The following is a 144,179-nucleotide window of genomic DNA, read 5'->3' as shown; positions in this document are numbered from 1 at the left end:
ACTGATTAAAGTATTAGGTAGCTATCTATAACTGAATGCCTTAAATTTCCATAAAAAAAAGCATTACTTCCTTAGGTTGAAATTTCTAGTTTCTTAAAATTTCGCCCAAATCATGACTCATGAGCCACCATTGAAGTATTTTATCAAACACTTTGACGTCACGAAGTAGAGCATACCAATTACCAATAAAACACATAAATTAATCCGTTTATTGAGAAATAGAGAGCAGAAATGAAAATTAGTCACTCACAAAGAAAGCCAAACAGCAATAAAGTCAGGAAACGAATTAAAATTCATCAAATAAACAAGGGGAGAAGTTCGAGAAACAGAAATTTACCTTCTTAACCAGTTGAGAAGAGAATCCCACAAGCCCATCTTCAGTAAATCAGCAAATTATTAATAATTTTGGCTAAATGGGTGAAAGTAAGATAGAAAAAGAAAATAGTAGAAAAAGGAGCTTTTTGAGCAGATTCGTGATTTCTTATGCGTGAAAGAATAAGGGAATTGTGAAGTGCAAGTAAAGTAAGGAAATTCACCGACTGAAAGGGAAGGGATAATACCAAGTTTTTAAGGCTGCATCTGTGATTTTGTTTTTATTCGTTGGATTTTGAACTTCTGCTCTAGCGATGAATGAATGTAGCATACTGGAATATTACTGCAGCATTTTCTGTTACTATCATATAACTTGAGTCATTTTCACTCAACACACGTTTCTGTTACATATATTCTATATTCGTGCCATGTAAAGAGCCATTTTAGCTTAATACGAATTTTAAAAAAATTGCTTTAACTCTATGAAAAGAAATTAATAGAGAAAGTAAATAAAATATGAGACCCATTAATTTTATAATGGGTTGTGAGAGTAAGAAGTTAGTGAAATGTGAGATACGTGTACCAATATTGGAAAAGATAAATACTTTAATCGTGGACAACTCAGTGGCAAAATGGTTCTATAAACGGTGGTTAGTAGGAATACTAGTTGAAAAGTAATTAAACAAAAGTTTACAAATAAATTCTAATATTAAATAATAAATAGAAGTTTTTATTTATACAGTACTATATTTTATACATAATACGGAGTACTATTATCTGTTGACAATTTTTTATATATATAAGAAATAAAATACACATGCACAATTTATTTTAGTATGGCGACGAAACAAAATTTATGAATTTTTAGCTTAATATATAACCCGTTGGGCCACTTAGGCTCATTTTTTAATTTTCATATTTCCGATGTCCCAAAAAATAGTTTCTTTTTACAATATCTTTTAGTATATTTTGCAAAAATAGTCTCATATTTTACCAAATTCATATTAAAACTCTTGTCGTCGTAAAGTTTCTACTTTTTGGATAACAATGAACCATGGATCTCGGGTTAATTTCGGGTCCCTCTATCATTCGGAAAATTGGGCTATAATCTCATCTATCATTGTTTAAAAGGAGAGTTTTGAGAAAAAAAGAATGTCATTTTAGAATGAAATTATGATTATTGGTCAAAGTGCATAGAGAAGAGAATTTTGCTGCCGATTATTTGTCACATTTTGCTTATGGGTTTGGTAGAGGACTGCACGCTCTAGAGATGGCACCACAAGATATTCATAGTTGGTTTCTTCCTGATATATTAGGTATTTCTGATATTAGCTAAGTTGTTTCGGGTGTTACTCGCGATTTATTAAAAAAAAAAAAAAGAAAACAAACATTGTTGGGCAACACCAATGTCCAATACAAATTGACTTCTTAAATAAGGTTAGAACCTCTATAAATACTTCTGATTGTTTCCCGTCACACTAACATTGTGCACTACATTTCATATATTCATAAACTTTGACGCCATGAATTTTGTTACAGGATTTTCTCCCTCTAACTTGATTTTTCTCCATATGTATTTAAGTAAAATTATCGTTCAAATTATGCATCTATAAATGTGTTATATTTTCTTAAAGTGTGATTTTCTTCCGCAACAGAGATCCAAAAGCGTGGTAATTAACATAAATATTTATATTATTTTAATTTTAAACTGATTTAATGTTATATTTTTCCCTATCTAAATCCTTAGAATTTCTTAACTTTATAGTATTATGTAATATTGTTTCTTATTTTAATTGATTAATTGACAATGTAATATGGGCATGGAAAATAGTCGTATTAAATTGTGAAGCTATTTGGATGAATCCATGGTTTCCCAACTATAGCATTAATAACCTTCCAATTATACAATTATGAATTGACCTAACTATTATGAATTAAAAAACAAAAAACGATTTAATTTTAATTTAAAATTTTCTTTCTCTGGTTCATATGGAGTGCATCACTCTACATGTATTCTCGAAGCAATAATTCTATGTAGCTTTGACTTTACAACGATGCTTGTTTGTCTTATTACACCCACAGCTTTAAGTAGCACCTCTAAAAAAGTTATTAAAATTCACAGATTTGCATCTAAGTTGTTTTAGCACTTTGCACTTTGATTTTTTATTTTGTTTTATTTATTAGCACTTTGATTTCTTAATTGTTGAGGAACCATGCATTATCGATATTGATGCAATCTTACAAATTATAAGGTCGACGTGAACTTTTATCATAATTCAGTGCTATCTAATCACCCATATTTTACGATGTTATTTTCTTAAGTTGCACATATTTTATTTTGCATGATTTACACAAATTTTGCAAAATTATAAATTCTTATAATAAAATAATCTATACACCCTTAATATTACGAGATGCCCTCGATAACTTAAAACTTTAAATCCAACATAAAGATAATGTCTTTTTTGTTGAACATTTAGATTGAGAGAATGCCAATATAAAAGAACCAACTTTATTTAGGACAAAAGAATACATATTTTAACAACATCAGAAAACAACACAACTTTGTTAAATGGAACGGAATCTTATGTCTGAATAGTCTTCATTCCCTTCTCCCTTAAGTTTGTACTCAATTTGATAAAACAGCTTTGACACCAAAGTTGTTTACTTTTGGGAGAGGGGAAAAAAGTATGAGAGAGCCAAGTTGATATCCACCATGCACCAACAAAATGGAAAGGCTAATTAAAGGGCTGTCGAAAAAGCAAATCTCTCACTGTATTATTTTTTGTTTATTTACCTGCAAAAAGAAAGAAAAGGTATCACATTAAAAAATTATGGAGTCAATAATCATGGGTCTCAAAATTCATTTTTCTGAATCAAGTGATATGCTACCATGTTATGTGGTATATACTAGTATCACATATATGCCAATGATATAAGAAATGATAATTTCTCACAATATACAGAATTAATAGGTGATCTTGTTCTATAAATTTCTCACCGTTTCGATTGGAAACCCTTCTCAGAAAAGTGAGGAAGATGATGAGCAATGCAACCCCGGCTAATAATCCAAGAACTATAGCAAATGTCTTCTCCGAGTCGCTATGAGCAATCGAATGATCTGTAACCAAATACTATTATATTTTGTTTATATAATAAAGTGAAAATTAATTACTTTTTCCACTGATAAATGAACAGAACTGTTAGACATAAATGAAAAAATAATTTAATTTCTTTGCTCACCATGATTTGGTTGGGTATAAGCGTGGGCCCCATTAGTGGAATATCTCGCGTAGCACTTTCCCAAAAACATGTCACCAAAAACAGCGCCGCCGCACTCCGCCTTGAGCTGCCGCAAGGCCTCCGTGAGGCAGTCCTGGCACTGCCCATTGCTCAAGTCGCCAACACACTGCGCCACGCCCTGTACATCCGCGGACCCGCCAACCCGGAACGGCCCGCCAGCCCGGCTCAAACCATCCAGCATGGCGTCTCTGCGGGCCATCTGGCCGGCGTCGAAGCCGTCAGATGGCCCGCACTTCTTCGCGACGACGGCCTTGTCCTCAGCCCCGATGAACGAGACGTTGTCGTACTTGGCGAAGCAGCCGTCGAGCTGGACAGCGGCGCCGCAGGCCTGGGGGCAGAGGGGGCCGAGGTGGGACACGGCCTGGGCCACGCAGGTGGCGCAGTCCGGCATGGCGAGGTCGGCCCGGCACTGGTAGAGGCCGTAGACGACGTCTTGTGGGGCCGAGCCCATGATCTTGAACTTGTTGTAGGCGGAGTAGGTGGCTGAGTTCACTAGAGAGGTGAGGAGGGAGTTGAGGTTGGCTTCGAATTGGGAGCCCGCCGCGTATTTGATCTGCGAGCACCCGCCGTAGATGAAGGAGTCGGAAGCGAAGGCGGCCGGAATGAAGAAGAAAATGGTTAAGATTTGGAGTGGGAAAGAAGGTTTTTCCATGTTTTGGATGTGTGTGTGAGTGAGGGAAGTGAAGATGAGTTTGCATGGAGATGTGAGTGTTTAAGTAGGGGATTACTTTTGGGATGGGAGTATTTAATTGGAAAAAGAATACACTAGTGAGTCCATAACTTTTTTACTTGTGGGCTGGAAAAGTCTTTAAATCTTTATTTTAATGTTTTGCGGGATTGAATGGGAAAATGAAAAATCAGTGTTTTAAAAATCGGAAATGTTTGGGTTTGAGTGTAAATTAAAGTCGGTGGCTATGGGTTTGTTTTGGCCTCAAATCTGTTAAGCTTTCCCACTTTCTGGTGTTTTTCGATTCACCTTGTTCGTGCCGACGATCATTCCCTATTCTCACAATAGTATTGATCAAGAGGAAGATGAAGATGAAGTAATCCAGCTTTACAATATGCTTATTCCTATGTTAGAAAAATTGCATCATCGATATGATTCCAATCCAAATCCAGAAATTGGAGCAGCAGAGAATCAAGAGGATGGAGCTGTACATGATCAAGAAGAAGGAGCAGTGCATGATCAAGAAGATGAAGCAATGTAGCAGTACAAACTCAAGAAGATGGAGCAATGCATAATCAAGAAGAAGGAACAGTGCTTAATGAAGAAGATGGAGAAGTAGGAAATCAAGAAGAAGATGGAGCAGTACACAATAAAGAAGCAGTAAGAAATCAAGAAGAAGATGGAGCAATACATAATGAAGGAGATGAAGCAGTAGGAAATGAAGAAGATGAGCAAGTGGCATGGCTGCTAGACCTCAACCAATTTCCAAATTTGGGGAATTGGTTAGTTGGGGAATAGTAGTGATGATAGAGGGAAGGGGACGGTTGATCTTAACCACGATGTGCCATCGGTATTCCTCTGAAGACACATTCAGAAAACGACGGACGGAAGGGCGCAACGATCCTGTCATGGAATGAGATGAGGATGATACTGAAAATCCCTTTGAGGGGGGGTCGGCCCATGTGAAGGGACGAACTGCCAGATTGTGCAGCGAAGGGGTACCTGTAGCCACATGATCAATGCGGAGTGCCAACTGAACTGCATCAGAGTAATTCGTGATATTTGCTGCCTTCATATGCATACGGATATCCGGACGCGGCGCTGCTAGAAAAAACCCAAGATACTGGTGGTTGGAGAGGTCAGGTATCTGAAAGAGGCGGGCCTCAAAAGTAGCGACAGTGAGAGAACTGTCGTGGCGGACGGCCGCAAAGGCTTCATACTCGTCTAGTGCTATGTTATCCCCGAAACGCTTCATCAGTTCCTGGATAAAGCGATCCCACAAAAGAGATGGAATCCGTCGGTTCAATAGTTGAATCCATGGCAAGGTCGGCCGCCAAGGTAGCCATGTCGATCTTCAATTGGTTTTCTGGTGGAGAGTTAGACACCAAAAAGTATTGTTCCGCTTGTTGATTAGTAAACTCAATTACTTAAAAGTTAAGAATAGCTTTGTTGGAGATGATGAGTAGGTGATGAGCAGGTGCATCATCAACTTGAAGATTAGTGGTGGACTTTTGAATTAACATTGTGTTCTTCATGGCTAAAAGGAAGCCACAATTGCATTACGTGTAAGCAGGTGGAGTATGTGGTCATTATATGATGTCTTCCTAATTAAACTAAGTAGAACACATATCATGGATGTGTTAGCTATACTATCAACTTTATTTACCTATAAATAGGAGTCCTATGTTGTTCATTGTAATCATTAATCAAGAAAGAAAAGAGAAGTGAGTGAGTTAAGAGAGAAAGAGCCATAGCTCAAGTTAGAAAGAGTGAAGAGTGTTTTGTAGTGCTGAATTTTGAATGTATTTTGTAATCATTTTGTGAGAAGCTTATTAATACTTATCCTTCATATTTTATTCTTGTTGAGTGATTTTATATATTTTGTGTGTCAAATACCCAACAAATCTGGTATCAGAGCCACTCGATCCTACCTATGGCGGCAACGTTGAACATGGTTCAACCCCAAATTCCCAAATTAGAGAAACACAATTATGGGAATTGGAGTATTCAAATGTGAGTCTTATTGCAATCACAAGATTTGTGGGATATTGTTCAAGACGGCTACACCGAACCTGACTCCCAAGAAGTCGAAGATGCCCTGACGAACAACCAGAAGAATGCCCTCAGAGACACAAGGAAACGAGACAAGAAGGCGTTGTTCAATATCTATCAAGGTATTGATGAAACCACGTTTGAGAAAGTAAGTGTAGCCACCACGTCCAAATAAGCCTGGGAGATTCTGAAGAATACTTTCACCGGTGTTGATAAGGCGATACGAGTCCGAATGCAAATCCTTTGTGGCGAGTTTGAAAGTTTGGCGATGTCTGAAACGGAAAATATTTCGGACTATTTCACAAGAACATTAGTTATTGTGAAACAAATGAAAAGGCAAGGAGAGATAATTGAAGATGTCCGTGTCATTGAGAAAATTCTTCGTTCCTTGACGTCGAAATTTGAGCACGTCGTTGCGGCAATCGAAGAATCAAAAGATCTCAACACTATGTCAATCGACCAGTTGCAGAGCAGCTTGGAAGTCCACGAACAACGCATGAAGAAAAAGACCACTCCGTCACTTGAGCATATGCTACAAGCAAAGATGTCAACACAAGAAGACAAGAAGTTTGAGCATGGGACATCACGTGGCGGATACAACCGAGGTCGAGGCTATCGTGGCCGAGGAGGACGCAACCAACGTTACCATTACGAAGGAGGACGTGGCCAGAATTATCAAAATCAAGGAGGACGTGGCCATAATTATCAAAATGAGGGAGGATGTCAATATTCTACCTATCGAGCCAGAGGTCGAAATTCTTATGGACAAGGAGGACGAGGAAGAAGGCAATACAGATGCGGTTATTCTCAAACCTATAATCAACCAAGGTTTGATAAAGCAAATGTCGAGTGCTATACTTGTCATAAATTCAGGCATTACAACTATGAGTGTCCAACAACCGGAAATACCAGGTCCAATCAACAAGTCAATTATGTCGAAGGTGGAGACGATGTTGAGCAAGTAATTTCAACCTCTCTTTTTTACTCATAAAGGACTTGAAGGTGATCAGTGCAACACGTGGTACTTGGATACTGGAGCTAGTAACCACATGTGTGGGAACAAAGAACTCTTCATGGAGCTGAAGAAGACATCTTATGGGGATGTTACTTTTGGAGATTTCTCAAAAGTTGCGGTGCAAGGAAAATGTAACATCTTGATTAAGGTAAATAATGGAAATCATGGTTTTATATATGACGTCTATTATGTGCCTGCCATGAAGAGCAATATTTTGAGTCTTGGTCAATTGCTGGAGAAAGGATTTGATGTTAATATCAAGAATTCTTATCTGTCTATCAATGATGCTCGAGGTAGTTTGGTTGCTAAGATGTCCAAAAATAGATTATTTGCATTGAACATGAAACATGATATGTTGAAGTGCATGAATGCTATTGTTAAAGATGAATCATGGTTATGGCATTTGCGTCTTGGACATCTGAATTTTGGTGGTTTGAAGCTTCTGTCTTCAAAGAATATGGTGAAAGGCTTGCCGCATATTGATCATCCTGAAGAAGTTTGTGAAGGATGCATACTGGGAAAACATCACAGGCCAAGTTTCTCAAAAGAAATGAGATGGAGAGCATCACGCCCGTTGGAGATCGTTCACACAGACGTTTGTGGTCCTCTGAAGCCTATTTCTACCAGAGGTAATCAGTACTTTCTAACTTTCATTGATGATTACTCTAGAGAGACTTGGGTGTATTTCTTGAAAATGAAATCTACGGTGTTTGATATTTTCAAAGAGTTCAAAATTCTTGTTGAAAGACAGAGTGGGCACTATATTAAAGTTCTCAGATCATACCAAGGTGGCGAGTTCACATCTGATCTGTTCGAAAAGTTTTGCAAGGAGCATGGAATCATTCACCAGCTTACACATCCATATACTCCTCAACTGAACGGTGTTGCTGAAAGAAAGAACCGGACAATTCTTAATATGGCGAGGAGTATGATCAAATGGAAAGACTTACCCCGAGAATTCTGGGTTGAAGCTGTCGCAACAGCAGGTGATGAGCAGGTGCATATTCTGGGTTGATTGCTAAACTCAATTACTTAAAAGTTAAGAATAGCTTTGTTGGAGATGATGAGTAGGTGATGAGCAGGTGCATCATCGACTTGATTAGTGGTGGACTTTTGAATTAACATTGTGTTCTTAATGGCTAAAAGGAAGCCACAATTGCATTACGTGTAAGGCGGTGGAGTATGTGGTCATTATATGATGTCTTCCTAATTAAACTAATTAGGACACGTAGCATGGATGTGTTAGCTATACTATCAATTTGATTTACCTATAAACAGGAGTCCTTGCTGTTCATTGTAATCATTAATTAAGAAAGAAAAGAGAAGTGAGTGAGTTAAGAGAGAAAGAGTCGTAGCTCAAGTTAGAAAGAAAGTGAGAGTTTTTGTAGTGCAGAAACACTTTTGAATGTATTTTGTAATCCTTTTATGAGAAGCCTATTAATACTTATCCTCCATATTCTATTTTTGTTGAGTGATTTTATATTTTGTGTGTCAAATATCCAACACCGCCCACGCAAGCCAAGCGATCGCCTCGGACCCGTCAAAAGTTGGCATAAGCATCGGCGACGTGCCACCCACACCCGTTGAGTAGGACTCCAACCCTTCAAGAGGAGTCAATATGAATTGAATCCTTGAAGGTGTTCCTCTTGCTGAAGAAAAAGGCTTTCGGGCTTCCTCCATGAAAGCCTCGAGTTGAGACCCTAACGCCGAGATAATCAGGCTAACCCTAACCACTTCATTCCACCGTATCCTCCAAGTTTGTTGGCCAAACAACTTGCCGCTCCCCTCTCTTGTAGACCTTCCAATCCGTATCACTGTGGCTACAAACATCATGAATTGAGGTCGATTCCTTTTGTAAAATAACTTATCAGATATTTTGTGATAATAGGATTCTGATCAGTATGTATGAAAGTCTGGTTCAATATGATTAAACCAAAAATGTTATACTTGATAGATATTTTTATTCAGGAGAAGATAGTAGCAGCAATCATAGTTAAAGTTGCCATTTATTCGAGCTGAAATCAGTTGACAAATATTTTAACCATAACATGAACTCCAAAATTTTTATAGTAAGTTCTTGACATGTTGGTAATCTCATTTCTCGACTTGAGAGAAGTATTGATAAAGAAAAGACATAATAGGAATCAAAACGCCTTAATCAATTATGTCTTCAAGTCATCCACAGCCAGCCCAATTTATTCAGCCATAAATCTACTATTCAAACATCAACCTTCCTTGACGAAAAACACACGAAACAAACTCCCAAAACACATCAGTCCAATTCCAGTTGAATTTCGAAAAACAAAAAACTGGATTTCCAAGCAATATAACTCTGTACAAGACTTACAAAAAAAACTACTAAAAAAACGAAACAAGAGTTGGGTGCATTCAAGCATTTGCAACCAAAGCTAGATTTGCTGCAGCTCTTGGTAAGCTAACCATTTCTGTTTTGGGCTGCGAGGTGAGGCGATTCACTAGTAACTCTAGAGCTTCCTTCATCCACCGGTATTCGCACATCCTTCTTGCTTCTCTAACACTTATCTGCTCAAATTTAGTTCACATTAATAAGAATGTGTTTCTTCATACTCCATGTTTTCCTTGTTAATTGAGTCGTTTTTTCTATATTGAGAAGTTCCAATATAATTAAGTCATTTCTATTTTGGACAAAAAACAACACTCTCTTACTTTATTCTCTGTGTACTTTGGTTAACACACAAGTACTATTATGGTATGTACAGATTTCAGACAAAAGGGATTTTAGTTTTACCCATAATCTTTGACGGATGTCTCTCTCAGGCCAGATTTCCAGCTGCTCCTTTACTAGCAATGGGAACATGTGACCTTCATAGAAGCTTTCTCTGTTTTTGCTATTGAAACTCCATTTACCCAATTTATTCTGCAATCAAAATTCCAACACCCATATATCATATTTTATCCAATGGGATAATTATTATTGAATCGTCAACTCTAATCCAATATCCAGTTTCAACTTTACTTTTATTTTTTTATTTTTTTGTTGTTAGACAAAGTGACCGGACCCGTGATTGATCCATTTGATTAAGAATGGACGAGTTTCGTGCCACTCAATCACACTATTAACTTTACCTATTAGTATATCTTAAATCAATCAAATTGGAACTGAGAGTTGACTGTTGAGAATTGGAAGTGATTAAAAATGGAGAAGAGAAGCAACCTGAACATCTCCAACAACACCGGCTTCCTCCACTGTTTCGCGCAGCGCTGCTTCTTCAATAGATTCATCAATTTCCCAACCACCCTTAATTCGCACACCACAAACATCGTGAGTTTTTGTCTTTCTCCTCTAAATCTTAGTACTAAATTAAGAAAAATACCTTAGGAAACAAAACCCCTTTGCCTTTTCTTTGTGCGGTTATAACAAGAACCTCAATATCTTCCTCGTCCACCACAGACGCTCCACGTGGACTCCTATATCTATATGGAATACATCTGCAAATAACCCCCAAATTTAGATGAATTTAATTCATTTTACACATAAATTCAAGAAAATTTGAAGAAAGTGAGAAAGAGAGAGAGGTACCCAACAATTTGGCGGTGGCCAAGTAAATTGTAACGCTGCAGATGGCGGCCAGTACGAGCTGACAAATTCTTCAATTCCATTGCTAAAATTATGTTTTTCCCTTTGGAGAAAGGTGCTACAACTACACTGATAATTGATGAACCAAAACTAGTGAATTTATATATGTATATATGAGGAAAACTGCGGTGATAAAATAAAGAAGTTGGGCCACAATCTCAGCCTCTGTAAAGAAGACTCTGTCAACCGTATTAATTATGTTTCTACTTTCAAAACCGTTGGGATATACTGCCTCGGTTATTTTTTTTATCAGTTCACACTGAATTATGCATTTATCTGCTCAATTTAATGTGATGGAGTCAATATACATTGTATTTGACTTATTTCACCCTTGTTTTATTCTTCTTTTTTTCTTCATAATTATGATGTGATATTTACAGAATTCGTAATATTACTCCGTAATACAAATATCATTCGAAAAATAAAGACCATAGTTATTTATTTATTTAATGTATTATGTAGAATGTTGTGGAGTAGTAAGTTACATAAATCACCAAAAGGCGGATTCGGTACACCTGTAGTTAAACTAAAAAACCCAAAAAAATAAGTTACATAAATATTATATTTATCATGATAATTTATTAAGGTAATAAAGGTAAATTTTCTCATTGCATTAATCATTCTTGCATATCACGTCAATAAACCTATATCTCAAGCTCAGTATTACAGTGTTCTTCCGTCCCATCTTAGTCAGAGTATTTCTTTTCAGCATGTATATTAAGAATTAAGTGCTTATATTACGTGGAGTTAGAATAAATTTGGCAAGAAATAAATGACTCAACTATTTAGGAATGTTTCAAAGAAATATGACTTCCCTACCGAGGGACCGTTGAGAGTACTACAAATATAAATATTAGTAGTATCATATAATGGTCCTAATTAAAATACATTGCTAAAAATAAAAAGTTTGAAAATTTCGTGTATCGGTCATTTGAAAATTGCCAATACATGTGTTTATGTACGTAACCATATTTACCAGCTTTATTCCAATATTCGTCTCTCCCCTTTTTTTTGCATAGCGTTAATTAGACGTGTCAGGTGTGAACATATGGCATCGTATTATACAACAATAAAATTTTACTACTGTCCTCTCAATCTATTTCTTATTCTAATTATAGTGGTTTATATACAAAAATATTCTTTCAGTGTGCGGATTTGATTATATCTGACTAAAAATAAATAGACGTATTTGTTGTGCTTATCCTAATAATTATTTGGACTGAAAGTGTATATATTGAGCTTGTATTAGAATATTCGAAATCTACGGATTTTTCGAAAGGATGACTTTTGTTACCTTCTCGAATTAAAGAAGATTTCTTTGGGGAAGGATAAATCAACTGGAAACTTCGTACGTGGTCAATTGCGGCTTTTATATATCTAAATATAGTTTTTGAGATTTTTTAGCCTAATCGAGAATTCACATGCATTATTAGCTACTCATTTTTATTAAATGAGTGGTCCAGAATTTGGTACATGGAAAATATTTTTAGATTAATTAATTATGAAATGGCAGAATGGTAATTTCATGGTACATTTTATTCAATAAATACTTTTTTTAATTTTATTTTTTTTTATAAAAAAATTTAAAAAAAATTTAGAATTTTTTTTATTTTTTTGTCAACTACATATACAATTCATGTCAATTACATATATATAATGTCAACTACATATACAATTCATGTCAACTACATACATATAATGTCAAATACATATATAATTCATGTCAACTGCACACATATAATGTCAACTACATGTGTAGGCTATTGACATTTGATGTGCAAACTATTGACGATAATACCTCCGAGTTGACATAATCTACTTGCAGTTGACATTTCGAAAATGTCGTGGATGAATGACTAAAAATGTATCTCAATTCTCAATTAAGCTAAAAAATCACAATCTAACAGCACCCTCTAAATATATTTATTAACACCAGTTTAATGCAAAACTGAAATTCCAATATCAGATTTAAGATTTTGAAATCAGGATGTAATTAACTCATGTGGCAAACGATAACAATTCGACATACCTTTAGTTTGAAAATAAATAAATCTGGTCAATATATTTCTTATAATATCTATAATTTGTTTTAAGAATTATCCTTCTTATAAAAATATAAAAATATTTCTTTTTGGACAGTCCCATCAAAATAAGCCCTTCTATTTTTGGTAACTTCTTTCTCACTAATAAGGCGAGTCTCGTTCTCCACTAACAATAGTATAATTACATTTTTTTCTATCTCTCTTACTTTTTCATCTGTGCATCAAGTGTCATCTCAAATGTTCATATTTTTATGGGACAGATGGGGAATAGTTATTTATGTTGCCTATATATAGTTAGTTTCTCATTATAAATTGAATCCGAAAATTATAGTGAAAGTCTCTAGCTTGACGTTGTCTCCAGACGCAGATACGCATTGTATCAAAGTGTGTAATTTATTATGTTCATCTCTTTTAAATTTATGATTACATGTATTTATTTCCCAAACAATTAGTATCAAGAGCCTAGGGTTGGAGAGACTCATGATGGGGACCGGGAATGTCGTGGAGAAGTTCAACAAATCTGATTTCAAGGAACTTTACGTCCCCTATCGTTTACTTTAGTACGAGGCAACCCATGTAGCCTCTTGATTTCCCTAAAGAAACGATCGGCTATGTGCATGGCGTCACTAATCTTCCGACATGGAATAAAGTGCGTCATCGAGGAGAATCTATCTACCACAACAAAAATGCTATCATTTTTGTTATGTGAAGGAGGTAGACCTAGTACAAAATCCATTAACAAACATATCCAAGGATAAATATGTGTGGGCAGGGATATATAAAGACCAAAGTTGTTACTTCAAAACTTATCTTGCCTACATTTAACACAAGATCAATACTCACTCAAGATGTCATAAGTTTTTGTCACCCCAAAGTTCTTGACTCAAATTTATTTTACCCAAATAATACCCGCAAGTGTACGGGGTTATCGTAGCAAATAGCAAGCAAGAGTATATCGTATCCCACAGAGACAATTAAGTGTAAACCTAAGTACCACGAACAAACTTCAACTACTATCCAGACAATCAGGAATTTTGGTTTTGAAACTAACAACTAATGAAAACATGTAAATGCAAGGATTAAAATAGAACACTTAAACAAGAAAGCAAGGAAGCAAGTTGTGTAAGATGATGGAGAAATATGCAGAATTCAAGGATCCGATGCACAACTCATAGCCTAACCCAATTAAAACCAATTTACCATTTAAAGTCTCTAGAATTGTTGAATCAATCACAAATGTAGATTAAACCCCCTCCCGAGGTGAGAAATCTGTAGATTAGGTGTAATAAGTGAAGTCCCCTTCTAAATCTTAGACCTAACTCCCAAAGGTTTGATTAGATTAAAGATCCCACTCATAACCCAAGTTTTATTGAATTAAGGTGTGAATTATTCTTCTTTCAAGATTAATTAATTCATCTCCCGATTACTCTAAGAAATCCTAACACTCCCAATTGGTGATCAAGCAATTGATAGGAAAAAGCACAAGAATAATTCAAACAATTACAAGAGCAAGATAAAAACGAACTTAATTGGATTAAAACTATGAATCAATGCATCTTCACCAAGAATTCCACATAAAGGGTTTAGTTACTCATGTTCATGGCGGAAATCAGACAAAAACTAAGAAAAACAAGAGAAACCATGATACGAATTACAATTGGCGGAGGAATCGAAGCTTGAATCTTCAATCTTCTTCCAAGAGTTCTTCAGAGAGAAGGAACGTGTGTTTTGCGGCTGGTAGAGAATGCTTTTTCGTTTCCCTAGCTTCTCTCTCTTATTTTTCCCTTCAGAAAAATCGCATCTGGGCTAAAAAACGTCAGTCAGACGGACCCGGCCGGGTGGAATTATTGCACATAAAATCCACCCGGTCGGGTAGAAGTCTCTGGACTCTTTATGAACAAAATTGGCCACCCGGCCGGGTGGAATTATTGCACATAAAATTCACCCGGCCGGGTAGCTCCCGGCAGTCCGCGCGGCTTTCGTAGATCGGCCATATCTCTCTCATCCGAACTCCGATTGGGGCGTGTGAGGTACCCACGCGAAGCTCTTTCGATGATGAAGACAATGGTACTCTCAAAATAGGATTCGGACCCCATATTGATAGGCATAATAACGTTTGAAGCAGACCCTAGTCACGGCTAGGCTCATTTTGACCCTTTTTTTACCTATTTTAACTTCAAACACTTGATAAACTCATCAAAGCACCTTTATAGTGAAATATGAACGTAAACTCAAGTAATATGCATTTAAAAACCAATTATCACCACGTTTAACGCCCAATAAAACAGTTAAAATACGAGTTTATCAGTTCTCCATAAATCCTCATAGATGTAACTCTCTAAAAGGAGAATCTCTCAATGAGCAAGAAGGTATACACATAGTATTCTCCTTAAAGAGAAACTCATCAAGCCTATAAAGCTTGTCAAGCTTCATCTGATGTGCTACTTCACCGTTACTCGCAACTGCTTGGTAAATTTTTCTTTGCTAAGTGAAGTGTCGGAACATTACTCGATAATTATCGAGTCATGGTAGTACTCGGTAAGTGTTTTTAGCTAAAGCCCGTAATTTTTGTAGTGAATTATCATTAAAATCTCATATTTGAAATAAATTTTATATCTTGAGTCTCATTAGCACCTTTAAAATTCAGATACTTTGTGTACTACGTATCTAAATAATTTTTGCAAGTATTGCTAATTGAAAAGTGTAAGAAACGTGTAACATGAGGAAACTTTTGATGTGGCCAATCCTTTAGCTTTACATCTCTTGTAATCACCTTTTGCATAACGGTTTGCTTAATGGTGAATTATTATCAAGACCTTCCATGTCCTCTTTTATGCCTATATAAGGCATAGAGTTGTAGAGAGGAAACAACATTAACAAATCATTCTCTCTTCTCTCTAGCTCTAGCATTCTAGTTCACATTAGGAGCATTGCATTTCTCGGTTCTCGCCTCCAATTCAAGTTCGTCGGTGCCTACGAGTTTGAGGCGCTTCAACTCGGTAGGAAGAAAGTCGTTTCATCTTTGGGGACGTTGCGCCAATCCGTGAGCACTAGCCGGGGCGTATCTCGTCTTGCGGAGAGAGGGATACCTCGACTCGACTTGAAGAAGACTATAGTTTGTATCTTGTTCTTTTTATTATATTTACTTTGTTTTATTTACCTTCTAGTTTGTTGTTCTTTTGTGATAGCAAGAGTTTACCCGTATAAAGGCTGCAATATTTCAAACAATCGTAAGACGAGATATTGTACTCATGCTAAAATCATGTCGATGCGCTATGGAGTGGTTAATTCCTTGAGATCTATTCTCTTGAGAATGGTGTTTATCGTTTGTCATCTGACAAGCAAGACCAATTTAGACTTGGTAGTAGTAATTGAGATGTATAGGTTATTGAATATACCAATGCACATATGGTTCAATATAATTGTGTACTTATTAATGGAGACAATATTGTGCAAATTATTTGAACGTGTTGTTATAAACAACAAAGATCACGAGGTGGTCGCAATGGTCTCCGACGTGAACCATGGTAACAATCCAAATGAATGGTTTGTTGATACAGGTTCCACATGTCATGTGTGCTCCGAGAGAAGCGTTTTTTCTACTTACAAATCTGTTGGAGGTAGAAAAGTATGCATGGGAAACCAAGTCTCTTCTAAGGTGGTTGGTATGGGTAATGTGTTCCTAAAATTAGGATCAGGAAAGGTTCTTACCCTTAAGGATGTGCTGCATGTCCAAGAAATCCGAAATAATTTGGTGTTAGGCTCACTTATAGTAAATCATGGATTTTCACTAGAATTTGATTATATTGACCAAGTATGAAAAGTTCATAGGTGAAGGTCACCTAGTGAATGAGCTTTTTGAGCTGAATGTTACGGTCATTCACCGTGGAAAAGGAATAAGCAATAAGGAAGATGACACATCCTCTTATTTGCTTGAAAGCTCTGATTTATGGCATAATAGATTGGGACATGTAAATCTAAATGCTATAAAAAGATTAGTGAATCTTGATTTACTAAAGTTCACGAGTTTAACTCACAAAAGAAATGTGAAGTCTGTGTTGAAGCAAAAATAACCAAGCTATCGTTTCGCTTGGTAGAACGGAGCAGCACAAAACCTCTAGAATTAATTCATACAAACGTATGTGATTTAAAATTTGTGCAAACTAGAGTTGGTAAAAAGTACTTCATCACATTTATAGATGATTGCACAAAGTATTGTTACCTTTACTTATGAAGAAGTAAAGATGAGGCAATTGAAGCGTTTAAAGACTTCAAAAATGAAGCCGAAAATCAACTTAATCGTCGAATTCAGTGTGTTCGAAGTGATAGAGGTGGTGAGTATGTAGCTCCGTTTGCAGAATTATGTCATGCAAGTGGTATAATTCACCAAACAACGGCTCCATATTCTCCCCAGTCAAATGAAGTTGCTGAACGAAAAAATTGAACACTTAAAGAGATGATGAATGCTCTGTTGATTAATTCTGGTTTATCCCAGAACATGTGGGGGGAGGCTGTGTTAACAGCGAATCATATCCTGAACAAAATTTCACTAAAAAATAGGGATGTGACTCCTTATGAATTGTGGAAGGGAAATAAACCTTCATATACATACCTCAAAGTGTGGGGGTATTTAGCGAAGGTAGAAGTGCCTCCTCCGAAACAAGTTGCAATAGGCCCTAAAACAGTCGATTGCATCTTTATTGGCCATGCACTTAATAGTAGTGCATATCGTTTCCTAGTCCATAGGTCAGCTGTGTCTGGCGTAGCTGAAGGAACAACAATTGAGTCAAGAAATGCTATATTCTTTGAGAATGTGTACCCTTGCAAGAAACATGAGGATCGTTCTAGTAAAAGAATGATGGATGAATCCACTAGTTCTAATCCTCCAAAAAGGATGAGGTCAAGTCCTAAGGATATAGAACCAAGACGTGGTAAAAGAGTTAAAATTGCTAAGACTTTTGGTCCAGACTTCATAACTTTCAAGTTGGATGGTGAACCAAAGTCATTGGAGGAAGCTTTGTCTGGCCCAGACGCAGCGTGGTGGCAAGATGCTATCAACAGTGAAATTGAATCCATAATGAGAAATAACACTTGGGTGTTAGTAGACTTGCCTGAAGGCTGTAAGGCTTTAGGGTGCAAGTGGATTCTGAAAAGGAAATATAAGTCCGATGGTACTATAGATAAGTACAAAGCTCACCTAGTTGTCCAAGGCTTTAAGCAGAAAGAAGGGTATGACTTTTTTGATACCTATTCACCTGTTACGAGAATCACTTCCATTCGGGTGCTTCTTGCGATTGCTGCTTTGCACAATCTTGAGATTCACCAAATGGATGTGAAAATTGCGTTTCTGAATGGTGATCTAGAAGAAGAAATAAATATGGAACAACCCGAAGGGTTTGTTGTGCCTGGGAAAGAGCGAAAAGTATGCAAACTGGTAAAGTCATTATATGGGTTGAAGCAAGCACCGTTACAATGACATTTGAAATTTGACAACGTGATGTTGGCAAATGGATTCACTATTAATGAGTGTGATAAGTGTGTTTACATTAAGAACACAAATAACGGGTTTGTTATTGTGTGTCTGTATGTTGATGATATGTTGATAATGAGCAGCAATAGTGTCATTATTAACGAGATAAAAAACATGTTGAAAATAAATTTCGATATGAAAGATATGGGTCTAGCTGATGTGATTCTCGGAATCAAAATATTGAGGACTAATGAGGGAATTCCCTTAACGCAATCTCATTATGTTGAGAAAATGCTTAAGAAATTCAACACGTTTGATTGTAAGCCAGCAAAGACTCCTTTGGAGCTCAATGTCCATCTGAGCAAGAATATTGGTGATTCTGTTGCTCAAGAAGAGTATGCAAAGGTCATTGGAAGTTTGATGTTTATCACAAACTGTACTCGACCTGATCTTGCTTGTCTTATAAACAAGTTGAGCCGATTTACGAGCAATCCAAGCAAGGAACATTGGAAAGCTCTGTGTAGAGTTTTGAGATACTTGAAGTATACTATTAAATTTGGGCTGCATTACACAAGATATCCCAAAGTACTTGAAGGGTACTGTGATGCAAATTGGATCTCTGATTCAAAAGACTCATTTTCGACAAGTGGGTATGTGTTCACTGTGGGGGGTGGTGCTGTCTCGTGAAAATAAACGAAACATACGTGTATTGCTCGTTCCACCATGGAATCTGAGTTTATCACATTGGATAAAGCAGGGGAAGAAGCCGAGTGGCTTAGAAACTTCCTAGAAGATATTCCATGTTGGAAGAAGCCAGTGCCGACAGTAGTGATACACTGTGATAGCCAAGCAGCTATAGGGAGAGCACATAGTGGCTTATACAATGGTAAGTCTCGACATATTCGTCGGCGACATAATACCGTCAGGCAATTGATCACAAGTGTTGTCATCACAGTTGACTATGTAAGGTCAGTGGATAACTTAGCGGATCCATTAACAAAAGGTTTAAACCGTGATCAAATGCATAAATTGCTAAAAGGAATGAGATTGAAAACCACATCTTAAAAGATGAATATAGTGGTAACCAAACCATACGATTGGAGATCCCATGGGATTGGTTCAATGGGAAAACGAAGCTATACAAATCTTGCTGTAACGCTCAGAAGATTTTAATCTTCGCTCATTCTTTAGAAAGCATTGAGTGTTGTAACCTGCACGTGGTAAGAGGTTAAGTCTTTTGACTTTTAATGATTCTTAAAATCTCAAGGAAATAGAGTATGGAAGGATACTCATGAAAGAATCACCTATATAAGTGAGAAGTGGGGCCGCTTCATGTGTGTGTCACTTATGAATTCCAAAGAGGTGTTCCAAGGCCGAAATGGACACAAACGTGAGAACTGATGGAGTTGAGACAATATTGTGTTGATGCTATTGAATAGGCATACACCAAGGAGGAATAGTTCAAGGCATCGCGTCCACTAGCCCGCTGGTATGTCCGATAGTGTTGACTATGGAAGGTTCAAAATCACAAGTTACCTCTCCAAATGCAGTATCATTTCTCGAGAACTGAGCAAAAGAGTCTACATGCATGCATACACGTTTGGTGTTGGTTTGAGCTTGCAGTGCTCTAACCAATGTGAGAGATTGTAAGAAACGTGTAACATGAGGAAACTTTTGATGTGGCCAATCCTTTGGCTTTACATCTCTTGTAACCACCTTTTGCATAATGGTTTGCTTAATGGTGAATTATTATCAAGACCTTCCATGTCCTCTTTTGTGCCTATATAAGGCATAGAGTTGTAGAGAGGAAACAACACGAACAAATCATTCTCTCTTCTCTCTAGCTCTAGCATTCTAGTTCACATTAGGAGCATTGCATTGCTCGGTTCTCGCCTCCAATTCAAGTTCGTCGGTGCCTACGAGTTTGAGGCGCTTCAACTCGGTAGGAGGAAAGTCGTTTCATCTTTGGGGACGTTGCGCCAATCCGTGAGCACTAGCCGGGGCGTATCTCGTCTTGTGGAGAGAGGGATACCTCGACTCGACTTGAAGAAGACTATAGTTTGCATCTTGTTCTTTTTATTGTATTTACTTTGTTTTATTTACCTTCTAGTTTGTTGTTCTTTTGTGATAGCAAGAGTTTGCCCGTGTAAAGACTGCAGTATTTCCAACAAAAAGTAAACAACCTTGATATCATTATTCTATTCTCATACTTCCTTATTCCATTCTATCATACCAACAAGAGTCTAAGAACGTTTTTAAACTAAAAAAAATCTAAGGGCTTAGTCACTAAAAATCCAGAGTCATATACGTATCCAAATAATTTTTGCAAGTATTGCTAATTGAAAAGTAAACAACCTTGATATCATTATTCCATTCTCATACTTCCGTATTCCATTCTATCATACAAATAAACAACCTTGATATCATTATTCCATTCTCATACTTCCGTATTCCATTCTATCATACAAATAAGAGTCTAAGAAAGTTTTTAAACTAAAAAAAAATCTAAGGGCTTAGTCACTAAAAATTCCAAAGTCATAATTTTCAAACTACATCGAGAATATGGATACACGATATCTTTCTTTTTATGCGATAAATACATGCTTAAGCCTGCATCTGTGACGAGCTACAGTTCGACAACCAAATATCCAACAAAAAACACAACAACACAACCAAAACAAAAAAACTAACCAAACCTACCCAAAACCGCTAACACAGAGACATTCGGCCCTAGCCCAACAAGATAAAAAGGTAAAACTAGCAGAGATAGCACACCATCCAAGATAGACACCCAAGGCTAAAGCCACCCAAAAAATCTCCAACAGTCAAGAAACAAGGAGACACAAAAGCAAGGTCAAACAAAAAGATGAGGCCAGCCCTGCATTCCTCTAAATCAAAATCTTGAATTCTGCTTTGGCTTTCCGACTCCCATCAGAGGCTCTTGTCTCTTTGTTGATTCTTAGGTTCTCTCAAAGCTCTAAATTCATTTCATTCATCATTCATTTGTTCTGATGAACAGGGGAATTTTGGGCGCCAACCTCGAATCCAAGTACTAAGTCTCCAGAATAAGCATTTTCTTCTCGAACTCTCAATTGGGTTGACACTCTTGAAAGGTATTTTATTCCTTATGTCCCAAATGGTCGATATAATCAAATAGAACATCGCTCTCCAAAGCTTCTTATCTAACTTTCGGACTGGAGACCCTTTCTATGCTATGAAGCATACCACCGGTTATATGTGAAGACTCATCAATATTTCATCGCTTGCAACAGTGATACCACAAACTGCTCGACCTGCAACTAACGTGCTTCATTTTCTCTGGCTCCACCTTTCAAAGAACACACCGATCATCCCTAATACCACATGCATCCATTCTTGAAAGTTTGTACTTATACAGTATTAAGTGTTCCCTCACAAAAGAAATTGTCCTCAAAGCAGGATATCAGAATCTCATATTATTTAAATCATGTACCTCGTAAATAATTTAGCAATTCCGCAATTTGATATTAAATCAAATTTAATACTAATCATTTATCTTATGGTTTTCATTGGGCCACCATATAACCTTGTCTACCATAAGTCAGAGCTCATCACCGACAAAGGTCGAAGGTTCCATTGAAATTCGTTAACAAGTTGTACATATCCAAGAAATGTCAAACCCTCAACTATAATTATTAAAAAATAAACTGGGTACATTTAATCATTGCAATATTTCTAGACTTGACGAAAAGTGTAAATTGAAATGGTCTATATTGGTGTGAAATCATATACAAAATCTCGCCCACAATTCCAGAAACTCTTTTTGATTATTTATTAGGGAACACACATTTCACGTATTTGCATGTCTTGCATGCTTAATTCAACTCATTATAAAAAACATAAAGATACAACATGAAAATATTCCAGTGAAGTAAGGTTTTACAAGTCAATTACTTTACCCCCCAACCACCTACTGATTTGATTTTAAACTTCCTAATTAAAAAAAATAAAATTTAAAACTAACTATCGACTTGATAGTAAAATAGCCAAACTAACTATATAAATAATGAGACAATCATTGGAGCCTTATACTAACTCTATGCTTTAGATCTTCTTATGCATCAACAATTCTACTTCATTCGTCCCATAAAAATAGACATTCTTTTCATTTTGGTCCGTCCATTAAAAACAATCAACTTCTAATTTTAATGACTTTTTTTTCCTCTAATGAGGTGGGCATCATTTTTTACTAATAACTCCAATCCATTTTTCTTTCTAGCTATCTTTTTTCTATTTTACCAATTGTGCATTCAAACTTGTGCCATCCAAAAATGTACTACTATATTTTTATGAGACTGAGAGAGTATTATTTAGCATATGAGAATGAGATAGTATTGTTCAAGATTTTCTTTTTTACAGTCTTTTATACTTATACAGAAATAGATTAATCTTTTATATTTTAGATTTTATGATGGATCCAAAATCATTTAGAATCAGTCAGTCAATTACTTTTAAAATAAGTTCACTGCAAGCGGCCTCATGCCTCCAATCTTCTTGTTCTTTATCGTCGCTCTCATCAACGGAGTAATCATCTCGTTTATTCCGACGTTGGATACAAGTACCTTGCATCAACATGTATCCCATTTAAAATAAGTTATTCATGTAAAATATGCAAATAGTGTATGAGTATAATTCAATATCCAAAGCATTACAGATTTAGTCTTGGGGTTATAGTTTATACGAAATTGAAAACGGCAATACGATGAGGAATTAACACATTCAAAATAAGTTGTTCATAAGTAATATGCAAAAATCCTATGAGTAAAATGCAATATCGAATGCGTAATAATGAAATCTCTGAGGTATAATCTGTACGAAATTAAGAACGACAATACAGTTGGGAATTTATACATTTAAAATAAGGTATTCATATATAATCTACAAAACATAGTGTAAGTAAAATGGAAGATCCAAGACATAATATGGTAGTTATAATCTGTATGAAATTAAAAACGGCAATACAATAGAGAATTAATGCATTCAAAATAAGTTACTATGTGAATAACATTAACGTGATTGATTATGCGCTACTTTGATATGTTAAGTAAGTATAGATTTTCGTAATCATATACCTTACGTACGTTGGTTACTAATACTTAGATTATGTGAAATATGTATTTATGTTATTGGATAGAATCGTGTCTCGGATGGCCTACGCTGACGATATCCCCTTTATAGAAGTATTACAATTTGAAAGAACTAAACTCTTTAAAAAAATATTCTTAGGTTTAGGGATGTCAATCGGGCTGGCCCATCGGGTTTCGGGCCGGCCCTACTCGGGTTGCGGGTCAATCGGGTGCGGGCTAATCGGGTTGTGAATTCTTTCGGGTTGTAAAGTTCAACCCTAACCCTAAAAGCTCGGGTTTCGGGCTAGCCCAGCGGGTTAATCGGGTTGCTACCGATAAGATTAACATGCGATCAATCCAATAAATAATGATAAAAATTAGTTATATTCATAAAATGTAAAATATTTAATTATGATAATTTTGAGATATATTGTCAAAATCAATCATAAACATGATCAAATACTAAATTTTGAAATATTTTGTGAAATTTTAATGTATGTTTCAGAAATCTAAATATTTTTTTAAGTGAATTTGAAGTTTTTAATTTATTTATCAATTATTATATTAATAAAATCGGGTTTTCGGGCCAGCCCATCGGGTTTTCGGGTCTAGCCCTAACGGGTCGCGGGTTAGTCGGGTGCGGGCTAATCGGGTTTTAATTTTATCGGGCTAGAAATTTCTAGCCCTAACCCTATAAATTTGGCGGGCTATTCGGGTCAGCCCACGGGTTGCGGGCTACATTGACATCCCTACTTAGGTTTATTGGAGTATATTATAGAATATAGATAATGTAATTCAGCTTCTACAAAGTGTGTTGTCTTCAATAATAAACTATATTTTGTCTTATTGAACAAAGTTTCAATTATTCTAAGATAGAGAAAAAGAAAAATAAAAATGCATTAGTAATAATTTAAAATAAGAAAGATGAAAAATAAAATGCATTAGAAGAAAATAAAAATGTTTGACGAAAAGTAGATTATTTTAACAATAAAATGCATAAAATCTATAATGCTCTTCGAGAGAATCAACTGTTTTAAAAATAATACTCCCCCGTCTCACTTTAGTAGTCCCGTTGATTTTTCTGCACTCGTTTTATAAAAATGATACTAATAAATTGTTAAAGTGGAGAAATGGTAAAGTAAGAGAGAACCATTTCTCCACTTTAACTATTTATTACTATCATTTTATAAAACGAGAGCAGAAAAGTCAACGGTGTGCTAAAGTGGGGCGGAAGAAGTACTATATATACATAATATGCATGAAAAGAATTTAAAATAGAAATGATATAAAAAAAATTAAATTAATTGAAAGAGAAAACTTAAAATGCAAAAGAATTACAATGTCTTACAATTCTTTTAAAATATGGAGGATAACAAACATAAGAAGAACTTAAAACCGTAAAATACATAAGAAGAATTTAAAGTACACAGATACAAAATAAAATGAATTGAAAGAGAAGAAACTAAAATGTAAGTAAGCTAATAAGATGCACAAAATGGACTATATGGGTTTAAATTATTAAAAAAAAGAAGGTACAAATTAAAAAATCAGATGTTTTCCGAATCTAGACTTTAAAATAATACAATTATTAAAAAACAATTAAACTAATAAGCTGCATAAAAATAAACTACGAGGATAACAATATAAAATACACACGGGAAAAAAAGCCTTGGACAAAAATAAAATACCACATGACTCCCATTATTCTTTTTTTATATATATAATCAAAAAGTCTCAAACCACTATGCAGGTGAGTGAAAGACCGCAAGACAACAACATCATGAAAAGATCTTAAAATCAACAAAACCAACCAACAAACACAATCTAGTCACTACCACCTAAAGAGACACCATGACAGCCCTGTTTTTTTTTGGTGTTGTGCTCATGTAGTCGAGATCCTCCTCCCACGTAAAAAGATGCCACCTCCATTTCCAATCCTCCCCAACTCCAATCTCCTCAATGAGCTTGTCCTTCTGGATTGACTATATCAAGAGCCTTGGAAAAGGGGAATTATTTATGTAGATGTCTCCAATAGTTCTACCCCAGAAGAATTTCCTTTGGAATTGAACGATGCATTCAGCTATTCTTAGGCATGCGGAAAAGGCTGAGGTAGTAAACGAGTGAATTATTAAGGACCAACCTAGCCTCCTTCGAGAGGGCTCTCCTCTCTCTCACTTTCCAAAGTTGTAATCTTTATCAACTATTGGTTTCCATGTTATCAACTTTCGCGGATATGCTCCTAGGGCTAGGGGAACTCCAAGGTATGTGATTGGCAGTTTAGAGATACCACAATCTAGGCATTGCACAACTTCTGCAATCCAATCGTCAACCTACTTCGAAGGTCCGAGGCTGGACTTCCCGTAGTTTAAAATTGAGTCGGGATATATGTGTATAGAGCTAAAACGTGCCACCCTTTAAGTAAGGAGTTGGAATTGACTTTTTCAGCCCTTCCCAACTTAATATCATTATAGTACTATATATATATATATGTGAGTATATAAAAATTAGTTTCATTTATGGACGGCACCAGCCATTAATAATTTTATAGCCGCTAACGATGACGACAATTTATAGCCGTTAATAATTTTATAATCTGCAAGAATTTTCTTAGGAAAAGACACATGCATTATCAATGTCTAGAGTGATGTAGAAACTTGGTATTGTAGCATACATGTTTCGTATAGGTCAACGTTAATTATTAGTGTAAATTGGGAATCATACAATATGTATACGTATAACGAAACATATCACAAGAGAATAGTTATTGTTGTTGGTATTTTTGCATATATGTTGGTGATAGGTCGACATTAATTATTAGAGTAAGTTGGGGGTTATACAATATGTACATTATAACGAAACATATCACAAGAAAATAGTTATTGTTCTATGGTTACTTGTCACACCTTAAAAGAATTATGCCAATAGTGCTTGCATTCTCCATTAAGGTTTCATCTAAAAAGTAAAGGACTAATTGCATGCAAAATCAAGTAGTCTAAGTCAAATTTTAGTTTGTTTCATAATTTTAAATTTGAATAACAAATTACTAGTTTAACAAATTCTCAGTCATTTATAATAATTTTTTTGAGTAAATGTGATGCTAAAGTGGTGCACACAATTATGTCGATCAATAGTGACGTACATATGAATTAATGTAACAATATAAATGACTAAGAATCTTAATTTTTTTAAAAAAACAATATAAAACAAATTTGTTGAAACATGACGATTAAAAATTTTTGAGACTTCGTAATTTATCATTCAAATTTAGAAAGAGGTGGGACAAACCAATATTTAATCAAAACTTTGTGATTTTACATTCAATTAATCCAAAAACTTCGTACACTTTTAGAATTGAGAGAGGGTACGTTGTTTCATATTCATGGTAAAAAGATACTCACTCCGTCCCTGAAAAGTATAAACATTTGGTTCGGCACGGTTTTTAATGTATAATTGGTGAAGTAAGAGAGAGATAATGGGTAGTAGTGTACGTAGTGTTAGTGCAGAGTGAGCTCCACATCATTTGTATTGTTGTATACTGATAAGTTGTAAATAAAATAATGTGTAGGGGTAATGTGTTGTTTAACTATTCTAAAATTAGAAAGTTCATACTTTTCAAGGACGTACTAATAAAGAAATGGTTCATACTTTTCAGGGATGATAAATCCACGATTATAATATTAACACATACAAAATACTCCCTCTGTCTCATCCTAAGTGAAACGTATTCCTTTTTTATATACATCTCAACCTAACTAAGGCGTTTTCTTTTTTAGCAATATTTAACTCACATGGGGTCTTCCATTTTCTTGTTTACTGTAGATGTGTTATTGCTGTGAGTATTTAGACTCTTTCTATTTTTTGAGTTTGTGGTGTCTGAGCTGTGTAGGGCTAGTCCAGGGGATCTCCTTTATCTCTACTCTTTATTTACTTTATTTTCATTTTTATTTATTTTATTTCATATTTCTATTCTCACTCTTACTTTATTTTGTTAAAGAGATAGATCGTAATGGCAAGTTTAATCACATAAAACACTCACAATTCACAACCTTTCTATCAATTCAATCACATTTGTTTTGTTATGTTAAAGAGATGATCGTAATGGTAAGTTTAATCACATAAAACACTCACCATTCACAACCTTTTCTATCAATTCAATCGCATTTATATATATCCTAAATATTTGCATTATTTTTTAAGTACAGCTCGACAATCCTACTCATTTTGACTTAATTCAACATATTTTATTTATTTATTTTTGTATTGACGTGCTTGTACTCTCAATTCATTGATTTGTTAGTAGTATTACAAATTTGGATTTAAATATTAATATGCTCTTATCCATAAAAAATTGGATTCGTTGTTAATTTTTTCTCCGGGCTTCAGAGCCCACTAAGAGAATATGCTTTTTAAAAATCAGGCTAATCCATAAATATGATCAGCCCAATAAGTACAAACTGCATCACTTCAGATCATCGGTTCAAAATGCGATGGAAGTGCAGAATTAGAATTAGAATTAGAATTAGAATTAGAATTAGAATTAGAATTAGAATTAGAATTAGAATCATTCAATTCAAAATTTAATGTTTGGTATGATAAAATTATTTGGATTTTAATTTAGAATTAAATTATAATTTTAAATGTATCAATTCCACAATTTAAATTCATCTAAAGTGCACAATTTGAATTTCATATCTAAAGTGCATAGCGTACACACTGCACACGCTCTACACACACATAATACACAAAAATACACACACAACATACGCACTCTAACAAAATCCACACTGCACACAAATTACACACATTGTGTGTGTGCGAATTCTTCATATTGAATTTCATATCAATTACTTAATTTTATCAAACATATAATTTGAAATTAAATTAGAATTCAATTCCTTCCCTTTCAATTTCATAAAATTCTAACCTAATTCAATTATAATTTCGTATACCAAATAGAACCTCAGTATCCTTACAAATCAAGCACGGACTATGTTATCATCTTTCATCACATGATTTCTCTTAAATTTTATTTTTTGTCCATCCCGAAATTATTAGTAAAATCGAAAACTTGTCCAGTGCAAATGCTTTCGTTAAACGGCTATATGTTTTCTCTTTATTTTTCATTCATTTATATATATATATCCTTTATTTATTTCATTTTTACTTTGTAATTCCAATTCTTTGCAATTTTTTCTCCAACTTCTTTCGATATTTGAATAATTTTATCAATCAAATTCATCTTATGTCGATATAGATCAATGCAGCGCCGGTAATATATATCCGATAGTGAAGCCCACGACCAACTCCAATAAGATTTAATTATAAAAATTTGGGCTTACTTTGGAGCCCTTGATGGGATGATTATAGTTTTTATGTAATTTTGATTTCAATTATGTACGTATAATACTACTACTATTATTTTGCCTTTGTAGCAATTTGCTTGCAACAATAATTTGTTTGAGGGAAGTTGATGTGTCGGCTTACTTAGTAAACTATTGTAAAAGGAAAAAGTCTAGCCATAATCTGAAAGGATCGGGTTACCCGTTTAATTACTTAATTATATTAATAGTGTAATTACATTAATTTTAATTAAATTTGTATTATTTGATTATATATGTTTATATGAATTTAATTATTATATTTAAATATACATAGTAAACTAAGAAAGAATTAAAAAAAGATAGAATCCATAATTTGTAACGGGGGAATGAAAAGTAGATGTGAAGCCATTAAGAATACAACTGTGACTGTTCCACCTATTGAGGTGTCTATAAATCGCAATGAATAGTTACTGGGTCCGCCGATGGATACCCTTGGTAATTAAATAAAAAAAAAGAATGCAATTGAAGAAATATTAATAATTGTTGATTCTCTTATTCTACTATAGACTTTATAGAAGAAATATTAGTATTTGCACATGCCCTTGTTCAACAAGACGTTTAAAACTTCACCTAACTCATAAATTAGAACTAGTAAATCACTGTGCCTTGTAGACTTCATCAATGATATAAAAAGTTAGGTATACATCAAAAAAATATAGATTAATTTTATTTTGGGTCATTTACTAAAATTATGCCAGATCTAAATATGGAATGTTTTAAGTAAATAATAATCTTACGCGTTAAAATCTAGATCTCACTACCACTACTTTTCTCTCTCTTAGTTATTAATTGTGCTATAAAACTCGTAAAGTATTATTTATAATTTTATCTATTTTTAGTGGGCGGAAATAGTATTTAATTTTAGCATAATTACGTAAGGTGTTCTGGTGTACTCTTACTCATAGGTTCATAGCCTATCTTTTTTCATCCACAGCAAATTGCAATTACTTAAAACCAAATTCAAACTGTATAACTGTCTTGAAACTTCAAAAATAGTACTCCCTCCATCTCGCACTACTCGCACATTTCCTTTTGGGCACGGAGATTAAGGAATGAGTGATAGACAAAGTCAACAATTACGGCTGTAGGTATAAATTGTTACTAAAAATGGAAAGAGTGCAAATAACTTGGGACGCCCAGAAAGGAAATAAGTGCAAGTAGTGCGGGATGGAGGGAGTATGATTGTTTGATATGAAAGTATTAAAGCAATAGTAAATTGTACTCCGTATAATAAAAACACAATAACGACCTATGGATCAAATATTCAGATGGGTCATAAAAACATATACTCCCTCCGTCCCGCACTACTCGCACTTATTTCCTTTTTGGGCGTCCCAAGTTACTTGCACTCTTTCCATTTTTAGTAAAAAAATTCACCTACAGCCGTCATTTTTGACTTTCCTATACACTCATTCCTTAATCTCCGAGCCGAAAAGGAAATGAGCGAGTAGCCCGGGACGGAGGGAGTACTATATTCATCTAGAAACCACCCCATTTTAGTAAATTAGAATAGTCTAATAATATACACTAAAAAAATGCGTGACCAATATCGATTTTTCTACCGAAAATGATTTGTATATAAAATGGATCAATTTATGAAGTTTGAAAATAAATCATTAAATTATGAAATTGTAATTTTTCTTAGTTGTCCGTGTAATGCTCAAAACATTGTTGTATACTTAGAATAAGAAAAGATAAAGAAGAAGAAAAAAACTTATGTTAATAAAACAACAGTCATTAATTATGAGAATCACTAAAACAGATCGTTTGATATACTGAAGAAATAATTGTGAACAATAAAACTTCATAATATAATATTTCATTTTCAAGTTTCATGAGATTTATTAAAAATTTAATAAAAAATTTTGATTTAATTAGTTATTATCTTTGTATAAAAATCTCTAATTAGTGACAAAGTAAATAGTTTTATCTAGCCGTCTTTAATCAATATCTGGATATCTTTTGTATAAAAATCTCAACTTAGTGACAAAGTAAACAATTTTACAATATTTGGATATCTTTATATACAAATCTCTAATTAATGATAAAGTAAATAGTTTTACTAGACTATCTTTAATCAATATTTGGACTGGCCTTATTTCATTAATACTAGTGGAGTATAAGATATTAATGACTTATAACTGATGACAATTGATGTGTCATGTCATATCTTTTCTCTAACATCCTTTCAGCCTCACATTTATTTCGTATTATTGGAAAATGTAACAACTGATTTCCCTACTTTTGACTTCACGGGAATGGATCCCCTGCTGTGCTCCCACCACAGCAGGGGCATGCTGTTTCTCACAGCCAATTAAAAAAATAAAATAATATTAATATTTTAATATTTTATTTTATTTATAAAAAAATGTGTTGTGAGAGACAGCATGCCCCTGCTGTGGTGGGAGCACAGCAGGGGATCCATTCCCTGACTTCACACCCTTATTAACACCTTTTTGAGAATATTGGGAAAACGAACCGCTGATAATTATTATTTCATCTTAATCTTATTTCATGATATAAATTTATTACACTTACAATTTTGTACAGTATACTATGGAGTATTATTTATAATAAAATATTTTTTATTATTTATTGTCAAATTAACCCATCATCCATTTATTCCGTCAGTTGGGATCTGAATATTTTAATTAGAATTAATTTCTATACATGAATGTGCATTGGTATGGCCTACTTGTTTATACAGAAGTTGACCATCATTTCATTTTATTGCTCTGGCATCCATGTTTAAGTCTAATTAATTAGACTAATCTTCGGTATTATTTTTTGAAATGATCATCAAGCACACTCATAAAAAATTATTCTTGCCAGACTCTATTTTTAACAGAGGCTAGATATAAATTATTGAGTTATAAATATTACTCCCTCCTTCTTCCATTAGGAGGAGTCCCATTTATGGACGGCACGAGTTTTAAGAAATGTTAAGAAAAGTGAGTGGAAAATAGTTAGTGGAATAAGGGTCCCACTTATATATATTAATTTTAAATGAAATGTGAGTGAAATGAGTTAGTGGAAGGTGGAACCTTATTACAATTTATGGTAAAAGTGAACCGGGACTCCTATTCGCGGACGGACTATAATGGTAAAACGGGACTCCTATTCGCGGACAGAGGGAGTATATAAAAAGATGCGAGGTCTCGAAGTAGCTAATTGCTTGGACGTGATCACTACCTAAACATATACTAATAATGGATTAGACTATTGATTTTCAACTCTTTCAAGATAATGATGATGGAACCAAATATAAAATACTAGTTAATTAGCCTTAATCGATCAGCTTAACGCTTGATAACCCCTTCGCATTCAGATTAATTCAAGTGTGCCCCTTCTGGTTTTGAATATCCAATTTAATAAGCCTTTCATTGTATCATCATTCATCATCCTTTCTAAATTAGTACTAGTATTATTTTTAAAATTAAGCAACCAAAGGTGTAATGAAACAAGTGTTACGACTTATGAATGTATGCATACGTAATTAACAAATCGAATTTCGAGGTAATAATGAAAAAAATATAAATGCTCAACAACACATTATACTAATATAGATAAGTTAATTATATATTTATTTTATTATATAATAAATATTATTTGAATTTATACTTTAAGTGCATCACATAACACTTAACTAGTTAATTATAATAATAAGTTATTCTTAAATTATAACCAAATTAAAGATATTATTAAAGTGATTCATATATTTTCTAACAATCTAGTAGATAAAGTGTAATAGATCCACGCAAAATAAATTATGCAACATATTCATACAATTATTGCTAGTTTATGGTATGTTGGGGTTTCAATATCAAATTGTCATTTTTTTACGTGAAATATTGGTTGGTTAGTAGACTTCAAAAGTTGAGAAAATCGGGTTTCTAGGCCAATTGGCCTTTAAAATTACGCAAATGTACCCACTCTGTTATCTATTCCAGTTATAGGAAACACGCCAACCTCATTGGCGTTTTGTTTTAGTGAAAACGCCAACTAAGATGGCGTTTTATAATGTCCCGTATTTTGCCCGTATTGTCTCCCATTACAGTTACGTTAAAACACGCCAATTGTGTTGGCGTTTACTACCTAAAAACGCCAATTGCGAAGGCGTGTTTATGAAATAAAAAACACCGACGGAAATTGCGTATTTTCTAAAAGACGCCTTCGTAGTTGGCGTCTTTAAGTATAGAAACGCCAACTACATTGGCGGGTTTACATAAAAAACGCCAACCCCAATGGCGGGTTTCTACAGAGTGTTATAGCAGCCCCTCATCCTCCAAATCGCGAAAAACACACACCACACACCATTCGCGATTTTCCATAGTAGCAGCGCCTCTCGTCGGGAATTCCTCATACTCTCCGTGATTTCGCCCTCCATTTATCAATCGGTGCTAGTTTTCCCCAAAATCTTCCAATTTATTTGGTTAGTATACTTATCTTTTACATTATTAGAGTAATTGTTGGATACTTAGCTAGGGTTTGTAATGGGTTGCAATTTGAGTTGAAATATTGTGCATATGGATTATTTGTATGACGTTAGTGTTGATTATTATGTTGGGTTGTTTGGATTTAAGTGAATTTGTGTATAAATTTGATTATAAACCAAAATCGTAGGGTTTTAAAACTTGAAAATTGGGCAAATTGATTTGGTTTATGTGGGTGTTGGTTAGTGTCTTTGTTTGTAGTTTGAATTGTTAATATTGTGTATATTGTTAGGTTGAAATTGAAATTGAAATTGTTAGGTTGGTCAAACTAAAATTGGGTAAGTTGAATTTGTGGAGAATTGATGTATATTGTGCATTTGAACGGTTACTTTTGTGTAGGTGAATTGTGTTATGATGTTGAAGTTGTGTATTGTGAATTATTTGATATAGGTGTTCCATTTTGTGATATTGTATAAAATTGTTTGTAATTATTGAATTTGTTTAGGTTTGTTTATTGTTTAATTTGGAATATGAATGTGTGTAGGTAATTTATGGCATCTTCTTCAACTTCTAGTCGTCGGCTCTTATGTGGTCCTGAGGACCCCTCCGTATTATATCTGCAGAGACAACACGTCTCTAATAACATATGGGCAGGAGTGCCATCGGAAGACGTACGGTGTAGAAGATACGAAGGAATCATATGGGATGTTCCCATAAATCCTCGTGTTTTGGCGGTTATAGATGAGATGGGGTTCGGCGGGATGTTGAGGTGTGGTCAACCGAAAGACATTGACCACCATCTTATCACCGCTTTGATCGAACGTTGGAGGCCAGAGACTCATACGTTTCATTTTCCAGTCGGTGAAGCGACTGTGAGCTTAGAAGACGTGGAGGTCTTATGGGGCCTCAAAACTGACGGTGAGCCTCTGACGGGTTACATCCCCACTAAGGATGTCGGATATTGGAAGGATGTTTGTTTGGATTTTCTTGGCTTTATTCCAGATGCAGTTGATCTAAAAGAAATGAACTGGAAGCAGACAAGCTTATCAAACCAACTGCGGATTGAGCTGAGTGATGACCACGAGCAATACATGTACAATCAACGTGCTCGTGTGTATTGTCTGCTGTTACTGGGTGGTCTACTGATCCCGAACGCCACCGGTAATAAAATTCCCTTCTTCTACCTTCTGTTTTTCATGGATATAGAACAATGTGGTAGCTATAGCTGGGGAGGTGCGACTCTTGCATGCTTGTACCACAATCTATGTGAAGCTGCACTTGGTAAGAGGACCGATGTTGGGGGTGCTCTTACATTGTTACAGTTGTGGGCTTGGGAGAGAATCCCAATTATTAAACCGCAGATGCTGAACCCCGCGCCCGTAGACTACTTACCATGTGCAGTCGCGTAAGTTGTCCACTAATTACTTTTTTAAGCATAATTGTTATTGATTTTTGTGTTGTTCGCTCATAATTTAATTTTTGTAGGTGGACTGGTCGGGCCTCTTATGTAAAAGCACCCGGACATTGTATTGAAACTTTCAGAGATCAGTTCTCAACAATGCATGCCAATCAGGTAATTTACATAACCTAAATTATTGCTAGATTGCTGTTTTTGATTGAACTTGTTTTGACTAAATAAGTTTCATATTTAGTTTATTTGGAGACCGTACGTCAATCGAAATCTGGCGGATATTTGTGTTGCCGGTCGTCCTATATGGACGTCGATGACAACACTAATCTGCTGGAATATGGTTGAGCCACACATGCCACAGCGAGTGCTGCGACAGTTTGGGATTGTCCAACCGTATATCCCGCTTGTCGACCGGTTCCACGGACCTGATTTTACGAAACAGGATCGCCGTGGCAAAGCAGGTCGGAACTGGGTTGAGTGGCACGCCAAGCATATACAAGATTGGCATAATAGGCACGACACGGTGTATGTTGATTTGGAGTACTCATTCGAGCCCGTTGCTACTGATGAGTACATGGATTGGTTTCGCCGGATAACCGTGGTGTACCTAACAAAACCCGGCGTGCATGCTCCTGAGGGCTTCCATGAAACGGCGGCCTCTCATCACTACGCAGTAAATTTCAACAACTATTCTTTATTTATATTCATATGATGAAATGTAATTAACACTGAAAATTGTAGGTGGATACCCTTCACAAAATACGCCACTTTCTTAGGGAGCAAGACATGTCAGGACGGCCGGATTTATTCACCATTTCGAGGATGGTTGAACATGGCCTCCAGATATGTGGGGAAGCTGAGACGATGGACTACCGTCCTTCCCAGCGCTCTGAGATGGACATCGAGGTGCCCGTGCGGCAAAAAGCGAAGCGGCGTGGAAAGAAGAAAGTTGGTGGACAGTCGTCATCATCAAGGATGGATACTCAATTGGTTGATAATTCTGATGACGATTTTGAGGCTCCTCCTCCACCAAGATCTGCCGTGCGGGGTCGTCACTCTGTCAGCCACATGGGTGGTACAGGAGAAGATATCGGTCTCAGCGATCAACAATCTCCACCTCGGTCTTCTGTGAGAGACGACTTTTTTGATGTTGATTTAGAGAATGCTATCGTTGAAGATACTCCTCCGTCCAGAATCCCTAAGACCAGTATCGGGAAGGGAATCCGTAGTCTGTTTATGCGGAAAAGGCGAGACGAGTGATTTTTATTGGTGTTGGTTGAAATTTGATACATTCTATATAAATTGGTGTTTTTTTATTGATTTGACCGCTTCATATTAGTAATTTGATATATTCTATTGATATTGGTGGTTTTCATTGATTTCCCGTATTTATATTGTAAGTTGATAAATGCGCGGTTTTTATATTAGATAATTGGGCTATTTGCAAACACGCCATTCAAGATGGCGTTTTTAAGTTGGCAAATAAATTGTGCAAATTTTGCACACGCCGTGGCTGAGCTACTGAACAAACACGCCAACCTGATAGGCGTTTTTTTGATAACACGCCACTTATGATGGCGTTTTTAAATAACGCCACTCACAATGGCGTTTTTATAACTAAAACACGCCAACTCCATATGCGCTTTTTAATCACGCCACTCACAATGGCGTTTTTAAGATGGGCAAATTTTTTATGGCGTTTTTCCAACGCGGAGGTTGAGCTACTGAACAAACACGCCAATACCAGTTGGCGTTTTTAAAACACGCCAACGTGATAGGCGTTTTAACATAAATACGCCACTTAGGTTGGCGTTTTATAACTAAACACGCCAATACCAGTTGGCGTTCTGAACAAACACGCCAACCGCATAGGCGTTTTTTACTAAAACACGCCAATCGCATAGGCGTTTTTACCAAACCACGCCAACTTTAATGGCGTGTTTTAGTTAAAAAAACAGCACAAGCCAAAATATAAGTATAACATTTCGTATGTTTCGATTCAAGCCAAAATGTAAGTATAACATTACAATGTTCAATTCAATAAATATCTACGATTATAAACAGAACAATGTTCAATTCAACTAAATAGTTGTTACACGTTCAATTGTCTCGCCTTCTCCGGGTAAAGAAGCTACGGATACCCTTTCCGATTCTGGCGGTGGAGAGTCTAGACGGAGGAGTATCTTGCACAACGACATTCTCTAGATCAACCCCGAAAAAATCGTCTCGCACAGAAGACCTAGGTGGAGAATGTGGGATATCACCGAGCCCGATGTCTTCGCCTGTATAACCAGTGTGGCTGACAGAATGACGACCTCGAACTGCAGATGTTGGTGGAGGTGGAGGCATAAAATCGTGAGAGGCATCATCAGTGTGGCTGATAGAATGACGACCTCGAACTGCAGATCTTGATGGAGGTGGAGGCATAAAATCGTGAGCGGCATCATCTACCAACTGAGTATCCATCCTCGAACGAGCATTCGGGCAGTTGCGTCTGTCGTGCCCTGGTTGACGGCAATGTTTACATCGGCGTTGGGTTCGTGGCTGGTCAGTTTCACGGACATCCATCTGATTACGAATCCTAGTAGTACGGTATCGACCGCGACTTTTAGGCATTAACTGAGCTCGTGAACATTGCAAAGTCCATTCAGGCACGGCCCAATAATCTTGGTGTCTGATTGGATTGAACACCGTAGAATATTGGTGTACCCAAACACTTGTGCGGTATACGTTATCAACAAGCGACAGCATGGGCTCGTTTCTAAACCGCGCAACTGCCGCTGCATGTGAACATGGAAGTCTCCACATCTGCCACTTTTGACATTTGAAGTTCGACTCCAAGTACTTTACCTTCCACTTATTACCACCCTTTCCACCAATTCGACTCTTTGTTCGAACCACATAAAGCCCTGCAATTGTGTTTGGGACTCTCACATTATGTAATTGACCTTTTACATCAGATTTACACACCTTTGCATGGGCCCACGGGGTAAGTGGTGTGGCACACTGTGTTGCTGCAAGTGACCGCTCATTAAACCATTCTATTGTCCTCCAAAATATCAGATCAATGCAAGCTTTAATTGGGAGTTGTCTTGCGCCTCTCAACACATTGTTGTAAGATTCCACCATATTAGTGGTCATCTCACCCCATCGTTTGTGTTTGTCATACGCCAAACTCCATTTTTCTAACTCCACGGCATCAAGGTACTGCACGGCCTCGTCGTTGATGGTTCGAAGTAAACGACGTCTGTTCTTAAACTTGCGTTTCTTGGTAGCAATACCAATTTTCCAAACAAGTCTTTTTACCATGATGCCTTTATGATTCTGCAAAACATTCTTTCTAACATGTACCAAGCAAAATCGGTGATGCCCCACATTGGGTTCTTCTTTCCATATGGGAGAATTCATTGCATCTATGATTCCCACATGCCTATCTGATATTACACATATTTCATGCTTTGCCACGTGAAGTCTAATACGTTCCATAAACCAATTCCAACTTTGTATGGTTTCCTCATCAACAATGGCATATGCAATAGGCAAACATTTCTTATTAGCATCAAATCCAACGACAATAAGAATTTTACCTCGAAATCGTCCACGTAGATGAGTTCCATCAACGGTTAAAACTGGTTTGCATAGTTGAAAAGCCTCCACAGCTGGACCAAAAGCCCAAAATACGTACTTGAAAACCTTGTTCATACCGTTGCTTGATCTGTCATCATGCAACCATTCGACAATTGTGCCAGGATTTTGTCTTTGCAACTCATTCAAATAAGCTGGTAAAACTTTGAAATTCCACTCCCACGAACCATACACAAGCTCAATAGCTGTCCTCCGAGCATACCATGCTTTCTTGTAACTAACTTTCACATGAAATCTATTTTCAATATCCGCCACAATTGCTTTTACCTTGTAGCAAGGATCGTTTTCTATTTGATGGCGAACACTCAACGCTATCATACCCGACGTAAGATTAGCGTGCCCATTATAATTACGATCCCCCATGCAAGTATGAGCAGTGCTAAACACTCTAATTTGCCAATGTTCATCATGCTTCCTCAGTGTTGCTCGGCACTCCCACAAACATTTAGGTAAGGACTTATCTTTCAGATTTCCTTGTGGCCACTTACAAACTGCATGCCATCTCTTTCCTTTACTTTCAACGACTGTATATTGGCGGATTTTTTTCAAATGCCAATGAGTGACAGCTGACATCAATTCTAATTTGGTTTTAAATTTAGTATGCAACCCGACATTGCTCGGATCTTTTTCACTCCAATAATGCACATTGAGATCATCAGACTCAAAGTTTTTTGGATCAAAACTATCATACGGACCTGGTAAGGTGCGAAAATAGTTCATACCAGGCTGTGGGAACTGTGGAACTACTCTTTCTCGTACTGCTCTTCCTCCAGTTGATGTTTCTCCAACCACTGTTTCTCCAACCGGAATGGATGTGCTTGGAGCAACAAATTGGTCCTCATCCGACGAAGCACCATCTGAATCTGTACTATCCGGGTCGACATCTTCAGAATCATAAGGTGATTGTGGATCAAGAAAGTCGGCTTTATCAGGACCAATTATGGCCTCAATCACATCACAGTTGTCACTGTCCCCTAAATGCACGCCTCCAACATCAAAATCTTGTGTTGTATCGAAGCATGGTTCTTGGCCTCTCGTAGACGTACCAACATCAAAATCTTGTGTTGCAGCGAAATATGGTTCTCGGCCTCTCGTAGACGTACCAACATCATTACTCATGAGAAGATGACTATGTTGTTGAGTAATTGACGAATACTCAACATACAATTCAATTTGACCTCCTGTAGTCATACTCTCACTAAACATTATTGGCATGTATACTTCTTCTAGTAAAATACCTATATACGTGATTGAAGATCCATGCCATATATGACGTTTCCATACTATTTGAAGTTTGTTTTCAAATATGTTTATCCCCATCCTTTCACAAATTGTTTCCACAAGCTTATCGTAGGAAATACTTTCATCCAACATAATCAATCCTTTTGCAAAAGGAGGATCATATGAAATAACTGTTCCGGGAATTATCTTTCCACCCCAATATAAATAGACACACCACGTCATACTATCTGCATTAATGTCAAACACAAATATTGGTCAAAAATATTTCTTTACAGTACACTACAATATATACTATCATAACAACCTATCAAATATGGGTAAAAAATTAGATATACTACAACATATAATACCATAACAATTGGTCAAAATATTTCTATTAATTACAATACAATTTATAATACTATAACAAACCAGCAAATAATTATATAAATTACACTACAATATATACTATCATAATAATCCAACAAATATTAGTACACTAATGTTTGGAAGAATAATGAGTACAAAATTCGATATACTAACCGATTACGAGGACTAATATTTGGAAGAATGAGCCACAATAGAAATCTACACCCTTCAATCCGACCAAGGTAAGATTTTTCGCGTTTTTCAGTTTTGGGAGGTTTTTCGCCGTTTTGGAGAGGGAATGTGACGAGGGTTTTGCGATTTTGGGGCAGATCTGGGAGATAAGGTTCAACAGAAAAACGCCTACGCAATTGGCGTTTTTTTCTAAACACGCCAACGAAATTGGCGTTTTTTAGTTAAACACGCCATCGAAATTGGCGTTTTATAACATAAAAACGCCATCATCATAGGCGTGTTCAATTAAACACGGTAACAAAGTTGGCGTGTTTAAATTTAAGTATATTGGTTGAAAATACACCCAAAATACGGTCAACATATAACACGCCAACACAGTTGGCGTTTTTGCGTAATGACGCGCCAATGTCACTGGCGTTTTTATTTATAAACGCGCCACTCTTATTGGCGTTTTTCCTATAACTGGAATAGATAACAAAGTGGGTACATTTGCGTAATTTTAAAGGCCAATTGGCCTAGAAACCCGATTTTCTCTCAAAAGTTGGTGCATTTGATGATGACATTGGCTTTGTCCTACCACCCTTCGTCCAATTTTGTTTTTTCAGTCTCCATTTAGCTATATGGCACATCACTTCCCTAGATACAATTGCAAATTAGACTTGCAATTTGAATATCTCGAATTTTAATTTGTAGCAATTCGTTGCTCATAGTTTTGTTCGCATAAATTGGAGGGTGAAACTTATACACACATCTACTATCAAAACAATCAAAATGGATTGAAGAATATTTGAAGCTCAATATTTTAAATAATTGTTCAGTCGAATTTATAATTGAATATTCGCAATTGAAACCCGGCCTATAAGAAAATGCTCTAAACTCCACAACACCCAAGTTACCAAATTTATCACTTTGTGACTTTGTCATTGAATGTTCGAAGACAAAATTGAATAATTGGTTTTCAAAACCCTCAATAAATTCCAACTCCAAACTTGTGCAGAATATAAAAAATAAAAAGAAATAATATTAATTTAAATCATAAAATTTAATCAGAATCAATTCAATTCAATAGATTCAAAATTTGAATAATTTACTATTCATAATTTAATTCTAAGTATTTACATTATTTACGTACAGGAATGGGCGTTATTTTGGTGATCCACAATAGGTGTTTTAACTAAAGTATTCGATACATTATTCATGAGTCCCACAACAATTTTTACCATTTTTATTTTATTTTTTAACTAATGAACAACACTTCCAACAATTCATTCCTTCTATAATCATTCATAAGTTCCACTATTAGTATCTTATTTATTTTAATTTTTTCTCAGCCAATTTAATTTCAATTAAACATTTAATAAAATTCTAAAAAGTGCATTTATATTAAAAATATCATTATATCAAACATAAATTAAAATAACAATCAAAATTACATACTCTATTTAAATGCTAAAATTCCAATTTATTGAAAGCGAAAAATACATAATTTTCGTCAAACTGACTGCCATATTTCGCCCAAATATGTTTAATTAGATTTTATTGTAATTGGATGTGGGCGTTGACATCGCGCATCGATGCTCGATTTGTATCTTCTCCCGTAATGATGGTGGCGCACCCCGGCGTGGGGGCTGCTTGCAGTTGAGCTTCTAGGGGTATCATCGTGAACCAATTTACCGTAGCCAATCCTTCGTCATCAACTATCATGTTGTGCATGATAATACACGCATAAATGATGCATGTTAGACTGTTTACGTAACACATCCGACCCAGAGCCTTGACAATGTTGAATCGTGCTTGAAGAAGCCCGAACGATCTCTTGATATCTTTCTGAGCCGCCTCCTATCGCTGCGCGAAAAGAATCCATTTGGGTTCTTGCGGCATGTTGTGTAACCCACGTTGTATTGACGGTCGTTGACCGTGAAGGATATTGTTGATGATTTATGTCGGATGAGTTCAACATGTTGATATTGCTGTTTGATCCAACCGCACCGAAATATACATGCTAAATTCATATGTGGTAGTCGGCGATCTCCTCTAGGATGAGAATCGGGTGGGTGCCTTTGTAGCCGCTTAAGTATTGCCCTCTCTATGTTGTGGGACAATTCTTCCATTGCCAATGCATACAGTCAATGTTATCATGCATTCCGGGAAGTCGTGTCGTGCTTCATGAAGAGGAAGCAACTATAGGCAATCGTTGGTGGTGGATTTCCGAACATATTTGGGTAAGTGGGAATTTTTTTATTAATTTTACAACAACACCCACTCGCAGGGGTGGAGGGGTGTCACCGCCCAGCCCACAGCGCGCCACGTGGGCTAGGGGCGTCGTTCCGCCAAATCGAGCGAAGCTCGCCGCAGAGGATGGCTCGTTGCTATAGAATGCCCGTAACGGTGCTATGATGGGGTGGTGTCGTCTCAATGGGACATATATCTCTCTTCATCGAGCGTCGTTGAGGATGCTCTAAATATTCCGAATTTCGAAAAAAAAGACTCTCTCTATCCGCCATTAGGAGTTCTGGTTTACTATTTTAATATGTCCGTCATTAGGAGTCCCGGTTCAATTTTACTATAAACGGTAGATAGACCCCACTTTCCACTAACTTATTCCATTTACATTCTATTATAAAAACTATAATATATAAAAATAGGTCACGCATTTAACTACTTTTTCCCACCCACTTTCCTTTGTACGGAGTATTTTTTAAAATCTATGTCGAACTCAAATGAGATTCCTAATGGGGGACGGAGAGAGTAGTAGTATTAATAACGTTTTTTTATAATGATTGGTACTTTTGCATAACGATCTATTCAAAATATAAATTTTTTTGATAATATTATATGAATAGTACCAAAAAAATAACTGGCCAAGGGCTGTGTTATGTTTTCCGCCATTGTTTTATTGTTTACATGCATACCTCGAATACTTGCATATTTATATTAAAAATCACTTAAATCTTAGTATGTAATTAAGACTATTATTATCTGTATATATTTTATTCAAACTATAGAGATTCGCTAAGATGCAAAAGTCCACATTAGAGATTATTTTTGATGATGTCATTTACCATAATCATTTACCACAACACATAAAGTTACATAAAAATGCTCACTTTAGCTATCCAAACATATTAATTTTATCAATCACGTTTCTTTTACCTATTTATATTCAATTCCGGTATAAAAAGATTGAATCTTTTTTTTATAAACTGTAAAGTATGTTCACACAAAAAAAAAATCTTTTCAACTTTTGAAGGTATTTTCCCAGGGGCAGAATGGTCATTCTATAAAAACCCATCCAGAATTCCAGATCCCGTCCCGTGTGCCCAAAGAATCCCTTGGACGAGATTCCTTCCTTCCTTTCATTAAGGTCAGCATTTACCTAACCTCTCTCAACCAAACTTAAATTCCCTAATTCGCATAGTATAATAATTTTACTACTTATTTTGCATTTCCTATAAGTGAATCCTCGTTGATTTATATTTATGTACACTAACCATTAATTTAGTTTTAATTGCACAGATTTTACTATTCCTACAAACGCATAGAATATCACTATTCCTTTTGTCTTCTCAAAAACTCTCCTATTAAAGAGCGATCCATCTCTGAAGTCAAGCACAACTACTTCCAATACTGCTAGAGAGAGAAAGAGAGAGGCAAACCGGCTGAATCTCTTGCAAGATGTCGCTGCTTACAGATCTCATCAACCTCAATCTCTCTGAATCAACTGAGAAGATCATTGCCGAATATGTTTGGTCAGTTCTTCTCCTACTCTGTTTTTTTGTTGCTTTTGATTGAATAGTGATGTGCTCCCTTTTCATCTCTGTTTTTGTTTAGCTGTTTGATTTCTTTCTTTGTTTGTCTCAGTGATTTATGTTGCTCTGTTTTTGGTTAAGGAAACAAGAATCTGGATCTTTTACTCTAAAGATTCCTTTTTTAAAACTATTTAGAAATGTTCATTTGAAGCTTGAGATCAGAAAAAAGCTACCATCTCTTGTTAGTATGTTTTTATGGGAAAATCAAAAGTGAAATGAAATGGTCTATTTTGGGCTCTGATCTGTTGAAAATGAAATGGACTAATCAATCCATCCCCACTGTTTATACAAATTCATTGATTTTCACCAAGATCTTTGTAGCTTATTTATTTTTATTTAATTTGTCTGTATGATTGCTAATCAATTTCTGATGCACAATATTTGGCAGGATTGGTGGCTCTGGTATGGACCTCAGAAGCAAAGCTAGGGTGATGATCTAATTTTACTCTCTTTTTTATTGTGTATTTCCTCTTGATTTAAATAAATTTTAATGAAATAAGTTGTTGTGTGAATGCAGACCCTTCCCGGCCCGGTTAGCGATCCTTCTCAGCTCCCCAAGTGGAACTACGATGGATCTAGCACTGGCCAAGCCCCCGGAGAGGACAGTGAAGTGATCCTATAGTATGTTTCTTTGTTTTTTTATTTAAAAAAATATACTTTTTGGGGAAAAGTTATGTAATTAAGAATTTATTGTGTGGTGAAACAGTCCCCAGGCAATTTTCAGGGATCCATTTAGGAGGGGAAACAACATTCTGGTAAGCTGTTTTTCTGCCTAACAAATTTTGTTTTTTGTCTCGTGTTTAGATTGAATTTACTTAATATTTTGTGTTTTCTTGCTTGTAGGTCATCTGTGATGCGTACACGCCTGCTGGTGAGCCTATTCCAACGAACAACCGGCACAAGGCAGCCAAGATTTTCAGCCACGCTGATGTTGTTGCTGAGGTTCCATGGTATTATTATGATTTCCTTTTCGTCTAATGACATGATTCGTTGATTTTACTTATGCTAGAAACGCTAAATATTTTTGGATATTTGATCTTGTTATAGGTATGGTATCGAGCAAGAATACACGCTGCTGAAGAAGGAAGTTAAGTGGCCTCTTGGATGGCCCGTTGGTGGTTTCCCCGGACCTCAGGTCACGATCCCTCCGATTTCCTTTCTTCTTGTTGCTTGACCACTTCTTGTCAGAGTTATTGAATTTGTTGTGAATGTAATTAGTAGTCTTTGGAAATATATTGGACTTATAACTATAAGTTACAAATCAGTGTTTGGTTGGATATAGGGACCTTACTACTGTGGAATTGGAGCGGACAAGGCCTTCGGGCGTGACATCGTTGATGCACACTACAAGGCCTGCCTTTATGCCGGAGTCAACATCAGTGGGATCAACGGAGAAGTGATGCCTGGCCAGGTAAAGTTTGGAGCAATAAAAGTATTTTTGTTTCTGTTGGTTATCGAAAATGTAAAGATGATGACCGATGCTTCTGCAGTGGGAATTCCAAGTCGGACCATCTGTTGGCATTTCAGCGGGAGACGAGGTTTGGATAGCTCGTTACATATTGGAGGTATTGATTCGTTTTGATATGCTACATATGTAACTCTTCACTGCTAGTGCTAAAACATGTTTTCCAATCTTGGCAGAGGATCACTGAGATTGCTGGAGTCGTTGTGTCCTTCGACCCCAAACCCATCGAGGTGAATTCAGTTTCTTCCTTAAATTATTTTTTTCATTAGTATAGTTGTGATTCTTACCTTTTATGTCACCAGGGTGACTGGAATGGGGCTGGTGCACACACCAACTACAGGTAATTCTCTTAATCCCGTCGATGCAAACTTGTGTTCTCGTTCAAGGATTGATTATTTACTTATCTTTGTAAACACTCTTGCAGCACCAAGTCCATGAGAGAGGAAGGAGGCTATGAAGTCATCAAGAAGGCCATTGAGAAGCTCGGGCTGAGGCACAAGGAGCACATTGCTGCCTACGGGGAGGGCAACGAGCGTCGCCTCACTGGCAAACACGAGACTGCTGACATCAACACCTTCAAATGGGTAAAAACTCTTAGCATTTTTGATAATGTCAATTAAAACCTTTTTTTTATCAATGATGATCATGTGAAAATGTGTATGCACAGGGTGTTGCTAACCGCGGTGCATCCATCCGTGTGGGGCGTGACACGGAGAAAGATGGGAAGGGCTACTTTGAGGACAGGAGGCCGGCTTCCAACATGGACCCTTACGTCGTCACCTCAATGATTGCAGAGACCACCATCCTTGGCAAGCAGTGAAGAGTTGGGAAAGAAGGGATTCTGTTTGCTTCACATTATGTAGCATAGTTTTTCAGTCTCTCTCTTGTTTTATTGTTATGGAACATCAATTTTAGCTTAGTCAGGCTGTGAGGTTGTGTTCATTCCTAACAAGCCTGATTGAGATCACTGGTGTTAATAATTTCTGTGAGGGTTGATTTTCCATCACTTGGAAATTCAACAAACAGTTTCTTTGGAATCTGCTTTAGTCAGAGTATTATGATATGCCATGTTTGGTCTTTGTTCATTTTATGTCATCCTTATTGGCCCTTTGAGCGGTAATGAGGAATCCGCCGAGATCGGTTCAAATTGCCTTTGCATGAAATAGTTCTTTTTTATGAAATTATTATTATAGCATATATGCATATAAAATAAAAATGGATTCTTTAAAAAAAAAAGAATCTTTTCTTTACATTCTTTTCTATTCTGATAAGAAAGCGCTCTTAGTTCAGTTCGGTAGAACGTGGGTCTCCAAAACCCGATGTCGTGGGTTCAAATCCTACAGAGCGTGATTTTTTCTTCATGGATCCAATTAAAATAAGTACAATATTCCTTGAGCATCAATTCGAATATGATCTTATGTGGGTTAAGAAAAGAGAAGGTCGATTAAATTTGAATTAGTCAAAAGGTCCATTCTTGTAGTTTTAGTAATTCTACTGATTAGATGAAATATTGAAGAAAAGGAAACTGCTTATTTTCTAAATTTAGCACATACCATTTCCCATACTCTTTATTCCAACACAATCTCTTTTATGCTAATTTTGGGAAAATGTAATTAATATTTATTGATTAGGGATGATGTATACCTTCGAATTGGCTGTCACCTTTTTGTATTTAATAATGGAATCCGTTGCGTTTAAGTAATGAAATTTATAGTAGTATTTAGCGTAATAAAGTCGCAACTTTTTAAAAACTTTATATTTACTTTTGCATTATATTCAATAAAAATGAATGTGCTTAATTAAAATAATATATCAAGGTCTATTTTATATTACAAAATACACATGTGCTTTATTAACATCCCGTGAGAATTTACTTATCGTACATGGTGAACAATGATAAAAAATTTTTTTATGGTCGTCCACAGGGATGGCCAAAAATACAAATTAGCCTGAAATTTAATAAAAAATAATATTATAAAATTATTTCAATAATAATAATATTAAATAGTTACTTATAATATATGTAATTTGATTTGTTGTTTCGTTTGACATTTGATAATCGAACCGAACGAAAAAAAACACGCAATCAAATTTAGAAGAACTAACATTTTGCTTTAAATCCGAAAACAATTGATCATGGAGTGAAAAATAAAGTTAAATATGTATTTGAAGGTATGTATTAATATAACGATCCTCTTTATTGTAATATCATATCACCATTTTAGGCCGTTAGATCTAAAAAACGTGTGATTCTCAAGCTGCCACGTGACACCCTATTTTAATTAAATTGAAACATAAAAAAATGCTGAAGGGCAAGATCGATATTCTCTATTTTTCAGTTTGTTACCAGATTGCAGTGCTACTCTATGAATATTGCAGTGCTATGATTAATGTTATGACGTCACTTTAAAGTTTAAACTTGGTGTCACATTAATGCTTCCATGTATTTGAATCAAAATATATCTATATAAAGAAGTATTAGAGTCAAAACCAACTTAGTGGTTGTAATTTTGTTATTTACTCCATCTTTTAATTTGATTTTATGTTATTTAAAATAATTAAATAAAATTTAATTAGCAAAATGAAATTGATGATTAGATCAATGGAGACTGTACGCAAAACTAATTATAGTATTGTATTTGAAATATTTTATATTTGAAATATTAAATTAAAGGTGAGGAAATTGAAATTATAGTGTTTGCAAATTTTATATTCTTATAAGAATTAAAATTTGGAAAATTTGCTGACAAGTACTGCCCCACTCTTGATTCAAAAAAATGAAAATAAAATGAGAAGAAAAATAATTAGATTAAAAGCAGAGAGCAAAAATATGAAAAGAATTTCTCATAGGGTGTTAGAGCATTCGCAATGGTGCGGATGTTCCGGCGGACTTCCCAAAAACACCTCCTACCACATCATAAGAACCTCCCACTGCACTGCCACGTCATAAGGACATCCCACTGCACAATCGGGACATCCGTCGTGGCACCGCAATGGCGGACGTCACGGCGGACATCCCGGAAAGCCGCGGATGTGCGGTGTCCGCAGCCGACGTCCGCGTCCGCCCCTCCCTCGCCTAATGGCGGACGTCCCGGCGGGACATCCTTCACTGTGAATGCTCTTAGGCTGCTTTGCATGTGGGATTTAATTCTTTAAACTTGGGCTTGATTTATTATCTTAAAATTTAATAAGATATAGCCCAACAAAAATAATAAAAGTAATTAAGGCCCAATAAAATAAATTGAAGCCCATATTTGAATCACTTCTTTCCTAAATTTTTGGCAGCACAGCTTCTGAACTACGAATATTTTGGATTTGTTGTTGGGGCACCGGTGAGGAGGGCGACCATGGGTGGGGGGTTCCGGGACCGTAAGCTCCCGTTGGAGCAATGGCTTGGCCGCTGGAGCATCCGTCCCTTGGTCGCCAAGATAATGATGTGCCATGGAATACATTTGTTTAAGATACTTTAAAGTGAAATAAAAATTCATAATTAGGCCACTTCTATCCTTGAAACTTTTTCAAAATTAGTTAATTTTCTTTTTATTTCATAAAATTAGTCAATTCTTCGAAAAAAATTTCACCAAATATTACATTACTAATAAAGTGGTTCTCATTATCCACTAATACTACTTGAATTGCTTGTGCTCTTTTTCTCTCATACATAACCAAATTTGCATTAAAACTAGGGCTTTCCCAAAAAAAATTAATGGAGAAATAAAATTATTTTACTAATCCTTTTCAAATTCTTGAATTCCTTATTAAAATTCCTTTTCAAATAATCGTATCAAAATTGTGGGATAAAAAAATCTAAATCCTAGAATCCAATTACAAAATCACCATGCAATTAATATATCAAATTCTGCAAAACTTGATATAAATCGAACCTTTTCCGACAAATTATGGCCCTACAATTGTACAAAGTTGCAAAAAAACGAACATGTGATTTAAATGCGAATAGTAACGCAACACACATGATGATAAAAAAAAAAAATTGGTGACAAAATAGCACGTAACTTTCGAATTCGACCGATTCACATCAAAATACAAATGTAACACGCTAGCATCTTACGCGTATGAGACATCTACATAGTTCTGTAACAACGTGTTAAATTCATCATTATATTATATTCCATCTCACAACTCACTTCCAACATAAATTCAATGGAAAAAAGTGTGAGCTTTTCCGGCTCTCTAACCAAATCCGCTGCATGGGCGTGGTTGGAGGGCCGCTCCGGCCGGCCAGCGATGGAGCTCAACGCGTCGAGGACTAAGTTCGACGCCAAACCGTCGCGGTACAAGGCGGAAGCCGTGAGAAAATTTCAAGAAAAATCCAACTCTACTAGCAAAATTGATGCTAATTGTCCAACAAAAACTATTCAAAGTGAAGGTTTCTACTCTCTTCTCGATCGATACGAGATCGAGAGGATTTCGAGGCAGCTTGATCGCTACATAGAGTCTAGCCGTGGCCGGAGCGTGGAGGCGGAAAAGGCGAAGAGCAACCACCGAGAAGCGAAGAAAGTAGCTAAAGGATCGTGGTTAGGATCACACGCGCCACTGGCATGTGGCGCGTCGCGAGATGAGGTGGTGGATAGGGCGAGTATGGAGTACTCGCGGAGGCGGCGGTCGTTGGAGAAACGCCGTGCCGCGGCGGTGGAACTTGTCGGTTGCCGGCCGCGGCAGGGCATTCGTGCCTAATCAAGCATAATCTATTTTTAGTGTTTTAATATTATTATTATTATTATTATTATTATTAGTTTCAAATCTTGGATTTTTTTTAGTTTGTTGTGTTTACTTTTTATCCATTCGATTTATCTGTTGTGGTGGTAAAAATGAGATGAGATAAGATGGATAATAGAATGGTTGAATTTGGAGTTTCTTTTGTCGATGATATTTGTACATTTGTATTGATTGGAATATATCGTCGCGTGACTATGTCCCAAAAAATAACATTTCGAGGTTTGAAATATGATGTGAAGAAAAACGGTACCAAATAATTCTATTATATTTATTGGTACCAAGCAACTAGATATTAATAGGTTAGCAATATAATTAGGACCATATACATAATTGTGCATGACTGCACGTTTTATTTGTTCATTATTGAAATCATTGATTGGTATTCGGTAGTGTCTAAAGATATTTAATTTGTTCAATTTCAAAATGGTATAAACACATCCAGTTTGTATTGTTGGTTGGTTACACATGGCTTCTGCCTATGATTTTAATGATGAAATGATATATTCAGTATATAGGTTAATTAGTTATGTGACTAGAGTAATAGGTTGGTTTTGTTTTATGTTTGTTACGCACTTTATTTTAAATTTTAAAAGTTGAAGTACAATATCATAAAGTACAACACTCCACACATTTATTAATGGGCCTACATTTTTAATTGGATCAACCCAACATACAATATCGTCTGTTATGATATAAAGCCCATTATATTTCAAAATGTATACAATCTTAGCCCATTTTCCACCATAACGAATAGCAACTATGCGTCTTTTCTTACTTTATATACTAACCACTTAATATATATCATTATTTAAATATTAGTTTAGTTAAGTGACTATAATTTTTTAAATTTTCGTTGGGTAATAAAAGCACAGCATTTCCTACCATTTTGCATTATATTTTAAAGGGGATAATTACAGCTTATAATATTATATTTGAGGAAAGTACATTTTAAGAATATCTTTTAGAAAAATAAAGCTAGGTAATAAAGATAATAAATAGTAAACAGTAGAAAAATAAAGCTAGGTAATAGAAGCATAGCATTTCCTACGATTTTGTATTTACTCTTCTAATTTTACACAATAAAATGCATATTCTTTTAGATAAATAAAAGTACGAAGTAGAGAGCCATCAGCCATGAAAGTCGTTTAAATAATTATAAGTAGTTTATAGCCTTAATTTTGATTAAAGTTTATTTTATATTTCAGCTCTTAAAATAACTTTAAATAGTCTGAAACGTGCAAAGAAATTTGTAGCTTTAACTCTTAAATAGCTAAAGCCCCAAACTTTAGTTTTCTTGGTTTGATTTATGGCCGATTATTTTTCAGTGCCAAATTTATTAATGTGGATTTTTTAATGTGAATTTTTTCCGCATATTTCATGACCAAAATAATGTTGATTGTGTACTAATTAATAGGAGATTGTAAGATACTTCATCCGTCCCAAGATAAGTGAGTCATATTCCGTTTTGGGATGTCCCACTATAAGAGCATCTCCAAGGGGAGAGGTAAACTTAGGACTGGGGAAAAATACCGAAATGCCGAAATACTGGCCTTATCGTACCGAAAAAATATCGAAAATACCGAATTTTCGGTATGGTATGATACCTTACCGAAATATTTCGGTAAGGTAAAGGTATGAATTTTTATATACCGCGGCATACCGAAATTCGGTATATACCGTAATTTAAGGTATATACCGTAAAATATGAATATAATAATATATAAAGTATTTTATATATTTTTAAATTATAAAATTTATTGTGAAATATAATATAATATGAATAAAATATACTAGTATTTAATACCCGTATATTATTTAAATTACTATAAAATATAAATAGTATTCTAAAAACTCAAATATTCAATTTTCATTGATATTGAAAGTAAGGTATACTGCAAAAGTATGGTATACCGAACTTTGGTACGTCATACCAAAAATGAGGTACGATATCGGTATGAAAATTCTCCATGCCGAAAATAAGGTATACCGAAGTTCGGTATACCGAAAATTTTGGTAAGATAAAGGTATGATTTTTTCGCATACCGAATTTACGGTAAGGTATACGGTATGGTGGTTTCGGTAAGGTATACCGTATCTACCCACCCCTAGGTAAACTAATATAACTACCATATTTACTTTTTTCATGAAAAATCATTCTCCAAGGGAAGAGGTATTTGAGAAGGTATTATACATTTTCCCATTTTGAAGAGGTATCTTTACCTCCCCATCCATGGAGAGGTAACATCTTATAACTACCATATTTGCCTTCTTTTCATGAAAACCCATTCTCCAAGGGAAAAAGTATTTGAAAAGGTATTACACTTTATATTTTTTTAATGTCTTTTGTACTACCATTTTATTTTTAAAAAATAATTCACATTTCTATATATTTTTTCTCTTTGGAATGTGTTACTTTTTTAAAAGGGTATATTTCACTTTTTAAGAAGTAAATACATAATATACTTTTTCTATATACATTCTCCCCTTGGAGATGCTCTAAGTGAGTCATTTCCCTTTTCAGCAAAAAAATCAATCTCTTACTTTGTTCTCCACCTAATTTATTCTCTCTTTACTTCTCTACTTTTCCCTCTCTCATATTTTACTTTCTCTACTTTGAGAGCATTCACAATAGTTGGCCGATGAGAGGCTTTCCCGATCGGCCCCCCATCGGCCAACCATTGCAAGGAAATGGCCTAAGAAAGGCCATTGCTTCTCTCTCCCTATTGGCTGATGTATCAGCCATGGCCGATTTATGTATATGAGTGATGGCCGATGATAGGCCTTCCTTCCATTGTGGAAGAAGGGCCTATCATCGGCCCTTGCACATATTTTTTTTATTCCATAATTTATACACTATATATACTCCATAAAAATGTTATTTAAATTTGCATCTCGTTGTATTCTTTTTTCCAATATTGTAATACAACGAAGATTTGTGTATTAATATTTTCGCATTCAAATTTATTTAATTTGATAACATTAAATATAGAAGTGCTAAAAAATTAAAACAAAATAGTGATGATGTGGAAATGAAATGGAAAAGGATAGGCCCTCTGGGAGGGCCCTTCCATAGCAGCGAGATAGACTCTTTGATAAAATGATGATGTGGAAATAATAATAAAAAAAAAGAATGGTTGGCCGATGGAGAGGCCCTCCCGATCGGCCCCCATCGGCCAACCATAGTGGAAAAAGGGCCTATGATAGGCCATTCTTTCTCTCTCCATATGGGCGGATATATCGGCCTTGGCCGATGAGTAAGGGCCTTTGATAGGCCCTCCATTGTGAAGGAAGGGCCGATCATAGGCCCTTTGCATATAGTTATTTTTTTAAAATTTAATTTAATTCCTCTATATATACATCCACTTCCCATCATTTTCATTCTTTCCTCCACTTCCCTTCATCCATCTTCTCGTTCTACACTTTCTCTCCCTACAAAATGGATTCCGACAAGTTGTATAAGTTCTACAAGCTGCATAAGTTGTACAAGCGGTATCGAGATGAACCGGATGATCGTGTCAAAGCGGACATCTGGAAAGCTATCAACAAGATAAAGAAACACTTGGGTCTGAATTCCGACGACGACGACGCTTGAGTCTTATTTGTGTTTTTGTTGGTTTGTTATTTTCTATTTTTTTAGTGTAGGTTTTTTTAAATTTGCATCTCATTGTATTCTATTTTCCAATCTTGCAATAAAACGACGATATGTGTATTAATATTTTTTTTTGCATTTAAATTTATTTAATTTGATAACATATTAAAAATACAAGTGCTAGAAATTTAAATATCAATTGCTTAAATTTCTTGCAAAAAAAAATGCTTCGTTTATCTTCGGACAGAAGGAGTACTATGTAACTTCAAATTTGTTCGAATGGCCATATTTTATGAAAAAGCACTCCATATTAGTTATTGCAAAAATGAAGTCTTTTTGGGTCGTTGTGTAATAAAAATTCACATTAATAAACCAATCGCCCTAGGAATATGTCCGACGTTGAAAAATGATTTCAATGCCACAAATCAAACTATGCATTAAAGTAGACACTATTTAAAATATACTCCTACTTTCCTTCACATCAAAATTAGGAAAGTGGAGAATATTTCAATAGTTACCTTCACAACAAAGCTTACTTAGTCTATTAAATTTTTTATATAGAATTAATCAACTTTGCTAAAATTTCAATTTATAGACCGAACTAACTCTATTTGCAATTACGATACCAAAAAACTAAACTACATTTTCCTCATTCCGATACAATAAAAGTTGAATTTGATAATATTTCCACTTTCTAGTCTTTTTGAAGAATTTTAATAAAACAGGCATACAAACACAAGCGAAGTTAGGCAATATACTCTTCTGAAAAAAAAAGAGAATCATACACATTACACTAAAGTTCGTTTTTTTTTCTCAATCAATACAACAAAAAGTCTAGTTTGTATATTATTACTATTATTATCATCATCAGTTCATCACACAATGACAGACTTTGTTCGTTGTGTAATTTAAACCCACATCTTTCGATTTTTGGATTAAACCCACGAACTTTGATTCATTGTGTAATTTAAGGACATATATCTTGAGGTCCAATAGAATAATGTTGACATGTAAAAATGAAACATAAATAACAAATTGGGCCAAATTTTCCTCGTTATTACTCAATTAACGTTATCATAAATTATCTTAATTATCATTAGGACCACAAAGAGCATAAATTATCTTAATTATCATTAGGACCACGAAGAAAATGACAATGTATTTATTAGTATGATTATATATTTTGTTTGTAATAAGTCTTTTTCTTGCCAACTCAAAATAAGAAAAAAATCTTTTTCTTGATTTCAATAAGCAGCCCAAAAAAGGCTTCAGACAAGAGCACGCAGCTGGTGCTTACTGGATCACGCGGAAATGCTCCTTTTTTTTCAATTTCAAAAGATATTTAGGGTCTCATATTTGTAGTTTTAATAAAAAAATATTATTGTTCATTTTCAGTCTCGTTTGTGACATATTAGATGTCTTGTTTTATTCTCAAACTCCATGTGTTTTAGTTTGATAGACGACCCACTAAAGATTCACCCATAGCTAGGTTGAAAATTCCATCAAGTACTAATTTGGTTTGAGTAATACTTGGAATATGAAGAGCAATATTCACAATAATCGCGAAAGATAAAAATTGAATTCATAAAGCGATCTTGGTCTACCACTTTAATTTGCTTTAATTTATTATACATTTGCAGCTGTTCAATTTTAAAAACCCTCAAAGCCTACTTGTACATTTCAAATGTACTATACTTTTTACTTCCATAATAGTACTTAAATTCTCATAAACTATCGCCTCCCTAGGATTTGCTATCTCGTTAATCCTCTTAAAGCATGAAAATGTCTCGATCTTTGACATCGCTCCATTAAATCTAGTTATATATTTTTCTGGTTTTACTTTTTGTTGTTATCATCTGCATCTTTGGTTGTCTAGTTGGGATATATCGTGTGCTGCGAGATACACACCTTTGCTAAAGGAGATATGTAGGCCTAACAATATTATGAACGAAATATGATTATTTTTTTGTGAACGAAATATATAAAAATATTAATTAAGTATGGTCTGTATACTCGTCAGTTGTTCAGAGCATGTAAAAGAATATATAGTAGATGGTTTTAGTTATTGTTCAAACCATATACATTACTATATGATAATTGATAGATGCAGTTCGAATACTCGAATGCTTTTTGTCATTCATTATTATATGATAAGATGATATAAAAGAACATTAAATTAAAAAAAAAATCCAAGATATGCATGTCTACTATCTACATGATCAAGTCGTTGAGCTAGCACACGGTACTACCTAGAAATCATTAATACTTAGCAAAGATAACATATTAATACATTCATGTATTTTGTATACTAGATTCTGAAGTAAATTTTTTGTATATAGAGAGAGGCGTGTGGGGACCATATATGTTTGGGTGTGGTTATAATTATATAAAAACTCTCTATTATTGTATGAATATGAATTATTACAAGTATAATTCTTTTGTACAAAACGATGATTGAATTCAAAAATCAAAATTTTGCATTCCTCTTGTAACTGAAATTCATAATGACAAAATTATTTAACAATAGAATGAATATATCATTTTGAAATTAGAAATGAAGAATCACATGAGAGGTGCAAATGCAATTAGCAAAAAGGCAAGATAAACTTTAATGAAGGGCGATGATGTCCACAATAAAACTGGAAACAAAGGCAAAGGCCGCCCCACTTAATGTTATTGGGCGGCTAACAACTCAAGATTGTTGAAGCTAAGCAATGATGTGATATAGGAAATTAAAGTTGTGGATCAAGAACAAACTTTACATTATTTCGAACTTTGTTTCTGATTTTATGATAATTGTCACAGCTAGCTAAAGCTAGTGTGTTAGCTCATTGTCCAATGCCCATGCTTAATGAAATGTCAACTTTTCTGATTAATTAATTATTACCCCATTTCATACATCGAAAAAGAGATTAAATGAGTCAATTCCAGCAAGGGCAAAACCGACTTTCTCTGTTTACATTCTTGTTTAATGTATCATTACATTTACATCTCAATTTTATATCTTTTTAAATTGAGTGAACTACACTAATAATCTCTGATCTTGTCAAAAAATGCACCAATGGTCCCTAAAAATATTCTATATCATTTTTAGTACGATAAGACTAAAGTAACCCTAGGCATCACTAGTGTGAATATTTAAAGATCTGCGGCATTTTGGACCTTTCTACTCTCCTTTTATTTTTTTAATTTTTTTCTTCCATCACTATTTTCTTTTATAAACTCAATTATACTTTCATTTAAATAATATTTGATGCTTTATGATTTCAAAAATTTAAATAATAAATCATATGTTTTAATTATGCTTTATTTATTTTTAAAATTAAATATTATTTTTTATACAGAATAATCTATATGTTTGAGAAGAAAATATTATATTTAATAGTAACATTTTTAAATATAAATATTAAAGTGAATTATAGAAAATTCTTTGTGGGATTTATTTTTACATAAAAAATTTATTAAATTTTTTTAAATTTGAGAAGAAATAATATTATAGTGAATTATAGTAATTTTATTTAAAAAATGTTACTAAAATATTTAAATGTTACTATACTTAAGTGAAAAATAAATATTTTAATTACATTAATTAAAATATAGTATAGTGAAGATTATTTTTAAATATAATAATTAAAATTTAAGTGAATTATATCTAACATAAATTAAAGCGAACTCTTGCAAGTAACACTTTTTCACTAAAAATATTAAAGTGAACAATAGTAATTTTTTCATTATAAAGCTTAATCTATACATTATTCAAGTAATTATTTAAAAAATTGAAGTGAATTAATTCAAAAGAAAATATTTTTGTTGTAAAAGGTGCTTTTATGTATGTCTAAAATAATTGTATGATTGAAGAGGTGCCAAAATTATAATTTCCAGATACTGAAATTGCCCTCCATGGCATTTAGAAGATATTTCAAATGCTTAGGGGTATCAAAGACCGACAGGTACCAAAAATGTAATTTTTAGGGACTAAATAGGCTAGAAAAGTTTTTTAGGGACCATTGGTGCATTTTTTGACAAGATCAGGAACTATTAGTGTAGTTCACTCTTTTAAATTTGAAGCCGTTTAGTAGGACTATTGTTCAAAATCAGAGTAAATTTAAAATCATTTTCTAAATAATTTTAAAATTCAGTACTTATTTGTGGACATTTTTTGTGGAAAAGGGGACACTTTTTTGACCACGGGAAAGTATATTATAAAAAAATAAAAACAACAACAAGAGAGAGTATTCATATCACTCAAACTTATATTCATAAAAGTGTATATATATTTGTCATTTCATTTGTCAGTTGTCGATTTAAATGGAACTTGTTTTATCTAGCAGTCAACGAGACAATTTAGAACACATAACACAAATAACAGTAATCAAACCTTTTATGGATGATGATTATTTAAATTACAAAAATGTGTTAAATTACGACTAGTTCTATAAGATTTGAAAATATATACTTACACAAAAACCAGTCTCATATTTTAATTTCTGTCTTGATGTGAACCCGGGTGTCCTAAAGAAGAATTGAAGAACCGGATTTGAGGACAAATCCTTTCACAAAGAAGGAAAGGATGATGTGAATCCAGGTATTCAACATCATGGATTATCACGACATCGAGGGTCATGGGTTAATTGGGGTCCGAGAAGAAGGTGGAGATATGATAAGGAGCCAAGTCGGATTTAGAGGTCTGATTCAAACTGGAATTTACCTATGAAGACAACGTTCAAATTCTTTCTTGAACCATTATTGTCTTCATTGTCGAAGGAGCTTCGCGTGAGTACCTTGCACGCCCCAATCGGAGCCCGGATAAGGAAGTTATGGTCATTTTAAGAAAGTCGCGCAATGCAGAAAAAAACACGCGGCCGGGTGTGTTGCCAACCAGAAAACACTCGGTCGGGCATTTTAGTCGCAAATCCGATTTTTGTCCAGAAACTTCACGCGGGCGGGCGAAATGAGTTGTGGGAAACACCCGGTCGGGTGTTTTGTTCGAAATGTGACTTTTTGACCAAAACTTGTTTTATTTTGCTCATTATTCACTTCTAGTATAAATACTACACTAGGGTTTTGTTCTTGGTAGCTTGGAACTTATTAAAAACAAATAAAGTCTCAACATTGAGCATCCTTCTTCATCTTTGAAGATTTATCAAAATCCCTTGTGGTTGCACTTAATTTATTGCCGGGCTTAGATTAAATGTTAAGGTATGCAATTCTAGTTCTTGTTTTGCTAGTTTTGTGGAGCCATTAGATTTTTACTTTGGTGAAAGTTGTCTTGGGTTGTCTTCATTGTTTTGTAGAAGGTCCATAGGTTCCAAGCATTTATCTAAATCATAACACCTTCATTCTCTTCCTTTTCCACCATTTTTATTGTTTCGTTTCTTGTTGAGTTTGTTTGGGTTGTTGATATATTTACAAGAGCAAGTCTGGGGCAAACATATGTGCCTTGAATCCCTAAGATTCATATTATGTCTATCTACGAAAATCAGTCTTACCAAAATTGGAATGTTACTCCCAATTTATTATTGAAATTTATTTTCTCACTTACTTTATCCACATTTCACCTTTCTCTCCTAATCTACTCACTTTATATCTTTCTCATTAAAACATGTGTTGTCTGCCAATAAGATTATTTTTTATAGACTGTATTGATACAAAGTTTCAAATTTTCACAATTTGTCTCATCGGTGTGCAAATCCTTATCATTTGATAATGCTCAATGCAACGTGTTTCATTAAAGTGAGTAGTTACTTTTTTTTCTTTTTTTTTTCGACTATAGCCCAAAAAACTTTTAGGTCATACACATTAAGTGTTAACTTCTGGTGCTAATAATATGTTTTGGTCCATATTTAACGATTAATCACATTAAATATGGATCAAAACATATTATCTACAACCATAAGCGAATGTGTAATCCAAAAATGTGTTTTTTTTGGTAAAATATTTGAGACCAATTTTAGACTTTAATTTTTTTTTACTTTCCTTTTCTTTCTTTTCCCTTTTTCTTTCTTATTGCAATGAAACAGTGTCGTTTTGAGTATTATCAACATACGTTGTTTTGAATATGAATGACACGATTGAGAAAAATTGAAAATTTGTGATTTAATATTCTATTTATAATTTTATGTGATTGACCAAAAATTCATAAAGTTTTATGATTCAAATGACTATTAACTCAAATTTTTAATGTACTCCAATGGTCTAGCGTCCATGATATTTGCAGGTTCTTTAGTCATTTTTGTCCGTTTATAATAAGTGTATTGTTTCATACATAATTAATTATTGAACGTGGTACTTTTTGTGTGATAAATGAAGTATAAAATTACTAACCATTTTCAACCCTTAGATTTTCATGAATGTTTATGATGAATTCATCACTTTGTTGCAAAAAATTATGATCATAAAGTCAAGTTTCTAAGACCACAAAGGTTTACTATCTAACAATGAAAACCTCTTTTCAGTCAGAAGATAATAGATAGTCAATCTCCCAAAGAACATAGCAATATACAAAGAAAATATACAAGTTAGAAAAAGAACATAACCAAAACGTAGATATAGTCGCCAACCGATTCACTTGTTACCTACACACGTAGCACACATATTAAATCGTACAACTCACAAGTAATATGTAAATGAAGGAAAAACATGGTAGAAAACAAGTAAATCGAAGATTTGATGGCTCAATATTGCACAAACATCACATAGGCCACACACGAAAACTCATTTTACAAGATATCACTAGGAAATACATTGAAAGAAGCGACTACTTATACCATAGATCACACCCACTACTACAATCACACCGTCACTTCAAATGTCACATGCCTTTCACACACACAAGAAATCAAGAATCAATTGTAACACCCAGAAACCGTCAAGATCTTCTTTGACTTATGAACCAGAACACTAGGAATACCTTGACACGAGTCTTCACTTAGTTAGTTTAGATTTATTAAGATTTTGCATATCTTTACATATATTTATTTCTTGTTCAATAAATTAGGATTAAGTGTTATAAATAGGGAAGAATGTGATCATTTGAGGAAATCAACGAAATACAATATTAATCTTTTGCCCAACGACGAGTTGAGAATTATCTTTTACTAAGATCTTGCGCTGCCCGACGGAGAGGAATTCCCGCGCACAGCCGGTTCTTGCTACCGCCGATCCTTCGTTAGGACGCCGGTGAAACGAGATACGACGTAGGGTCGTATCAACTGGTGCTTTCATCCAGAGCTCATGAAGCGATACAACAACAACGGCAAGGTCGTGTGGGGCTCAGGCCGTCAAGATTCTTATCCACCAAACAGGTTTGGTGGACGTGTTCCGATGATGGGGGGCCGCCGCGATCAAGGTGGATTTCAGCGGCCAGGTATGGAAACTAGTGATTTCGAGGCGAGATTGGTGGATGCTTCGCCCACGGAGGATCCGGTCCGTGTCAAACTAGACCGTATACTGGAACGATTCGACAAGTTTGATATATGGAAGGATGAAACGGACCGCCGGTTTGAGAATATTGAACCGTACCTTTCACGCGAGGCTGAGCCGCCGCCGGGGTTTGCGGACGGAGACGAGTGGGAGGACGATGGAAATCACTGGCGAAATTCGGGGGATAGAGGGACCCGATCTCGGAATTTTCCACCCGGCAATCGTGGGGGTGGGAGGGATAATCGTGGCCGTCGAGATAACAGAAGTTGTGCGGGATTCCGAGGAGACCAATCTTACGGGTATGTCCCGCCTGGGGAGCGCCCGCCATCTTGCTGGGACCCGCCCCAGGGGTTCCAGGCTGCGGGCTACGACAAGCCAGAACGGGTTAAAATGCAGCCCCCTCGTTTTGACGGGACCGATGCAACGACTTGGATTTCGAAGGTCCAATTTTACTTCAATCACCTGATGATGCCCGAGGCCCAGCGATTGCACTATGCGGTCATGTTGTTCGACCAACCGGCGGCGGATTGGGTGTTCAATTACTGCTCGAATAATGAATTCGTGACGTGGCAGGAATTCCTGGAGGATATACGTCACCGTTTTGATCGTCAAAGGTTCAGAAATTTCTACGGCTTGATAGCAAAGTTGACACAAACAGGGACGGTACTGGAGTACCATGACCAGTTCGAAAAATATATGAATCGGGTGAAAGGGGTGCCGGAATCATATCTGTTTACATTGTTCGTCGCGGGCCTTAAACCCGACATGCAGGAACGGCTGCAGCTGCACAGACCATCGTCCTTGGCAGCTGCTATGGCTCTAGCACTGGAGCTCGCAGATACGCAGGCTGACTGCTGGCACCAGCCACCGCAGCCGACGGCGACTCGTCGCCCCTGTCAGAACAGGGACGGTAGGGGTCCGACGGGAGTCCCCTCCGGGCAGCAGCCGCCCCAGGCATCAGGTGCTATGATTCAAACCCAGGGAGGTTCAGGCCGGCCGACTATTCAGATGAGACCCCTAATGGTTCGGGTTTCGCAGGCGGAGAAAGTGGAACGGGCTCGGATGGGCCTGTGCTATTACTGTCCCGACAAATGGGTGATAGGTCATGTATGCAAACAACATTTATTGTGCTACGCTGGAGAGGATGGAAGTGGGGATGATGGAGAGAATAATAAGTTGAAGAGTTATTCGCAAGATCAGGAGGAGCTGAGGAAGCAGAATGTGAAATCTCTGGAGGAAGGGAAAAGTAAAGGGCATGGCGATGTGGATGTAAACATTTCAGAGGAGGAGCTGAAGAGGTTAAAGAGTATGAAGAAGAAAGAGATAAAGGTAAAGTTAGAGAAGATTAGGGAGGTGGCTGGGACTGAAGGAATCTTTCTAGATAAGGATGATTTAGAGGCTGAATTTGATCCTGAAGCACATGATAAAAAGATGAATGAAGCATTTGGTGAGGAGTATTATGGTGCCGAGGATGTTGATCTGCAGTTTGGGACTGATGGAGATGAAGATGAGGAACTGCACATTGACAATGTTCTTTGGAATGCTTTGAATATGCTGTCGGATGATGATAAGGAGCTGCCACATGGAGGACTTATGAAGTGCTCGCTAGCCACAAAGACATTTAACATCGGGCTAAACATGCCGGCAAAACCAGTTGTCTTCACCAATGTTCAGGACTTTGATGGGGATTACTATGTCGGGAGACGTTTGCCTATTTGGCGTGTGTTCGATCCAGGAGGAGACGCCTCACCAAAACTTCTGCTATCAGCTATCGTTGTTGCTTCGTAATTTCCACCTTGAGGACAAGGTGGATTTCAACCGGGGGAGAGTTGATACGAGTCTTCACTTAATTAGTTTAGATTTATTAAGATTTTGCATATCTTTACATATATTTGTTTCTTGTTCAATAAGTTATGATTAAGTGTTATAAATAGGGAAGAATGTGATCATTTGAGGAAATCAACGAAATACAATATTAATCTTTTGCCCAACGACGAGTTGAGAATTATCTTTTACTAAGATCTCGCTCTGCCCGACGGAGAGGAATTCCCGCGCACAGCCGGTTCTTACTACCGCCGATCCTTCGTTAGGACGCTGGTGAAACGGGATACGACGTAGGGTCGTATCATACCTATTCAACATTATATATAAAAAAGTTCGATTTTTAAATTCATATATGTTCTGCAACAAACAATGAGTGCATCACACAGATCCAATACAATTGGATGTTTGATAAATTGAAACCGCGTTAAGCTCGCGGCCGTCAATTCCTCATACAATCATATAGATAAAACATGATTTGCCATCCAAAGCAGTCCACGTGACAAGGGTGAAAGCCAAAACAACAGAATGATGAAAGTGATTTAACTAATTAAAAAATACTAGTGGTAATTACTCCCTCCGTTCCATGTTAACAGAGTCATTTTTCTATTTTGGGAAGTTCCAAGTTAATTGAGTCATTTCTATTTTAGCAAAAAGTAATTCTTCTTTTTACTTTATTGTCTCTTCATCTCTCTTACTTTACTCTCTCTTACTTTTTTCACCATCCATTTAACACACTATTCTTAAACTCCGTGCCAAAAAGAAATGCCTCTATTAACAAGGAACGGAGGGAGTACCACATAATAAAATGCCTAATCATATCCATGAAACGTGGTACACAAACTTAATTATATAAACAGAGTACGAAAAGAGTGTTTGTCATCCAGGTTTCAAGCAAGCAGCAAATCTAGAGCCCACCACTGCCCACATTATTAATTTTATAGGTGGAAATTTATTAGATATTTAAATGCTCTAGGATTTAGTACAGATATTTATTCTCTACACTTTTATCGTCCATCAATGGTAAAATAGGAGAATAAATTGTTGTGAAATTATTTTACCACTATATATATTGAATGAGCAAGTGTTTAAAAAATAATCGGGGTCAAATGTTGAAATTCAAATTTTCTACTACTCCTACGTACAATTTAATTTGGTGATGGAACTTTGGCATAGCTCTCTCTATACACCGTGCACTAATAATTTGACAATTTTAATTTATAGGGTCCCGGCCACTTCCTAGGTCAAAATTTATAATAGTACTTCACAATCCCAATATTTTTTCGAGCAAACATGCACCACACATGGATTATTAAAGTAATTTTTGTCCATTTTTAGATTTTTGTAGTGACTGAGGGCACCTGCAACGCGTCCCGCGGGTGGCTCGTATCTCGTCCCGCCGAGACGAGACGGCACCGAGATGCATTGCAGCGTCCCGTCTCGTCCCGGTCTCGCCGAGACGCCCGTCCCACCGAGACGGGTCGAGGGCTGTCTCGCCACGCGCTCGCGCGACGTGGCGCGCTCCGGCGCCATGCGTGACGCCCACTCGCCGGCCCGCGAGTGGGCTTCGTCATGCTGACGCAATAAATTATATTTTTTCAATTCGAATTTAATAAAAATAAATAAATAAATAAAAATCGAAAACGGTAATTCCGCCTCCAGGTAGCTTGAGTGCACCGCAACCGCCTTCGGGGGATGATTCGCCGGCGGAGTAGTTTTTTTTAATTTCTATAAAATTGTATTTTAAATTATGTAAATTTTATTTTTTTAGGATTTTAATTATGTGTTTTTTTTATTTTTTGAATTTTAAGTTGTATTTTTATTTTATGTTGTAATTTTATTTTATTTTATTTAATGAAATGTGTTTTTAGTAATTGAATTTGTTGGAAATAAAAATAAAAAATGAAATTGAATGAATATTAAGTTAAGAGATGGTTAAGAGACGGATAAAAGATGGAGAGTTGCAGGTTCTGTCTCTTAGTTAAGAGATGAAGTGAAAAGTACAGTGGGGCCCATGAATAGATAAAGGATGAAACGGTTAATAGACGGATAAAGAAAATTTTTTCTATGGTTGAAGAAGCATATATGTAACTGTGATAAATTAATATGCAATGATTTGTTGACTCATCCATTATCTTAATCTCTCTTATAGTATGAATCAACTTGTTAAACAATGTACTTATATCTTATACTTAAAAAAATGTTACTTTTGCCGGTAGAGTTGTGATGATACCTAAACATCATTGTAGAGGAGTGTTTTATATGCAAAACAAAAATGTCATAGTAAAATATTCATAGTAGTATTGTCTAAACTAGCCACATAAATAAAACATGTCCCCTTAATACAAAAAGTGAATGAAATAATTTAAAAGATGAGCTAGATCTCCCAAAACTATTGGCTAGTAATATTACACTATCCACTACACCAAAAACTATACTACAAAAAAAATAATAAAAAATTATACAGCTTTACTACAATCCGCAACTCCAAACCCGACCCGTCGACGAACCAAATCAAATTCGACCCACAAATTCCGCTGATGAAAGTTGCCAATAATATTACTCGCAACCCCCAAAGCCTCCGACCGCCCTATCGCAACGCAGTGGACCCCACCTCCGACGTGATCCAGAATCCGATCTCTGCTGATGTTGATTTCCACAGATCCATCAAACTGAAACGCCATGTCACCTATCAGCCGTCCGATCTCACTCGCATTCCCGTCGAAGCACATATCCAACGCTCCTTGGTACACGTAGTCCTTTTTCAGCCTGGGCCCCACCGCTCTCGCCACGTGTTCTTTTACTCTTTGGTAGGCCGCTTCCACTAGGAAAGTGTACTGCGTGCCCGAGTCGATCATGGTCTGCCCTGACCCGCCCGAGTCGGGGCGGAAGACGGAGGCGGAGACGTTTAGCCTCCGCCTCCCGACGCTGATCCCGGACATGGGGACGGTGTATGCGAGCGGGTCGAGATTCGGCATGCGTTGACTCTGGGGAAAAGTCAAGAGGTTGATGTAGCGGAAGGTTCTAGAATTTGGGTTGTGGCCGAGGTAGAACATTCCGGTGGGGTTTGCGGCGGTGATGGAGCGGCGGACGGGGATGCAGTAGGAGAAGGAGGGGATTTTGGCTTGGGAGACGAAGGAGAGGCGGCCGCGATTGATGCCGAGGATGCCCTCGGCGTCGGAGGCGGAGGCGGAGGCGGCGGCGCAGCCGAGGATGAGGGGAGGGGTGGAGCGGGAGGGGGAGAGGGTGATTTTTTCGCGGACGAGATTGCCATCGGCGAGGGTGCCGTCGGCGTAGAAGTAGGAGTAGTGGCAGAGGCGGTTCTGGTCGCAGGTGGTGGGGAGGGTGAAGTCGGGGATGCGGGGCTTGCAGATTGGGTGGGTGCAGGGGAGGACGGAGAAGGACGACGAAAGAGAGGGGTCGAATGAGGGAGGAGCTTTGCGGCGGCGGCATTGGATCCAAGAGAGCTGGCTGCCGGTGTCGACCACCATCTGCTGGGACTGGGCCGGGGTGCCGATCGGAAGGGAGATGATCAGGGCCATGGAGTAACGGAAAGGGGATTTGTAGGTGTAGGGGAAAGGCGGCGCCGATTCTGCGGCGGCGGAGGGGGAGGAGAGGAGTTTGGCGGATGATAGGTTGGATTTGGTGATGGGGGCAGAGGTGAGGGGGAAGGAGAGGGAGAGGGAGAGGGGCTTTTTTTGGAGGGAGGGGTGGAAGAGGGAAAGCGTGAAGAGGAGGAGGAGGAGGAAGAAGAGGGTGTGTGAGGAGGAAGCCATTTTGGTGATTGGGAGTGGGAGTGATGGTGGAAGGTGGGTGCGAATTATATGGAAACCATGGAATTGAAGGGGAAAGGGAAAACGCGGTTTCCAGCTTTCTCATAATTGAGTGGTTCAATCTAATTATCACCAAACGCCTTCTAACTCAGTTAAGCATCACTTCGACTTAGCTTGTAGCTTGACTACCCTCTCTTTTTTTTTTTTTACTGTATTATTAATATTCCGTCCGTTCTACACAGTGACTTTAGTCATTTACTAATCTAGTAGGTCCCATAATACTCTCTTCGTCCACGTTAATTGGCACCGGTTGACTTGAGACAAATTTTAAGAAATATAGTGAAAAGTTGTGAAAAAAGTTAGTGAAATGTGAATCATACTTTTATATAAAGTACTAATTTTATAATAAAATGTGAGTGAAATGAGTTAATAGAATGTGGGGTCCGTTACCAAAAGTAATAGTGCCAATTAATTGGGGACGAACAAAAAAAGAAATTGATGTCAATTAATAGGGAACGGAGGGAGTAGTAGAGTCAGTTGGTTCCAGAGGAGCAGAGTTGCAAGAAGAGTCATTTCTTTTTTTTTAGCAAAAGTCAAACACATTTATTCTTTCTTACTTTATTCTCTCTTCATCTCTCTACTTTTTTCATCTTACTTTATTCTTCCTTTACTTAACTCATTTAACACAATTTTTCTTTAATCGTGTGCCGAAAAGAAACGTCTTCACTACCGTTGAACGGAGGGAGTATTTTATTTATTCAAATATTTGCTGAGAATCTAGCATCTATTTTAATTTACAAACTAATAAACCGGTTTAGTATTAATTAAGTTAGCGGTTAGGGTTAGATCATACATTTAAATTACCAACTGTCGGAGCATAGAATCTAATGGCTATGTCGAAAGATGAACCTCATTTGATGGAGCATAAGTAAATCATGTGTTACAGATTATTGTGACTATTAAACACACGATCAGTTAATTCGATAAGCTGAATCCAGACTAGCTGCAAGTTCGAATTCGTTACAGTTCAAAATGCGCACTAATAAGAGCATCACCAATGGAGGCTAGCGGACCGGCTAGCCAATTCCCGGCGCTGGCATGTCTACTAGCTGAACTATTGTAGGCGGCGAGCGGAAAAACGGCAAGAATTTCGGCGAGCGCACGCCAATTTTTGAGTGCTGGCCGATGCACTCGCCGATCGGCTGGCCGCCATTGTAGGCGGGCGATTGGCGAGCGATCGGCCATCACTTTTTTTTTAATTTTCGAAACACTATCTATATATACGCGATTTGCACGTCATTTTCATTCGCACCGCTTGTTTTAACGAGTTTTCTCTCTCACTTAATTTCTGTACAAGAGCAATAAAGCAAAATGGAGAACATCAACGAGTCTACTCCAGTGACGAGCAGGTCTCAAACTCCCACGGTACCCGTGGGAGGTGGATGGGGTCCAATGACGGGTACTACAACATGTACCCTTGGCAGCAGATGATGACCGGGATGGCAGTATGCCGGGATGGCAGGGGATGCAGGGCGGGCAGGGGTACCGGGGATGCAACCCGGAATGCAGATGATGCCGGGGTGGCAGCCGGGGATGCAGCCCGGGATGCAGGGGACGCAGGGGGGACAATGTCTATCGCCCCAGTCTTGATTTTTTGACTGCTTCTTTCGCACACATCGACCCCATCGGAGACACAGTTCAGTGGGTGTGAGACTTTCTCCTTAGAGGAGTTGGGGATAGATCTTGAAGATGCGGACACTCCCGTTCAAACGGGGAGTAGGGCGGGGTCGGGGCGCACCAAAGAAGAAGAAAGGCAAGGGGAAGGGCCAAAGGGTGGTCGGCGAGTCGTCGCAGCCGGCTGATGACGACAGCCCGGCATGGAGGAAGTGGACGGATGCGGAGAACGTCGCGCTGTCCAAGGCTTGGGTAAGTGTTTGCGATGATCCCCTCCATTCGAACAATCAGAGGATCGTCAACTTGTGGGATAAAATATCAGCAACCTACAAGGCATTTTGCCCGGAGGTGAGGCCACACAGCGGGGAGGAGTGCCAGAAGGGGTGGGACCGAATCAGGGCTGCGGTCTCCCGATTTTTGGGCTTGTACACCAACGCCCTCCTCATGCAGACCAGTGCCCAAACTGACGAGGACTGCAGGAGGATAGCGGAGAAAGCCTTCCCCGTGCCCGGACTTTATAAGGAGTTCACCTACTGGAACTGCTATGAGGTGCTGATGGACTCCGAGAAGTTTCGGGCAGGTGTCGATACTGGCTGGCCGAAGAAGCAGCGACTGAACTATGCCGGTGATTACAGCGGCAGCAGCGATGGTTCCCACGACCTCCCCGAGGATGTTCAGGAGTTCCCGTCCCCTCCATCGTTTACTCGCCGCACTCGCCCGGTTGGTCAAAGGCGGGCGCAACGGGTAGCGAGGGGGGTCGCCCAGAGGTCCCAGGAGGTTCAGTCGGCATCCTCCCCAGTTGGCAAGTCGCCAACCGAGCTCGCCTTCTTCGCGCGTCAACAAACACTGGCTCAGATGCACAAGATCTTAGCTGAATGGAGGGCGACAACTGTCCCCGTGGAGAAGAGGTTTCTTCTTTCAATGCTCAAGAGTATGCGGGTCGATTTGGATGCCGCCTCGGCACAGTTGGGGGGCTCAGACGCGGGCTCAGATGCCGCAGATTTGGGGGTCCCGGATAGCGGCGACGACGGCGACGGCGACGACCATGAGAGTGAGGCGGAGGCGGGGGCTCGTGTGTGGAAGATGGGGTTTTTTTTAATTAATATAATTTTTTTAATTAATGTACTTTTTTAATTTTACTATTATTATTGAATTTTCTTGTATTTGTGTCGTAAATTTAATTCTGTATTTTGTGTGATTGTTAATTATTTATTTTTTATAATTTTGTTTATTGTGGCTAGCCTATTGCTTGTCTTGATGATGTGACAGGAGAAGTTTTTAGTGCGATGATGTAGCAGGAGGAGTTTGTGGCTAGCTATGAGTGAACTATTATCATGGTGGATGCTCTAGTGCTATGTCCAGTTTTGAAAGTTTTAGTAATAAGCTTTAAATTTCGTTCTAAGAAATGAAAATAGGGATGTGTGTGAGTGTGTGTGACAAAAGAAAAGCCAGCTGTAAATATTAAAAGGAGAAAGAATAAGAAGAATATAAAGTATTCTAGAAAACGACAACAAAACGAGTGAATAAAGAAAGTTGGGGATATATCACAATTTAATGAAAAATAATCCATATTGTTAGACTGTTATACACATAGAAATAACAATTCCAACACATTGTTTTAATTAATATTCCGTTCATCCACCATTTAAAAACATATATATTTTGACTCAATACTATTTTAAAAATTATTTACTTTTATATAAAAATAGAAATATATATCTCACTTTTATATATTAATTTTATAGTAAAATATGGTGTAATGAGTTAATGAAGCGTGAAACCTATTATTTATAAATGGAGAAAAACTAAAAGTGCTATGTCCATAATCTGACAATGGTCAATGAATATAGTGATTGAATCATCGAGAAACATGTACTCCCGAAGATAACTACTCCTTCCGTCCTATAAAGTTTGTTCTATTTTTTCATTTCTGTTCGTCCCCAAAGTTTGTCTCATTTCACTTTTTACCATTTTTAGTAGTGGACCTCATATTTCACTAACTCATTCATACTAACATTTTATTATAAAACTAATATACAAAAGTAGGACTCACGTTTCACTAACTTTTCATTATATTTCTTAAAACTCGTGCCCGGTAAAATTGAGACAATCTTGATAAAATTTGAAAACTAATTTTATTTCTATGTTACTATCCCTCAATCCTAAATTATTTTGTCTTTGCCATCTTTTGCATTTACTGGTTTTGAATTTTCTTAAGATGGATATCAAACATGCGCGCAAGTGCATCGTACTTTCTTCAACCAATTCAAATTTTAGATACCAACTTGCGTGGCTGGCCTCAACATTCTGCCCACACATTTGATATGTATGGTTATTTAAATTTGCTTATACAATGCAAACCAAACTTGACCCACGACCGATCTCAGTATTGCACGCATATGTTTGGTATGCATAACATGTACTCAATACATTCTTAAAATACCATAATAAACTTGTGTGTGCATTGCTCATGCATGTTTGTTTAGGTTTGATATGCATGGTATGAATTGGCCAAATTTATACCATGGATACCAAACTTGACGCGTCTGGCCTCCGCAGTCGACTACGGACAACTAGTTTGATACGCATTGTTTAATTTTAATACTATCATACTACTCCCTCCGTCCCCTAATAGGAGTCGTTGTTTGACCGGGCACGAGTTTTAAGAAATGTAAAGAAAAGTTGGTTGAAAAAGTTAGTGGAATGTGTGACCCACTTTTTATATTGATTTTATAATAAAATATGAGTGGAGTGAGTTAGTGGAATGTGATACCTACTAACATTTATGGTAAAAATGAAGAGTGACTCTAATGGGGGACGGCCCAAAAAGGAAATTAGCGACTCTTATTCGGGGACGGAAGGAGTATTATGTATGGCAAACACATTCTAATTATAAAAAATTTAAAAGAAAATTTACCTGGCTGTAGGGATCAGACGAATTCCGGATTCACTATTTACCGAGACCTCTTTGGTCTTGTTACAAGATGGCTCAGTCAAACCATCAACCAAGCGACTGATATGTACAAAAGATCTAGCTATTACAGTCAAGATACACAATAGCTATTACAGACTAAGTCCTTGCGCTTAATCAATTCAAGACAAGCATCAATAACCCTGCACACTCAACAAAACCTTGTTAGTATCACAAGGTAATAGATCCAAACGGATCTGGTACAATAAAGGCAGAATACCGAACGAAATCACAAAGAAAACAACAATCAACGGCTCAGCCACCCGCCGATGATACAAGCCTATTCTCCAGAACACAGATCCAAAGGAGCACAGCTGAATCTGCCGGTGATTGACCTCACACTCCAGATTCCAGGCCTAACCGACTCCTACACTTCAGATCTACACCGTTCGAGAACAACCTCGCACAGAAACACTCCAAACAGAAACCCTAGTTCCCACCCAACTCCAGCAACCGAAATAGTTGCTTCCTCTATTACTGTAGCAAGATCTGAAGCACTTTCAACCGTGCAAGATCACACAGAATCACCAGAGAATCGTCGGAGAAGAAGGGAAGAAGAAGAAGAGTCAAAGAACTCTGAGAGAGAGAGAGAGAGATATCCGAAGAGAGAGAGTGAGAGTATTGAATGAGATAGAGAATCAGGAGACTCACACACATAACAAGCACACCCTACAATCCGACGGCTGAGAGCCATGATCCGAGTGGGAGAACACGTGGCTGAATCTGGAGTGGAAGTCATGAGTCTTGGGCCAGGCCCAAATCAGCAATGCATGGGCCAGTAACTAAAATCAGCCCAAATGAGAGTCCACCAAATATTCAACATGCTCCACCTTGGACTTCATTATGGGAAACCAGCTTGCACCACACGGCTAAGGTGTAAATTCATCACAGCCTACATGGTAGCCCCCTCAGCCCCAAAGAACAAAGTTCACTGGCATTTTTGGGAACCACCAAGTTGCCTCTAGACACCAGAGGGTTGAAAACCCATTAGTCTAAGAGGACTTGTTGCCTCAAGTCACCCATCACCCTTACCACAGTGGATTAGGTAACTGAGGTCTTTTTTCCCCGGGACATGCACTTATCCAAAATCAAAATGCAAAAACTTAATGCAGAAAATTAGTTTTTCAAGAGGTAAGCATTTAGTACCCATATCAGCTGGGTTCTTATCTGTGTGTACTTTAGAAAGAAAAACTTCACCTTTTTCTACAATATCCCTAATGTAATGAAATCTTACATCAATATGCTTAGTTCTATCATGGAAAACAGGATTCTTGCACAGTTGAATAGCAGATTGAGAGTCAGAGAATACCACAGGAGGAGTTTTCACAAAGTTAAGTTCAGAAAGTACTCCCTTTAGCCACACAACTTCTTTCATAGCTTCAGTGATAGCAATGTACTCAGACTCAGTAGTAGACAAGGCAACAATATGTTGCAGTTGTGACTTCCAACTAATGCAGGACCTACACACAGTAAAAACATAGGAAGTGGTGGACTTCCTCTTATCCCTGTCATTAGCATAGTTAGAATCAACATATCCAGCAAGTTTAACACCTTCTTCACACTTAGAATAGCATAAACCATACTTTGCAGTATGCTTCAAGTATCTCAACAACCACTTCAAAGCTTCCCAATGCACAGGACCAGGATTAGACATATATCTACTCAAGCATGAAACAGCATAAGCAATATCAGGTCTAGTACTGACCATTAAGTACATAACAGATCCAATAGCATTAGCATAGGGAACTTTCTTCATGGAATTGATTTCAAGATCAGTTTGAGGGCAAAGGTCTTTACTCAACACAAAATGAGCAGCTAAGGGCACTGAAGCAGGCTTAGCATCATACATGTTAAATTTTTCAGAATTTTGTACACATAGGGTTCTTGATGCAAAACAAGAGTATAATTCTTTCTATCCCTGAAAATATTAATTCCCAGAATTTTCTGAGCATCCCCTAAGTCTTTCATGTCAAAATTCTTGCTCAAAGCAGCTTGCACAGCACTTATGGTGTTCAAACAAGGACCCATGATCAGCATGTCATCAACATACAACAATAGAAACACAGGAACAGTACCAAGGTTCTTCACATACAAGCAAGCATCAAAAGTGCTTCTCACAAAGCCCAAATTGTGCATACAAGTATTAAACTTAATGTTCCACTGCCTAGGAGACTGCTTTAGACCATATAGAGCCTTTTTCAGCAAACACACATGATTAGGAAACTTTGGATCTACAAAACCTTCAGGCTGTCTCATGTATATGGGTTTATCAAGATCACCATGCAAGAAGGCAGTTTTAACATCCATTTGCTTTAATTCCCAATCAAAATGAGCACACAATGCAAGCATTAACCTCACAGTAGTAAACTTAACAATAGGAGCAAATATTTCAGTATAATCTACCCCCTCTTGTTGAGTAAATCCTTTAGCCACCAATCTGGCCTTATACCTCAGCCCCTCCACCTCATTCTTTAGCTTATACAACCATCTACAGTCAACAATAGAGGCACCAAGAGGCAGGGGTACAAGGATCCAGGTCATATTAACTTTCAGAGAATTCATCTCTTCAATCATAGCATCATGCCACTTAGCCCAGAATTTAGATTTTGTAGCCTGCTTAAAGGTTTGAGGCTCATCCCCATCAGATTCATGCACATTGAAAGCCAAGTTTATGAGAGCAATTAGCCCTACATATCTAGCAGGTTTATTCACATTCACCCTTCTGGATCTATCCCTAGCAAGCACATAGTCATTCAAATTTGGTGCATCAATGACATTTTGAACTCCAGGAGGACTGTTTAACACATTCTGAGCAGGCACAGGAGCATTACTCCTAATAGGACTAGCATGCACATTGTCATCAGGTAAAGCCACATTGTTAACATTATCCTCAGGTAGATTTCCCTCATTAGGTGTGTCACTAGGACTATAGGCTGGCACTGAGTTCCAAAAAGGTTGCTCCACCTCACTTGAAGCATCCACTGGATGCTCCACATCAGTGGGTAAAATTGTGGACTCCTCCTCACTTGGAGGGTCACTGTCCACACTCTCTAGAGCTGAAGGATCAGTCAACCTCAGACAAGGAAAGTCATGCTCATTGAACACAACATCCCTGCTGATAATGACCTTAAATCCAGGCTCATCTCTCAGCCAGATCCTATACCCTTTAACACCCTCAGGATAACCCAAGAGAACACCTTTTCTAGACCTAGGTTCAAGTTTGTCAGACTTGGTATGCACAAAAGCAGAGCAGCCAAACACTCTTAGGTGAGAAAGGTTCAAAGGTTTTCCATAAACACATATTCAGGGCACTGCCCCAATAAAGGCACAGAGGGAGACCTATTTACCAGATAAGTAGCAGTCAACAAAGCTTCACCCCAAAATTTTTTTGACAAACCAGATTTAGAAAGCATGCATCTAACCTTTTCAAGTAAAGTCCTATTCATTCTTTCAGCTACTCCATTTTGTTGAGGAGTATAAGGAACAGTTTTATGCCTTTTAATACCATGCCCAGCACATAAGTCATCAAATTGGTTATTACAAAATTCAAGACCATTATCAGTTCTGATTCCTTTGATTTTCTTTCCAGTTTGGTTTTCAATCAAGGTTTTCCAAGTAGTAAATTTTCCAAACACATCAGATTTATGTTTCATCAGAAAACACCACACTTTCCTTGAAAAATCATCAATCACAGAGAGAAAGTAGACAGAACCAGAGTGAGATGACACAGGAGCAGGTCCCCAAACATCCATATGCAAATATTCAAGCACATTCTTACTCACATTAGCAGGGACAGGTGTAGGAAAAGATACTCTATGTTGTTTACCAAGCACACAAGTATCACAGAAAGGTAATTCACCACAGACATCAGAATCAGATAGAATGTCATGTTTTTTCAGAATATTCATACCCTTCTCACTCATGTGGCCTAGCCTATTATGCCATAGCAAAATTTTGTCAGACTTTACAACATTAGCAGATGCTTTTTCACAAGTAAGAGGCACAGCATTGCAGACATACAAACCACACCTTTTTTGAGCTTTAAATAAGCACATAGAACCTTTACAGATTTTCATACAGCCATCCCCCCACTTCCCACTCAGACCAGAACCTTCAAGAGCATTACATGACATCAAGTTATAACACAGATCTGGAACATATCTAACACCCTTCAAATTAAGCACATAGCCATTACTAAATTTTAAACACACTGTGCCAATACCAAGAATTTCACATTTCTTGTCATCAGCCATTGACACATAAGTGCTAGAAACAGGCTTCATGTCAGAAAACACCTGCTTGAAGGGACTTACATGGAAAGTGCAACCAGAATCACATAACCAGTCATTTAAGGTATAAGGACACATAGGGGAAGCATTGATATTCAACAAATCATGCACCATAAACACAGATTCATTGTCAGTTGTTTCATACTTAACCATACTGGCAATGTTTTCAATCTGAGAGCTGTTATTATTATGGTGAGGAGGCTTATTCTTCTTAGGCTTGGTACATTCCTTTTTATAATGTCCAGTTTCTCCACAATTGTAACATTTTCTGAAGGATTTAGGGTCCCTACTACTGGATCTGGACCTAAATTTCTTCCTTGAGTTGGATCTGTTATTAGAACCACCATTTGATTCATATCCCCCTCTTGAATTAGACCTACCCCTAACATTAAACACTTTATTGGCAGTAGATTTGTCAGAACCCCTTTCCCTCAGATCAAGTTCCTTAGATTTAAGGGAGCTAATTATTAAATCAAGAGGAGCAGAGTCTCTGCCATATTTAATGGCAGCCTTTACATCACTATAGGAATCAGGTATGGCATTCATTAGGGCAATACTTGTATATTCATCAATTGTTTTATCACCTGATCTCTTAATGTCTTGCACAAGTTTCTGAAATCTATCCACATTATCATCTATATCCTTAGACAAATCAAGTTTGAATTTAAACAGCTTTTCAAGCAAATACATTCTTGAGGACATAGAAGTTTCTGTAAACAGAGTATCAAGGAGTTTCCACATTTCAGAGGCAGATTCAACATGATCAACTTTCCTAATCACAGAGTCAGATAAATTGAGAATAATAGTGGCTCTAGCCAACTCATTCATTTCATCTTGCTTTTCAGGAGAAACATCATCAGACAAAGTACCATCAACAGACTTGAAAACCTTTTGTTGAATCAAAATACACTTCAATTTTTGTTTCCAAATCATAAAGTCATTTTTTCCATTAAAAGGAACCAAACCAATGGGCTGAGACATTTTGGACATCAATTCAGCCAAAACACAGTGAGCAAGGTAAGAACACACAACTCTGCACACAATAGGGAAAAGAGACATGCAGGCTAGGGCCTAACACAGATTTTCACAGAAGGAGCACAAAAGAACACGAAGTCAAGTACCCAGAGGGCAGTAACAGCTATCTGAACAGAAAATTTTCTCAAGAACAAAAAGAAAAAACACCATACACACAGGTCAAGCCCAAATCCCTGACTGTCACGAGCAGCACTGGCTAAGGCTATCCCAGATCGCAAACACTCACTCTTGGAGGGCGCAGGGGGTCACTTAGGCAGTATATGTGCTTGGTGGCCAGGTAATAAGGGGTCAGAGAGACAGATAAAACAACAATCAAACACGGAAGCAGGTAAACACAGAGAAAACAACACAGATAAGCCTAAAACCTTGCCAAGGTTTACTACCAGCAGCAAAAGCCCAAACCTAGGGTGGCTTTAAACAGGAAAAACAAGAAAACAGAGAGAGTCACAGCCAATTTACCAGAGCAAACCCCCTACTCGAGGGAGGGTTCCACTTGCCCACCTCCTTAATGCGACTCGGCGTGCCGGAATCGTCCCCCCGTGGCTCTGATACCACTGTAGGGATCAGACGAATTCCGGATTCACTATTTACCGAGACCTCTTTGGTCTTGTTACAAGATGGCTCAGTCAAACCATCAACCAAGCGACTGATATGTACAAAAGATCTAGCTATTACAGTCAAGATACACAATAGCTATTACAGACTAAGTCCTTGCGCTTAATCAATTCAAGACAAGCATCAATAACCCTGCACACTCAACAAAACCTTGTTAGTATCACAAGGTAATAGATCCAAACGGATCTGGTACAATAAAGGCAGAATACCGAACGAAATCACAAAGAAAACAACAATCAACGGCTCAGCCACCCGCCGATGATACAAGCCTATTCTCCAGAACACAGATCCAAAGGAGCACAGCTGAATCTGCCGGTGATTGACCTCACACTCCAGATTCCAGGCCTAACCGACTCCTACACTTCAGATCTACACCGTTCGAGAACAACCTCGCACAGAAACACTCCAAACAGAAACCCTAGTTCCCACCCAACTCCAGCAACCGAAATAGTTGCTTCCTCTATTACTGTAGCAAGATCTGAAGCACTTTCAACCGTGCAAGATCACACAGAATCACCAGAGAATCGTCGGAGAAGAAGGGAAGAAGAAGAAGAGTCAAAGAACTCTGAGAGAGAGAGAGAGAGATATCCGAAGAGAGAGAGTGAGAGTATTGAATGAGATAGAGAATCAGGAGACTCACACACATAACAAGCACACCCTACAATCCGACGGCTGAGAGCCATGATCCGAGTGGGAGAACACGTGGCTGAATCTGGAGTGGAAGTCATGAGTCTTGGGCCAGGCCCAAATCAGCAATGCATGGGCCAGTAACTAAAATCAGCCCAAATGAGAGTCCACCAAATATTCAACACTGGCAAATATAACTAAAAATATCGTCATCATAGTAAAATAAATGAACGAGCAGGGAAAAAAGAACATAACTATGATGACGGACAGCAGCAGGAGCAAGATGAAGTTGGAGAGACATGTGATAAATGGATATAGAAGTATACTGTATTTAATTTGAATAAAAAAACATTTATATTTCTTTATCTCAAATAAAAATATTGGGCAATACTCAACCTACCGGTTGCTAAATAATTTTCGGAGGGGTTGTCGTTATAATTTGTTAAATAAAAGGGGTTGCATTTATAATATGGATAAGAATGAGGATATTGATAAAGATTCCATAAATTGGTTCATTTAACTTGTGACCGATTCTAAGCAGCCTTTAGCCTTTACTCTTTCACTCCACATTTGACTCGCCTGGTACAAGGTATCTCTCGATCACAGCTGGGCTTATTTAAATCTCTGTTGTTTGTATTTATTTCTGCGATTACTTTTAGAATGATGTTTGAACTGAATCACTAATTAAGAAGTTAATTTATAGATTAATCTCAAAGTCAATCCAATTTGTTTTGTTTTTTCGATATATTTTTGTGAATTTTAGGTTTTTGAATGTGCAGTGAATTCAAATTAATGGATTTATGAGCTAGAATTAATGCCTTGACTTGCATTCATGAAACATGTGATTGGATAAGCATGGCCAAGAAACTCTTCTCATTCAGCTCAAAACCAGATGAGATTAATGAGGAATTTAGAGATGCCTGCCTATCTATGAACATCAATCATATTGTGATTAATAATTTGATTTGATTTTTGAAATTGAGTTTGCATAACAAATTGTTAGCTGCAAATGAGATTCATATATTCATTTCTTGGTCAAAAAAGTTTCTAGAGTAGTTACACAGACTGAAATTTTTTCTATGACAAGAGTTATGTTTTGTTACCAAGAAATCAATGAAAAAAAGTCACATTTTCAGTAGGAGTGCATTCTGTTTCTCTGCAATTGATCACTATGTTGACGAAGTTCATTTCATGCAGCTAGTATTTCAACTCATACACCATTTTGAAATTTGACTCGAGGTTACATGCATTTATGGTGTGGAAATTTGATGTGAGAAGTTTAGCACCCTAAGCCTGTATTGTTCTTAGAGCCAATTTTTTAATGAATATATGCTGTATGCAGTTGGTAGTTTGGTATTCCTATGCCTTTTTCTTTGTCATATTCTCTATAGTAGTTGTTTAAATGAATTTAGTCACCGGTCAAAATCCCTAAATGCATAAGGCAGCTGTATTACCTACATAAGCATGTAGATTGGAGTAATCACTAATCAATTCTACTTGCTATGACAATGACTGATCTTTTAGGTTCAACCAAATTGGATATTCTGCTAAATCGTTTAATAATAGATCGTACGTTGATTTACAATGTTAATTAGTATCACAAGATGCAGTAACTTTGCATAAAATCTTGCAGATATAAGCATTTGCAATGAACTCTGAGGTTGTAATGCACAATGGTGGATGTCATTGCAAAAGAGTAAGGTGGAAAGTTGAAGCTCCCTCGAGTGTGGTAGTCTGGCAATGCAGCTGTTCTGATTGCTCGATGAGAGGAAACACTCACTTTGTTGTCCCGTCCCAGAAATTCGAGCTCAACGAAGATGCAAAACAGTTCCTAACAACATACACGTTTGGCACGCACACAGCAAAGCACATTTTCTGCAAAATCTGTGGAATTACATCATTCTACATTCCACGGTCAAATCCAGACGGTGTAGCTGTTACATATAAATGCGTAGATCCAGGAACATTAAAACATGTGGAGACCAGGCATTTTGATGGACAAAATTGGGAGAGCTCGTACAATAGGTCAGGAATCTCCGCATGTTCAAAAATTCTACCAAAAGGTGACGATGATTAGATTTAGATGTTCCAACATGTGGACTATGCTGTTAAGTATATAGTTGCTAGTAACACCATACACATTATGTGCTTGGAAACTGGTTCATATGATATGTTAAAAACTTAAAAGCGATTCCTGCCCCGATGATTCGTCCCCCACCTCATAACTCATATGGTTCCTGTTGAAGAGAAAAATGAACACCTTAGTTTCACGTAATATTATTTTACCTTCTTCTAGGATCATTCACCAAACTCATTGTTGATAGTTGCATTGCTAGATCAGTACTAGAGTAGTTGCTTCTAGAATTAGCTTGATCAACTGGCCATGACATCGGCAGGACTAGTCCTCTGCAACACATATAGTCAGCCATACATGAGATAACATAGCAAAGCGTAGCAGGTATATGGTATTTGGTTCAGGGAAGTCGGGGATACCCTTCTAATGCTATAGAGTCATCCACCACATATCTACCACAATTATCACATTCTTCTGCTGCGAATAATATTAATATTAGTATGGTGGTGTTCGGTTTTCAAGATAAAATAATACCAAGATACAATCCTGGGATTGAGTTGTGAGATTATTTTAGTCATATGGGGTTAGCTATGACTAATTATGCCATGATTATCCATCTAGGATTGAGTTGTGGGGTTGAATCTCATGAACCAAACACACTACAAATTTAATCTCGGATGCAATCTTGCAAACCGAACAGCCCCTATGTTGTATTTTGCAAGATTGTTATAGGGATTGCAGGGGAATCATGCTACATTCATGAAATCAGCAATCAAACCTAAATTATACTCCTCCGCCCAATAAAATAGAGAACGTTTGTCATTTTGGGAATCCCTTAAAATTTTCTGTTGCAGAGGACTCAATCAAATTTTATGAGATCAGAACTTCCCTACCAAAAAGTCTTGAGCATAATTGAAAAGTATCACCTTTACATTGTGTCTCGACAGTAAGAAGATTTTTTTAGCTTTGCTTCATCGTCTTTGTGGCCTTGGCAATAGCACGACAGAAAATGCTTTTCTCAACAGTGAATTCAACGCCCATCTGCTTTGGATACAGCATGCTCCATCTTCCAATCATTAAAACTACAAAATTTGCAAGAAGAATAAGTGTTGAAATAAGCATTTCCAGAATCAAAATGCTATACACAAACAAGTAGAGAAGCATACTAATTGTGAGAAACATTTGAAAGCCCCATAATACACTTGATCCCCTAAATCTGTCTCTTAGTTTAAGGATATTGGTCTCTAAAACCATGAACTTTGCCCAAAATTTGGTATTTCCCTTGAACTTTAAAATTGGTCTAGAATAAACTTTGCGCTTTGTTTTAAAATAATTTTGTACAGTAGATGAGCAAACAACAGCATTTATATGTAAATACATTAATATTCAATACACTCCAGATTTAATAACTAATTGAAAATGCTGAACCTACCATCTTCCAGAGCTGTCTATTTATCTTCAGCTAGTTGATGATCATTGGCACAGTTATAAGGAAATAGTAAACTTCTAATCACTCTTGCTACCATCTTAATACTTATGCATAGAAAAGGGCTGAGACATACAAAACTATTAATTCCCTTTGCCATTCAACCAGTGCCTCTTCGATGTCCATCTTAGAAAGAGCTTAAAACACTGCAGTCTGCAGAGAGGAATAACAATTACTAAATCACTCTTAGGACACACGAACAAGAAAAGGCTAAAGAAAAAGAGCTTATAATGTTTTTTTTAAATAAAAAACACCCAGTATGGGCGCGGGCGGGAGGTTTAGGCAGACCCCCAACCCGTGAATAGAATCAAAATATATCGTTCCAAAACGTGATCCAAGCCCAAAAGTGACTTGGATCCAAAGCAAGAACAAGAACAAATAAACTGGAGGTCCCACAAGTCGGGTATAGAAGACTGTAATCTTCAACAAAATCAATTATAAGCACCGAACATGAGATCAAGCTCACATTTTCCAAATTGGACATGGTTCGTCTCACTATAGCTACATTCGCGAAGCGAAACAATCATTTTAACATTTATACTGATAAACACAACAAAAAGACCTCAACACACTAATCCAACAACAAATCAGAGAGAAACTTCACCTCTTTCTACATAAGATTAGCAAAGAAGCATTTAACCAGAGTGGCAGAGATGTTTGTATTCAAGATCATCAATACAGAATACATCTCAATAAGGATATAAACCTATACCAAAGTTGCTCAAAATGAGCACAAGTATTTTGAAACAAGTAATTACATGCAACAATTTCATGGTGTATTTTGAAATAAAAATTGTAGTACGTATAGAAAAAGATTTATGCTAAAAAGGAAGCAATCGATTACTCCCGCCAAATTTTCAAACTACCAAGCGTGATGAAACGATGCAATTAGACAATAACACTGAGAATTCGATGTCCACATAATTGTTGCAACACAATAACATGTCAAACAAAACAAGCCAAAACACACAACATTTATTCAAGCAAGTTGCTGAGTATGTATCGTAGTAGGAGAGCTTTGAGCGACACCTGCATATGTCGAAGAACTGAATATGGGGTATGAGGCAAGATGTCAAAAAAATATACACGAAACCTAGCTATCATTAAATATCAAAGTTATAAAAATCCAAAGGCATGAGACATTGTGTTCACCTCACAAGAATGGAGGATAAATGGAAAGCTTGAACACATCTTCGCTTTTGAGAAACATTTCCTTTTCCTCAATAAATCTATTTGCACAGCTTGCAGCAAGATGAGGTTCGTACAAATCCAGCAGTGTGAGGTTTGGTATGCGAGCAAGTTCAATCGGAACTTCTTGAAGCTGACTATAGTTGCGTAGCTTAAGTGTTCTAAGGTCTGGAAAGTGACGGGCAGAAGATAACCAAATCCCTAAGTCAGTTTCTTCAATGTGCAAGACTTAAAGAGTTCGAAAACCTCCATCCTCAGTTTCCCAAATCCGTCCCATGAATGCCTTGTTTTTCAACTTGAGCACCTCTAGCTTTTCCAGAAGTGCTAGGATACTCATTTGACTCCAATCAAGATATGTACCAGCTAAAGTTAGGCTCTTCAGCGTTGGTGGAAATTTATTGTATGGGGGAAGGCTCTCATGTCGACCTACTGAAGGTATATTTGGATACACATCACTTATTAGCTTCAAATGTTTTAGACAACCCAATTATGGCAAACTGTCAAATGATACAATCTTTCCCTCCAATGCGCAATTTCTTCAAATTACGAGCCATGTTGGATAATTCTTTGGTGCAACTTTCGGGATAAATAGTTTCGAATGACTGAATTTTTTCACCACCTTTCCCAGCTTTGCCGACCTTGCACAAATTAGCAGAAGCATTAGTCTTGAAGTGCCTTAACTGAGTAAACTCCAGAATATCAGGTTTTACATCAAGGGTACGAGATGTTGTATGTTCCAAAGCTTTGACAAATGAGCAGGAAGAACACTCATATTGGAAGACAAAGCAAAGTACCTCATGTGAAGCAAATAGTACATATCAGAATCAATATGAAGGAATATGATCCGCTTAGCATCTAAAACTCTGCGTAGCTCAGGCTTCTGGGGAAATAAGTTCTATAAACAAAGAATGAACGGGTATGAGGTCACGAAGGTTTGCTAGAGATGAACGATGGAATATTGGAGTGAATGGAAAGACGGCGAGCCTCTGATAGTTGAGGAACAATAACAACTTAATTTCTGTGAGGAAACTCTTTGTTCCTTTCCCAACTTCTGTTTTGCAAAATTCATGTAGCATGCGATGGACGCGGCAGGCTTTAACTTTACCATCAATCTTTTTCCGTGCAATTTTCACAAAGTTTCTGCGGATAAGATCCTGCAAATACGCTTCTACACATTCCTCCAAAGCACATTGACAATGATTTTACAGTTACATTGATCCCGTGCAATATGGTGCAAGTTTGGAGGAATGTGCAGAAGCGTATTTGCATAATCTTATCCGCGGAAACTTTTAGGAAATTGCACGGAAAAAAGGTTCTGCATATTCCTCCAATGCACATTGACAATGATTTTACAGTTACATTGATCTATGGTGCAAGTGTGGAGGAATGAATGTGCAGAGGCATATTTGCAGAATCTTATCCGCAGAAACTTTTGAAAATTGCACAGAAAAAGGTTGAAGGTAAAGTTAAAACCTGCCGCATTGATTGTTCGCCACATGAATTGTGTAAAACAAATGCTTGTATAAAAGGAAGGGATAGTTTTGTAACAACCCGAAACTTCAAAAGCTTATTAGCTTAACTAAGTGGACTAGATGGTGTTAAGAATTTCCATCTATGTTTTAAAATTATCTATCGTTGAGTTGTATGGAAATGGAGATGAGATATAGAATAGTTGTTGTTGTTTGCCCCATGATTATCTCAATAAAATCAAAAGAATAAATCCAAAATAAAAGTCCTTAATGTTCAATACACGCACCGAGAGTCTAATAAAGTCCACAAATTTATCGAACTCTAATCTATTACAATTGGGGAGAGACGAGCAAGTTTCAGGCAAACGATTCAATGGTTGTAATCTTTTCCAAGGAAGCCCGATCCGTCAACGGGAATCACCAATGTTCTTCGCATAAGAGATTTTCCCTTTCCTACATAAGGGCATCCACAGTGATGCGGATGTCCCGGTGGAATTCCCCTCGGAATTCCCAAAAACACATCTTGCCACGTCATAAGGACTTCCCACTGCACTGCCACGTCATACGGAATTCCCACTGCACAGTGGCGGAATTCCCACAATAAAAAAAATTCACAAATTAAACAATTTCCGGAATTAAACAATTTCATAATTAAAATTTCGACGAAAATATGAGAAAAATTCCATTAAAAAAAGAATAGTACATTTCACCAAATTAAAAAAATACATTTCAATAATTAAAAACTACATCAACGACGACCCCTACGCTGCCACACTTCTTCAATAATATCGTTATGTAGTCAAACGTGGGCTTGTTTTTGGCGCACGTCGGAATTTAGACATTACAAAAAAATGAAATAAAGCGGAATTTCGCGGGAGTCGACGCAATGGCGGACGTCCCCGCGGAATTCCGCTTAACGCCGCGGACCTGCGACGTCCTCGGGTGAATTCTGTATCCGTGGCGGGCATGCACAATGGCGGACGTCCGCCACGGAATTCCGGGACGTCCGTGGAAATTCCGCGTCGACGGGCGCCATTGCAGATGCTCTAAGAAGAAAGTTAGAGAGAGTAAGGCCATCCACAACGCTGTTCCTATACCGTTCCTATACCGTTCCTTAAACCACTATTTGAGGGCCCCACTGTACTTTTTTACTCCATTCCTTAACTAAGGAACGGAACCTGCAACCCTCCGTTCCTTAACCGTTCCTTAACCGTTCCTTAAATTACTATTCATTCAATTTCATTTTTTTTTTATTTCCAACTCAATTCAATTAAAAAACACACTTTAATAAAAAACAAACACACTTGATTAAAAAACACACAACATTAAAAAAAATTACAACTACAACTTAAAAAAAATAAAAACCACACAATTAAAATCCTAAAAAAATAAAAACCACACAATTAAAATCCTAAAAAATAAAAACACACAATAAAAAACACACAATTAAACGTGGGAAAATTAAAAAACGGATATAAAAAACGGTCATATGACCGTTTACACATTTTTTAAATTTTTTTTTTTTTTACAAAATTCGAATTTTTAAAAAAAAAATGATTTATTGCGTCATAATTAACGACGCCCACTCGCGGGTCGGCGAGTGGGCGTCACGCACGACGCAGGGGCGGCCACGTCTCGCAGGCAGCGGCGGCGCGCGTGGAGGAACAAGCCGTGCCGCGTCTCGCCGGCACGGCTCACGGCACGGAATGGGGACGGCCTGGGAACGGATTGGCGAGCCGCAACGCGTCGCGCCGGCGAACCGTTCCGCCGGAACGGAACCCGCGACGGCCACGGCCCGCGTTGCGGGTGCCCTAAGATACATCAACAATTAGTAAAATCTATACATAGATTTGGGAAAATCAAATAATATCCAATAGAAGATTTGAGTATGATTGATAGACAGATGAGATTTACCTTAAGTCCAATCAAAATCCTTGAGGAAGATTTTAGGCAGGAGAGTATTAAATGCAAGTAAATAGGAATCAAAGGCTCATAAGCTCCCTCCATTCTCAAAACACCTTTTGGCCATAGGATTCAACAAAAAGGAAAAACATGCCTTTTGACATACAAATATAAACCTCCCCCAAGTTAAACCTTCCCCAAATTAAAGAGAAAATCGGATGTATGGGGCACTCTACTACTATAATAACGAAAATGTTCCAATTATGTTATTTCTTCCATCTATGGGAAAAACGCCACCCTCATTGGTGTGTTATTAGGTAAAAACGCCAACCGTGTTGGCGTTTTACAATTTCGTCTTATTTTATGCAAATACAGTATTTATCGTAACACGCCTACTTGGTTGACGTATTTAATTAAAAAACGCCATCTGCGTTGGCGTGTTTAACACATATAAACGCCTACCACGTTGGCGTGTTTAACATAAAAACGCCAACCTCAACGGCGTGTTACCGTTGAACCAGATACAGTCGGATCTCTCCCACAATCGCGAACCCTAATCACTTTCCCTCCCCAAATGCGAAAAACCTTGAAACCCTTGCTCGGGTCGACGCAATCGGCGATTTGAGCGTGAAGATTTCGATTTTGGCTCATTCTTCCAAACATTAGTCCTCCTATTCGGTTAGTATATCTAATTTTTGAGCAATATTTGATGGATTGTTATAATAGTGTATATTGTAGTGTAATTAATAGAAATATTTGATGGATTGTTATGATATTATATATTGTAGTATATCTAATTTTTGACCAATATTGATGGATTGTTATGATAATATATATTTGATGTAATTAATATCTAACTTTTGACCAATTTTTGGCCCACTCTACATAATCATAAATGTAAAAATAATACATATTTATTTGTGTTTTACATTATTGTAGATAGAATGACGTGGTGTGTGAATTTATATTGAGGTGGAAAGATAATTCCCGGAGCAGTTATTTCATATGATCCTCCTTTTTCAAAAGGATTCATTATGTTGGATGAAAGTGTTTCCTACGATAAACTTGTGGAAATAATTTGTGAAAGCATGGGGATAAGCATATTTGAAAATAAAGTTCAAATAATATGGAAATGTACTATATTTGTTGGATCCGGAGTCACGTTTATAAGTACTTTACTAGAAGAATTATGCATGCCACTAATGTTCAGTGAGAGTATGGCTACAGGAGGTCAAATTGAATTACTTGTTGAGTATTCGGTAAATACTCAACAAAATAGTCATCATGTCATAAGTTATGATGTTGGTACGTCTACGAGAGCCCAATTACCTATTTTCTCGGCAACACAAGATTTTGATATTAGAGGCGTGCGTTTAGGGGACAATGACAATTGTCATGTGGTTGATGACATTATAGGTCATGATAAAGCCGACTTTCTTGATCCACAATTACCTTATGATTCTGAAGATGTAAACACTGTTAGTACAGACTCAGATGGTGATCCGTCTGATGATGAACAATTTATTGATTCAAGACCATCCATTCCAGTTGGAGAAATAGTGGTTGGAGAAACAGTGGTTGGTGAAACAGCGGTTGGAGGAAGAGCAGTTGGAGGAAGAGTAGTTCCACAGTTCCCACAACGTGGAATGAACTATTTTCGCACCTTACCAGGTACATATGATAGTTTTGATCCAAAGAACTTTGAGCCTGCTGATCTCAGTGTGCATTATTGGAGTGAAAAAGATCCTACCAATGTCGGTTTGCATACTAAATTTAGAACGAAGTTGGAATTGAAGACATCTGTGACTTTTTGGCATTTAGAAAAAATTCGACAATATACAATTGCTGAAAGTAAAGGAAAGAGATGTCATGCATTTTGTAAGTGGCCACAAGGAAATCCAGAAGATAAGTCATTACCGAAATGTTTGTGGGAGTGTCGAGCAACATTGAGAAAGCATGATGAACACTGGCAAATTAGAGTGTTTAGCACTGCTCATACTTGTATGGGGGATCGTAATTATAATGGGCACGCTAATCTTTCGTCGTCCATGATATCATTGAGTGTTCGACATCAGATAGAAAACGATCCTACCTACAAGGTAAAAGCTATTGTGGCGGATATTGAAAATAGATTTCATGTGAAAATTAGTTACAAGAAAGCATGGTATGCTCGGAGGACAGCTATTGAGCTTGTATATGATTTATGGGAGTGGTCATTCAAAGTTTTACCGTCTTATTTGAATGAAATGCAAAGACAAAATCCTGGTATATGAACAAGGTTTTCAAGTACGTATTTTGGGCTTTTGGACCAGCTGTGGAGGCTTTTCAACTATGCAAACCTGTTTTAACAGTTGATGGAACTCATCTACGTGGACGATGTCGAGGTAAAATTCTTATTGCCGTTGGATTTGATGCTAATAAGAAATGTTTGCCTGTTGCATATGCCATTGTTGATGAGGAAACCAAAGAAAGTTGGAATTGGTTTATGGAACGCATAAGACTTCATGTAGCAAAGCATGAAATATGTGTAATATCTGATAGGCATGTGGGAATCATAGATGCAATGAATTCTCTCATATGGAAAGAAGAACCTAAAGGTCATCACAGGTTTTGCTTGGTACATGTTAGAAAGAATGTTCTGCAGAATCACAAAGGTATCATGGTTAAAAGATTGGTTTAGAAAATTAGTATTGCTACCAAAAAGCATAAGTTTAAGAAAAGACGTCGTTTACTTCGAGACGTCAACAACGAGGCTTTGCAGTACCTTGATACCGTGGATTTAGAAAAATGGAATTTGGCGAACGACAAACACAAAAGATGGGGTGAGATGACCACTAATATGGAGGAATCTTACAACAATGTGTTAGAGGCGCAAGAGAACTCCCAATCAAAACTTGCATTGATATGACATTTTGGAGGACAATAGAATGGTTCAATGAGCGGTCAATTGCATCAAGAGAGTGTGCGACACCACTTACCTCGTGGGTGCATGATAAGGTGTGCAAAAATGATACAAAAGGTCAGTTACATAATGTGAGAGCAACAAACACAATTCAAGGGATTTATGTGGTTCTCTCCCAAACCCATGGCTGTAACAAAGTACAAGCTCCCCCGACATCGCTCATCCTAGTAAGGGAAGCTTCACATAAATTATGGTACAAGCAAGCAAGAGTCGCACCACCCTAGCTATAGCTAGAATATCGTTCTACATCCATGCAAAATTGCAAGTAGAAGAATGGAATTTTATTTCCGGAAGCGTTCGGGATCATCAGACCACCAAGTAAAAGCAGACAATAAACACGAGCACGTTGAACATATATATACTGGTCGTGTTCATCACTCAACTCAATCCTTAGTTGATTTGATAAGCTTGTCTGCTTCCAAACCATTTGTTTCAACTCAACTGTATCTGGTATAAATCCAAGATAATCCAAAGACAGTTGTATCCAATAGTTGACATCCTTAGTGGGGATGTAACTCGTCAAAGCATCACCGTCAACTTTGAGGCCCCGTAAGACCTCCACGTCTTCCAAAGTCACTGTCGCTTCACCGACTGAAAAGTGAAACGTGTGAGTCTCTGGTTTCCATCGTTCAATCAACGCGGTAATAAGATGGTGGTCAATGTCCTTTGGTTGACCACACCTCAATATACCGCCGAACCCCATCTCGTCTATTACTGCCAATACATCCCAAATTATTCCTTCATATCTTCTGTAGCGGACGTCTTCTGTTTCAACTCCTGCCCATATATTATTAGAGACGTGTTGTCTCTGAAGATACAAGACGGAAGGGTCCTCAGGACCACATAAGAGTCTTCGACGAGAACTTGAAGATGATGCCATAATTCACCTACACAACATTCATAATTTAAATTAAACAATACACAAACCTAAACAATTTCAATAATTGGATACTATTTAAGCCAATATCACAAAATGGAACACCAATATCAAATAATGCACAATACACAAATGCACAAATTCACCTACACAACATTACACAAATTCAACTACACAAAGTTACACAAAATTATAACATAATTCACCTACACAACATTACACAAAACAAACTAAACAATATACATCAACCTAAACAATTTCAATAATTTGTCACTATTGAACCCAATATCAAATAATGTAATACCTAAACCCAAATAATGCAACACCACTTTAAAACCCACATAAACCAAATCAAGTTGCCCAATTTAAAATACCAATATCTCAACTATTAATCAACAATAATGTCATTCAAACAAGCCAATATGCTAAATAATAATGCAACACAGAATTTCAACTCAATTTACTACCCATTACAAATCCTAATCCACTACAAATCCTAAATAACTATCAAACAGTTACTCTAATATTGTAAAAGATAAGCATACTAACCGAAAAGTATATGAAATATGGGGAAGAATAGCACCGATTGATGGAGGGAGGGCGAAATCACAGAGAAGAGGGCGTTGTGTGGATAAAATCGCGATGTGTATGGTGTGAGTTTCGCGATTTGTGGGAGAAGAGTCTGATATATCATTCTGCATAAACACGCCAGTGGTGTTGGCGTTTTTAATTAAAACACGCCACCGTCGTTGGCGTTTTTACTTGAAACACGCCAGTGGTGTCGGCGTTTCTAATTTAAAAGCGCCAGCGGAATAGGCGATTATAAATTATATAATATGATTTATTTTATCCGAAATTTGCTTGACACGCCAACGTAGTTGGCGTTTTTTAATTAAACACGCCAACCAAGTGGGCGTGTTACGATAAATACTGTAGTTGGCGTTTTTACTTAAAAACACGCCAATGTGAGTGCCCCACGGATCCTATTTTCTCCAAATTAAACGTCTCCAAGTTAAACCTCCTCCTGTTTGCATAGCAACTTGCAAGAGAATAGAAAGTATATAAACCCCTAGTCGCGATAAACCGCGTTTGCTATCCTTAGCAAAGTGCAGTCCTGACAAATTTCCTCACATAAATCAAGTTTGAGTATGGAATATTTCTTAACTGTCAGAGGCTTGTCTTCTTTCTATTCACTATAATACTCCAGAATCTTTAGCAAATCTACGTGCCCTCGTACCCGTTCCTTGTTTGTTTCCCATGAGGACCATGTGTGTTCACTTGTACAACTTATTTCCCCATAATCCTTCAAATTACTCAGAGTTTTGGATGCTAAGCAAATCAAATTCCTTCATATTGATTCCGATATGTTCCATTTGCCACTTGAGGTACCTAGCTTTGTCCTCCAATATGAGTATTCTTCCTGCTCGTTTCTCACAGTTGTGGAACAGACAAACTCTTATAGTCAATACAACATCTTGTACCCTTAATATTAAACCAAATATTGTGGAGTTCACACAGTTAAGGCACTTCAAAACAAATGCTTCATCTAATTTGTGCAAGCTTAGTAAAGATGAGAAGGGTAATGAAAAACTTGAATATTTAGCCACTTTTTCACCCTAAAGTTGCACAAAAGAATTGTTTAAGAGGGCTCGTAATTTGAAGAAACTAGGTATTCGTAGGAAATTATCCTTGCTATCATTTGATAGTTTGGAAGCATTGAAATATCTAGAAAATTTGAAGCTGCTACATGTATCCTTGAAAGTTTGTCTCATTTTTTCATTTTTGTTCGTCCCCTAAAGTTTGTTTCATTTCACTTTTGTCATTTTTGGTAGTGGACCACATATTCCACTAATCCATTCCTACTCACATTTTATTATAAAACTAATATATAAAAGTAGGACCCATAATCCACAAACTTCTTCAACTAACTTTTCATTACATTTCTTAAAATCAGTGCCGGGTCAAAGTGGGACAATATTTGGGGGAGGAGGTAGTACTAAATAATACATATCCAAATGGTCAACTGGATAGTCTTCCCCCACATGATAAATTTCCATCAACACTAAAGAGCCTAACGTTAGCAGGCACTTATCTTGATTGGAGTCAAATTAGCATTATAGGACTTCTGGAGAAGCTAGAGGTTCTCAAGTTGAAAGATAAGGATTCGTGGGACAGATTTGGGTAACAAAGGACGAAGGTTTTTGCACTCTTTAAGTCTTGCATATTGAAGAAACTGACTTAGAGATTTGGTTATCTTCCGCCCGCACTTTCCTGAACTTAGAACACTTAAGCTGCGCAACTGCGATCAACTAGCTGGCATACCAAGCCTCCTACGGTTGGAATTGTGTGAAACTCTGCTTGCCGCAGACTCTGTGAAGAGATTTCTCGAGAAAAAGCAAAGGCTTCTCAAATGCAAAGATTTGTCCTTTGACCTGAAGGATATGATAATATCCTTTTGATTTGTCTTCCTTATTTATCATATGCCCATTTGTTTAGCATATATTCTGTCAAATTATCTTTTGTAATTAGCTCCATATTTAGTGGGATTTGCTGTAGTATTGAATTGTATATAATTGTGCTCTTTTAAGCACACAAATATGAGAGAAAATAAATCGCATCGAGCGGACGTTGTTCTCGTAGGTGCCGGTGAACCTAGATACGACGCCCCTTATCTGGTCTGCATGGGGGATATTGTGTTTCGTCGGTGTTCAGGAAATCGCTATTGTGATTCATTATATGTAAAGAGAAATGTGTATGAAAAAATTTGTACTAAGTAGAATGAGAGGTCTGAATAAAATGAACTGCAATAAGCCGTATATATAGAGAATTGAAATAATAAAATTTAAATAAAATAAAATGCGGACGACGGTCTCTAGTCGGTCGCTATGCGTGCAATAGGCGCCGAGTGGCGCTCGACATTGCCCTCCTATCTATCACGCCGCTCCCCTCCCTTGTAAAGTCTCGGACGACACAATAGGGCTGTCCCCTGTGAGAATGCTGATAGTCGTTATATGTGCCTTGAAATGTGATGATTTATGTAATTTGTCTGTGTTGTTGTGTGGATAAAAATGTGTCTTAAAGTTATAAATTATTGAATGCATGATTTTGGGTATGAAAATAGGACGCAGGACAGATTGTGAGAAGGAATATGCTTATAAGAAAAGAATAAGTGTAAATAAATAATATTGATTAATTGAATAAATTAAATGATTATATGGAAATATGTATTTTTATATAAAGAAGATATAAAACTACTTGATTTAATGTTAATCAAAAGAATTTATGAGGATTTCGGGTACAAAATATTGGGAACATAATAAGACATGGTATAATAATGACATTGTATAATGATGATTATGTGATACTCACGAATAATTGAGAACTAAATGAAATGAATATATTTGTATGAATTTGGCAATATTAGGACACATAATTAAATGAAATGAATATTTTTATGTGAATTTGGCAATATTAGGACACATAATAAAAATAAATAGTGATTTCGGAATATATGAAGCTATATTATACTGCCTCGTCCCATAAAAATATGTGCACTTTCCATTTTCTTCTGTCCCATAAAAATATGTGCATTCTATTTTTGGAATGTTATATCAATTTAATGTAGGTCCCACTATCCACTAACACTACTTTAACTATCATTCTCCCCTCTCTCTTACCTTAGCATATCATTCTCCTCATCTCTCTTATTTTACCAATTTTGTCTTAATTCTCGTGCCATACTCATTGCCCATATTTTTATGAGACGGAGGGAGTATGATTGTGTGACCCAATAATTACAAAAGCAAATAATTATTAGTGAGGAAACTAAGAGCATCCACAGTGGGGCGCCCTAAGGGGCGCCCTAAAGCCCGCTCTATGCACCGCCACGTCAGCATTTTTATCATCCTCCCCTTCCACCTACAGTGGGGCGCCCTAAGGCGCGCCCTAAGCATTTTACTATTATTTTGTTAATTAATTTAAATGTTTTCAAATATATAAATGCAAACTTAGAAAAAACACAACGATTAACTAAGAACGACAAAAAAATCATTGATTATAAAAAAAAGTTACACGGGTTAGGAAAAAAAATTGACTATCCTACAAAAGTCCGAACTTCCGGCTCAACTCATCGATCAACCTCTAGAGGAATTTGGCTCTGAACGGATCCGTACACTTCATAAAGGCTTTGTGCGTATCCAACAACGTCCGTGCCATCAAGGCCTTTGCCAAATCCGCATAGGCAAGTGTCAACGGGGCCGGGGTCGGGGTCGGCGAGGGGGGGGGGGGGGCGAGGAGGATGTTGCCTTCCCCTTCCCCTTGTTCATCGCAACCTTGACGCCTATGGGACGCCGCTGGGAGGACATCGGTGTGCCGGAAATCTCTTCCTCTGTGCACGTCTAGTTGAGGTCCACCGGACAAGTTCCGCTTTCGCTGGTCGTGTAACCACCAGTGTCGGTGGTCTTCGTCCTCTTCGCCACACCGGTGTGCAGAATCCCGCCTTGGAACTTCTGCTTATCCCTCAAGAGCGCCCAGATGTTGAAATGCTTGAAGTCGCCGTACATGGACGGGTACGACAACAACGCTCTATCGCACACGTCGCTCAAGCTCTCGCCGCTTCCCTGATCCCTTGAGCACTGCTCGTACTCCGCCGCGAACAGGTTGACTTGCTTCTCCACCTGATCCCAGTGCTTGCGGAGCGGCTCCCGTTGGCGCTTGTACGCGCTCGGCGATGCGCTCCCATTACGCGAGCTAGTTTTGGTTGTTCACGAATATCAGGTCCTCCGATATATCCACCCAACACCTCGCCAAGACGAGGGTTTCATCAGGCTGGTAGTTCGTACGGCCGGGGCGTACTCTTCACAAGTTGTCGGAGGTGGCAACTTGTGCGCCCGGTGCTTTGTCCGCTTCTTTCTGGCGGGGGCGGGGGCGGCGGCGGCGCGACGGGAAGCGGCGGCGCGAGTTGGAGACGGCTCCATGTCGGAGAGACCGTACGAATCCGTACTGAAGTCCGGATCGTACTGCGTGTTGGCGTTGAACGACCGATATTCGCCAGGTTGTGTACCCGGCCACCGTGCGCCATCTCCAAACATCGGGCTACTAGGAGTTGAGTATCCACCGGAATCCATTTTATAGCGTAATTTGAGAGTTTAAAAGTTAATCGAAAAGTTACAAATGAAAAGTGAAGCTGGGGTATATATATAACAAAATTTTCGAATTAAAAAAAAAAAACTAAAACGCGTTGCATTGTCTGCGTCATCATCCACGTCGCCCACAGTGGGCGGACGATGGCGCGGACGATGCCCTATCGTCCGCGCTTCATCTGCGGACTAAGCGTCGAGCGCGGACGATGCATTGTCCGTCGTCCGCGGAGCCACAATGGCGGACGATAGCGCGTCCGATGCATCGGGCGCGCTATCGTCCACCCCACTGTGGATAGCCTTAAAGAATATAGGAAACTATGTTTATTAGAATTATGAAAGAGCGTAAATAATTAATACATAAAGAAAATGTGTAAATCAAGAAACTAGAAAAGAATACAAACTGAGAAATAATCAATATAATTGTTATAAACCTTTGTCTTTTCTTAAAAGGTTGAATTCTGTAGTGAGGGTATTGCTACTGAGCTGTCGAGCTCACTCCCCCTCTTCTTCCACCCTGTTATTCCACCACCCTGCAGGTTAAGTGGTAGAGTTTTTATCAGAGTAGTGCAACGGATGCATCCTCACTAGTCGATTGTGGAAGTTAGAAAATGGTGTCATGTTGTGTATAAAGTCTCGATAGTCTAATTTCGCTGCAAAGTTTAACAGGTAATGTTCAATTTTTTAAAATAAAAATTTTATGAGTGCCTTTGATACGAAATAGTGACATTACTTATTCGGTGGGTTTACCTAGGGTTTACATTTCTTGGTCAAAATAATAATTTATATTTCCTTCTTACACAGTGTAGTATGTGGGAATGATATAAAAAAAGTTTGCTGAATAGTTACACAGCATTCCCTTGACTGAAATTTTTTCAATGACAAGAGTTACAAGCATTTATGGTGTGGAAATTTGATGTGAGAAGTTCAGCACCCTAAGCCTGTATTATTCTTAGAGCCAATTCTACATTCCAAGGTCAAATCCAGATGGTGTAGCTGTTACATATAAATGCATATATAGATCCAGGAACACTAAAACATGTGAAGACCAGGCTTTTCGGTGGACAAAATTGAGAGGGCTCATACCCTAGGTCAGGCATCTCCGCGTGTTCAAAAGTCAAGCCAAAAGGTGAAGATGTTTAGATATCCCAACATGTGGATTAGGCTGTTAACTATATAGTAGTTGTTGCTTAGTAACACCATACATATAACTGTTGTAGAGCATTATGTGCTTTGACACTGGTTCATACGATACGTTAAAAGCGATTCCTAATATTATTTTACCTTCTTCTAGGATCATTCACAAAACTCATTGTTGCTAGTTGCATTGCTAGATCAGTACTAGAGTAGTTGCTTCTAGAATTAGCTTGATCAACTGGCCATGACATCGGCAGGACTAGTCCTCTGCATCACATATAGCCATACATGAGATAACATAGCAAAGCGTAGCATGTGTACGGTAATAGGGTTTAGGGAAGTCAGGGTTACCCTTCTGATTCCTTGTACAGACAACGGTTCATTTGATTGACAGTGTAGTTCCCAACAAGAACATCGAATTTCTTGACAACTTCTACTACTTGGGATACCGGTAGAATATCGAGGACTTTGATCACTTGTGTGTCTGTAGAGTTCTCCCTCAGAATGTCGATAGTCCAAAACAACCTCACTGATCCCTTCACGACATCCTGATGCAGAAACCGAGACAAGGGCTCTTCATTACGGATGCCAGCTGCATCCTCGCGCTGCTGGCATCACCCATTTGAGAGCTTCTTTAGAAGAGAAGAGAAGTCTCCTCCTTCAGAATTTCTGGGCTGCAGTGTGTTGTTATAGACTCGTGGAATTCAGCGCTGAAGCAAACCTGAAGAGAAAAATGAATGACAGAATGAACTATATATAGATCATTGATGGAATAGGCAATTGATACGTGAATATCTCCAAGAATATCCCCAAATCTCTCTTAGTTAGTTTAGCATTGATTTAGCATATCCTTTCATATCTTTTGCTTATTATAAATAGGGCTATTGTGATTCTCTTTAATCAATCAATGAAATACACAATTTCCTTTAGTTAAGTCTTCTTTATCGTTCTTTATAGCTTTCTTTGCATAAACCTTGCTGGAGCTGATCTTGGGGAGAGCCCAAGACGTCCGATTATCCCTTCGTTCTACACCGTTATCGCCGGCAGATCCGAGTTAAGGGAGAGAGCCCTTAACAGCAATACATATCAGAAGTAGATAGCAGACCTTCCACTTAGCTTCTTTGAATATTGTAGATTCGGGTGCGAACAAGGACCTCAGCTGACCGAGGTCGATCAATACGTTGCAGATGTCATGACATAAGTTTTTGTCCTCAAAAGCATCATGATAGCAGCCACGGGTCTTGGCATCTGTGACTAGCCTTCCCCAAACAGAGCCACTGTTCTCCAACGTTGCAGCGTTGCCCAGGATCCACAAACAGTATCTAGAGAGGAATATGTGATGGTGTGAAACTTGAGCATAATTGAATCAAAGTTCTAGATATATATCTTTAAATAGATAATAGATACCTTTCTCTAGTCAAGGCTACATTGGTTCTTTGAAGATTCTCAAGAAATCCAATCGAACCATTCCCGTTGCAGCAAACAGTAGAGATTATTATTATATCTTCCTCACCACCTTGAAAGCCATCAACAGATCGAACATTCACATAGAACTTATCTTTGGCATCAGAGCTGTAGGTCTTCCCTAGAGCATCTGAGATGCAGCCTACTCGAATCTTCTCCTTAGTTTTCATAGATTCTACCAAACAAAGTAGAAGTTAAGAGTTCAAATCATCTACTATTATTCTCAAAGTAGAAAAAGTAAGATTCTACTTTTGTGTAGTTTAGACACTATGTGAGCAACCACAGAAACTTCAACGATGTTTTTTCGACTATACCTAGCATCGAATTCCTCCCTACCATTCGTCACATTTATGAATGAATATGATCCAAATAACTCCTCCTTGAGGAACTGTCTATCATGTGTTCTCCATGTGACATTCCTACCATTCTGTATTGAACATTAAGCAAGTGCTTGCTGTGGCCTAATAGCACAAGCCTCTCAAATAAACTCCTCCCAAATCCAGCTTTCTCACAAACCTGTCAATTCAAATAAAGTGTTAATGTAAAAATAACTTGATGTATAGATTTTTACAAGCTTAAGAGGATTGTGAACCTCGCTTATAACCATTGCAGGGAGCTGCTTCTCATAGCCGACCAGTGTGGCATGGCGGAGCCCGAGAATCTGCAGAGTGATTGTGGATTCGCATTCTTTAACCCATGCAGTATGAGATTAATTCCTATCTGAAGAAATTAAATGAAATAGCGTGAGTTTGAGAGAACTGGCGGTTTCTCCGAGAGGGAGAACCGGTGGAGAGAATGATAAATATTAATTTAATTCATTCCGCTTCATAGTAATAAAAGACTCCACACATATTTATAATACGTGTGGTACAAAAAGATCTCCTAGGAATCAAAAGGAAATCAAATCCTAACCACTATAGAAAGTAAATAAAATCATAACAACTAAATAATACTAAAACATAAATAAACTAAACAAATATAAGGAGAGAATATCAGCTCCCTTCCGGGATAAAATAGAATATCAGGTCCCTATCACGCAGCTTCGTCAATTATCGCCAGCTCAAATGGCGCTGTTTCATGCATCTTGGCCGAGCTTGAAACGGTGCAAAAGACCAAAGCGGGAATTTTGCAAGCAAAAGTTTTTGACCTCATAACGCTGTATAAACTGAGGGACTTTCGTTGCATGTAGCAATTTCAGTTCTTTTCTAAACACTCAACCCTAATCCTACATAAATCACCTTCGTTCTTTTCCATTAAAGGATATATTTTCAATTGTTTGGAGGCCAGAGAGAGGTTTAATCATCTTGTTCACCTCGTCCAATGGAAGACATGAAGTAGGCATATGAGTGTACAGCAATTCTGTACAAACAACAATTCTAGTGCAGGTACTAGAGAACTCCATTGCAAAATATTCCTCGAAAGTCAATGGAACGATCTCTTGAGAATTCACCTTGTTGTTCTCCTCTTCCTTCTCCTTTTTCTTCTTCTTTAGCTGCTTGTTCTTCTTCTTGTTCTCCTTTGTATTTTCAGTGACTAACTTCCTCATGAAGTCGTTTATGGACTTCCCTTCGAACCTCCCATTCTCAACAAGATCATCTTCATCCTTATTATTGCTGTTGTCTTCTGCACTCTCACTTTCATCATCTTTGCGCTTCAAATTATCCAAGTATCGTTGATACGGAATGTCAGGGTCTTCAAGCAGGTGAATCATCTTCTTAATGCTACCTCTCCACCCAGATTCCGGCTAGAAGCAACACAGCAGTGCAGAGATACGATACTCAAGAAAGACGTCATGAACATCTTCATGATCAACAATATTCATTCGCTTCTTGTTTCCAGACAAAACCACGTCACCTAACCCATAGGTATTATGCTCCAGCGTCCCGTTCAGACAGCTCCTCAGGCGCTTGGCGACTCCTAAAATGGCCACATTGGTGGGAGCACAAGTGACCGTCCTGCACTTCATCTTGAACAAGGAAAATAGCAAGGAAGCAGTTGTCTTCGTTTTGCCAGTTCCGGGAGGACCCCATATCAGCCTAACACTATTCCGATTATTGCATTCCCTCAATGCAATGCATTGCAAGATAGCATCCCTTTGAGAATCATCAAGCCCTAATGACTTGATAACTTTCCTTGACTCAAAGACTTGAGTAGTCTCAATCTTCTCGGTGCAAACGCCACAATTCTCCTCCATCTGCAAAACATGAGAAAGATGCTTTGCATATATAGTTACTATGTCCATAAACATGAAATGAAAGAGAAATCTTACAGATGGATTAAATTTACAAAGAGAGGTGAGGATGCCCGTATTTGTTCCTTCATCCGAATGCAAAGCACTCCATATCCGTAGATTTGTTGTCAAATTTGTAAGATAGAAAGCAAACATTATGTTTCTGAATTCACCATTTCCTTCGCCACCACCGCACTCGCCATCTGAATAGTCAGGAATATTAATGAGTTTGGAAGATAAGATTGAAACCGTGTCTGTGTGTTCATCCCTCAAATGATACGATAACTGAGGGCCATGCAAATCATCTATACACTTTGGTCTCACTTCTGCTAATGCAATCAAATCATTAGTTTCTGGTTCATACACTTGATCAGATTGTTCTACCTCCAACGAGTACGATAAATTCTCCGGATCCTTGAAGCCATTGTTTACTTCAAGGCCAAGTATCGGTACAAGGGGCGCAGAGTGCAAATTGGCCATATTCGAGCGCAGATCAGCATGTGTTTCTTCAATAAGTGGGTAAATGAATGAGTTGAGGTAATAGATTAGTGATGGAAACGTATCTTTAATTTGATTAACCTGCATTCCAAAATATATATAGTTTGATATATTAAAATAACCAAGCCTAAAATTTGGAAATATGGAAATGTACGGATCACTTACATTATAACTTGTAAAGATTGTTGTTCATTATGTCATCTATAGACCAAGAAAAAACTATGTCGAGTAATCATTCAGGTCCTTCATTCTTTCTCGAAGAGGCCTTCTTCTCTCTCTAGGAATATCAGAGTACTTTCATCATCTTAAAACCCTACTTTAATTTATTTCCAACTTTGTTCGGGAAAACAAAAAAAGGTGCAAAGCTTGCTGACAAGTGTGTGTTGTGTTCAAGGGTTTGGAGCACAGAGAGAGGTCAAGTCATCCATCCAGTGAAAATCCATAAAAGAGCATTCAAGGCGATACTACATTGAAAGGAAGCAGTACTAAACAAAACAAACTTGTAGAAGTATTAGTAAATTTTACCCTTTTTTGTAAAAACAAAAGGTGCGAGTTCGTCGCTGTATCACGCCACTTCCAAAGCTAAAACACGCAGAGAGGGAGTGATAGTGGTGATGGAATTGTTTGTCATATTTTTCTTATGTTTTAGCCTTTGGGACTCTTCGTCTACTTGGAGTAGTGTAATTTATTAAGGACTTCCACAATAGGAATAGCCCAGCAATAGCCCAGCCATAGCCTAGCCACTGCCACATCATTAGCACTAAAAATCCTCCTGCCACATCATAAATAGCCCAGCCATAGCCTAGCCACATCATAAATAGCCCAGCCACATCAATAGCCACATCACTAATAACAATTATATAAAATGACATAATTAACAATCACACAATATACGGAATTTAATTTACGAGACATATACGGGAAAAGTTTAATAATACTATTAAAATTTAAAAAAGTACAATAATTTAAAAAAAGTACATTAATTTTAAAAAAAATACATTAATAAAAAAGAGTGACAATTCACTCCTCGTCTCCGTCGTCGTCGCCTCCGTCGCCACCATCGCCGTCGCCTCCGCCGCCTACGCCGCTGCCGCCGCCACCGGTCTCCCTCCGTATAGCCTCCAACTCGTCCTACAGGCTCATGAGCAAGGTTTGAAGCACGCTCTTCTCCACGGGATCCGTCGCCACCCGCCATTCGGCCATCGTCTTGATCAACTGAGCGCGCGTTTGGGCGCGAGCGAAGAATTTGAGCTCCTGGGTGGATTGGCCAAGGGGGGATGCCGACTAGACCTCCTGGGAAGCCCCGGCGTTCCCTCTCGCCGCCTACTGAGCGCGCTTGCGCCCAATCGGGCGAGGTCGGCCACCGACCGAACGCGGCGTGGGGAACTCCTGCGTCGTCTCGGGGAGGTCGTGGGAACCTCCGCTGCTGCCGTTGTAATCGCCGGTGTAGTTCAGTCGTTGCTTCTTCGGCCAGCCAGAGTCGACACCTACTCGGAACTTCTCGGACTCGCTCAGTACAAGATAGCAGTTCCAGTAGGTGAAGTCCTTGTATAAACCCTTCAGTGGGAAGGCTTTCTCCGCTATTCTCCTGCAGTCATCCTCCGTTTGGCCACTGCTCATCATGCGGAGTGCGTTGGTGTACAAACCCGAAAATCGGGAGACCGCCGCCCTGATTCGGTTCCAGCCCTTCCGGCAATCCTCCCCGTTGCGGGGCCTCCCCTCCGGGCAAAATCTCTGGTAGGCTGCTGCTATCTTGCCCCACATGTTGACGATCCTTTGCTCGTTCGAAACGAGAGGATCGTCGCAAACACTCACCCACGCCTTGCTGAGCGCGACGTTCTCGTCGTCCGTCCACCTCCTCCGTACCTCCTCCTCACCCGGCTGCGACGACTCGCCAACCTTCTTCTTACCCTTCTTCTTTGGGGCGCCACACCCCGGCACTGCCCCCCCCTTGAACTAGAGTCTCCGGAGCTCCGAGAGTATCAAACTCCAACTCATCTAAGGAGAAACTATCAAACCCCAAGGGTGTTTGGGTCGATGTGTGCGAAGACCCAGTCGAAAAATCAAAACTGGGGCGATAGACATCCCCCGCCGTCGCCGGGGACCCCCCAGGAGTCCCCTGTGTAGCCGGTACGACCCCCGGAGTCCCCTGTGTAGCCGGTACGACCCCCGGAGTCCACTGTGTCGCCGGTACGACCCCCGGAGTCCACTGTGTCGCCGGTGCTCCCCCGGGCATCATCTGCATGCGGACTCCCCCCATTGGGGCCCCGGACATCATCTGCTGCCACGGGTACATGTTGTAGTACCCGGGCACCAGACCCCATCCACTTCCCACAGGGATCGTCGGAGTTTGTGACCCGCTACTCCCGGAACTAGGCTCGTTGTTGAGATCCATTTCCCGTTGTTGATCTTGAACAGAAATTAAGATAGAGAGAGTACTCGTTAAAACAAGTGGTGCGAATGAAAATGACGAGCAAAGCGCGTATAAATAGTGTTTCGGAAAAAAAAAATTAATTTTCGCGCTAGGCGGTGCGCTGGGCGATCCGGGCGCTACAATAGCGCCGAACGGACCGCCCAGCCGACCGCCCAGCGCCACATAACCGCCCAGCGCTGCGCGGGTTCTCTCTCCACTCAGCCGCTGGGCGGCTGCAATAGACCGCCCAGCGAACCGCCCAGCGCCGGCGCTCGGCTGGGCGGTCGCTGGGCGCCTATTGTGGATGGTCTAACAAATATGTGACTCTTCGTAACTCGTGAGTATTATTTCTTCCAACTTTTTATAAGGTTGAATCCTTTATCTCCATTCCAGCTAAAATGAGACAAACCTTTTAAATATGGAGATTAAAAAATTGTGTTGAAAAATAGTAGAGAATAATAAAATAGGAAAGATAAAAAAAGAGAATAAAATAGATGGTGAAATATAATAAGAGTGATTGGATGTTTTATTTTTTTTTAAAAAAATAACTCAACTTAGTTGGGACATCCCAATGAATAAAACGATTCAACTTAATTGGACGGAGGGAGTAAATAATTTTACAAATGACATGAAATTTAATGTATAATTAGTAAAGCAATAAAGAGATGGAAAAAAGTACTATGAATTATGGGGTCCATATCTGATGTGTAAGAATATTATTTGTTGAAAACTTTCCATGTTTAAACTTAGTCTAACCTATGGGGACGACCCAAAATGTCAAAACTAGTCTATTTTTAGGTACGGAAGAGTACAATGATATTTTAAGTGTTAATCTGATATTTCATTCTGTCTTAAGCTACTTGCAATATATACTGTACTTCCTTTATTCCATAAGAATATGCATTTTTGGTAGGACACGGATTTTTATACACAATTGATAAAGTAAGAAATATATGGAAAGAAAAAATAACTAAAGTATTATTAGTAGAAAATGAGTCTCATCCTATTATGGAGACAAGAGTTTTCAAAATAAAAAAATGCATACTTTTATGGGATAAAATAAAAATGAAATAGTGGATACTTTTAATGGCAACTGGGAGTATTTTATTTTGAATTATTCCAAGCTACTTTGACCTTTCTTTTTTTTAGCAAAAATTATCATTCCTTTTACTTTATTCATTTTTTCTCTCATTTACTATTTTGTTTTTTTACTTTATTCTCTATTTGATTTTTTTTGTGTTTTTAATTTCTTTTCATAAACATCAATGTTTTAGATTTTAATATGTTTAAAAGATATATTACGGAAGTATGGAACGGAAGGAGTATAATAAAGAATCAAATAGTGATACAAGTTTTTTTAAGTAATGAATCATCTTAGTTGGACCAATTAAAAAAAAGTTCTTAGTTGAAATAGAATGAGTGATAAACATCCAGAAACAAATTGGTTTTCTACCCAAGATTGCTAAATTTCATATCATTTCTTTTAATTTTCTCATCCTAAAAACCATTGTTGGTAAAAAGAAATCCCTTCGTACCTTAATAATACTTCCTCCGTTCCTTAAAAATAAGAATATTTGGTTCAATATGGATTTTAAAGTATAATTGATAAAGTAAGAGAGAGATATAAAGCCTTGTAGGTAATATTAGTGGAGAGTGAGCTCTGTGTCTATAGTAATGTAATGTAATGGTATAAATTGTAAATAAAATGACGTGTAATGGTAATATGTTATTTAACTATTCTAAAATTAGAAAGTTCATATTTTTCAAAGACGGACTAGTAAGAAAATAGTTCATACTTTTCACAAACGAAGGGAGTAGACTAATTTTAAAAATAACATATTTTTTAATGCGTAATTGGTAAAATAAGAAAGATATTGATAGCAAAAGCTATGTGTACATGAAACTCATCGCTACTTCATAAGGTGGAGTATCATTAATGGATAATGGACTCACTCTTATTTTGAGTTGGTCCAATTCAAAAGAACATCTCAAAATAAAAAAAATATTTTTTTAAAGGGCAGAGATAGTACTAGAAAGTAGGCCAGTTAAATTGGGTACTCGCGGATACCTGATCCCGAAATTCCAAAAATCCAATATCTGATACCCGACCCGAATTTAATTTCGGGTACCTGAATACCCGACTCGGGTATCCAGTCCCGATTGTGATTTTGATTTTTGATTTTTGATTTTTGGAAATTAACTACAAACTTTTAGAATTTATTTAATATTATTTAATTTAAATTTAATACAAAGTTGAAGTAGTATTCAAGAGAAAATAACTACAAACTTTTAGAAATACAAAATTTTTGTAGTAGTGCGAATTTAAGAGAAAATAACTACAAACTTTTAGGAATACAAAATTCATGTAGTAGTTCAAATTTAAAAGAAAATAACTACAAACTTTGAAAAATATAAAATTCATAAGTTATATACATATTAACATCTCCATCCCCAATAAGTCAATAACCATCATAATTCTTAAGTTCAAACATCCATCCTTTATAAATATCACAATTTAATAATTCATAAGAATCAAGATCTAACAATTCGGGTATACACGATACTCGATAATCCAAAATATTCGCTATTCGATCCCGATCCGATACCTGAAAAATCGGGTTTCGGGTATCCAATTATCTAACTTTTTTGGGTTTGGATATCGGATATCCAATACCCGATATCCATTTTGACATGCCTACTAGAAAGTATACAAGAACTCGCTTACCATAATATTCATATCGACAGTGGCAAACATCTCTTAAGCTCTTACCCAAATTCATTTTCTTATTATTTTACACTTTTAAATTTTTAAAAATTACTACAAAGTCTACCGAGCAATTACTCCCTCTGGGACGGCACGAGATTTTATGCAACTATATTTTGTGTATTAAATGGAGAGAGTAAAGTATTCCCTCCGTTCCATAGTAGTGAAGACATTTATTTTCGTCACGTGATTTAAGAAAAAATGTGTTGGGTAGGTTAACTAAAGGAAGAATAAAGTAAAAATGGAAAATATAGAGAGATGAAGAGAGAATAAAGTAAGAGAGGGTAAAGTAAGTGAGAAGAATGTTTTGACTTTTACCAAAAGGGGAAATGACTCCACTATTATGGAACGTACCAAAATGACAAAATGACTACACTATTATGGAATGGAGGGAGTAAGAGCATCCACAATACAACAGACTAGCCAGCAGACTAGCACTAGGACTAGCAAAAAACACCTTCTGCCACGTCATTAGGACTAGCCACTGCACTGCCACATCACTAGGACATCCCACTGCACATTAACGTGGTAATTCACACAAATACAGAATTAAAATTTCGACACGAATACGGCGAAAATGCAACCATTTTATATAAATTAAAAAAACATACATAATTAAAAAAAAATACATTGTTCACGGAAAAAAAAAACCATCCTCCATGCATCGAGTTTTGAAAAAAAATCGAAAAATTGCTAGTCTGTGTGTTGAGTGGAAATCAAAAAATCGAAAAATTGAAAAAAAAAATTTGAAAAATCGAAAAAAAACCATCCTCCATACATCGAGTTTTAGGAGGTGTTGTTTTGTGTGTTGAGTGGAAAGAGAAAATAATATATTTATATTAATGATAAAGAGAACTTTTTTTATAAAAGGAAATGTGACATATTCTATGAGATAAATTAAAAAGAAAAGTTTGACGTCTATTATGAGATGGAGGGAGAATGAAAATATCCGTACGTTTCAAATGTGATTACTTCTGGCTGCCCAATTCACAGTCCCAAGATATTCGCTGTCAAATCCAATTACCAAGTTACTTTCATTTGTATCCCTCCAGTAGATATTTTCTAAGTTCCATTAAAACTTTACCCACCAAAAATAATTGGGTGATGCTAAACAACCATAATGTGGACAACCACACAGGGGTATAAAAGTAAATTTAAGTGTTAATTAAATAATAAAATATCAATTATAGTTAGTGGACAATTTCAAAAGACTTTATTACCCTCAGCCTCATTTTCGTTCCATTTTGATTCTGCATCACTCATCCTTTTCATTTTCAAATTTGAATTCAAGTTAAATGCATTAATTACTACTACATTTTATAGTTCCCAAAAAAAATAATAAATCAATACACAAGTTTTCAATATATATTGTAGCAGCCATCTTTAATATAATATTGTAGCAACAACCGATATGACAAAATCTTTACTTACAATACTCATCTTGAATATATAACAACCGTATTACCATTGGGAAAATTGTCATATACTAGAGAATTTCCATAAAGATTAGCCAATTTTTTTGGGAAACATATTCATATATAAAATTTCCATAACTCATTCCAGCACAAAAATATGATATTAGTATATGATTATTTTGGAATAAAATATTCATATACTCCTACTAATAATTTCCATAACTCATTCCAGCACAAAAATATGATATTAGATACCTATTATTTTGGAGAAAATGTTCATATACTAATAACTATTTACATAGTAACAGATGTGGGTTTATTTGGTGAAAATATTCATATTCTAATTACAATTTCCATAACTCATTGACTCATTCCATAACATTCCTTCTACTAGCAGTTGGAGAAAATATTCATATGTTAACCAATTTTATTCTTGCTTATGATCACATCTATCTATTCAAATATAAATTGGTATAGCATATGCCTATTGTTCATTTGACAATTAATCAAACTTATAAGCGTGCATCACTTGAAACTTTGTGAAAAGATCTCTTAAATTTTAGATGTTAAATGTTTGTCGGTAATTTAAAGTTACATGATTAACTTCAATAAAGTTTCAACTAGTTGTTAGGGTTAACTCAACACCTGCCAAGATTTTAAACTATTATCTTTGATTTATTGGAGTTGAGGAATGATATGTAAATCAAACATATATGGCTTAAAAATGAAGATACATAATGAAGATAACCGATTACATAACATAGAACAAATAGTACTACTAATTAAGACGATGATATTGAAACCATATTGCATAGAAAGAAATAAGTCCGACAGGGAGCAAAACAAACAAAATACTTAGAACATAGTAAAGCAAATTAAACATCGCTCGAGCTATCTGGGATTAGCACCACAGGGATGGGGCTGGAAGTTCCTTCTTGATCCTTGTATGTAGTATCCAACTTCATTTCCATGAGTATATCATACAACTTTACCAAAGGGGGTTGTGCAATAGGAAGCCTTCAATTGGTTCGACGTTACCAGCCGATGACAGCCGGCGGAATAACTCGTTCACTTCATTTTTCAATTTTGTTTCGGCTTCTTTGAAGTTCCTGCACATAGCTTCTAAATTTGTGGAGGGCGATGATTCATGAAGGCTCAACTTCGTCTTCTTTGTTGGAGTTGCGTAGGTTGTACCAGGCTCTCTTTTAGGAGTGATGTTTCTGCTTGGGGTATTGGGTTTGGGGCTTTTAGTAGGAGTACTCTTCTTGAATGGAGTATGTTTGGAGCTTTTATGATCAACCATTGTTAAAGATGAATAATGAAGAATGTTTGGAGGGAAGAGAATACGACTCACCATTTTATAGTGAAAATATGAACGTTTGAAATCTGAGTTTGAAACCCTAAACCCTAATTGAGTTTGCTTTGAAATCTTCAAGAATTTAATATTGTTGGCAACAACACAACTTTCAATATAATTTTTCATCTTTATACTTCATGCGTTCATATGGATGTGTGTTTTTACCATTATTGATGTTTGTCTCAGAAAACGATCCCTACTTTTTATGTAATTAAAATCAAAATATATATATGCGATGTTTGTCTCAGAAGACGATCCATCCCTACGTTCATTATTAGTGTGAATGAATAGGTTGGGTGAGAATAAATTACTGATTTGCACATTCGAAAAATCATTTAATCAAATACTATCGTGATTAGAATTTCTCTTATGAATCAAAAGAGGTTGGATGAGAATATCACTGATTGAATTTCAGATTATTAGATAACAAGCATATTAAAAAAAATTATCTAGTCTAACAGTAATGTTTATTAAGATTTATTGAATAAATCAAAAGGTTGGATGATATAAATCACTAATTGATATATTTATTATGTAACATGAGATCTCAATCAAGACTGATGTCGTCAGTATTACTCTTACGAACCAAAGAGTTTGATGAGTATACAACAACTAGGCAATGTACCTCGTGAATGAAAAGGTTGGGTGTGAATAAATTACTGATTGATCTATCAAGTTTGCAATGTTAGATCTTGCGCACATTCGATCAAATACTATCGTGATTAGAATTTCTCTTATGAATCAAAAGAGGTTGGATGAGAATATCACTGATTGAATTTCAGATTATTAGATAACAAGCATATTAAAAAAAATTATCTAGTCTAACAGTAATGTTTATTAAGATTTATTGAATACATCAAAAGGTTGGATGATATAAATCACTAATTGATATATTTATTATGTAACATGAGATCCCAATCAAGACTGATGTCGTCAGTATTACTCTTACGAACCAAAGAGTTTGATGAGTATACAACAACTAGGCAACGTACCTCGTGAATGAAAAGGTTGGGTGTGAATAAATTACTGATTGATCTATCAAGTTTGTAATGTTAGATCTTGCGCACATTCGATCAAATACTATCGTGATTAGAATTTCTCTTATGAATCAAAAGAGGTTGGATGAGAATATCACTGATTGAATTTCAGATTATTAGATAACAAGCATATTAAAAAAAATTATCTAGTCTAACAGTAATGTTTATTAAGATTTATTGAATAAATCAAAAGGTTGGATGATATAAATCACTAATTGATATATTTATTATGTAACATGAGAACTCAATCAAGACTGATGTCGTCAGTATTACTCTTACGAACCAAAGAGTTTGATGAGTATACAGCAACTAGGCAACGTACCTCGTGAATGAAAAGGTTGGGTGTGAATAAATTACTGATTGATCTATCAAGTTTGTAATGTTAGATCTTGCGCACATTCAAAAAATCATTTAATCAAATACTATCGTGATTAGAATTTCTCTTATAAATCAAAAGAGGTTCGATGAGAATAAATCACTAGATGTATCTATTATGTAACATGAGATCTCAATGCATGCATTCTTCGATGGATACATTCACTCGAAGAGTACTTTGAAAGGCTTCGTTGAACAATATGAAATTTGTATTGTAGATAAAATTCAGAAAGAGCTTCAAGCTGAATATTTGACTAAGTGCAAGCCTATCACTTGTGCGTCGGAGTTTAAGTGGGAAGCACAATTTGCTAAGGCGTACACCAACAATATTATGAAGCTATTTCAGACAGAGGTGAAGACAATCTGGAATTGCAATCTCATTCCGTTGGAGTCTGATGGTAGTGTGTTTGACAGTTATGATATTACCGAGACACGTACATTGAGCATGTATCCCTCTTCCATGGAGCTACATTTCATTGTTCAGCATCGGCCCGCTGGGGGCTATTTTAAGTGCAATTGCAAGAAATTCGAGAGCATGGGTATTTTATGTTGTCATATATTGAAGGTTTTGGTATTCAAAAATATTGATCACGTGAGCGAGAGATATATTTTGTGGCGATGGAGGAAGGATGTTTACAGACCGCATTTTAGCATCTCTTTTGCAGGTGCATATCCACACATGTCGGAGGAGTATAAAAAATTTCAAGAGATGGAGCGTGAGTTTATAAAATGCAGCGATTTTGCCATTGATTCAGTGGAGAAAATCAATTTTGTCAAAGATAGGCTCAAAGAAATTTATGGAGACCTTAAGAGCTGGAATCCTGCCAGCGCAACTACTCTTACAAGGCCAAGTAGTTCTCAAGCAATAGAAATTGATGGAGGTGATATTCCTATTTTAGATCCGATTGTTGTCACTCGAAAAGGAAGGCCAAGAACTGCTCGATATAAAAATCCAGCTGAAAATAGGAAAGGTCGAGGTCGCGGTCGCGGTCGTGGTCGAAGTGGAGGTCATGGCCCTTCTGAAAGTGGCATAATGTAAAATGATTTGCTGCTCGAAGTGATTCTAGTTTGGAATTTTGAACATTGAGTTTGTGTCCTGCTTTTAAGCTTTTTTTCAGGTGTATGTAGTTCATCCGGATGTGATTAGTGAACATTTTGGTTTGCTGTTGTTTTAAAGCTAGTTGATTATGTGCTTGTTAAAACGATTTGTTGCTCGAAGTGAACATTGAGTTTGTATCCTGCTTTTAAGTTTTTTCTTCATATGTATTTAGTTCATCTGGTTGTGATTTGTGAACAATTTGAATTGCTGTTGTGTTAAAGCTAGTTGATAATTTGGTTTTTATTTCTTTGGTAGAGTTCATTTTTTCAGTCTAGTATTTATTGTTTCAGTTAAGCTATTCATATTTTCTTCAACACCAGAAGTTTAGCACCAATACAATAAAGTACTGTATTACTATTTTATACGAAAAAAACCAAGTACAAATTCAGTTGGGCATTTCTTCAAACAAGTGTTGTGCACGTATCAAATAAATCTCAACTTCTTGTACTTATTACATTGAATCTATCCAAAACAGAAAATAAAGAATAAATTTAGTATGGTGTGCAGAAAGCAGAAAGCAACGCATAACAGAAAAGTCGAAGCTAGATTATAAAGGATTAATATTTCAAACAAAATTAAATCTTATAATATGTAGCATAGAAAGCAAAAAAAATAAATCTTAAAATTTATACAATGGGCAATGCCTATAGAACGCACGCATAACACAGAAAGAGAGCAAATCTTTTTAGATTTTATTTATTTATAAATGAATAATAGAACTACAAACTAAATCCTATAATATAGGAAATAAATGAAAGAGATAAATGAAATGGGAGGAAAATCAGGCGTCATTTTTGGGGTGGAATGGAATGGGAGAGAGGGAAAAGCAGCGCCAGTTTTGGGGAGGTCAAAAATTTGGCGGAAAACTTAATAAAGGATATAATGGTAAATTTAGTTTTTATTGAACCAGAATTGTAAGTGAACCGGTTTTTTTCTAATTGAACCATTTTATGGTTGTACATAATATGGTTACCTAGCTTTTCCCAAAATAATTCATACGTTTGTGAAATAAAGAAAGTACTACTACGTCAGTCCGTTCTATTAATGATAGTATTTCATTTTGATACAAAATTTAAAATTAATATATTAAAGATCTAGATAATTTTATAATGTTTAGATATAGATACTTACGTGACTAGGGTGTTTAGGTATAGATACTTATATGATTAGCGTTGTGATCCGTTGCTAATTTTTCTTAAGTTTCTAACTCGTTAACTTATCAATGCAATGTATTAAAAATGTTAACACGATGATGCTGAAATGTCAATATAAATTTAAGTTGATATTTTAATACATTATGTTGACATTGATATTTAAATGGAAACATAGTTTATTAAAATGTCAACACAAATATGTGTTGACATTTTAATGTGATCGTGTTGGCATTTTTAATATACTACGATGGTGAGTTAGCAAGTTAGCAATTTAAGAAAAGTTAACATTTTAACGCACCCTTGTATGACTATTTCTAAGTATTTGGTATCATAGTTAACCTATCATGTAAGCATGTGTTATCCTCTATGACTCATCTAAGCCCGCGATTTTTCCTCACAATATAAGGATATGTATCTCACAAATTTGGTCGGATAGCATTTCTACCTTATTTTTGGTTTACCAAACAACAACAGAAAAACCCTCACATAGCTTATCTTGACATGAAACTCGTATTTCTTATCTTACTTTGTAAATCTTCTTATAACTCAATTAACATGGGACAAAAGGATAGTAAAATTGATATTATATTTTAAAAGTATTGTTAGTGGATAACAAGTCTCATTCCAATAGAGAGAAAAAAATTCTAAAAGGAAAGAGTGTACACTCTTATGGGATGGAGAGAATATAAAATCAATAAAATACGAGAATAGAAAAAAGAGTAATCAAAATTTATTAATAGAAAATCACTCATTTCATCAAAGAAAAAAATTATTAAAATAGAAATGGTTTATTTTTATATGACTAACAAAGTAATACTCTCTTCGTCCATAATATAAAGTCCTGCTTTGATTTAACGTGAGTTTAAAAAATTCTGAAGGAAAGTGATATAAAAAGTTAGTGAAATATAAGTCTCATATTTATATGCTCTCTCGGTTCCCAATAAATGTTTCATATTTAATTGGTGCGAGTTTTAAAAAATTGTTTAACTTTGTGAATAAAATTGGATGAAAAAAGTTAGTGGATAATGTGAACTACTTATATGTACTCCATCAATCCTCAGAAAATAGACAAACTTGTAAATGACACTAGTTTTTATGCAATTGGTAAAATAAGAGAGAAAATGAAAATGTAGTGGAATAAGTAATAGTGGATTGTAGGCCATATTATAAATGATTGTGTAAGATTATTATTTGTTGAAAACATTTCATATTTAAACTTGGTCTAATTTTGTCGGACAACCCAAAATAGTAAAACTATTCATTTTTTTAGGACGGAAGAAATATTAGTTTTGTACTCCATTCGTTCTATAGTAGTGGATACATTTTTTTCTGACACGGAGATTAAGAAAAAGGTGTGTAATATTAAATAAAAATAATAAAGTACTCCCTCCGTCTCATAATAGATGTCACACTTTCATTTTTAATTTATCCTACAAAAGATGTCACATTTCCTCTTTTGGAAAAAGTTCATTCTCACATCAATTATAAAATTATATTTTCTCTCAAATATGGTAAAAGTGAAATGGAACATTTATTGGCAGATGGATGAAAAAGGAAAAATGAGACATTTAATGGCGGACGGAGGGAGTTCTATTTAAGAATGAATACTTATTTATCTTGTTAAACACAAATATTTTGGGACTCAATGTTTTGTAGTATTGGAATCGCCTCCCATTTTCAAATATAGGTGTGAATGAAGATACGCTGACAATCGTGTAAAGTAAAAGACAAGTAATGAAATTTAATACTCTGTACTATTTCCTTTATTATAAATAAAAAATAATTTAAATAATTTGAGATGATTCAAAATAAAATACTACTACTACTAAGAGCATCCACAATGGTCGGGTGATCATCCGCCCGAGTGTCCGCCCTAGTGATCGCCGCATCAACATTTCTTAGTTCGGTCTTTCCTTCTGCAGTGGTTCCGCACTAGTGTTCGCCCTATCAATTACCCATTTTTCATTTAATTTTTAATGTTATTATTATTTTTATATTTTCACATGTTATAAATAGAAAAATTAAATACTAAATTAAATGAAAAACATGCCTTATTTAATTTTTTTTAAAATTATAATTTTTATATTTAATTTTAATCAAATAAAAAACAACAAAATATAAATACACTACTATAGAACACAACAAATTTAAATAAAACACTTACATTAATCGAACAAGTTTTGCATTGTGGTGTCTCTAATACCGAATGAGTATATCTTTGTTTACACCATATTGGCGGCGATGATATTGTCAGGGACAGATCTAGCATTAAGCTAGAAGTGGCAAATGTCTTGCTCATATTTCAATGGAGTATAACCTATCACAAAGATTTTTGTATTAATCTTCACTAATTTGCTTTTCTTTAATTTTTAAAATTTCTTTTGCCCTTCTTGCTAAGAATTTGAGGCTCCATCCTCTCATCAATATATAAATAATATTGGTGAATCACCATAACCATTTTGTCAAAGAAAATCATGGTTGGATAGGATTGAATTATGAATCTTTTGCAATTTTATCGATTCCGTAGGGAAATATACTTGTTATTTAATCAAAATGGTCTCGAATGAACACTAACCTCCAATCTGAGCAACAAAGACTCCTATCTAGAGATGCCCACCGGTTCCGGTTCCGAACCGGAACCGTGGCAATTTCCTCGAACTGGAATCGTCGCAATTGGAACCGTGGTCCGATTCCGGTTCAAGATTTTTGAACCGGAACCATCACCGAACCGCCGGTTAACCGGCGGTTCCACGGTTCAGGCACGGTAACCGAGGCGTCAGCCGGGGCAGCTTTTTCAGGAGGGTTGTGGCGGTCGGTTCTGGCGGTTTTTGGACCAGAAACCGGCGGTTTTCGGTGGCGGTGCGGAACACGAGGCTGTCACGTCGCAGCTTTTGCAGCCGGTTTGTTGACCAAGCCGACGGTTTTGTCGGTGAAACCGGCGGTTCCGGTGGTTTTTTGCCAAAACGGTCGGTTTTTCGAAATTCAATTTTTTTTTTATTCTGATTATGCGTGGCAGGTTAATAATTATTATCTACTAATATAATTAATTATGAATTACATTACATTATTGTTCATAATTCTATTTGATATTTACAATACAATTATTATTTTGTAGATTCGAGAAGAGCAAGATATGGCCAATGCTATTGCTCTCTCTCGCTCTCAATCCCAAGGCGATGCTTATGTTGGTACCCGTAGTGGTGCTCCCGGTCGCGGTGCCTATTCTCAACAAATTCCAACCCCTGTGAATCTTGATGACGACGATGATGATGATGACGAGGAGGAGGAGGAGGGGGAAGAGGTTCAATTAATGCCACCCCCACCACCACCAAGGAGTCGTCGTGGTCGTGTTCGTGGTCGTGGACACCCTCCTTAACCTTCAAAACCAATTGAAAGGTCTTTAACCTCAAACATCGTGGTGAAACATTTTAAGAAGGTACAAGATAGTACCGATCCGGACACTTATAATGTGTATTGCAACTATTGCGAAAACGTATACACATTCCGAAAGGGTGGAGGATATGGTATATTTACCCGTCACATAGAGAAAGCGCATCCGGTCGAGTTTGGTATCGCTATAACCCAAACTCAACTCAACTTTCAACGTGGAGTCAGGACCGGGAGTGGGACGGGTTCATCCCAAACATCAGGTATGTGTAGCAATACTCTTTTAAAATATGATCACAAAAATGCTCTTAATGTGATGTCTAGGTTGTGTTCTAGACGACAAAAGGAGCAATCTCTCCGCCAAAAAATGGAAACCACTATGTTACTTGATGATTGGACAAATGCGGACATGAGAGCACAAGAGCCGGATTTCGACTTCCGTGTAGAGAGTGATGGTGAAGACTTTTCCACCGATAGCGATGACGAGGTCGGAAGCGAGAGCGCTCAACAATAGCAATGACCAGGGGGGTGAATGGCGAGCACTGCCGACCAAAAAGGTAAGCAAGGTAAGAGAACTACGTGGGTTTTGATTCCTCAATAAAATTGTGGATACGTAGGCAACTCAACTTAAATTTGAAAAGTTTAACTTTGAAAGTTTAAGTTGAGCTCAAGCCATTTTCAATTTTTTTTTCTTTTTCCCCCCATTTCATGTTTTTTTTATTTACGTTCCGTCGACACTTGTAAATTATATTACATTGTTGTATGTTGTATACTTGTATATGTATTGTAAATTGTAATGTATCGTTCTCCGTTACAACTCAAATTCAATAAAATTGATATCATTTCACCTTATTCGTCTTATTTCAATTTAAATTATACATTGTCTTGTTCCAATTTATTGTATAAGTCCAAATTTCAAATTAAAAAAAAAACGAACCGTGAAACCGCCGGTTCCGAACCACAACCGGAACCGCCGGTTTTCGAACCGGAACCGTGAAATAGCCTCACGGTCCAGGTCCAGGTCCAGTTCGGGTTCCGTCTCCCTACAAACCGGGCGGTTCCGAACCGGAACCGCCGGTTTTGGAACCGTGGGCAACACTACTCCTATCCAACCTCCACACATTAATTTCGGACCTAGAAAAACAAGATCAATTAACCTTAAAATATGGAGCTAGTGAACAAACTTCTTATTAACTCTCGTCCTTCTCGTAGAACCTCCTACTCTCTCAGAACTCAACTCTCCCAACTCCTGAACTTTGTTGCTGTCAAAGCATAAAAATTTGAGAAGAGAAAATTTGCATCCACATCATCTGATACGACCTTTCGTCGTATCCCTCGTTCTCCGGCGTCCTAGCCTAGGATCGGCGGCGGTTTAGACGTGGCTGTGCGCGGAAATTCTCTCCGTCGGGCAGCTCAAATCTAATTTGTATAAAATTCTCAACCAAACGTTGGGCAAAAGATTAATTCTTATTCATATGAATGAAGTTTGTGAACATAGCCCTATTTATAGACTAAGGACCCTAGGGTTGGTTCGACTCCTATCCTAGTTCATCTCGGGAAAGAACCAACAAAGAAAACCCGAAACGTTTATGGAAAATAAATAATAAAAAATAACTAATATCCAAAAATACGTAATAAGAAATAAATAATAATAAAAAAGACTCTTCCTATGACTACTTGGAAACGTAGTCGCCCAACAAGTCTGGCGGGCGACGATTTCTCTTCGGCCTCGTTGACGCGATCGTTGATTGCTTTTCCTTCACCACGGTCGCCAGCGCCTCCGTCGACTCCGCGTCCTCACGGACCAACTCCGTGACCGGCTGCTGTGAAGTTTGCTGCTCCTGCACGGGGTCCGTATCAACCCCCCCCTCATAACAACCTCCTTGTCCTCAAGGAGTACATTGGGGTACCTACGTTGCACGAGTTCGAGCGGTTCCCATGTCTGCGACTCCGTACCATCCGACCAACGTACTAGCACATGCTCTAAGGGCCTACCGTCGTGCCATAACACCCTTCTATCCAACACCCGCACCGGATATACAATCGGTCTATCTCCAAAGAACTCCGATGGCAGCTCCATGCCACTATCTGCGTCGCTCCCAGCCACAAATCCTCGAAGGAGGCCCACATGGAATACATTGTGAATCCTACTCCCCTCCGGCAAACGCAATCGATAAGCGACCTGCCCAATACGTTCCAACACCTCAAATGGGCCGTAGTAACGACGCGCTAGCTTAGCCGATTGGGGCCGCGCCACCGAGTGCTGCCTGTATGGTTGGAGCTTCAACAAGACCCAGTCGCCTGCCTTAAACTCCAAGTGCCGACGATGCTTGTTCGCCGATTCACGCATACGCTGCTGGGCGCGCTCCAGATTGCGTCGTAATTCCACCAACAATTCTCCCCTTTGACGAACGATCTCCGCCGTTGAGGGTGGCGTTGCCGCCGAGGGTGGCGCGAAGATCAAGCTGGGCGGTTCTCGGCCGTAAAGGGCCTTATAAGGCGACATTCCTAACCCCTCATGATGGAAACAATTCAACGCGAGCTCGGCCCACGGAAGAAAATTCGCCCATTTGGACGGTCGATCCGAAGTAAAAGCTCGTAAATATTGTTCCAACCCCCTGTTCCGTACCTCCGTCTGGCCGTCCGACTGCGGATGGTAGGCCGTTGAAAAGTTTAATTTTGTGCCGCTGAGGCGCATAAGCTCCTCCCAACACAGATTCAAGAACACCGAGTCCCTGTCGGAGACCAACGTTTTGGGAAATCCGTGGTGACGAACCACCGTGTTGATAAACAAATGTGCTACTTTTAAAGCGTCAAATCTCGTTGGCAATGGGGCGAAATGCGCGTACTTAGATAGCCGATCCACGACCACCATGATTACCGTGTAGCCCCGGGATTGAGGCAACCCCGTAATAAAGTCCATGGAGACATCCTCCCAAACTTGGGACGGAATTGGTAACGGTTGCAACAACCCGACAGGTTTCTGAGTTGAATACTTCGTCGTCTGACACACGAAACAGGCCTCTACGAACCTCTTCACCTCCTTTTTCATGTTGGGCCAGTAAAAACCCATCGCCACGCGGCGCAGCGTGCGCTCAAATCCGGGATGGCCCGCCGAAGGCGAACTATGATACTCATTCAGAATAGACGTCCGGGTCGAGGAGCGAGAGCCCAATAAAATCCGCCGGTTGTAGTACACTAGTCCATCCACCCATGACAGATGCGGCGGTGCCCGCCCTTTCTTTATTTCTTCCGTAATCTCCCACATTTCCGGGGACGAGGCTGTTTCGCGACGAAGCACATCTAGCAATTGCGGGATGGGGTGCGCCGCCGCCGCCAGGAGCGCGCCATCATGGTCGGCCTCGAGGCCTTGCTCGACCTCTGGTGTTGCGTCTTCCTGCTGGTCGGCCTGGTCGGCGGATTCGCGCCTCGACAGTGCATCAGCCACCCGGTTTGCACTCCCTTTCTTGTACTCAATAACAAACTTATACCCCACGAGCTTGCGCACATAAAGCTGCTGGTCCGGCGTTTGCACAATCTGTTGGAGCAATTCCTTCAAACTCTTTTGATCGCTCCGGATAATAAACTCACGTCCCAGCAGGTATTGACGCCATTTCTGCACGGCTTCCACTATAGCGTATAACTCCTTATGATACGTGGAAGCGACGCGACGGCGCGGACCAAGTTTCTTACTGAAAAACGCGATTGGGTGGCCATCCTGAAGCAAAACCGCACCCACCCCCGCATCGGATGTGTCCGTCTCGACGCAGAAAGTCCTCGCGAAGTCGGGAAGGCGAAGGACAGGCGCCGTTGTCATGGCCCCTTTTAGATCCAAAAAACTCGCATCTGCCGTTGGGGTCCACACAAAAGCCTCCTTCTTTAACAATTCCGTCAAAGGTGCTGCAATCATGGCATACCCGGCGATGAAACGCCGATAGTAACCGGTTAGGCCGAGAAACCCCCGGAGTTGCTTCACATTCTTCGGTGTAGGCCAGGCCGTCATAGCACTAATTTTGCTGGGGTCGGCCTTAAGGGTCCCATCGCCGATCAAGTGGCCCAAATACTCGACGGTAGAGCTGCAAAAAGAGCACTTGGATAACTTAACGTAGAAGCTGTGCTCCAGCAGTACGGTGAGTACGGCGGACAAGTGATCACCATGAACTTCTAACGATGGGCTGTATACCAGGATGTCGTCAAAAAACACAATGACAAACTTCCGCAGCATTGGTTGAAAAATCGAATTCATCGCTGCTTGAAAGGTGGAAGGGGCATTTGTCAACCCAAAAGGCATCACCAAAAATTCGAAGTGACCGTCATGGGTCCGAAAAGCAGTCTTAAAGACGTCCCCATCATGCATCCTGATCTGGTGATATCCCGAGCGCAAATCGAGCTTAGTAAACACCCGTGCCTTGCCCAATTCATCAAAAAGCTCGTCCGCCGTGGGTATAGGAAAATGGTCCGGGACCGTGACGGTATTCAGTGCGCGATAGTCTATGCAGAAGCGGAAGGTACCGTCTTTCTTGCGGATAAGGAGCACTGGTGACGAAAACGGGCTGTTGCTTCGCTGGATAATCCCTTGATCAAGCATGTCTTTGACCTGTCGCTCGATCTCGTTTTTCTGGAAGTATGGGTATCTGTACGGTCGCACGTTCACCGGCTGGGTCCCCGGTAAAAGGTGCACGCGATGGTCAAAGGGTCGAATCGGCGGCATCCCCACTGGTGTGCCGAAGACCCCTCTGAATTTCTCCAAAACCGCCAAGACAGCCGGCGACAGGTTCGCGGGAAACTCCTCCCGATGTGTCGGTTCTGATTCCCCCTCGGCGAGGTGTAGCAACACTACCTCGAATAAGTCCACGTCGTCCCCCGAAGTCGACAACATGGATACGAATTTTCGATTAATGCGACGGGGAGGCGTCACGACTCCTTTCAAGACTACCGTCTCATCCCCGTGTTGGAATTCCAGGGTCTTGCCTGCAAAGTCTGCAGCCACCTTTCCCAGGGATTCCAGCCAATCCATCCCGAGAATCACGTCCGGCCCGTGTACTGGCAGAATGTGTAGATCCACCAAAAACGTCGAACCTTGCATTTCCAACTTCGTTTGGCGCGACACGTGAGAGCATAAAAGAGCTTCGCCATTCCCCACAATTACCCGAAAAGGTCGAATCGGGGACAGGGGCAGATGCAACGACTTTGCTATATCGGGGTGTAGGAAGCCCCGATCACTCCCTGTATCGATCAGCACACTCACATCGCGTCCCTGAATTATTCCCTCGACACGCAGCGGTCGAGACCGCCGGCCTCCATGCAGGGTGTTCACAAAAGCGACCTCCTTTGGCTCCAAGTCGTCCCCAATATCATTCCCGGGACCACCCTCGTCCCCCATATCGTCCTCGTCCGCATAACATAGGAGACGTTGTTTGCAAACGTTGCCCATGACCCATTTTTCGGGGCAATGCCAACACAAGCCCAGGCGGGAGCGCTCCGCCTTTTCTGCCTGAGACACCCGAATCACCCCCGGGCGCTGCTGCTCCGGCGCTCTTCCCGAGCTCCCCTGCGATGCCCCCGTACCCGTTGCGGCCCGTGGCGGCGGGTGGGTGCTGGAGGACACCGGCATGGTACGGTTGTCGCGGTTCTGCCAAGGCCGACGTGACGGCCTGTCCGCTTGGGAGTCCGTGAACTCCAACGTGAGGGCCATTGCCGCGGCTAGGGATGGCGGCCGATGGAGCCTCAGCCGCTCCTGTAAATCCGGTTTAAGACCAGCCACAAATAACGTAAAGAGGTCCGACTCGGATACTCCCCTAACCCTGTTTAGATATTTCTCGAAGGTGTCTTGGTATTCTTCCACCGTTCCTGTTTGTGTGAGCTTGGCGATCAGGCCGTAATAATTCTTGAAACTCTGCCTATCAAACCGGTGTCGCACGTCCTCCAAGAAATCTTGCCACGTTACGAAGTCGGTATTCGCACAATAATTAAACACCCACTCCGAAGCTGGAGGGTCAAATAACATCACCGCATAATGTAGCCGTTGTGCCTCCGGCAACATCAAGTGGTCAAAATAATAGTGAACCCTGGACACCCAATTCGTTGCATCCGAACCATCGAAACGGGGTGCCTGCATCTTCACACGGTCCGGTTTGTCGTACCCCGTTGTGGATGATTGGAATCGCTGGGGGGGTCCCAACACGAGGCCGGTCTCTCAAATTGTTGCTCCAGCCCCCCTCCCCTGCCACGGTAGGTAAGGCCACCCGGCGGATTCCAGGCCCCAGCGCGCCCTCGGTCATCCCGACGACCACGCTCCGTCCATGGGCCCTCGCGCGAAAAACGGGTAGGGTTTCGCGACTGAAACTCTCGTTCCCCCGGATTACGACGGCGAAAACTCTCGTCCCCCCATTCATCGCCCTCGTCGAACCCTAAGGGTGGTCCTGGATCGCGGGCGGTTGCGGACTCGCCGTGCTCGCGCCGGCGATCGGACTCGCTTCTCCACGCCTCCAAACTATCGATCTTCTCCATCAAACGGTCTAATTTCTGACCCATCGGATCCTCGGGGCGTGAGTCGTTCCCGAACCGATTTTCAAAGTCGCTATCGTCAAACTGTGGTCGCTGGTACATGGTGGTGTCGCGACCGACACCTGGTTGCTGAGCGCGTCCACCGAACCTGTTCGGTGGGTAAGATTCTTGACGGTTTGAGCCCCACAAGGCCTTGTCGTTATTGTTGTATCGCTTCATGAGTACTGGATGAAAGCACCAGATGATACGACCTTTCGTCGTATCCCTCGTTCTCCGGCGTCCTAGCCTAGGATCGGCGGCGGTTTAGACGTGGCTGTGCGCGGAAATTCTCTCCGTCGGGCAGCTCAAATCTAATTTGTATAAAATTCTCAACCAAACGTTGGGCAAAAGATTAATTCTTATTCATATGAATGAAGTTTGTGAACATAGCCCTATTTATAGACTAAGGACCCTAGGGTTGGTTCGACTCCTATCCTAGTTCATCTCGGGAAAGAACCAACAAAGAAAACCCGAAACGTTTATGGAAAGTAAATAATCAAAAATAACTAATATCCAAAAATACGTAATAAGAAATAAATAATAATAAAAAAGACTCTTCCTATGACTACTTGGAAACGTAGTCGCCCAACAAGTCTGGCGGGCGACGATTTCTCTTCGGCCTCGTTGACGCGATCGTTGATTGCTTTTCCTTCACCACGGTCGCCGGCGCCTCCGTCGACTCTTCGCCCGGCGCCTCCGTCGACTCCGCGTCCTCACGGACCAACTCCGTGACCGGCTGCTGTGAAGGTTGCTGCTCCTGCACGGGGTCCGTATCATCATCCCAAATTTTGCCGTCAATATATTGAGAGGTCGACTCCAATATCTCAGCATCATCCCACAGTAGCCAAATACCTCGCTGCTATACTCCTAATCGTATGATCTGTTTTGTCTCCACTAATGCGTGCCTCAGCCAAAGCAATAACATGGATTCTAGTCAATGTTTTTAAAGCACCTATAAAAGGGCACTCTTTGTCCCTAAATTCCAACTTAAAAAATCAATTCTTTGTATAATTTCTTAATCTTCGTACCCAAAAGTTTTGACTCAGCTTAGTTAGGACTAAAGGAATACCAACTATTTTGGTGCTCTGATATTTGTGGAGTGCTGAACATATTTTCGAAAATTGTCCAAAATTGCAATATGTCCCCTACGTTTTGGAATTTTACCCAACAAATATATCCAGTATAGTACTCCTACAATATTTGAATAGCAGAATATCAAGTTCTAATTAAGTAGAAATGTAGCATCACTTGCATCACCAAAAATATGCCACAGCTTTGGCACCTCAAGAGATCATAACAATTTACATTTCAAAAAGAAGGTGCAATCTTGAACTCAAAATCCTTACCAACTTGAACATAGAGAGCTTCTTCTAACCTCATCACTTCCTCAACATCATTGCTGCTAGTTTCATGGCTAGATCACCGCATGCATCTGTGTCACCGGTCAGATCCTTGTACGCGTTGTAATAACATCCGCGGCTCTTGGCATCCGTGACTAGTTTCTGCCAAACGCAGCCGCTCCTCGACAGAGTTTCACCATCGCCTAGTATCACCAGACAGTACCTCGCTCGAGTCAAGGCTACGTTAGCCCTCTGCCGATTATCAAGAAACCCAACTGAGCCCCTCCCATTGCTCCTAACCGTGGAGATTATGATCACATCTTCCTCTCCTCCTTGAAATCCATCCACAGACCTAACTCTCACTGAGAACTCTGCATCCGCATCACTGCTGTAGGCCTTCCCTAGCGCCTCCCCCATCGCGTTTACTTGAGCTTTGTATGGAGATATGCAGCCAATCCCCACCCTTTTCTTCGACTTCACACATTCTACCAAACAAATACACAACATAAGCAATAGTCCATTTATAAGCAACTTTAAATAAATGTTGGATATTAGTAATGAGACCTTTATGGATTTTGGATACTAATTGAAGAACCATAGACACCTCTGCATTGTTCATAAGGCTACGCCTCTTGTCGAATTCCTCTCTCCCATTTTCTACATTGATGAATGAATATGAGCCATAGCTTTCTCTCTCAAAGAAGCTTCTGTTATAGCCTCTTTCCTTGACATTACTCCCATTCTTGATCTTGTTTCCATAGAATTCTTGATTTGGAAACAAGCTTATAGAAGGGTGCATTCTGTACTGCACATTGAGGAGATGCTTGCTGTGCCCCAACGTCACAAGCCTCTCGAATAAGCTTCTCCCGAATCCCGCCTTTTCGCACCTCTGTCAAGAAACAAAACAAGATCATGTCAGTGACAAAAACAAGGTCATACCACCTGTTCATTGTGTGTATAAGTTGGGGTAAGTTTCAACCTTGCTCATGACCATCGCAGGGAGCTGTTTCTCGTCTCCGACTAGTATGGCGTGGTGCAGCCCCGGAAGCTGCAGGGGGATTGTAGACTCACATTCCTTGACCTGTGCAGCTTCATCTATGATAACCATCTCAAATGGTGTCATTTCCTTGATGTGGTGCAGCTTCGCAGAGCTTGAGACGGTGCAGAAGATTAAGCAAGCATTTTTGAGACAAAACTCCTTGATGGTGTCATATTCTTCCAATTCTGGGAGTAATAAATTGTAAGTGAAGGATTTCACTACTTCCAAACACTTGTTTTTGGACTTGAAGAAACCTTCATTTTGCATAAATTGCTGCTTCTGATGCAGAAATGTTTCTAGTGTTTGAAGCATATCAGAAGCTCTCATCATTTTCTCTTGCATTCCCAAACGAAGCAAAGAAGTAGGCAAGTGTGTGATCAACCCTGTTATGCAACTGACTAATCGCGTTTTAACAGAAACGAATTTAGTTTCGAAGAATTCCTCCAATGTCCACACATCTGTGCTGTTGTCATTGTTCTTGTGTCTATTCTTGTTAAACAATCCAATCAAAACAGCTTCTAGGGATAGACCTGTTGCGTCGTCGTTCCTTTTAATTTGCTCCAAGTAGCGTTCATACGCTCCTTGAGGGTACTCAAGGAGGGAGATCATTTCATTTGCAACGCCCTTCCACCCGATGACAGGAGCAAGGAGGCGTCCCAACTCAGAAATCCGAAGATGAAGAAACACATCTTGAAGTTCTTGATGATCGTCAATCTTCATCCTCTGACCATTTCCAAACAAAACTACATCTCCCAGACCATACGCCTCGTGCTCGAGTTTCTCACTCATACAACTCATTAACCTCTTAACCACTCCCACAATGGCAACATTTGTGGGTGCACAAGTCACAGTCCTGCACTTCAACTTCATAAGTGTGTATACTAGAGAGGAAATGGTCTTAGTCTTCCCCGTCCCCGGAGGGCCCCATATCAGCTTCACACTGTTCCTGTGGCTGCATTCTGTTAGCGCGACGCAGTTTAAAACTGCAGCCTTCTGTGAATCATCAAGCCCGAATGAGGTGATAATCTCCCTCGAATTCGCCATTTTGGTGCTCTCAACTCTCTTGGAGCTGCAAACATAACAATTCTCTTCTACCTGCAAAAACAGTTGAATGTCACATAGCAACAAGAATGAAAGAAGCAAATGTTGAGGATATATCCTACAGATGGACTAATTGAAAGGACAGAAGTGAAGATGCTCGTGTTTGCTTCTTTGCGCGGATGCAACGCGCCCCAAATCCGATCATTGGTGTTCAAGTTTGCTAGATAGACAACAAAGAGCTTATCTCCATTTTTGCTACTCTCAAACAAGACTGGCCTCGAAGACACGATCCGTATCATGACAGATGCGTCATCAGATGCACGTGTGACTACTGCGAGAGTGAGTGGTGATTTAGGCCTATCCAAATCACTAACACACTTAGGCCTAATATCTGATAATGCAACCAAATCCAAAAACTGAGGTTCATATAGTTTTGGTGAATGCATCTCCCCTGCTTTCAACGTTACGTTGTATAGCAAGATATGATCATCTGGCTTAGTCGATTTCAGTTTCTTGACATTGTAGACCTCACGCGAGGGAGCAGAGTGCAATGCAGTCACATTTGAAAGAATAGCAGCATGTGTTTCTTCAATGAGGGGTATTGTAAATGACTTCAAGTAATGATACACAGATGCAAATGTAGTTGGGATTTTATCAACCTGCAATGAAATACTACTGCTTATTACATAGTATCTTAAATTTGGGAAAAAATCAAGAATACAAGAACAATGATGGATACCTTATCTTTGTAAAGATCCTTGTTGATTATGTCAGAAATGGACCTTGAAAATATGAAATCAGTTAACTGTGGGGTTATATCTTCTTTCTTCTTCAATATTGTGGAGGCCATGATCTTCCCTTTTGTTGTTGATCTTTCTATACAAACAATCAACAAAATATATAAATGCCTAATCCATTCTACGAACCATGTTTTAGTTATAGAAAAAAGAAAAGATGACCATAGGAATTCCCATGCAAAACCCATCAATTAAATTGTTGAAAGATACAGAAAGAAAAAACACATGTTAAATTCATAAACAAAAATGAAGAGAAGACTTACTACAAGTGATACAAGCTCGTTTTCAGTTCTCCCTTGCAATTCAAATAAGTGGAGGAAGGTATGAGGGAAAATGAAGAGACGGCCACATACACATTGGGTTGAGACTTTTGGATTGCTACTTCCAATCAAGTCGGTCTAAGTGGTGGAGGGAAAATGTAGAGTTTCTTTACTTAGACATCAATTAGTACTACTAATACTCTCTTTATTCTCTTTGACCCACATGAATATGCACTTTTTCTTTTTTAGTCCGTCCCACTAAAATATATACTTTCTAATTTTGGTAACTCTTTTCTCTCTAATGAATTGAGACTCATTCTCCACTAATAATACTTTAATTACTTTTTCTCTCTATCTCTCTCTTACTTTACCAATTTTGCATTAAAACTCGTGCCGAATCCAAAATGCATATTCTTTGGGGACGGAGGGAGTATTAAATACTCTTTCCGTCCCATAAAAACATGGACTATGAATATGGCACGAGAATTAAGACTAAATTCGTAAATTAAGAGAGATGCGTAGAAGGGTATGGTAAGACTTGCATTATTAAATTGATAAGACTTTCTAAAAATGGAATGGAATGCACATATTTTTATGGGATGGACGAAAATGGAGAGTGCACATATTTTTATGGGACGGAGGGAATAAATAGTAAAAAAAGCAACTTGTAATTAGATTTGCAAGGATTACTTTTTTTGGAAATTTAATAACAAACAAACTTTTTTTTAAAAAAAGAATTTGGCAGAAATCATGATGAATGTTTTTAAAATTTTAATTTTAATTTCAATGGTTTCATTTCCAATGGCTTTTTTGGCGATTTCCTCCAGAGAACTCGCTCGGACCGGACAATATGAAGCGTGGGAAATGCCCGGTCGGGCATTTTGTACAAGATTGACTCGACTTATTTTAACACAAGTAATACCCTCAAGTGTACAGGGCTAGTGCAGCAATTAGCAAGCAAAAGTATCGTATCCGACAGAGACAAATTTGTATCAATTTAACTACCACGAACAAATGTTAACTACTATCTAGACAATCGGGAAAAGTTTGGTTTGTTCTAACACTTATACAAGGATAAAGAAAACAAGTAATCAAATAAGAACAAGTAAACAAGATGTGAAAAGATGATATGGAGAAAATTGTAGAACTCAAGGATCCGATGCACAATTCCAAACTCTTATCCAATCTATTTGCCTTACCTTTTGGTGTCCCTAGAGTTATTAAGTCGACCACAATTATAGATTAAACCCCCTCCCAAGGTGAGAAACCTGTAGATTAGGTGCTAGGATTAAAGTCCCCTTCTAATCCTAAACCCCTAACTCCCAAAAGCTCGATAAGATCAGAGACCTCACTCAAAACCTCAACTCTCCCGAGTTCTATTGTATTAAGGTGTGAATTATTCTTATTTCCAGATTAATTATTTCATCTCCCGATTAATCTAATCAATCATACACAATCAAGTGGTGATCAAGCAATTGAAAGGAATAAACCCAAGAATAATCAAATAACTACAAGAGCAAGGTAAGAACAAAATTAATTGGATAAAAACTATGAAATTAGTGCATCATCACCAAGAATTCTACAAAAAGTGTTTAGCTACTCATGTTCATCACAAAAACCATGTTTGAAACAAAGAATTCAATGAAATACATAAGAGATGGATACTAAGAACTCTTGTGGAACGAATCTATGGAATGAAGCTTCAATCTTCCGATCTAAAATCTTCAATCTTCGATTCTATCTCTCAAAGGTGTTCTTGGGGGTGTGTGTGAGTGTTGGAGGCGGTAGGTGTCGAATGAATCTCGTTCACTGCAACCCTAGCCTTTTCTTTTAATCTTTTTTTTCAAAAAATCATGTTTCTGCTGACAAAACTCGTAAAATCAAAGTACCCGGCCGTGTAGGATATTTGTGCTAGAAATCCACCCGGCCGGGTGGTCAATTTAGGCCTCTCTCTGACTCTTCCACATTGTAAGTGTGATACCCGACCGGGTGTAATTTCTCTACTATTAATTCACCCGGCAGGGTGACTCTATTTAGAGCTTTTCTGCCTCCAATTCATGCACAATCTCAATTTTCCTCATTTTCCATCTATTTTTCCTAAAACACTCAACAAACACATAAAACTCCAAAAGATAGAATAATTGGCTGAAAATAGACAATTCAAGCAATAAACTCGACATTAAACACCTCAACAGACCAATTAAACCGATTAAAACATGAGTTTGTCAGAGACATGCAATTTCTGAATAAGACTTGTTTTATTTGCTCCTTTTAGCCTCCTAGTATAAATACTCTTGCTAGGGTTCATTTCATGGCAGCTTGAATGATATTTGTAAGAACAAAGACTCCATTTGTGAGCATCCATCTTCATTTTTGAAGATTTATCAAAATTTGTTATGGTTTCATTCCAATATATTGGCAAACTTAGGTTGAATGTTAATGTATGCTTTACTACTTCTTGTATTGTTAGTTTTGTAGAACCATTAGGTTATTGTTTGAGTGAAAGTAGTCATTGGGTTTCTTTCTTGTCTTTAATCTAAATCATAACACTTATCATCTTCTTCATCTTTTCCATCCTTTTTTTTGTTATATTTCTTGTTGGGTTGTTGGTATTTTTGCAAGAACAAGTTCGGGGCAAACATATGTGTCTTGAATCCTTAAGATTCAAATTAGTCAGGCCTATCAATTAAAATCTATTTTTTATTTGTTTTTAATATTATTATTTTTTATTTTTGTTTTCACATATTATAAATAGTAAAATTAAATACTCCCTCCGTATTTAAAAAATAGAAACATTTGAAACGACACGTGTTTTAATGCACAATTGGTAAAGTAAGTGAGAAGAATTGGTAAAGTAAGAGAGAGGAAAAGAAAAATGAGTAAAGTAAAAGAGAGGAAGAGAAAAAGTAGTGAAAGTAGAGTTAGTGGATTGTGGGGTAAATGTCCTAAAATAGAAAGATTCTAAAGTTTCTATTTTTAAGGAACGACCCAAAATGGAAATAGTTGCTATTTTTAAAAAACGGAATGAGTAAAAAATATACATTACTTAGTTTAAAAAAAGAAGTTACAAATTTTGTATTTAATTTTAATTTTTTTTATTTTTAAATAATAAATAGAAAAATAATATACTATAAAACACAACATATATAAATAAAACACTTACATTAATTGAAAATAAACACTTACATTTCTATAAAAATATAAACATGCTTATAGAAAAAAAGTATAAAAAAAGAATCGAATAAAATAAGAAAAGTATAATAAATGTCAAAATTAAAAACAAAATGTTGAGTTTGGAGCATAAACCCACAACCTCTATGATTTTTCAAGACACATTTACCACTAGGCTAAACATAGATTTTGTATAGAAATCAAATAAAATTTTACATAAAGCAACAACAACTCTCTTTTAAGTGTAAAACTAATTGTTCCACGCCAAAATCACAAAAAACTTGGAGTTGAAAACCTATCTATAAAATGTTTACTCAAGCAATACAAAACTTGCTCATCTAGTGTGAAGGATTAAATTCTACAAAATATAATCTTTCACTAATTTATGGATCCAACTTTTAGTAAAGATGATCGTGAAATTATAGTTATTTTATTTTAATTTTAAAAACAATTTTTTAATTAAAAAATTATAAAAAATTTATTTTTATAATTAAAATTGAATTTTTTATAACTAAAAAATTATTTTTTATCGTCCATCGTCCGTGCTCCTGCAGTGGGCGGATGAGGGGACGGACGACGGTCAGGCGGCCCTTCATCCGCGAACGAGATTTCGGTCGTCTCGCTCGTCCGGACGATCGTCCGTTGACCTGCAATGGTCTGACGATCGCGGACGAGGACGAGTGAGAGGCCTCGTCTGGAGGATCTTTAAATCATTGCGGATGCTCTTATGTTCTTAACTCTGATAGCCTATATTACAAAAATACCACAATTATGTAACAAAAATAATCATAAAAACTAAAGAAATAACGATAGAAACCCTAAACAAGCTTGTTTGAAATACCCATGCCATTAGAATTACATACTGTTTCTAAAATTATTTATGATATACATAATTATCGATCTTGGTTGTATCATTAGCCATCATATTATGCATCATTCACTTGTTATCCACATCATGTGTAAGTTAATGCTTATAGAAAAACTTGCATATATAATGTTTTAAGAGACTCGTACCTTTCCGTTTGTTCTTTGTTTTGGTTATATTACAACCAAACAAAATCATGCATATGCCCATGATTATAGTAACATTCGAGAAAGACTCATCAATTATTCCGAAACACATGATTATACCAGCAATGAAAGATTCAACAATTACACAAAAACACAAAGTTTGTACTATATGTGACATCATGAAACTTAAACTTTTACACTCTAATTCAACTTAAATGCTTAAAAAGCTAACAAAAACATTACAGTAAATCCACATATAGATGGAAATCGAAGAAATCAGAAGTCATGACATGGTTATGCCGTCTTGATGTGTTGATGTTGTCGAAAATGGTTCTGCGCGACAACATTAACACAAGTTGCAGCTTCGGATTTCTCCTCTTCATTGGCACCGAGAAATAGGCATATTAGAAACTCCCAAACACACCCTAACAAGGGAATTGAAGAAAATCTATATGTTAAGAGTGTGTTTGATTCATCATGGCTTATATGATAAAAAATGTGGACGATAGCTTGATGTAGAATATGATAGCTAGGATAAGCAAGTTATATAAGTGGTGAATTTGTGAGTTTGTCAAACTTTCTCAGGTGCTAAGATTTTGAAAAAAATAATGGAAATGAAGATTAATCATTGTATCTACTTTATTCAAGTGAGTTGACAACAAGAAAAAACAGAATTTTCCTTTGATTTTTCGACATGTTATTGTTTTATGTCATTAATTAACTAATATAGTTCATCCGTTCCACAATAGTTTGATGCAAACGTGCCACAAGAATGACCGAACTAATAAATAAAACACAAATCCTAATTTCTTGAATTCGAAATATATTACTGATAATCATCAAAATTGAGTGTAAAACAACAAAAGTCATTATATTAATAAGCGCTTTGAAAATCCTATAAACTCAAAGTGAAATAAATTGAAATTACAGAAATTATAAAAAAGCTAAGAAAAAAATAAAATTTTGATGTTGCTCCTTAAACGATGTCTGGCGCCCGAAATCCATCACACACTATGGTAAAACCTATGTGTTTGATATCTCGCCAGTCCGTTTCACAAGTATCATGTGAATTTCATGTCATTTCGACATAGTTGACGTTTTGAGCATTTTCGACACGTCGTTGTCGACTGATGAAATTGCATCATAGTTGAGTCGATTCCTTTTTTGATCATTCCACTGTAATTTGGTTGTATTCATTTTTTAGCAAAAAACAATACTCCCTCCGTCCCCTATTAATTGTCCACTTTTGTCATTTTTATCCGTCCTCATTAGTTGTCCACTTTCACTTTTTACCATAAATGGTAAATAGGCATCACATTCAACTCATATTTTATTATAAAACTAATATATATATGTGAAACTCATATTCCACTAACTTTTCAACCAACTTTCCTTTACATTTCTTAAAACCCGTGCCGGAATCAAAGTGGATATTTATTGGGGGACGACGGGAGTACTTTTAATCTTACTTATTGTATTCTCCTTCCTACTTTATTCTTCATTCACTTATCTGAAGTATATTTCTTTCCGGCACGGGTTTAAAGAAATATTAAGAAAAGTGGGTGGAAAAAATTACTGGTATATATATATATATGGATCACACTTGTATTTATTAGTTTTAAAATAAATGTGAGTGAAATGATTTAGTGGAATGTGGGACATATTACCATTTATAGTATAAATGAACCGAGACTCTTATTCGCGGACAGACTAAAATGGAAAAACGGAACTCCTATTCGCGGACGGACTAAAATGGAAAAACGAGACTCCTATTATCGGACGGAGATTGGTATTTTTTGAAATCAGAGTATATTTTTAAGTAAACAACTAATTAATGGTCCAATTGATTTATTACAAGACCTTTATGAAATATATATGGATTAGATTAAGTTTTAACTAATTAAAAATGGACTTTAATTAATTAATGCAGATAAAAGAACGAACGAACAAGTTTAGATTTAGAATTATCTTATGTCCTACAAATAATATGTATTTTCAATCGGAAATTTCCTAGCTTTCACTAATTTAACTGTGTATCGAATTTTTTTTTGCATCAGATTGACATGGATACTGAAAGTAATGGATTTGCATGATTAAATGAAACGCTTAAAACAAAATACTGTAAGTTAGAAAACTTTTGTATTTAAATGCCCAACGCTTAATATCGGTTAAGAGTCTAAATCTTATTTGTGTCGTTAATTTTTATTGCACAATTATTAGATGATGATATGAAGTTTTAAAAGAGGCATCACGAACTTAGGCTCAATTCATAATCGATTTGTATTCTTATTAATCGTCGATTAGTTTCAGAAATTCAGTATGAATTGATTCCGAAAAGTGAAGTTAAGATTGCATTAATTTTTGATGAAAATTCAAATTGAATTCAAAATTGTATTTTAGCAGCCAGCTTTAGACCGGGGCTAGGGCTGTGGCATCCTTCTTATTATTTAGGCAATTTCTTTATCAATGAGTAGTTCAGTGTAGAGAGATTGAGAAGCAACCAATAATAAAAATTTTGCATTTTTCGGGGCAAATTGCCGGTAAAGTCATGAACTTTTAAAATAGTTTGGTTTTCCCGTGAACTTTAAATGTTGCATGAAAAGTCATGAATTTTGTCGGATTGTGTAAATTCCATTCGACTCGACCCGATAGATTTCCAACACAAAACTTATCCTATGTGGCGCGTCAGAGGCGTAACTTGGCAAATGACAAATTTAGAGTTCAATTTGAATTGTGGAATTAATGCTATTTTTATGTTGAATTCTATATGTGGAATTCGATTTGTATGATTATGTCGATTTGTATGTTGAATTTGATTTGTGGGATTCGATTTGTATGTTTTCATTTATGCTACTTGTATGATTATTGCAAAGATAGAAGAGAAACAATCAGACTTAATGGAGTTTTGCCAAGTCACGCTTCCGACGCGCCACATAGGATAAGTTTGTGTCAGAAATCTATCGGGTCGGGTTGGATGAAAAATTTACACAGCAGGATAAAGTTCATGACTTTCATGCAACAGTTCACGGAAAAAACGATAGTCGAGTGTATATTTTTGCCACCTAGTATGCCACGTCATTAATTTCAAGGCATGTGCGCGCTGTATGAATATGCCACATGAATTTTTCACCATGTAAATTGCGGAAAATGTCAAATTCATAATATTACTAATAGTTAATTTTAAAATTTGCAGTGATCATAAATTTGTTAGTATTTGTTTAGAAGTTATAACAATTAAACGACGCTTAAGTTGGCGGATATTTTTTCCATGTAATATTTCACTGCGAACCATACAAACATATAGTTCTTGCGATTTCTCTAAAAAAAATTTAAACTAATTAAATAAACCATACAAAAACATCCAAACCTCGTGCGCGGGAAGAAGCAGTTAACCAAAACTGAATTTTGAAAAAACTTCAGCTGAGAGTAACTGTTAAACCCTCAGCCCTCAATCTTCTCCTTCCTCTCACAAATTCCCCCAATCAATGTAATCTTGAGATCAGAGAAACACAATGGATTTTCCAGTTATCGAATCGCACTCCAAAATTCCACCGAAATTCTACGGCTTCCACACCTTTGCAGAGCCCGGCTGCCCCATTTCTCTCACCGGTGCCTTCAGAGACAACATTTGCCGCTTCCTTCAAGAGTGCGCCTCCCTCGAGGATTACGACCTCGCCAGGATGCCGATTTGGCGCACATTTTTGGTCTACGAGTGTAGAGGCACGGTCATCCCCCTTTACACCGTCGAAGAAAAGGTAGAGGATTCTGACCGGCCATTCTGCGATTACTGCCGCTCGGTTGGTTAGTGCGAAATTGGAAACCCTATTCTTCAATTTCTTGAAATTTCGTTTGGATTTTGGGATTTTCTGTAAATTTCCTGTGTTTTGCGATTGATTTCTCGCCCGTGGTTGCAGGATGGAGCCATCACTTCGTGTCGAAGAGGAAATATCACCTGATAATTCCGGCAAACGAGGAGTGGGATGATCCGATTGATGAGGGCGTTTTTGATCTACAAACTCACCTATTGCACGGTTTGATCCATTGCAATGGGTTTGGGCATTTGATTTGTATTAATGGAATTGAAGGGGGTTCCAAATTCATATGTGGTAGGGAGATTATGGATCTATGGGATCGTATCTGTATGACTCTTAGTGTTAGGTAAGCTTCTCTGCAAATTTTATCTGCTTTGAACATTTGAGTATGATGATTGATGTTTGAGCTGATTTGATTTGTGTGATTGCTCTTTTATGTGATGGAAACTGATAGGAAGCAAATGCTTAGAGCTATAATTGTACGATTTGATCAATCATCACAACTTCTGATAGATTATTTTGGTCCGCGTAAAGAATGATTTGGCTGTTGAGTCTGCAAAAGTTATAGTTCACTCTCCTCTAGTTATGTGATAAGTTGAAGGCAAATATCGTTTATGAATATCTGCTGACACTGTTTGAATCATAAACTGCTCTTGGTTTCATTTACACAGTGATTAAATTAGGATGAAGGTGATATAATGAAGAGATGTTTGAGCTGAATGCTTGAGAGGTTTTTTTAACTGATGTAGGTGTGAAACATGAGGATTTGATTTGTGTCGATTGCTCTTTTATCTGATGGAAACTAATAAGAAGCAGATATATAATTGTACAATTTGATCGATCATCAAACTTTTGATTGATTATTTAGGTCCGTGTAGATAATGATTTTGCTGTTGAGTCTGCAGAATTTATAGAGTTCACTCGCCTCTGGTTATGTGATAAGTTGAAGGCGATATTCATTTATGAATGACTACTGACACAGTCTAAGATTTTAAACTGCTCTTGTTTTCATTTACACAGTGATTAAATTAGGATGAAGGTGATATAATGAATAGATGTTTGAGCTGAATGCTTCAGAGGTTTTTCAACTGAAGTAGGTGTGAAACCATGGTGATTTGATTTGTGTGAATTGCTCTTTTATGTGATGGAAACTGATAGGAAGCAAATACTAAAAACATATATTTGTACAATTTGATCGATCATCGCAGCTTCTGATAGATTATTTAGGTCTGCTGAAGAATGATTTTGTGTTGAATCTGCAGAATTTATATTTCACTCGCCTCTGGTTATGTGATAAGTTGAAGGCGATATTCATTTGTGAATGTCTACTGACAGTGTTTGAGATCTTAAACTGCTCTTGTTTTCATTTACAAACTGAATAAATTAGGATGAAGGTGATATGATGAAGAGATGTTTGAGCTGAATGCTTGAGGGGGTTTTTCAACTGAAGTATGTGTGAAACAATGAGGATTTGATTTGTGTGAATTGCTCTTTTATGTGATGGAAACTGATAGGATAGAACTATATATATTTGTACAATTTGATCGATCACCACAGCTTCTGATAGATTATATAGGTCCGTGTAAATAATGATTTGGTTGTTGAGTCTGCAGATTTTATAGTTCACTCGCCTCTGGTTACATGATAAGTTGAAGGCAATATTCATTTATGAATGTCTACTGTCACTGTTTGAGATTTTATACTGCTCTTGGTTTCATTTACACAGTGATTAAATTAGGATGAAGGGGATATAAATGAAGAGATGTTTGAGCTGAATGATTGAGAGTGTTTTTCAATTGATGTAGGTGTGAAACAATAAGGATTTGATTTGTGTGATTGCTCTTTTACATGATGGAAACTGATAGGAAGCAAATACTTAGAACTATATATTTGTACAATTTGATCGATCATCACAGCGTCTGATAGATTATTTAGGTCCACGTAAAGAATGATTTGGCTGTTGAGTCTGCATAATGTTCACTCGCCTCTGGTTATGTGCTAAGTTAAAGGCAATGTTCATTTATGAATGTCTACTGACACTGTTTGATATCTTAAACCGCTCTTGCTTTGATTTGCACAGTGATTAATTTGGGATGAAGGTGGTGTAATGCAGAGATGTTTGAAATGTTAAGTTGATTTGCATTTGTAGTGATGAAATGTTTGAATCTCTTTCAAAAATGATACCAATAGTATTCCAGGTGCTAGACTGAAATATGTCTGACTTTGTATGAATCTCTTGTGTGATACTTGATGAATGTATTCATTATTTGGAAGTGATTAGGATGAAACACCTCAAACTTATAGGAAACTAAACAGAAAATGACTATTTACTTATTCTTGTAGGCAAGTTACAGTTGAGGATTTGTCGAAGAAGCACAAAATGGAGCTCCGGTTGCTGCATGGAGTTTCCTATGGTCACTCCTGGTTTGGCAAATGGGGGTACCGGTTCTGCCATGGGAGTTTCGGTGTAAAGGAGCACAATTATGAAAGTGCCATCAATCTTCTCTGCTCGTTGGAGCTTGATAGAGTAATTCAAGAATTCAGTTGTGTGAAGGCATGCTTTGATCTACAGCAGATGATCCAGTATTATAGAAACATGGGTGGGAACAATTTGGTTACAGTTAGAGACTTGTTCAGATTCATGTTCACGGTAAAGTCAACAACTCCAACCACAAGATATTCCACCACAGTTGCATCATGGCCTGAGAGGAAAAAAGTCACTGTCACTACCCATATCAGAAGATGTTCATCGAAGTTCCCTACTAAGCTTGCTCTCACGACCAGCTCGTTCAGAAAGGAGAAGCCCATAAAGTGCAGAAAATTCTCCAATGTTGCTGCGAAGATGGATAGTAGATGGCCGGTTAGAAGGCTCGAGCACGTTGCAGAAGTCATTGCTGAAGCACTGAAGGAGAAACGAGCAGCAAAAAACACTGGCAGCAGTGGGATGACTAGGCAAGAGGCGCGTGATGCAGCACGCCTACACATTGGTGATACTGGGTTGATAGATCACGTCCTCAAGGCGATGAACAATGTCATTGTCGGGGATCACATTGTGAGCCGTTCAGTGAACAGATCCACCAAGGTGCTCGAGTATAAGATTCAAGATCTCAAGTGTGATGATGAGAAGCTGTTCTGCCCCTCAAAAATTGAGAAGCCGGTTTGGACATGTTGTCTTGGTCCCGGGAGGAGCGTCTACAATGACATCGCGTACCTGTATAAGAATGTGTTACTCGGCTATCCAGGGTGTGAAGCTGTGGAATCTGCTGCTCAGATAATTCTTCACAGTAAACACTTTGTGAAGGAGTTCCCTTTTAGGGATGATGATGCTGAGTCATTGATGTTCATTTGCATACTGATTTTGAGCTCGGTTGATCTCAAAGCCAATCTCTCTTATGAATTCACAGCTATGGAGCATGTCGATGTTCCACTATATGCTACAGTAGGTGATCTCAAGATGGCGGTGGAGGATGCGTTTCGTGATACATACTGCGTACTGGAAAGGCTGCAAGTGACAGATATTTTGGAGCTTGAAGAAGTGGAAGATGAGGAAGTCCTGTTTGGGGTTGTTCAGTCGGGGATGGAGCTTCATGTGAAGGGATGTGGATCGGACATGGAGAGTAGCTTCAGATACGAAGGTGGGACAGAGAGCTGGACTGTAAGATGCAAGTGTGGGGCGAGAGACGATGATGGGGAAAGGATGGTTGCCTGTGATATATGTGAGGAGTGGCAGCACACGCACTGCTGTGGCATCGGAGAAGCTGAGACCGTGCCAAGGCTGTTTGTGTGTGAGGCGTGTTGTACCTCACTTGTAACGATGCACAGACCATGTGGCTCGACAAATGACTACGAGTCGTGTGAGGGCTCCTTTGTTGAAGAGTCATTTGCCTGAGGTAGGTTGTTGTACAGTGTAAATTCTACATTGTATAGACTGACATATTTGTTTCATATCTTTTGAAGCAGAGCTATTGCATTTGTAAATCAGAGTCATTGTGATTGATCTTACAATTTTGAGCAATTATAAACAAGAAGGTTACAGGAGAAAGTAAGATAAGATGGACTAAATTCAATGTAGTCTTCTCACTATAAGGAATATAGTTACTTGCCTTACTATACAAACACACCTTATGAATCAAATTGAACTATCATAATTAATATTGATAATATGATATGTAAACTAACTAATGATTAGTTTAATCTGAATTAAGCACTAGTTGATATGAATCTATATATGATGCAAGATTAGTAGTTGCGTTGGCGACTTAGCAAATACTGATGGGGGGCGTCGACGTCTTGTTTTTGGCGACTAGGTTTTCGAATTATTAAGATTTTTTTGAGACAAAAAAATGAAGAAAGATAAAGAGATGAGTAGGAGAATCAAATAATTGGACTATATAAAGAATAAAGATACAAAATCCTAGTACTTATACAGACCTCATAACTCTATGCGATTCAAGAATGAACTCACAAGAAAAACTCGAAAAAAGGTTTATAATAATGCTCGACTCTATTGCATTAAATAAAATAAGGAATATCAAATAATTGCACTTTATATCCGAATCAATGTTGGTGCTACAATTGCTCTCCGAAAGCAATAGCGACACCCTCTTCTTTTTTCTCTAAAACCTCATCTTCTTTATTTATGGAAACTGACACAATTTCGCAAGGTATCTAAGTATATGATTCATTTTAAACGTATCAAAAATTAAATACTTTAACACCGAATGATTAAGATCTTACGGAATATACAACATAAATATAGTACTAAATCAATCTTTTTAAATTGCAAAGACAATATTCTTTTCTTTATTCGTTGTAAACGTTTCTGTATCTACTATTGAAATCTAGCCATAAGGGACATTTCCAAAATAACTAAATCTTACATTTCGGTCGGAATTTACGCATTTCCATAATTCCATTAGAATGGGCAGTTTCAAGATTCACACCTCTTTAAGTGTAAAAAGTATGGAAGAGAATCCTTGACTGGAAATGATGTTTTGATTGAAGTGAAAAGGAGAAAATTAAGCGTTAATTTATTAAGAAGGAAGGCATTATCATTTATCAATGACAAATCTTATTATACCCAAAATTTTTATATCACCAAGCGCAATACATTAATTACGGCTAATGGTGTCTAAAAACAATACTACCAACTGCAATTTAAAACTAAGCAGCGGCCACTAAAAAGAGGAAAAATAAGAGATAAAAAAAACCCTTATTCCAAAACCAATGAATATTTCAATGAAACCCATTGATCTTCTTGTTCTTCTTCTTGCAAAGCTTTAGAAACTCCTCCACAACCTCATCAATCTCTTGATCTCCTTTAGCCTCGAGCTTTTCACTCATGCTCTTAGCAATCCTCCGCACCCTATTGCCGCCCTCCTCCACCACAACGTGGCGTATGGCTTCCGCGATCACCTCCCTTTCAAGCGCCCCTCGGCCGTTCCTCACCACCTCCACACCCACACCAATTAGCTCAACCAACCTAGCATTGAGTGGTTGGTCAAGATGCATTGGCATAGCTATGATTGGCACACCAAACTTCATGCTCTCCATCATTGAGCTACACCCACAATGGCTCACAAAACCACCAACACTCTCATGCCCTAGAATCTTAGCCTGTGGGGCCCACCCCTCCACCACCAAACCCCTACCCTTAACCCTCTCAAGAAACCCTAGTGGCAAGGAATCTTCTAGAACAACACCCTCCCCTTTTGGAAACCTAACCACCCAAATGAAGTTGAAGCTGGAAAGCTCCAAACCACGAGCAAGCTCCATCATATCCTCCCTAGCAAGAAAAAACTCACTCCCAAAAGAGACAAAAATAGTAGACCTTTTCCCCTTTTTGTCTAGCCAATTAATCAAACTTGAGCCCTCTTCCAATTCACAACTAATACCACTAGTTTCTTGAACTAGGGCACCAACAGCCACAACTTTCTTCCCCAACAAATCCATCAAATAGTCACTATACTTTGCCTCAATCTCCTTAAAACCCTTGATCAAAACGACGTTGTTTGACCGGTCAACGCCATCGAACGCGTTCTTCCTCACCTTCTCGTCCACCGCAAGCATCTGCTCGCGGTGGACGAGCTCGTAGTCCCGGTAGTAGATCTCCCCGAATGGGAAGTCCACGGTCGGGGTGGAGAAGTAGTGGAAGAGGTAGGCCATCATGGTGGCGCTGCTGGTGATGAACTCCACCGCGGGGACGCCGTGCGCCGCCGCCACCAGCGGCGCCCACGGCTGGAGGAAGTCGTAGACGAGGATGTCGGGGCGGACGTCTGCGAGGACGCGGCGGAGCTCCGGCTGGGCCACGTCGAGCGTCTGCTTGAGGCGCGGCATGAGCAGCGGCGGTAGGCCGTTGGTGGTGTGGAGGCGGCGCGGTAGGAACGAGGCCGGGAGGTGGAGCTCGACGAGGCGGATGGAGGCGGTGAGGCTGCCCTCGATGGACTTGAAGTTGGCGGCGGTGGAGCAGAGGTGGACGACGAAGTTACGGCGTGAGAGGCGCTTGGCGAGCTCCAGGTAAGGGGAGATGTGGCCGTGGGCCAGCCATGGGAACATTAGGATGTGAATGCTTTCCATTTTTGTTTGATCTAAAGTTGAAAATGGTTGAGGTGTGATGACGGAAGTGGAAATGAGTCATTGCATTTTTATAAGTGGATTGAGAGAGTTTCTATAATTAGCGTGTGGAGTTTGGGAGGTATGATTTTAATGTGATTTCTATCTTTGTGTGAATATTTTTTTTCTTTGTGGGGGGGATTTGTTAGTTTTCGTTATCCATTTGTTTATGGAAGGTTTATAACTAAGATAACAGAATATATATATATTTTTTCTGTTATTAGGTATGTACTGGCGGACTCAGTAAGATTGAACCCTGACCATTTGGTTAAGAATAAATGAGTCACGTAATAATGTTTATTGCATGCATGGTGAGGGGGTGTTGGCGGGTGGGGATACATTTGATTTATGGATATATTGGATTCTGCAAACGAATTTTTTTAATAGTTAAGTGGATGATTTTCTACTTTATTTGTTGTTAAGGCATTTGGTATATTCCGACAAATGATGGAATATTCTTGCGTTATTAGCAAATATACATCCTACAAAATCTTTGTTTTATCCATATATATATCTTTATGTGGATATGGTCATTGGAATTTCATATTTAGACACTCCAACCGAAAATTATAATGCTATTTTTGTCTAAGATATGGTAACTGTTTGCAATAAAATCGTAATCAATTATGTTAGTGTAAAGGTCATTTATGATTTATCGTGCGTTTTCAAATCCAACTCATATCGGGCCTTTTCAAAACCCGTAATCTAACTCGTGCCCGATAAACATGAGATACATACTCACATTAAACTATATTAAATTCAAATAAGAAGATAACATCTCGAGTACTGAGTACACCATTCATGTCAAGTCTTTTGATAGTATATGTTTGTATATGTTAACCTCTTTGTAATAGTGACAATGATATCGTGTTAAACAATGTCTAACGTTAGGTAACACGTTGCTACATGAAAAACTAAATAAGTACCACTCATTTATTACCACAATTGTATGTGCATGTCGAGCCAAAAATTAATCTTCCTTTAGGCCGACCAATCTCCGAATAAACTAAATGTTTCATATTTATCTCTCTTACTTTATTATTAAAAATTTAATAAACTAAACACCACTACCTGAATTCTTATGCCAAAATAGAAATGTTTCAACTGAGACGGAGGAGTACTATTTACATTATTAATTTATCAGCTAGCTAGAATAACTAACCAGGACCGAAGATAATAAATTAATAATGGGTAAATTTCGGTAAAATTCTTAAATTTGGGCGAATTTTGGTCCACCTTGCAACATTTTAAATCAGCTGTAAAAATCAAGACTTTTAACATTTTTGTCAAATTTCCCGCATGATCTTATTTTGGTGAAATTATATTTAATGTGACATCCAAAAATTTCAACAAGAACAATATCACCGTGAATTTTATTATTTTTCTCAAACACTCATAACAAATAACTCTATTAAGTCATCAATTTGAAAGTATGTGTCAAATCTACGACAGATTATAAATAGGAAAAACAAAATTGTTGTACTTGGAAAATTGTAAAAAATATTAAAATTCATGGATTGTATTGTTGATTATAAATTTGTAGGATAGATCCGGATTTGACCAAAATTCATAATTTTGTTATAATTTGGCTTAATAATTAAATTACTACTTACAAAAAGTACTGTACATTTTGTGGGCTAATTCTTATGGAGTAGCTGTAGCAGCATTGGGCCATTATAGCTGACATGGATTTGCACTACGATGGACCAAATTAATCAAGTGGACAGATCATCCAAATTAGGCCCAACAGTATGTTTGGAACTCGGTTGAGATTATTTTTATTTTTCTTTCTTTGTTTTCTAGTTATTGCAATAATTTCATTAAATTCTACTATTAATTACATACTAAAATCCAAATATCTGCACACACATCAAGTACCAAAGAAATTCGAGAAGGCAGCCAATACTGAATTGCAGCACTGAGCATATTAATCCCTCTCTCTCTTCTCTCTCCCAAAATCCAAATTTCAACATCTTATTTCATTTCCTTCATTTGGCCCTATCTGAATTTCTTCCAAACATCCCCTTGTACACTGTGTCACATAAATATTTGAGGCTGACAGAGACCCTACTTTTTCAATGTTTTAATTATCTTACCAAATTTTGAAATTTTGGGTCCACTTATAAAACTGTGGGAGAATAAGAATAAACATTGCCACAAAGTTAAATCATGTGTTGTGATGTGCCTCTATATGCATTCCCATATTTTTTTTCCTTAATTACTTTATAACGTGTTATACCAAAGGTATAGTACATAAATTACGAAAGATACTTATTTAAAAAACAATTCTAAGAAAATATATCATTTATTTAGAAATGAAAGATTTGTAGTAAGGTAATAAAAACAAAGATTTTAGTAGCATTTTCTGTTTCACTTTTTACTCCACATAACAATAGATACGTCTCATCAATTGCTATGCTTCTATGGAATTATTTGTGCATCAATTTGCAGGGATAAGGTAAAGTATTTTCCCCCATCAAACCCTATTCCTTTCTGCAACATTTTTATTTAAACGAAACTGTTTATATATATATGTACATTTTTCTTCTTCTTTATTTTGCCATGTATGGTGTAACATCATATCATATATCTTGGGAATAAATTGATAAAACTTGGATTAACTCCAATTGGAGAATGAATTAAATTAACACAAAATTAAATATGCTAGCTAGTGGTAATCGTTATCATGCATTAACTTTCACAGGCTTTTCGGCAAGCCAACCTGGTCGTTGGCAATTTTAAATTTCTTTTTTCCATATTTAGCAAGTAATTTTGGTTGCATTTCATGAGAATAAATATCCTCTCTCTCCAAAAAGGAATAGCTCCACTTAATTACGTTACACATTTGAAATCGTAACAAACAGATAAACATAATAATTATAGAATAATGCTGGTGATAAGATAATAATGAAGACATTATTTTGATAAATAAAAAATAAATGGAGTAGATTTTTTTTTTAAAAAAGGGAAGTAGTATGTGAGAGTAGCGACAATGCATGAATTGTCAATTAGCACAAATAGCGCGCTTTAAATGCGGGGTAGACAATACGGTCAGCGACTTTC

General features: G+C 37.6%; 11 protein-coding genes, 1 long non-coding RNA gene, 1 other non-coding gene and 2 pseudogenes across 14 annotated transcripts in view; 5 read left to right on the top strand and 10 right to left on the bottom strand.

Annotated features, from left to right (window-relative positions):
* The window catches only part of LOC121774002 (ADP-ribosylation factor-like protein 8c), a 2,138-nt gene extending 1,459 nt beyond the window's left edge, over positions 1–679 (bottom strand). Inside the window, exons 1-2 of one of the 2 annotated variants that reach the window (XM_042170922.1) lie at positions 561–679; positions 338–375 (exon numbers count right to left, since the gene is read on the bottom strand). In XM_042170922.1, coding sequence (XP_042026856.1) covers positions 338–375 — 38 coding nt within the window. In that variant the 5' untranslated portion in view covers positions 561–679. Of the gene's footprint in view, positions 1–337 lie in introns of both variants that reach the window. The other variant, XM_042170921.1, reaches the window with a different exon arrangement.
* A 2,123-nt stretch (positions 680–2,802) lies between these two features.
* On the bottom strand, positions 2,803–4,628 carry LOC121774001 (plasmodesmata-located protein 7-like). The gene is made up of 3 exons (XM_042170920.1): positions 3,556–4,628; positions 3,314–3,433; positions 2,803–3,109 (listed from the first exon to the last, which is right to left on the bottom strand). The coding sequence occupies exons 1-3, from the start codon at positions 4,265–4,267 to the stop codon at positions 3,102–3,104; spliced, it is 840 nt and encodes a 279-aa protein (XP_042026854.1). The 5' UTR covers positions 4,268–4,628; the 3' UTR covers positions 2,803–3,101.
* Positions 4,629–4,684: 56 nt separating this feature from the next.
* LOC121774153 lies at positions 4,685–5,864 on the bottom strand. The gene is made up of 2 exons (XM_042171067.1): positions 5,285–5,864; positions 4,685–5,185 (listed from the first exon to the last, which is right to left on the bottom strand). Exons 1-2 carry the CDS (start codon positions 5,535–5,537, stop codon positions 5,037–5,039), a joined length of 402 nt encoding a protein of 133 aa, XP_042027001.1. The 5' UTR covers positions 5,538–5,864; the 3' UTR covers positions 4,685–5,036.
* A 3,627-nt stretch (positions 5,865–9,491) lies between these two features.
* LOC121773727 (nudix hydrolase 21, chloroplastic-like) lies at positions 9,492–11,154 on the bottom strand. The gene is made up of 5 exons (XM_042170644.1): positions 10,909–11,154; positions 10,703–10,817; positions 10,543–10,626; positions 10,117–10,245; positions 9,492–9,890 (listed from the first exon to the last, which is right to left on the bottom strand). Exons 1-5 carry the CDS (start codon positions 10,986–10,988, stop codon positions 9,738–9,740), a joined length of 561 nt encoding a protein of 186 aa, XP_042026578.1. The 5' UTR covers positions 10,989–11,154; the 3' UTR covers positions 9,492–9,737.
* Positions 11,155–33,309: 22,155 nt separating this feature from the next.
* On the top strand, positions 33,310–36,067 carry LOC121774267 (serine/threonine-protein phosphatase 7 long form homolog). Its single transcript, XM_042171171.1, has 5 exons — positions 33,310–33,395; positions 33,941–34,801; positions 34,882–34,969; positions 35,049–35,480; positions 35,549–36,067. Exons 2-5 carry the CDS (start codon positions 33,948–33,950, stop codon positions 36,065–36,067), a joined length of 1,893 nt encoding a protein of 630 aa, XP_042027105.1. The 5' UTR covers positions 33,310–33,395; positions 33,941–33,947.
* Positions 36,068–43,767: 7,700 nt separating this feature from the next.
* LOC121775035 (glutamine synthetase cytosolic isozyme) lies at positions 43,768–46,593 on the top strand. The gene is made up of 12 exons (XM_042171987.1): positions 43,768–43,983; positions 44,432–44,471; positions 44,561–44,664; positions 44,750–44,798; positions 44,887–44,993; positions 45,091–45,178; positions 45,326–45,454; positions 45,534–45,608; positions 45,685–45,738; positions 45,811–45,848; positions 45,933–46,092; positions 46,176–46,593. Exons 1-12 carry the CDS (start codon positions 43,910–43,912, stop codon positions 46,326–46,328), a joined length of 1,071 nt encoding a protein of 356 aa, XP_042027921.1. The 5' UTR covers positions 43,768–43,909; the 3' UTR covers positions 46,329–46,593.
* A 190-nt stretch (positions 46,594–46,783) lies between these two features.
* On the top strand, positions 46,784–46,857 carry TRNAW-CCA. Its single transcript has one exon. It is a non-coding gene; the product is annotated as a tRNA-Trp (tRNA).
* Positions 46,858–65,353: 18,496 nt separating this feature from the next.
* LOC121775285 (aspartic proteinase PCS1-like) lies at positions 65,354–66,868 on the bottom strand. Its single transcript, XM_042172342.1, has one exon. The coding sequence runs from the start codon at positions 66,851–66,853 to the stop codon at positions 65,537–65,539; it is 1,317 nt and encodes a 438-aa protein (XP_042028276.1). The 5' UTR covers positions 66,854–66,868; the 3' UTR covers positions 65,354–65,536.
* Positions 66,869–80,842: 13,974 nt separating this feature from the next.
* On the bottom strand, positions 80,843–84,002 carry LOC121773406. Its single transcript, XR_006044750.1, has 4 exons — positions 83,604–84,002; positions 82,774–83,447; positions 81,698–81,774; positions 80,843–81,217 (listed from the first exon to the last, which is right to left on the bottom strand). It is a non-coding gene; the product is annotated as an uncharacterized LOC121773406 (long non-coding RNA).
* Positions 84,003–89,362: 5,360 nt separating this feature from the next.
* LOC121774266 (protein MAIN-LIKE 1-like) lies at positions 89,363–90,022 on the bottom strand. Its single transcript, XM_042171170.1, has one exon. The coding sequence runs from the start codon at positions 90,020–90,022 to the stop codon at positions 89,363–89,365; it is 660 nt and encodes a 219-aa protein (XP_042027104.1).
* A 139-nt stretch (positions 90,023–90,161) lies between these two features.
* Positions 90,162–99,469, bottom strand: LOC121774265 (annotated as a pseudogene).
* A 10,514-nt stretch (positions 99,470–109,983) lies between these two features.
* LOC121774264 (protein FAR-RED IMPAIRED RESPONSE 1-like) lies at positions 109,984–110,886 on the top strand. The gene has a single exon (XM_042171168.1). It carries the CDS (start codon positions 109,984–109,986, stop codon positions 110,884–110,886), a length of 903 nt encoding a protein of 300 aa, XP_042027102.1.
* A 12,526-nt stretch (positions 110,887–123,412) lies between these two features.
* Positions 123,413–126,303, bottom strand: LOC121774262 (uncharacterized ATP-dependent helicase C29A10.10c-like). The gene is made up of 5 exons (XM_042171167.1): positions 126,193–126,303; positions 125,576–126,112; positions 124,353–125,507; positions 123,938–124,262; positions 123,413–123,858 (listed from the first exon to the last, which is right to left on the bottom strand). The coding sequence occupies exons 1-5, from the start codon at positions 126,301–126,303 to the stop codon at positions 123,413–123,415; spliced, it is 2,574 nt and encodes an 857-aa protein (XP_042027101.1).
* A 7,785-nt stretch (positions 126,304–134,088) lies between these two features.
* LOC121773972 lies at positions 134,089–138,449 on the top strand (annotated as a pseudogene).
* Positions 138,450–139,739: 1,290 nt separating this feature from the next.
* On the bottom strand, positions 139,740–141,089 carry LOC121774261 (UDP-glucosyltransferase 29-like). The gene has a single exon (XM_042171166.1). It carries the CDS (start codon positions 141,078–141,080, stop codon positions 139,740–139,742), a length of 1,341 nt encoding a protein of 446 aa, XP_042027100.1. The 5' UTR covers positions 141,081–141,089.
* Between the last annotated feature and the right edge of the window lie 3,090 nt (positions 141,090–144,179).

This window comes from Salvia splendens, chromosome 17 (assembly GCF_004379255.2).
Source record: "Salvia splendens isolate huo1 chromosome 17, SspV2, whole genome shotgun sequence".
Lineage (NCBI taxonomy): Eukaryota > Viridiplantae > Streptophyta > Magnoliopsida > Lamiales > Lamiaceae > Salvia > Salvia splendens.
The sequence above is the reverse complement of the archived record's forward strand: the minus strand, read 5'-3'. Positions and strand labels throughout refer to the sequence as shown.

What these genes read in the sequence shown, in the direction of transcription:
- LOC121774264 (XM_042171168.1), top strand. Translation starts at nt 109,984, where the DNA reads ATGCATGCATTCTTCGATGGATACATTCACTCGAAGAGTACTTTGAAA.
- LOC121774153 (XM_042171067.1), bottom strand. Translation starts at nt 5,537, where the DNA reads ATGAAGCGTTTCGGGGATAACATAGCACTAGACGAGTATGAAGCCTTT. An exon ending in CATTGATCATGTGGCTACAG is followed by an intron (nt 5,186 to 5,284) that starts GTACCCCTTCGC and finishes ATTCCATGACAG; the next exon opens with GATCGTTGCGCCCTTCCGTC.
- LOC121774266 (XM_042171170.1), bottom strand. Translation starts at nt 90,022, where the DNA reads ATGGCATCATCTTCAAGTTCTCGTCGAAGACTCTTATGTGGTCCTGAG.
- LOC121775035 (XM_042171987.1), top strand. Translation starts at nt 43,910, where the DNA reads ATGTCGCTGCTTACAGATCTCATCAACCTCAATCTCTCTGAATCAACT. An exon ending in GGAGGGGAAACAACATTCTG is followed by an intron (nt 44,799 to 44,886) that starts GTAAGCTGTTTT and finishes TCTTGCTTGTAG; the next exon opens with GTCATCTGTGATGCGTACAC. An exon ending in ACATCAACACCTTCAAATGG is followed by an intron (nt 46,093 to 46,175) that starts GTAAAAACTCTT and finishes GTGTATGCACAG; the next exon opens with GGTGTTGCTAACCGCGGTGC.
- LOC121774267 (XM_042171171.1), top strand. Translation starts at nt 33,948, where the DNA reads ATGGCATCTTCTTCAACTTCTAGTCGTCGGCTCTTATGTGGTCCTGAG. An exon ending in TACTTACCATGTGCAGTCGC is followed by an intron (nt 34,802 to 34,881) that starts GTAAGTTGTCCA and finishes TAATTTTTGTAG; the next exon opens with GTGGACTGGTCGGGCCTCTT. An exon ending in CGGCCTCTCATCACTACGCA is followed by an intron (nt 35,481 to 35,548) that starts GTAAATTTCAAC and finishes TGAAAATTGTAG; the next exon opens with GTGGATACCCTTCACAAAAT.
- LOC121775285 (XM_042172342.1), bottom strand. Translation starts at nt 66,853, where the DNA reads ATGGCTTCCTCCTCACACACCCTCTTCTTCCTCCTCCTCCTCCTCTTC.
- LOC121774001 (XM_042170920.1), bottom strand. Translation starts at nt 4,267, where the DNA reads ATGGAAAAACCTTCTTTCCCACTCCAAATCTTAACCATTTTCTTCTTC. An exon ending in TTATACCCAACCAAATCATG is followed by an intron (nt 3,434 to 3,555) that starts GTGAGCAAAGAA and finishes ATTTGGTTACAG; the next exon opens with ATCATTCGATTGCTCATAGC.
- LOC121774262 (XM_042171167.1), bottom strand. Translation starts at nt 126,303, where the DNA reads ATGGCCTCCACAATATTGAAGAAGAAAGAAGATATAACCCCACAGTTA. An exon ending in AGGATCTTTACAAAGATAAG is followed by an intron (nt 126,113 to 126,192) that starts GTATCCATCATT and finishes ATTTCATTGCAG; the next exon opens with GTTGATAAAATCCCAACTAC. An exon ending in AGTATCCAAAATCCATAAAG is followed by an intron (nt 123,859 to 123,937) that starts GTCTCATTACTA and finishes TTTGTTTGGTAG; the next exon opens with AATGTGTGAAGTCGAAGAAA.
- LOC121774261 (XM_042171166.1), bottom strand. Translation starts at nt 141,080, where the DNA reads ATGGAAAGCATTCACATCCTAATGTTCCCATGGCTGGCCCACGGCCAC.
- LOC121773727 (XM_042170644.1), bottom strand. Translation starts at nt 10,988, where the DNA reads ATGGAATTGAAGAATTTGTCAGCTCGTACTGGCCGCCATCTGCAGCGT. An exon ending in AAGGGGTTTTGTTTCCTAAG is followed by an intron (nt 10,627 to 10,702) that starts GTATTTTTCTTA and finishes GTGCGAATTAAG; the next exon opens with GGTGGTTGGGAAATTGATGA. An exon ending in ACATCCGTCAAAGATTATGG is followed by an intron (nt 9,891 to 10,116) that starts GTAAAACTAAAA and finishes AAATTTGAGCAG; the next exon opens with ATAAGTGTTAGAGAAGCAAG.